General features: G+C 34.1%; 9 protein-coding genes and 1 long non-coding RNA gene across 12 annotated transcripts; 4 read left to right on the forward strand and 6 right to left on the reverse strand.

Annotated features, from left to right (window-relative positions):
- Positions 1–20,308: 20,308 nt before the first annotated feature.
- Positions 20,309–21,078, reverse strand: LOC131803518 (histidine-rich glycoprotein-like). The gene is made up of 2 exons (XM_059124865.1): positions 20,928–21,078; positions 20,309–20,840 (listed from the first exon to the last, which is right to left on the reverse strand). The coding sequence occupies exons 1-2, from the start codon at positions 21,030–21,032 to the stop codon at positions 20,388–20,390; spliced, it is 558 nt and encodes a 185-aa protein (XP_058980848.1). The 5' UTR covers positions 21,033–21,078; the 3' UTR covers positions 20,309–20,387.
- A 9,144-nt stretch (positions 21,079–30,222) lies between these two features.
- On the forward strand, positions 30,223–30,866 carry LOC105262293 (larval cuticle protein 9). Its single transcript, XM_011296921.3, has 2 exons — positions 30,223–30,308; positions 30,371–30,866. Exons 1-2 carry the CDS (start codon positions 30,297–30,299, stop codon positions 30,752–30,754), a joined length of 396 nt encoding a protein of 131 aa, XP_011295223.1. The 5' UTR covers positions 30,223–30,296; the 3' UTR covers positions 30,755–30,866.
- An 8,009-nt stretch (positions 30,867–38,875) lies between these two features.
- On the reverse strand, positions 38,876–46,311 carry LOC131803912 (uncharacterized). Of its 3 annotated transcripts, none has more exons than XR_009342828.1 (5): positions 45,636–46,311; positions 45,139–45,579; positions 44,958–45,070; positions 44,396–44,834; positions 38,876–39,160 (listed from the first exon to the last, which is right to left on the reverse strand). It is a non-coding gene; the product is annotated as an uncharacterized LOC131803912 (long non-coding RNA). The 3 variants fall into 3 exon arrangements; XR_009342827.1 differs by having other exon boundaries at positions 44,406–44,834; positions 44,922–45,070; positions 45,636–46,310; XR_009342826.1 differs by having other exon boundaries at positions 44,922–45,070; positions 45,636–46,310.
- A 3,140-nt stretch (positions 46,312–49,451) lies between these two features.
- Positions 49,452–89,466, reverse strand: LOC131803536 (larval cuticle protein 9-like). The gene is made up of 3 exons (XM_059124886.1): positions 89,461–89,466; positions 49,863–49,915; positions 49,452–49,783 (listed from the first exon to the last, which is right to left on the reverse strand). The coding sequence occupies exons 2-3, from the start codon at positions 49,872–49,874 to the stop codon at positions 49,517–49,519; spliced, it is 279 nt and encodes a 92-aa protein (XP_058980869.1). The 5' UTR covers positions 49,875–49,915; positions 89,461–89,466; the 3' UTR covers positions 49,452–49,516.
- LOC101895566 (cuticular protein 47Eg-like) lies at positions 57,846–58,362 on the reverse strand. The gene is made up of 2 exons (XM_005187351.4): positions 58,274–58,362; positions 57,846–58,196 (listed from the first exon to the last, which is right to left on the reverse strand). The coding sequence occupies exons 1-2, from the start codon at positions 58,283–58,285 to the stop codon at positions 57,846–57,848; spliced, it is 363 nt and encodes a 120-aa protein (XP_005187408.1). The 5' UTR covers positions 58,286–58,362.
- LOC101895387 (cuticular protein 47Eg-like) lies at positions 62,157–62,683 on the forward strand. Its single transcript, XM_005187350.4, has 2 exons — positions 62,157–62,233; positions 62,312–62,683. Exons 1-2 carry the CDS (start codon positions 62,222–62,224, stop codon positions 62,660–62,662), a joined length of 363 nt encoding a protein of 120 aa, XP_005187407.2. The 5' UTR covers positions 62,157–62,221; the 3' UTR covers positions 62,663–62,683.
- Positions 88,835–89,453, reverse strand: LOC101895216 (cuticular protein 47Eg). Its single transcript, XM_005187349.4, has 2 exons — positions 89,313–89,453; positions 88,835–89,239 (listed from the first exon to the last, which is right to left on the reverse strand). The coding sequence occupies exons 1-2, from the start codon at positions 89,322–89,324 to the stop codon at positions 88,886–88,888; spliced, it is 366 nt and encodes a 121-aa protein (XP_005187406.1). The 5' UTR covers positions 89,325–89,453; the 3' UTR covers positions 88,835–88,885.
- Positions 89,467–105,039: 15,573 nt separating the features above from the next.
- On the forward strand, positions 105,040–112,478 carry LOC101894563 (endocuticle structural glycoprotein SgAbd-2). The gene is made up of 3 exons (XM_005187346.4): positions 105,040–105,134; positions 111,141–111,329; positions 111,988–112,478. Exons 1-3 carry the CDS (start codon positions 105,123–105,125, stop codon positions 112,204–112,206), a joined length of 420 nt encoding a protein of 139 aa, XP_005187403.1. The 5' UTR covers positions 105,040–105,122; the 3' UTR covers positions 112,207–112,478.
- Positions 112,479–120,676: 8,198 nt separating this feature from the next.
- LOC101894396 (larval cuticle protein LCP-30) lies at positions 120,677–122,058 on the forward strand. The gene is made up of 3 exons (XM_005187345.4): positions 120,677–120,790; positions 120,880–121,403; positions 121,701–122,058. The coding sequence occupies exons 1-3, from the start codon at positions 120,767–120,769 to the stop codon at positions 121,942–121,944; spliced, it is 792 nt and encodes a 263-aa protein (XP_005187402.1). The 5' UTR covers positions 120,677–120,766; the 3' UTR covers positions 121,945–122,058.
- Positions 122,059–126,019: 3,961 nt separating this feature from the next.
- Positions 126,020–133,340, reverse strand: LOC101895045 (hypothetical protein). The gene is made up of 2 exons (XM_005187348.4): positions 132,614–133,340; positions 126,020–126,287 (listed from the first exon to the last, which is right to left on the reverse strand). The coding sequence occupies exons 1-2, from the start codon at positions 133,229–133,231 to the stop codon at positions 126,216–126,218; spliced, it is 690 nt and encodes a 229-aa protein (XP_005187405.1). The 5' UTR covers positions 133,232–133,340; the 3' UTR covers positions 126,020–126,215.
- Between the last annotated feature and the right edge of the window lie 10,839 nt (positions 133,341–144,179).

The following is a 144,179-nucleotide window of genomic DNA, read 5'->3' on the forward strand; positions in this document are numbered from 1 at the left end:
AAAACTAAGTTTGGTAATTTGCGAAGAAACCATTCTTGCAAAAACTGACCTATTTGTTCATGTTTGTTTGACATATTTTTTCATGTTTGACCCTTATTAGGCATCTTGGTTTTCAATTTTCGGAGAATGGTCCATCTTGGTCTTCACCACATTCATCAATTGATGTGGATAAGAAAATTCATTTAGGCTACCCAGTGGTAGGGAACCATCTTACAGATAATTGCCAACATTAGCATTTATTTATGTGTAGTCCCCACATTATTGTCCCAAGTCCAAGTATTAGTTGGGAAAGTAAATGTGGGATGTACGTCTATTTGAAATAAACTCCAAAATGTCAAACGGAAAATGTGTCAGAAACACGAAAAAATTACGAGTATTTGAAAGTAGACCGGGACCGAAAGTTTTTTTAATCGTCATTGCATAGTACAATTCAATAAACCAGTAAAGAAAGTCTTACAGTAGAGCTCCACATAACAATTAAAAGTTTTTATGGGAGAATTCAATCATACACGCTATGATTATAATTATAATTTAAAGTTCAAAGGACTAAATATGCCGAAGCATTTGTATCTTTTAAATTCGGAATTGTATTGCCCATTTGGTGCACAATTAACTTGAAATCGGATAAAGATATATATGTGAGCTATATACAAATCTGAACCGATCTCGATAAAATTTGGCAAAGATATTTCTTAGCTGTATTTGATATATTTCCCTGAATATCTTTGTTACGGAGTGCATATTACGGTTGTGGGTAACAAATATAACAAATCGGATGAATAATATATATGGAAGCTATAGCTATATCTGAACCGATCTTCACCAAATTTGACATACTAGCTTATAGACTCAATTCGGTCGTAAGTGCCAAATTCCATCCCATTTGGACAAATATTAGACGTTTGGTGCACAATAAAAGGTAAATCGGACGAAGTTATATATGGGAGCTATATCCAAATCTGAACCGATCTCGATAAAAATTTAGCAAAGGTATTTCTGAGCTGCATTTGATATATTTCCCCAAATATTGTTGTTACAGAGTGCATATTACGGCGGCGGTGGACAAAAATAACAAATCGGATGAAAAATATATATGGGAGCTATAGCCATATCAGAACCGATTTCGATCAAATTTGGCATACATATTTTCAGGCCTAATTTGGGTGTATATGCAAAATTCCATACAATTCGGGCTGATATTACACGTTTGGTGCACAATAAAAGGCAAATCGGACGAAGATATATATGGGAGCTATATCTAAATTTTGACCGATTATCTCCAATTTCAATAGGGTTCGTCCTTGGGCCAAACAAAAGATCTTTGCATATTTTCAGCTGGATTGGGCAGTAAATGCGGACTGTACTTTGTTTACAATAATACATGGACAGATGGACGGACATGCATAAATTGACTCAGAATGTGATTCTATGCAGATCATCAAAAGGAACTATGGGTCTATCTCGTTTCCTTCTGCCTGTTACAAATAAATGCACAAAGACATAATACCCTGACCACCTTGTGGTGTAGGGTATAAAAATATGGACTTTAAGGGGTCTCCAACGCCCAATTTAAACGACAAAAACAATTCCCATCTTACGGTAATGGTTGTAAAAGAGTAATTTAATTTAAATTTTTAATTTTAATTTTTCAGTAATCCTTGTGCTATTCTGATATCATTCTGCCTAAATTATGAGGTGGACAAAACTAAATACCACGCAGCACGGTTTTCTAAACTTTGGAAACAAAATTCCAAATAACAGCTCAGTTGAATGGAAAATGTTGCTAAGCTCTTTACAATACCAAAAATTGAGCTATTCGGTCTATTTAAGATGTTCTATATAATACAGGTTTTTAACACTCCACTGCCACGAATATTTATTTCTATTCAGAAATTACTATGGAGATGCATTACAGACTAAAAATACGTACCGGCAACGCGGTCTAATATAAAAACGTTGTTTTTATAAAAACATCAATAAAGGGATTAAGCCTGACCATTTTGCAACAACAAAATTTTCTATAATATTTTGTGATAATTTTCTATATTATAGATTCATGTCCTAATATAACTGCACTCTGCAATATTCGGTATTTTGTATACTTTGTGCCACATTATTTCACGGGAATTTTATTAAATTTGTTATTTGATAGAAAGTTGCTTATATACGTACACGTCTTCGTATAACCCCCATATAATGATGCCTCTCACTATTCTGTGTGTTGACGATTTTAGCTACATTTTCCCCATAGTTGTTTATACCCTACATCACAAGGTGGTCAGGGTATTATGTCTTTGTGCATTTGTTTGTAACAGGCAAAAGGAAACGAGATAGATCCATAGTTCCTTTTGATGATCTGCATAGAATCACATTCTGAGTCGATTTATGCATGTCCGTCCATCTGTCCATGTATTATTGTAAACAAAGTACAGTCCGCATTTATAACCAGATCCAGATGAAATTTTGCACAAATCATTTGTTTGGCCCAAGGACGAACCCTATTGAAATTGGAGATAATTTAGATATAGCTCCCATATATAACTTCGTCCGATTTATCTTTAATTGTGCGCCAAACGTCTAATATTTTCTCAAATGGCACTAAATTTGGCACTTACTGTATTGAGTCTAGAATCTAGTATGTAAAATTTGGTGAAGATCGGTTCAGATATAGCCATAGCTCCCACATATATTGTTCATTCGATATGTTATATTTGTTACACACAGCCGTAATATGCACTCCGTAACACCGATATTCAGGGAAATATATCAAATACAGGTCCGAAATATCTTTGCCAAATTTTATCGAGATCGGTTCAGATCTCAGCTCCATATATATCAAATGGGCAATACAAGTCCGAATTTTAAAGACATAAATGCTTCGGCATATTTAGTCTTTTGAACTTTAAATTTAAATTATAATTATAATCATAGCGTGTATGATTGAATTCTCCCATAAAAACATTTAAAAACATTTAATCTACTAAATTAGCAAAATTGTGTAGGGTATCATAAAGTCGGCACCGCCCGACTTTAAGACTTTCTTTACTGGTTTCGGACTATAAATATGGTATTTGAAGTTCGTAGAAAGCACCACCCTCTCTGGCAGATAATTGACTGTAAAAGTCCACGCTTTTGTATGTCCTCGTATTACTTTAGCGCCTGATATTTGGATTTTTTTAAATTCTAGCGACGTTTCTTGATGGATTTTTTACATCTGCAAATTCCTTCTAAAAGACAGGCTGTAATTATAAAAAAAAAAATTTCTTAGCACAGATTATTCACGAAATATTTTTTACATAGGCACCTCACTCTTTCAAAATTCATCTTATCCACTGTATCCACTCCCCCACATTATTATATGTATACAATTTCTCAGTAACCACTTAAAGTATTTTAATTTGTCTATTGGAAACTAAACTTATCTTAAGAACTTTCGAAACGTGATTTTATGTATGTATTTTACATTGTTTATTATTTTTTCCCCTTTTTGTTTTTGAAAACTCCTGCTGTTTGTTGCTGCTAAAGCGTGACTAAATTAAACATTCCATTTCTCAATCGAATTATTTGATTGATAACAAACTAAACCATGTGTAGGATGCGCTAAATGAAAAATGGGCCAATAAATTATAAAATGTCGTACTTCAAACTTCATCATCGTTTCATTGAACTTCGTGTAAACTCAAGGTATTGAACTTCCAAAGATGACTAAGTAATCTCAAATTAATAATTCCTTCAATGCCTTTCATTTTGACGTTTACCCACCTAACGGGTTTTTATTGTTATTACCCTTAGATATTGATACTTTGTTAATAATTTTATGTGAGAATTACAGAACTGTCATTTGCTAAAAATCCTGGGCTAAGTCCATTTTTCAGAAAATAATTCAGAAATTCTAAAGCGGTGGCGTTTTGTATTTCAAGAATTTAAAATATAATGATAGCCTAACTGAATGAATATTTTGAATATCAAACTTTCACATCAGAGCCAAAATTGCTGCATACATTTGGGATAAGGCGGATTTTTTTTAATTCCAAACCATAATGGACATAAATAAACATGACATTTTGGACTAAAGCGTAGCAAGTGATTTTTACACGGAGAGCATTTACAATCCTAAATATATTGGTCGAAACCCAAAGCAAATTCTCAACGAAAATACAATCAATATCATTTTTTTTTTTTATTTATAAATAAAAAACCAAGAAAGTTGAAAATATCCAATAAAAAATTCAGATTTGTCCAAATTCTAAAAAATTAAGTTTTAAATATTCAATAACCTTCAAAGTCACTTAATCGAAACTAAGGTCCGTTATGAGTTGGCTATTCGAGAATGTAAATTTAACAGTTTTTGTTGCACATTTTATGTGCCCCTGTTGCTACTTTTCGCACAATTATACCACATATTTCCATTTTATTTTCTCCATATCTCAATTCCAGACGCATTTCCAGACTCACATTTACGCATTTCCAGACTCACCTCCAACTCTTAACCTCAGATACTAGTTGTTATCCAAATACCAGATAGTACACAGACACCAACAGTGACATCTACAGGGTGAGATGAAAAAACTGAAACAATCCTCAGACTGCTGTCATTTCTAAACCACTCGTCCGACAGCTATTAAAATTATTCCAGCAACAGCTCATTTTATTTTTTACAAGCGTACAAAAGCATTTTGGTGAGAATTTTCCAGAAAAAATGGTTATTCGTGATGGAATTCAAGCGTGATTTCTTTATATTTGGTTGGAAAACCACAAGTGGCTATCGTTAGAGCACTCCAGCATTTAAATGTGAATAAATCTTTTGGGTCTCCTACCATTACTCGTTACCGTGATACTGGTAGCGTAGCCCGACATCAAGGAAGTGGACGGAAGAAAACAGAAACATCAGCAGAAATAGTTTGAGAAGTAAAGAAGCGACTAGATCGAAGCCAGCGTCGCAGTGGCCGAAAAATGGCTCATGAGCTGAACATATCGCAATATTCCATTGGGCAAATATTGAAAAAATTATCTCAGGGTAAAGCTATTGAAATTCCGAAAAGGGCAAAAACTTACACCGCAACAGAAAGAAAATAGGCTCAAACGAGCTAATGAGTTTCTTCGCTTGGCCGAAAAAGAAAAAAATCGTTGTCCAGATGATTGTGTTTACTTGCCAAAGAGGTCAGCTGAAAATGGCCACCAGAACTAAAGTGCCGGCCATGGTGATAGTGTGGGCCGCCATGACAGCTGATGGTCGCTCTCCGCTCGTGTTTACCGTGGCATCAGAATAAATGCCGAATATTACGGCGAAAATATTCTGGAGGGTGTAGTAAAACCTTGGGCACGCAAACATTTAGGTCGCAGACCTTGGGCATTCCAACAGGACTCAGCACGCGCCACCCAAGAATGATTACAAAATGAAGTTCCTCGCCTCAATTCCAGAGCATAATTGCCACCAAAATCTCCGGAAACCAATCCTATTGTGTCTGGAGTATTTTTTGAGAGCAAGGTTGGCACTAAAAAATACCAAAGTGTCGATCACCTCAAGCAAGCGCCTTGCCGGGAATGACTCAAAATACCGCAGATCAATATTCGGGCATAGTGTAACGGTTTCATTTGCCGTTTAAAAGTCATAATTAGTGCCAAAGATGACCAATTCGAACAAATCTAAACTTATTTTAAAATTTTCTGCTATTTCCGCCTTTTTTTGTTGCTTTCATTCAAGAAAATAAAAAATATGTGTAAAAATTATGGCGTTTGACTTTGTTGCAGTTTTTTCAGGATTCCAGGTCTATCCCTTCACCCAATACCAAATTTAGTAGCATTTAAACTTCATATTTATACCTCACATACCAAAAGTGACGTTAATAACAAATTTCAGGATTTCAGCTCTACCACTTACCCCATTACCAAATTTAGTACCAAAACCAGCTCTTTCTCTCAACCACAGGCACAAATATGGAAATACATATCAAATTTCAGGATGTCGGCTCTACTCCTTCACAAAGTCAATATTTACATCTATGTCTCAATCCTAATACCAACAGAAACCTTAATATCCAATTTCGGAATTCCAGCCTTCACCCAATACCCAATTTAGTACCACTTAGTACTTCTCGATCAATTAGTGTCATAGCAAATTTCTAGTTTTACACCTAACCATTCACATAATATCAAATGGTATTAGTTCCATTTTAGAACTATTCGTTCTAAAATGTACCATTTTAGAACTATTCGTAACCTTAAAGTACGAATTTCAAAAGACCCTTTGGTGCATCTATCCTGCACTCCATTATTCCAAATTTCAGAATTCTAGCTTGTCCCGTTTGTCGAATACAAAATATCTTTTAGTACGAGTTTTAAAAAACCTAGCCAAGACTGGTTGGCAGCCATGACTGAGTGAATGACTGATTTATCAATGCCCAACCAATATATATATGAAAAAATAAATCGCATATTATGTGTGTCTATATTTAATACATTAGTGACATTTTTTTTTTTTTTTTTTTTTGTAATTGTGACTTAGGTCATTTCATTATGAAACCACGGGGCAGCATTTGTGGTTAGTTTTTTTTGTTTTTGGTTGTTTTTGGAGAAAGTGATAAAATTTTGCAGATATAATGTACACCCCCAAAAAGTAACAGTTGATTACAACATCCGCAACATGAAAATTTAAATATAAAAAGGCATTCAAGAATATCACTTCGCAACGGAATAATTAAGGCACAACAACATGAAAATTATTGTAAGTTAATTATGATATTTTTTGAAGCACAAAAAGTGAATTTCATTCTATATTCTTATTTTATCTGCAGGCGATCCTTGGTATTTGCTTTCTGGGTGCTACAATTATTTTGGCTCAAAATGATGGTGAGCACAAAGAGGATGATGGTTACCATTATGATGCTCCACACGAAGTAAATGATGGTTACCACTATGATCCTCCCAAGAAACAAGACGATGGTTACCACTACGATCCACCAAAGAAACAAGATGATGGATATCACTATGATCCACCAAAACCGGTAGAACACAAACCTGACGATGGCTATCATTATGAGCGCCCAAAGGATTTGCACAGTGCCGATGTACGTGAAGAGAATAGTAAAAAGACCAAATCCAGCACCACTGACTTTGAAAAAGAATTCAAAAAATTGGATCCTTTCCCGGAAAATAAAATTAAATATCATAAATTCAATCCAAAAGATTACAAATATGTTGCCGAATTGGATGAAAAACCAGTTGCGAATCACGAAGGAGATGCTGTCAAGTCGAAGACATGGCAAGTCGAAGGAGAATATGTGTATAAATCCAAGACAGGACGTTTGGTAAAAGTTACCTACACAGCTGACGAAAAAGGCTATCATCCAGTTATACATCAATAGGATACATACATGAGAAGTCGTAGATATAAATTTGTTATTTATTGTTAAGTCGTTATGTTTGAATGCATTTCGTTTTGCTGCTTTGTAATACGTAAGTGTTATATAGTTAAGTACTTTTACGGTATGTTTAACTAAAATATATAGAATTATGTGTTAAATCGTATATTTAAATATATTTTAATGTGTATAGTATTTTGCCAATCTTCAATATAATTGTCCAACGCAAAAAATAATTACAAGAAATATCCAGCAGATTATGAAAGTTAAGCTAGCAAGTGAGAAAGCGGTAAGCCGTATAATAACCTTCACCATTTGGAAGGATTTTTATAATTATCAGAAAAAAATGGAAATTCTCTTAAAATCATAAAAATATCAAATATAGGGAATTACCCTGGTATATCGGAACAGATTTATGTATAGCTCCCACAAATCTTCCAACGATTTCGGGTTAATTGTACACCAAATGGCTAATACAAGTCCAAATGACCTGTATTTTGGTACATCCCACCGAATTCAGTCTAGAAGCAAGTAAATCAAATTTGGAAATCGGCTAAGATATAGCTATAGCTCCCATATATATATATATATATTTTTTTTTTTTTTATATATTTTTAGTACCTCACATTTGTAATATGCACTCTAGAAGAATGATATTTGATACCGGACATCAGACACTGCTCGAAAATACATCTGCCAAATTTTATCAGGATCGGTTCAGATTTGGATATAAATCACATATATATATTCAAACGATTTCGGGTTAATTGTGCACCAAATGACCAATATCTGTCAAATAGTCCCGAATTTTAGTACATCCTTCCTAATTCAGTCTAGAAGTAAGTGCATCAAATTTGGAGAAAATCGGTTCATATATAACTATAGCTCCCATATATATGTTTCATCCGATTTGGTGTTCAAGTTTTTATACCCTACATCACTTTGTGTTTGGGGTATTGTAGTGTGTTTGATTCATCCATGTTGCCATACCATCCGTACGACAACGTATCATACTGGTTGAAACATTTGTCCAAGTTGGCATACCTTCTGTATCCAACTAATAATATGCTTTTACTCAAGTTACAATACCTTCAGTATGTAACTTTACACTCTCACTTTATTGAGGTGTGTTGTCCGCACTACTCCGAGATTGTAAGCATGCATTATGCTTACTAAGCGTTTCCCACGCTCACTTTATTTTTCATTTAGCTTAAGTTAATTTTTGTAAGATAATATTAGTGCAGTTCTAATTTGAATAAAGTAAGGGGAAGTCGCATTTTGCGGCTTCCCCAATAAACCCAAAAGAGTTTTCATTTCAGTATTATAAGTTTGATTGGGCCAAACATTATGTAAAACCACGAAATATTGAATTCCCACATAGGAAAGTATATATGGATCTTCCTATCTCGCCGAGCTGAGTCGATCTAGCTATGTATGTCCGTCCGTCCGTCTATCCGTCTGTCCATGTTAATTTGTAATCACTCTACAGGTCGCAATTATGGTCCGAAATTTAGAATGTAGGTGGGGCTTGGACCTGAATAGAACCCTATTTCTGTTGGAGATGATCTCATAATATTTAGGGATTGAAATGGACCAAAAACTGAAAAATTTCCTGATTTTGCAGTTGCTCTACAGGTCACAATTATAGACCAATCGCTTTCCAATTTTGATGGTCATCGGGTAATATTTAGTGGTTGAAATAGACCATAGCATTTGTGATAAATAAAAGTCAAATTTTCCATTAAATCGCGAATATTTTCAATTTCGGCGAAATCACAAATAGACGAACAGGAAAATTCTGACCGTTACATAGATGCCGATAGTAAAAATATCGGATATATATAGTGAAATATATACAATGTATATAAACAAAGGAAGGGGATGTTAGCTAGAATGCTTATATCTCCGGAATGGCTGGACCGATTTTGACAAATTTTATCAATTTAGAATGCCCTTTTGGCATAAAAGTGTAAAATCTAAAAAAATGGCAAAAAAAAGTATGCCAATAATGATGTTAAATAGATTTTGTAGTATTTTGTGAAATTTTTTTATTTTTTTCATATTTTTTATCGCATGCGATTTTTTTAATTTGACTTATAATATTGAAGTGTATATTTTGTAATATTTTTGCACCGTGCAACACATAATAACCCCAACTATTATATATATATTGCAATTATCGTCCGATCCTGACGAATATTTTCACAAGGGTAGGGTTAGGCTCAGAAAGTCAGTTGTTTTCAAAGATATCCGCAATATATTTAGGGGTTGAAATGGACCAATAACTAAAAATGTTCCTGATTTTGCAGCCGTTATAAAGGTCACAAATAGAAAGCAAAGGACACTAGATATCGTACGAAGTTAGAGTTTAGGACAGCGGGTAGAATGGACCACTACTTTTGTGTGAAAAATATGACCATTACTTGCAGGCGATATCCGAAGTGCACAAAAGGTGAACTTCTGGCATTTTTATCCTGATTTCGTTGACGGATATAGCCAAATATCGTAGACAAGCAAATCAAATAGATGAGTCTAAATTTGGAGATGATCGCAAAATTTAAGGGGTTCAAATGAACCAAAAAACAGAAAAATTTTCTGATCACACAATTGGATTATATTTAACTGTAACTAACAGCACAACGCAGTGCGTAAATATTGGGCAAATGGCCCTGGTTAAAATGCTAAGAGTAATATCTGGGCAGTGCTCCGTGACATAATTTTAAAAACGAAATCTTGCAAAATGGATTTGGACATAAGGGTCCTCTACCATATTGTAGTGTTGTAGGGTATCACATGGTCGGCCCCGCACGACTATAGCCTTTGCTTACTTGTTTAATATAACCCATCTCCAAATGATATCATGCACTCTATATGAAACTATAACTGCTCTAAAGCCAAATGTTGATAGGTGGTATGATCTACTTGAAATAATTTATTTTGTTACGGGAGCTCTACTAAATATGCATAGTGGTGTAGGGTATCATATAGTCCACCCCGCCCGACTTTTAAGTTTTCCTTACTGGTTTTTTATATAGATGTCACTGTTGGTGTCTGTGGTTAAGATATGGATAAGATTTTGGAAATGTGTAATATAATTCGAAAAATATTAAATTGGGTAATGGGTGAAGAGATACTGCTGGAATCCCAAAATTTGATATGAAAATGTCTGAGTGTATCTAATGTAGATATATGGAGATTGTTTTGAATATGCGTACTATCATTGTTCGAAACATACTAAATCTTACTAAATTTTGCAGTAGCTGAAAGGATAGAACTCTTCAGCTACTACCAAATTGTACTACATTTTGAGCTAGAACTTTGAATATTTTTCATTTTTCATATGGCGGTGGTTTCGAAAATGTGTCCTATATTTGTACGAAAAGCACTAAATGTAACGGAATTTTGAATTGTGTGAAGGGCTATAGCGAAAATTGTAAAATTTGATATGGGTGTCACTGTTGGTCTCTGTAGTTAAGAGAATGAACTGGTTTCGGATATGCTTACTGTAATTGTACTAAATGGTACTAAATTTGGCAATGGGTTAAATTACAGACCTGAAATCCTGAAATTTGATATAAAGATCACTGTTGGTATCTGAGGTTGAGGTATGCAGATTTTTTCGTAAATGCGTACTTAAACTCTACGAAAAGAACTAAATGTTACTAAGTTGGTATTGGGTGAAGGGATAAAGCTGATGTAAGAAGTTCGGCCGTGCCTAAGGCTACAAATACATAAAAAGCTTGAAGTCATGGCTAGGCACATTAATGCCAAATTATAATGAAAAACGACGGCAGGATTTTAGTGCGGCTCTGTAATTCCTTTGTGAAATGTCACAAAATAGGCCGTGCCATGACTTCAAGCTTCTTATGTACTTAGCCCATTACTTTTAATACCTTACACCATTGTTCAGAAACATGAAATTTTTTTCCGAAAAGAGGAAACGCGTGTCGGAAAAGGAAAAGCGTGTCAGAAAAGGAAAAGAATAATTTGAAACAATGACTCTAACACCATAAAAAATAAATATTTGCAGGCATCGTTATATAGACATTGACCCACAGAGTAAGATAAAAAATCTGCAACAAAGTCAATCACCATAATTTAATTTTTTTTTTGTTGTTATTTTTTTTTTTTGGCCAATGATTATTTCTATGGTTTGTGTGTTTTAGCTTCTTGACCTTAGGTTTTATATACAAATTAAAACAAAATTATTTTATTTTGTATTTTATTCCCGACGTTTCGTCGCTGTTTTGGCGACTTCTTCTGGGGAATTCGTCTATTTAAATAAATCAAAAATTAACATTTCAATTTCATATTAATTCTCAAGATGGGATAAACTTACAATATAATTTTTAAGACGAGTTTACATAGAACTTATAATAAACTACACTACTTAAAAATTAGTATCACAGTTTTTACTTTATTGCCACTCCATAGCACGAACTTATGTTGTCAGTATCTTCTTTTAGGTTCATCGTCTTGTCAATATGTTGTTGTATTCTAAGGCTCTCAATCATTAGTCTTTTCTTTCCAATGTTCTCTTTGTCTAATATTTCTATGCTATCAAAGTCTGGTGAGTGGCCAGTGTGAAAGGCATGTTGTGATAGCGCTGTTGTCTCCTTTTGTTTTTCTATGTCCGACTTGTGTTCGCTCATTCGTGTGCTTAGTGATCGCTTTGTTGTTCCAATGTATATTTTGTTACAGATTTCATTCGCTTTGCCTTTACATGGAATTTTATAAACAACGTTGTTCTGTTGTTGTTTGTCAATAGGTGTTTTTGTGTTTGTAAATATTGTGCTTAACGTTGTGTTGGATTTATATGCAAAGTTAATGTTGTTGTTGTTAATGATTTGTCGCAGTTTTTTGTTGTCAAATAACCCAGGGATGTAAGTTACACCGTAAAAACTTTTTGGTTCTGTCTTTTCATTATCCGCCGGTGTTTTGACATCTCTCTGTAGTTTTGTTTTAATTTCGTCAATTAATGTCCATATTACTTTATATGGAAAACTATTGTATTTTAGAATTTTAAAAATTGTGTCAGTGTTCTTATTATGGAATTTTGCGTCACTAATGCTGAATATTCTATGTATGAGATTTTTGGCAGTATTAAGGATTTGTGTTTTCGGCTGTGTTGCATGATAGTTAATTATTCTACCAGATGATGTGTCTTTTGTGTACCAGTCGAATTCTATGTTTTGGTTATTTCTAATTAATCTTGCATCTAAGTATGATATTGAGCCTTCTGTTTCAGTTTCCATGGTAAATTGTATTTTGTTGTGGTATTTGTTCAATGTGTTTAGAATTTCATCTGATTCGTCTTTTTTAATAATTGCTAAAATATCATCTACATATTTGACTATGTATTTGATATTTATGTCCTTACTTTGTAGCTCAGCTAGTGTGTCGTCAAGTAGTTTGTCTAAGACTATGTCCGCTATTGTCGGTGATAGTGGATTTCCCATTGGCATTCCAAATACTTGGTTATATATTTTATCGTCGAACATGAAATAGTTGTTGTCTTGGAGGCAAAATTGTAAAATTTGAAGAAAACGTGATTTTGGTATTTCTGTATATTTTCTTATTTCATCCCATTTTTCCATTATGATTTTTATTGCGGTGTGGATAGGAATATTTGTGAAAAGTGACACTACATCAAATGAGACTAGAATGTCTGTGTTGTCAAGTTGGATGTTTTTTATGTTTTGTTTTAAAGAAGTAGAGTTTTTTATATTATAGTTCTTCGAGATTAGATTTTTTAAAATATGTCCAAGGTACTTTGAAAGTTCATAGCATGGTACATTCATTGACGAAACAATTGGTCTTAGTGGGATGTTGGGTTTGTGAATTTTCGGCAACCCATATATTCGAGGTGCATTAGCTGCGGTGCAAGATAATTTCTTTTTTTCCAACAAAGTTATATTCTTGTTCTTGTGTAGTTCTGAGACCAAATTGTTATTCGCTTTTTGTAATTTTTGGGTTGGATCTGTTCGTAATATTTTATATGTGTGTTTGTCCTGTAGAAGAGTTTCCATTTTAGAAATGTAGTCCTTTTTATTCATTGCTACGGTTTTATTTCCTTTATCGGCTTGCAAAATAATAACGTCTTTGTGTTCTTTTAGAAATTTTTTGGTATTTTCGAATGTAGTTTCAATGAATCTTTCTTTTTGGTTGTATTTCTTATTTCGTTTGTAGTTACTTATTCTGTTGGCAATTTTTATTCTACATATTTCTTTTTCGTTATCTTCAAGATTTGAAATGCATTGTTCAATATCGGCAATGGCATGTAGTGGTGAAAAATTAGATTTTGTGATTGGTAATGGTAATTTATTTTTATTTTTTGGAGTTTTATTGAATGAAAGCCAAAAATGTCGAAAATAGCATAAAATTTTAGAATAAGTTTAGATTTGTCCGAATTAGTCAGCTTTGGCACGAATTATGGCCTTCAAACGGCCAGTTAAACCGACACATGCTGCCCGAATGTTGCTCTGCGGTATTTTGGCCCATTCCCGGCGAAACGCTAGCTTGAGGTGATCGACTTTTTAGTATTAAATAGTGCCAACTTACTTCTTCTTTCCAAAACACTCCAGACACAATAGTCTAACGGATTGGTATCCGGAGATTTTGGTGGCCGTTGTGCGCGGGAAATTAACCTTAGAATTGGCGTGCTGATTGCGATGGTGCTGAGTCATGTTGGAATGTCCAAGGTCTAATAAAAGCATTTATTCTAATGCCACGATACCACGTCGATTAATACGAGCGGAGAGCGACCATCGACTGTTATGGCGGCCCACACCATCACCATGGGTGTCGCTTGAGTTATGGTGGCCAACCGAAGGTGCACATTTTTAGCTGACCTCTTTGGCAAGTAAAAACGATAATTTCGTTTGTTTACAAACCACTACAACCAATGTTTTCTCGTCGGAGAAAACCAAATTCGGAAGTTTACCACTTTCGGCAAAGGAAATCAACTCTTTAACTCTTTTGAGTCTATATTCTTTCTGTTGCGGTGCAAGTTCTTGCACTTTTTGGAATTTCAATGGCTGTACTTCGAGCTCATTTTTCATCAGTTGTCAAATGGAATTTGCAATATGTTCACCTCACGAGCCATTTTTCGGCCACTGCGACGCGGGTCTCGATCAAGTGGCTTCTTTACTTTTCGAACCATTTCTGCTGATGTTGCTGATTTCTTCCGGTAACCAGCGATAGTACGAGACACAAACGATTTATTCACATTTTAATGCTGGAGTGCTCTAACGATAGCCACTTCTGGTTTTCCAGGGTAAAAAAAGTCCTAACACTAACTGTTTGAACGAATCAAAAATTCTAAGGAGGACTTTTGCTCACGAAGTAGCGGGCAGTTGTTAGTATTTGAAATTATGATGGTTTTTGGGGTATTTTGATCTATCAAGTAGAGAAAGGTCTGTTGCCCTATACATTATGGGATTTAATTATTTTGAAATTCTAGATTTTGCATTATTTAAAAACAAAATATAACGCCCGTGGGAGAAGGCTCGACAAAACGGGCTTATTTCCCTAATGGTGGAAAACATCCATTTGAAATTCAACTTTTACTTCGGAAACTTGTAGTCCTTAGAGCCCAAAATAATGAAAAAGATTTTGGAAGATTTCGCTTTTGAAATTATGTCACGCAGCACTGAACAGATATTACCCTTATCATTTTGACCAGGAACTTTAGCCCAATATTTACGTACTCCGTCGTGCTGTTAGTTGTTGTGGTCCATTTTACAGCTAAATATAATCCAAAGGTAATCCAAAACTACCCTGTCCTTAACTCTCTTCTCGTGCAAAATTCCGTGTCGATTGGTTTCAATTTGCTTGTCTACGATATTTGGCTATATTCGTCAACGAAATGAGCATAAAAAAGCCGGAAGTTCACCCTTTGTGTATTTTGGATTTCGCCTGCAAGTTATTTTCAGCGTTTCGGATGAATGGAAATGTTGGTATTTTTTTATACAAAAGTAGTGGTCCATTCTACTCGCTGTCCTAACTCTAACTTTATGCGAGATTTCGTGTCCTTTGGTTTCTATTTGTGATTTCTATAATGGCTGCATAATCAGGAACATTTTTAGTTGTTGGTCCAGTTCAACCCCTAAATATATTGCTCACATATTTAGAAACAACTAGCTGGCCCGGTCCGCGTTGCCGGCCCGTACTTTTAGTCTTTAATGTGTATTTTTAAAGCCTAATAAATCACAGATCTGACTTATGCAAGCGGCACAATTTTGATTATAAGTAATGACTCCAATTTTGATTATAAGTGATGACTTGATTATAAGTAATGACTCCATGACTAAATAGAAATTAATTTTTGTGTTAAATACCTATATGATAAATAACATCTATAATAGCCCCATATGAAAATTCAGCTCAATTTTTGGTATTGTAAAAAGCTCAAAATTTCCATTCAAATGAGTTATAATTTGGAATTTGTATTTCCAACGTTTAAAATCCCGTACTACGTGGTATTTAGTTTTGTCCACCTCATACTTGAAGGCAGAATGTTGTCAGAATAGCCAAAAACTTATTCTTTCGCTCCGATTACCGCAAGATGGGCATTAATTTTTTGTCATTTAAATTGTGCGTTGGAGATCCAATAAAGTCCACATTTTTCATCATAGTATAATTCAATGACGATTAAACAAATGTTAGATCCCGCGTTACTTTCTAATTTCGTATTTTTTCATCTTTCTGCCACAATTTCTGACTGAATGAATCCCAGATTGACATTTTATAAATGAAAGATCGCCATTTCGTATTGCGCACTCATTTCATTTTTAATATTATTCATTCAGAATTGTAAACAATAAGAAATGTACACTTCAACATAGAAAAAAGAAAGAATTGAAAAAAGAAAAAGAATCTTCAACTGGTTCGCTGATTTTTTTACGCAATTTTAAAAGGTCCTTACGAAGTTTTTCGGTGGAATGTGCTATTATTTTGAAATTCGATTCCATTGAAAATTGTCGATTTTTCCCGATTTCAGAATTTTCATATCTTATTCTCTTCTGAAATGATATTATTCGTATTACCCAATAAATACATAAAGTCTATAAATAACAGTTTTATCCGTTGTCGCTTTCTACTACCCACAAAAAAGAAACTACACATCATCTTAGAATTCCAAAAAACAAAAAAAAAAAAAAAAACACTACAAATGTACATTCGAAAATAGTAAGTCAAAATGGAAAAAAAAAATATGCAATATAAAACATTACTATTGTACATTTTAAAAGTCAAAATGAAAATTTTCAAATTTCACATTTTTAAGCGATTTTTTTTAAATTTTATACTTTTCTGTCAAGAGGCAATTCTGAATTAGTCTGAAACGTTAAAATCAGACCGGGGGTCTTTATGTTATAAGCGTAGTAATTAACACAACTTTCTTTTACATATAGAGAGATACTTAGGGTTGGATGGAAAGCCAACAGTATCTCATGTAATAATTCTCAAACCGATATCTTATTATTTTGGCTAATATAAGAATTTTAGAAAAATCGAAATAGTGGGCGTAGAAGTAGGCGTGGTCAAAATTTTTTTCTTTAAAAACCTAACTCGGGGTATGACGAATGTTTGTACAAAAAATTATTCAAATCGGTCCACCCGTTCTCAACTGATTCCGTTACCAACAAACAACAATTGATTTTTATATATATAGATAGGCATAGGCTTTTTGAGCCTAACCCTACTCTTATTAAAAAAATTTCGTGACGATAGTTTTGTCCACCTCATACTTGAAGGCAGAATGTTGTCAGAATAGCCAAAAACTTATTCTTTCGCTCCGATTACCGCATGATGGGCATTAATTTTTTTGTCATTTAAATTGTGCGTTGGAGATCCAATAAAGTCCACATTTTTCATCATAGTATAATTCAATGACGATTTCTGACACAATTTCTGACTGAATGAATCCCAGATTGACATTTTATAAATGAAAGATCGCCATTTCGTATTGCGCACTCATTTCATTTTTAATATTATTCATTCAGAATTGAAAACAATAAGAAATGTACACTTCAACATAGAAAAAAGAAAGAATTGAAAAAAGAAAAAGAATCTTCAACTGGTTCGCTTATTTTTTTACGCAATTTTAAAAGGTCCTTACGAAGTTTTTCGGTGGAATGTGCTATTATTTTGAAATTCGATTCCATTAAAAATTGTCGATTTTTCCCGATTTCAGAATTTTCATATCTTATTCTCTTCTGAAATGATATTATTCGTATTACCCAATAAATACATAAAGTCTATAAATAACAGTTTTATCCGTTGTCGCTTTCTACTACCCACAAAAAAGAAACTACACATCATCTTAGAATTCCAAAAAACAAAAAAAAAAAAAAAAGACACTACAAATGTACATTCGAAAATAGTAAGTCAAAATGGAAAAAAATATGCAATATAAAACATTACTATTGTACATTTTAAAAGTCAAAATGAAAATTTTCAAATTTCACATTTTTAAGCGATTTTTTTAAATTTTATACTTTTCTGCCAAGAGGCAATTCTGAATTAGTCTGAATCGTTAAAATTAGACCGGGGGTCTTTATGTTATAAGCGTAGTAATTAACACAACTTTCTTTTACATATAGAGAGATAGATTTAAAAGTAGGCGCGTTCCTTAAAAACCTAACTCGGGGTATGACGAATGTTTGTACAAAAAATTATTCAAATCGGTCCACCCGTTCTCAACTGATTCCGTTACCAACAAACAACAATTGATTTTTATATATATAGATAGGCATAGGCTTTTTGAGCCTAACCCTACTCTTATTAAAAAAATTTCGTGACGATAGTTTTGTCCACCTCATACTTGAAGGCAGAATGTTGTCAGAATAGCCAAAAACTTATTCTTTCGCTCCGATTACCGCATGATGGGCATTAATTTTTTTGTCATTTAAATTGTGCGTTGGAGATCCAATAAAGTCCACATTTTTCATCATAGTATAATTCAATGACGATTTCTGACACAATTTCTGACTGAATGAATCCCAGATTGACATTTTATAAATGAAAGATCGCCATTTCGTATTGCGCACTCATTTCATTTTTAATATTATTCATTCAGAATTGAAAACAATAAGAAATGTACACTTCAACATAGAAAAAAGAAAGAATTGAAAAAAGAAAAAGAATCTTCAACTGGTTCGCTTATTTTTTTACGCAATTTTAAAAGGTCCTTACGAAGTTTTTCGGTGGAATGTGCTATTATTTTGAAATTCGATTCCATTAAAAATTGTCGATTTTTCCCGATTTCAGAATTTTCATATCTTATTCTCTTCTGAAATGATATTATTCGTATTACCCAATAAATACATAAAGTCTATAAATAACAGTTTTATCCGTTGTCGCTTTCTACTACCCACAAAAAAGAAACTACACATCATCTTAGAATTCCAAAAAACAAAAAAAAAAAAAAAAAGACACTACAAATGTACATTCGAAAATAGTAAGTCAAAATGGAAAAAAATATGCAATATAAAACATTACTATTGTACATTTTAAAAGTCAAAATGAAAATTTTCAAATTTCACATTTTTAAGCGATTTTTTTAAATTTTATACTTTTCTGCCAAGAGGCAATTCTGAATTAGTCTGAATCGTTAAAATTAGACCGGGGGTCTTTATGTTATAAGCGTAGTAATTAACACAACTTTCTTTTACATATAGAGAGATAGATTTAAAAGTAGGCGCGTTCCTTAGCCCTTAAATAAATACTTAGGGTTGGATGGAAAGCCAACAGTATCTCATGTAATAATTCTCAAACCGATATCTTTATTATTTTGGCTAATATAAGAATCAGACGATCAGACGATCAGACGATAATTGCAATCCGTATATAATAACCCCACCTGTGTTGTAAGGTGAAAAAAATATTACAAAATGTACACTTCAATATTATAAGTCAATTTGAAAAAATAAAAAAAATGTCACAAAATACTACAAAATCTATGTTAGTTTTATATTTGTATTTTTTTATGCGATTTTATTCTTTTATGCCAAGAGGGCATTCTAAATTGACAAAATTTGTCAAAATCGGTCCAGCTATTCATGAGATATATGGATTCTACCTAACATTCCCTTCCTTTGCCTATACACATTATATATATTTCGCTATATATATCCGATATAATTATTATCGGCATCTACGTAATGGTCAGAATTGACCTTTTCGTCTATTTTTGATTTCGCCGGGATTAAAAATATTCGAGGTTAATGGAAAATTTGGCTTTTATTTAACACAAATGTTATTATCTATTTCACCCACTAAAAATTACCCGATGACTATCCAAATTAGTAGGCTTCTGCCCAGCCCTAAGCTCTAGCCCCATGCTAACTTCCGCGTCGATTGGTCTATAATTGCGACCGGTAAAGCAACTGGAAAATCAGCAAATTTTTCAGTTTTTGGTCCATTTCAAATATTATGCGATCATCTCCAAAAGCAATAGGCTTCTATTCCCTAGCCCTAGCCCCATCTTCATTCTAAATTTTGTGAAGATCGGGCCATAATTGCGACCTGCAGAGTGACTACAAATTAAAATGGACAGACGGACGGACGGACATATACAGCTAGAACGACTCAACTGGGCGAAATAGGAAAATCCATATATACTTTCTTATGTAGGAAACCAATATTTCGAAGTGTTACACAATTTTTGGCCCAATTAAACTTATATAATCCCCAACACATAGTGTTGTAGGGTATAATAATGTAAGTGTATATCAAACAACATCCTTACCCCTTACAATGGACATCTCATAGGAAATAAGAACTTAGGGAATTTTATATTACGTTTCGAAACAACTTTGGAATTTGGAATGAGATTTGTAAATACTATATTGGAAATTTTGAATTTCCCCATTATGAAGATACTTACTATACTTATAGTAATGGCAATTATACTACTCTACTGCCAGCAAAAAAATAAAAAGCGGTTCTATAATATATGCAGATTTTAAAATTTATTGTTCTTTAAATACAACGAAAGTTATTCATTCTTTCATTATTTGTAATTTATTGTTCGATTTTGGGATGGAAGCCGTGATCATCAGCGGTGTAAGTAACCTTAATTGGTTTTCCATGCTTATCTTTGTATTCGTATTCGCCCTTAACCACCCATGTCTTCTTGTCTTCCAAATGTCCTTCGTGTGAGACGTGAGTGTGGTCACTTAAGTCCACGGAATATTTATATTCCTTGGGGCCTTGTTCAACATATTCCTTAACAATATCGGCATGGTGATGATGATGCTCGTCATGGTGGCCATGTTCCTCGTGGTCGTCATGTTCCTCGTGGTCGTCATGTTCCTCGTGGTGGTCATGTTCCTCGTGGTGTTCATTTTCCTCGTGGTGACCATGTTCTTCGTGGTGTTCATGCTCCTCGTGGTGACCGTGTTCTTCGTGGTGTTCCTCATGATGGTCATGCTCATCAGCAAAAGCAAATGCCAAAAGGCAAGCAATAAGAATGATCTTAAAGAAATATTAGACAATAATATAATTAAGCAAATATATATATTTTTGCTATAAACTTTAAATTTTCTTTTAAAAATATCTTACTGAGAATTTCATTTTCCTGTTTGAAGTCGGGAACTCAACTGATTTTTCTGTCCGATCTCTGTGATTTTTATATAAATTGAAGTTCAATAAAATTCTTAATAACATCAACTTCAGTTACAAAAACTCGATATTTTTATATGTTTTAGCGATTAAACAGTTCAATATATCCATTGGCATTTGTTTGTTGCTGACATTAAATGTTTGTTATCATTTGTAATTAGGCCTACTTCTTCCATTTTTTTAATTGTTAACTCGCTTAACATTATTATGAGGAATTTTAATTATGCCAATAACTTTCCCTGCATAATTTACGATTTTAAGAAAGCCAACAAACAGTCTCAGTACGATTAGTCCACATTTCTCTTTCCAATCAAAATCAACAAATTTTGAAAATTTTACATTCTCAAATTTATTTATCAATAAAATTTTTAATACTGATCGAAATTTGAGGAAAGTGTTTAATAATCGCAAAAAAAAAAATAATTCGACTTCGTATTTCAAAAATAAAATATAAATTTGGTTTCAACACTACCAACAATTGTTAACATTTAAATCAATCCCTGTCCATAAAAAATGTATCTCTAGTTAACGTGGTTCTAACTGTGTCTTCGAAAAATTGCATCCACATAAGGATTATCTACGAATGACAGAAGCGCTAATCGTGGAATGTTCCAGAAACGGGGGACATAGAGGTTTTGAATATTGCATCATGGGCAAACGTGTTGGATCTATAATTTTAAATTATAGTGTCTATAACGTGGTACTAAAAGAAATACTTCGTATGAAAAATAGAATTAATACCAGTGTACCTAAACTTCACATTTTTAATGCACACAGTGAAAAATAAATAATTTCATATTTTAAACAAGTAAGCAAAAGCTATAGTCGTGCGGGGCCGACCATGTGATACCCTACAACACTACAATATGTTAGAAACCCCCTCATGCCCAAATCTATTTTGGAAGATTTCGCTTTTGAAATTATGTCACGGAGCACTTTGACCAGGGACATTTTCCCAATATTTATGCAATCCGTCGTGCTGTTAATTTTTGTGGTCCATTTTACGGCTAAATATAATCCAATGGTCATCCAAAATGCCAGAATTCTTCTCTGTGTTTAATTATCTTCTCAGGCGTGTCGAAAGGCTTCAATTGTGTCATCAGGATTTTTTTTCTGTTTTTGGTTAATTTGAACCCCTAAATATTTTGCGATCATCTCCAAAAGCAAGAGGCCCCTCTGTGTCTCCAAAGTTAGACTCATTTATATGATTTGCTGGTCTACGATATTTGGCTATATTCATCAACGAAATCAGAATTTCGCCTTTTGTGTATTTCGGATATCGCCTGTAAGTAATGTTTGTATTTTTTTCACACAAAAGTAGTGGTCCATTCTACCCGCTGTCCTAAACCCAAACTACATGGGAGGTTGCGTGTCCTTTGGTTTCTATTTGCGTCCTTATAAAGGCTTCAAAATCAGGAACATTTTTAGTTGTTGGTCCATTTCAACACCTAAATATATAGCGGTCATCTTTGAAAACAATAGCTCTTCTGAGTCTAACCCTACCCTTGTGAAATTTTTCCTGAAGATCGGACGATAATTGCAATCTGTGTATAATAACCACAACCCGTGTTGTAAGGTGAAAAATTTTTTATAAAATGTACATTTCAATATTATAAGTCAAATTGAAAAAATCGCATGCGATAAAAAATATGAAAAAAAATGTCACAAAATAGTACAAAATCTATATTAACATCATTATTGGCATCTTTTTGTGAAATTTTTTAGAGTTTATACTTTTATGCCAAGAGGGAATTCTAAATTGACAAAATTTGTCAAAATCGCTCCAGCCATTCTGGAGATATAGGCATTCTAGCTAACATCCCCTTCCTTTGTTTTATATACATTGAATATATTTCGCTACATATATCCGATATTATTACTATCGGCATCTACGTAACGGTCACAAATGACCTGTTCGTCTAGTTGCAATTTCGCCGGCATTAAAAATATTCGCGGGTAAATGGAAAATTTGACTTTTATTTATCCCAAATGCTATGGTCTATTTCAACAACTATATGTTACCCGATGACCATCAAAATTGCCCAGCCCAAAGCCTTAGCCCCATGCTAACTTTCGCTTCGATTGGTCTATAATTGTGACCTGTAGAGCAACTGCAAAATCAGGAAATTTTTCAGTTTTTGGTCCATTTCAACCCCTATATATTATGCGATTATCTCCAAAAGAAATAGAGAGTGACCTGTAGAGTGATTACAAATTAACTTGGACAGATGGACGGACGGGCATACATAGCTAGATCGACTCAGCTCGGCGAGATAGGAAGATCCATATATACTTTCCTATGTGGGAAATCAATATTTCGAGGTGTTACATAATTTTTGGCCTAATCAAACTTATAATACCCCAACACATAGTGTTGTAGGGTATAACAAAGGCTATAGTAGGGCTGGAACGACCATTTGATACCCTGCAACGTTGTACAGTGTTTGCAGATCTGAAACCCTTTTGTTGAATAAAGTGTGGTATACTAAAGTGGTATACTACACCACTTTGCATATTTAATTGAGCTTCACATAGCAAATAAAAGTTTTTATTGGGAATTTGGGAGAATCAAATATTACCAACTATGATTATAGTTATAATTTAAAGTCCATAGGAACTAGTATATGAGAGTAATATCATCCTCTTTCCGAGATTTTTTTGCGTTTTCAATTCAGGCTTGTGAACAATTAACTTGAAATTGGATATATGGGAGCTATATCCAAATCTGTTCCGATCTCAATAAAATTTAACAAAGATATTGCTGAGCTGTATTTGATATATTTCTCTGAATATCGTTGTTAACGAGCGCATATTACGGCTGTGGAGAAAAAATATAACAAATCGGAAGAAGAATTTATATGGGAGAAGTAGCTATATCCAAAACGATTTCCATCAAATTTGGCATAGTTATTTTCAGGCCTAATTTGGTTATATGTGCAAAATTCCATACCATTTGGCTGATATTAAACGTTTGGTGAACAATAAAAGACAAATCGGACGAAACTATATATGAGAGATACATATAAATTGTGGGCGATTATCTCCAATTTCAATAGCGTTCCTTGGGTCAAACAAATGATTTTTGCAAAATTTCATCTGGATCGGACAATAAACGCGACCCGAACTTTGTTTACAAAAACACATGGACGGACGGACGGACATGTATAAATCGACTCAGAATGTGATTCTATGCAGATCATCGAAAGGAACTTTGGTCTATATCGTTTTCTTTATCATGTTACAAACACATGCACAAAGACATAATACCTAACCACCTTGTGGTATAGGGTATAAAAAGCGATATCTTCCCAAATGGATTTGAACTAAGGGCTAGGGTATCACATGCTGAAACTTTGCATTTGGGGTTCTTGGTAGGTCTGTTCTCTCCCTGCAACGTTCGCTATTGGTTCACTAATTGGTATAGCCATATAACGCTACCTTCCGATTTTCGGTATTTTGAAGTTTTCTTCCACAATTTCCTAGGTCTCGCTATTTGGACTGTTTTTATACCCTCCACCATACTATGGAGGGTATATTAACTTTGTCATTCCGTTTGTAACTCCTCGAAATACTCATGTCAGACCCAACAAAGTATATATATTCTTGATCAGCGTAAATTTCTAAGTCGATTTAGCCATGTCCGTCTGTCTGTCTGTTGTAATCACGCTATCTTTCCAACGAATTGAGAAGGTTAAAACTTTGCACACGTGTTTATTTTTCCAGTAGGCATGTAGGTCCACGTTTTCATAAAGCCCCCATATAACGGTTCCTCCCAAAGTTCGGTATTTTGATGATTTTAGCGACATTATTCACCGAAATTGTTTCAACTTAGGTATTTGAAGTTCGAAATGAATACTACAACATATGACAGAAAATTATCTGGGCAGGTCCACGTCTTCGTATAGCCCCCATATAACGATACCTCCCAAAGTTGGGTATTTTGATGATTCTAGCGCCATTATTCAACGGAATTGTTTCAAATTACGTATTTAGAGTTCATAATGGGAACTACAGTCTGTGACAGAAAAATATCTATGCAGGTCCAGATCTTTGTATAGGCCCCATATATCAGTACCTCCCTATATTCGGTATTTTGACGAGTTTAGGTACAATACTCACCGAAATTGTTTGAGATATCGTATTTGACGTTAGTAATGGATACTAGAGCATGTGACAGAAAATTGTCTATGCTGGTCCAGGTCTGCGCACAGCTCCTATATAATGGTACCTCCCTATATACGATATTTTGATGATTTTAGCTACATTATTCACCGTTTATTTCAAGTTTCGAATTTGAATATGGTAATGGCTAATGGCAAACAAGGTCCACGTCGTATAGACCCCAATATAACGGCAACACTGCTTTTTAGCTTGTTTATTTTTAACTTATTAACATTCTAGGATAACATATTCTATACTTTCCATTACTTCCTATTTCTTTGATATACAGAGCTTATAAAAAATTCGGTGTGGCGTTTGTGTGAAGCAGAAAAAAAGCATAAAATTGACATTTGGGATTTTAAGTGACAATGTACCATAAGTGTTTTTAGCTTATAATTTCCCCAGCATCAAATATACAAAAATACAAAAAATATTTAAAATAGTGTCCTTTACGAGTGTGCAACCAACTAGACGTTGCCTTCTCAACGTTCAAGTTCATCAAATCAACTTCACGAACACTGCACAATAACATGTGCCTGCATTGGAAGCCGCTGTGTTGTTGTAGAAAATAAGCTCATCACTTCGAGGAATTGCGAAGCAATCATTTAATTTCGAATTTCATCTGAATTTAAATTTAATCTGCATATGTTTAATGTCAAAAATAAATATTGCAACATGTATATTTATGGAATGACCTATATAGATGTTTGAACCATTAAGTTTTTATTGCATTAAACATTACGCCGTTAAATTAAATGTGTAATTTTATACAGTTTAATTGGTGTTTGTTAATTATAATAAAATGTCAATTTAAAAACAATTTGGTGCAAAAAACCGTTATAGCGCAATTATTCTGTCCATACTGATATAAATACATTTCCTATAAATATATTTGCAAGTTTTACTATCGCATAATAAAATACTGAATGCCAAAGGGAATAGCTGAACAATGAGGAAAATTCATTTCATGGTAAATCCAAACCAAAACAATTTCGATAAGAGTGTTTATAAAAAAATTCCTAAATTTCCACTTAGCTGATCTACAGCCTCGTCAGTTTACTGGTTTTCACTTATGCGGATCAAATTTCAACGCAGGAGAGCCGACATTCAGTGGACGTAAAACAGCAATCGGAGTCCAGTTCAAATGACTTCAAACATTCTGTTGAACAAATTGGTCGTGTTCGTGTCCAGAGTGAAAAACAGGCTGATGATGATCATGACATACTTGTGGCAGGCGAACAAAAATACATACTAAAAAGAAATCGTTGATATTAGAAGAAGTATGTGTTGAAGCCAATTTAAAAAACATTTTTTTTAAATAAATTCAAAATATCGTGTATTGCAAATGGAATGACTAATTTTGAAGCAATGCCGACAGTATTTTAGTTTTATTTAAAAAAATATTTTTATCAAATAAGTTATAGTTAATTAACTCTTGGAGAGAATATCCCCAGACAAAATCCAAGGGAACTGATAAGGATTCTTTTACACCTGTTTCCTTGAATTTTCCTATATTTTTGAAATTGATTTAATTAGTTTTTACTATACTTAATAATTTGTTTCGCTTGATGCAAATTGAAATAATGAGGAAATCATACCAAACTCATTTTTTTTTTAATTGTAAATATTAATAGACCCTTTCTCATCCTGTGCATCAATGAATTAAGCCCGACTATTTTGCAAAAACAAAATAACAAAGCGCTGTTCTTAAAATCCACCGGCCCCTTGCTTCTCAAGCGTTTCGACTGCCACTCTAATTTTTCAAAAGGGTGAAGAGTACAGGGTATATGAAAAAACTGCAACCAACTTCAAACTGCTGTCATTTCTTAGCCACTCATCCGACAGCTGTTAAAATTATTGATGGTGTGGGCCGCCGTAACAGCCGATGTTCGCTCTCCGCTCGTATTAATCGTCCGTGGCATCAGGATAAATGTCGAATATTATTGCAAAAATATTCTGGAGGCTGTATTAAAGCCTTATGCACGCATAATATCCGGATGTCAATCCGGTGGACTATTGTGTCTGGTTTATTTTGGAAAGAAGGTTGGCGCTCAAAAAAAAAAACCAAAGTGTCAATCACCTCAAGCAACCGCTTCGCCGGGAATGGGCCACAATACCACAGAGCAACGTTTGGGCAGCGAGTGACGGTTTCTTTGGCCATTTGAAGGCTATAATTCGTGCCGAATGACAAACTAAATATACCCTCCAAACTATGTATGGTGGAGGGTATAAAAAAACAAGTAAGCAAATGCTACAGTCAAGCGGGGCCGACCGTTGAATACCCTACAACACTAAAATAAACGATACAGTTTATATACGCGAGATACTCGAAAGAATTCCACAAGATATTGTGACAAATAATAAAAGAAAACCATCAGGTTTTGTTCTCTAATTTTCAAATAATAGCAATTTAAACTAATTTGCTCATTTGGTAGATGTTGCACTTAAATGGTCTTCCTCGATCTAGAACCTATATTTACCAAAGACCTATAATCTCTCAAAAGTGGCAGGAGATTAACATTTACTATTGGTTTTTGACTAAAATGCATCTATCTGAGATACAGACATTTGACTATATTCTTCAATGAAATCAGCGTTAACGAAATAGTCAGAAGTGCGTCTTTCCTGTATTTGTGAATTCTCCAAAAAGTCACTGGAATGGACATTTTCGTATTTTGTCTACAAAAGTTGGCAAACTATTTCACACATTGAATATTTTTGGATGGCCATCCAAAACTGCTTGGCTTTTGCAATGTCCGGTAGCCCCCATTCAAATGTGCGTGAGGATCGGGCGATAATTACGACCTGCTGACAATTTTGCAGTTTTTTGGTCCATGTCAACCCCTAAATATATGGCGATCATCTCCAAAAAGAGAAGGCTTCTATTCTGACCCTCACCTTATCGCCATGCAAAATTTCGTAAGGATCGGGCCATAAATGCGATCTGTATATGATATCCTGATATCCTAACTACTTAGTTTTGTTAGCTGTAGAAATATTACCAAATGCTTAATTCAAAATGAAAATATGCCAAAAATATGACAAAATTGAAAAAATATGAGAAAATGTTACAAAATCAATATTTTCATCTTTAGAGAGATATTTTTATGCGATTTTTTTAGACGTTTTTTCTTTCCTGCCAAGAGGCCATTCTGAATTAATGAGAACTGTCGAAATCAGTTCAGCCGTTCTCGACATATAAGAGATCTTTCAAGCATATCTTCTTCTTCTAGAAATATATATCGCACATATTTTGCTATATATCCGATTTGTTGGATGTTAACATCAATGTAAAGATCAGGAGTAACCTTGTCATGGCTTTGTGATTTCGCCGGGATTTAAAATATTCGCGGTTTAATGAAAAATTTTGAATTTTTTCAACACAAAAGATATGGTCTATTCTACCCGCTAAATATTATCCGATGACCACCCAAATTGGTAGGCTACATGCGAAATTCCGCGTCGATTGGTCTATAATTGCGACCTGTATAGCTACTGCAAAATCCGGCATTTTTTCAGTATTTGGTCCATTTCAACCCCCAAACATTTGGCGATCATCTCCAAATAGGGTTCAATTCTGACCCTAACCCCACCTTCGTGCAAAATCTCGTTAGGATCGGGCCATAATTGCGACCTGTAGCGTGATTACAAATTAACATGGACAGACGGACAGACGGACGGACGGACATACATAGCTAGATCGACTCAGCTCGGCGAGCTAGGAAGATCCATATATACTTTCCTATATGGGAAACCAATATTTCCAATATTTCGAGGTGTTACATAAATTCTGGCCCAATTAAACTTATAATACCCCCAACACATAGTGTTGTAGGGTATAATTAAATTCAAAAGTATGGTGAAAACAGAGAGTCTGTAATAAACATTATATATAATAGTTTAAAGAATGCTAAGACTATTCTGAATGATTTTTTAATAGGGATTTAGGTATCCAATCGAAATATATTAGGCTTGAAGATTAGACCCCCTCCTGAAATGAAATCTCGGATACGTCCATTGGTGCTTAATATTACGAATTTGTGCCTTTGTTTGTAAAATGCAAAAGGAAACGAGATAAACCCATAATTAGCTTTGGTGCTATTCAAAGAATCTCATTTTGAGCCGATAGCTGGTGTGATTTTCTTCAAAAAACTCCCAATATAAACGTTTATATGTGACGGGTAGCTATATAAAATATGCATGGTTAGTGAGCTACATTTCTCCTTCCCTTTAAAGCTGTGATATATATACTGACCCGAAATAAAACTATATGTATCGCGACAACCTCTGCAAGAGGGCTAAATAGCCTTTCTGATTTCGCTGTTTTAAATGATGAGAAGTTCTCCACCTACGAATTGTTAATTTTATGTTAATCCCATCCCGTTGATTGAACTACGAAGTGTTTCTAAACTTTTGGCCCAAAACAAACTTCAAAACCATGTTCGAACAAAAATTCAGATGACGATAACATTTTGAAAATCTCTTATAATTTAATAATGATTGTTGCAAAAAGTGCATCTTTATATTTTATATACCGTAAATTTCCTTCGGAATTTACAATTTCCAGTCAATGTTTGTCAAAAATTTATATCGCTTTGCTATCATAAACAATGTGAACAAAATATTTTTGCAATTAATTTCAAGAAAAGTAAATCAACCCAGATTTCGAAATGCGATCAGAATTTAAGACAAATGTTGATTGAACGGGTTTTCTGTGGCAAGAGGTGTGTTCTTCTAAATTTGTTGGCCTAAATTTTGTTTTTGATAAACAATTAAAATTATTACACTTTGCCAATGAACTTGTTTTGTTCAGAAAAATTGCCTAAACAGCCGATTGTCAAAATCGACAATTGGTGCCAAGTAAAAGTCATTATACCTTTGATATATGGGTGCAATAAGAAAGGTATGGAATTTTATATTTCGTACGGGATAGGAGGGTGAGGCTAGGATCAGTTGAGTTATAGAGTTTGTAAAAGGCGATTGAATTCTCGCAAAAGCCATTGTACAAACCTGAATAATTAACATTGCCAGATGAGTTGAGATGAGTTCAATATCTTTCGTTTTTTTTTTATATAAATAGGCTTCCATAACGAAGAAGGATTATCAGTTATTGTTTGAATTCAACTGTAAACGATTTCTACTGCCAATATGAAATTTACTGTAAGTATTTTTTGGACCTTATCAAAATAACAGATTTTTTCAAAATTGAAATTCTCAATTAGATTGTACTTGTGGCTTGCCTCCTGGCCGTCGCCTTTGCTGATGATCATGACCACCACGAACATCATGAGGAACATCATGATGATCATCATCATGAGGAACATCACGATGACCATCATCATGAGGAACATCACGATGATCATCATGACCACCATGAACACCATCATGCCGACATCGTCAAGGAGTATCATGAACACAATCCCAAGGATTACAAATATTCCGTTGAACAGAGCGATCATGTCCACGTTGAACATGAGGGACATTTGGCCGATGAGCACACTTGGATTGTCAAGGGCGAATATGAGTATCTTGACAAACATGGTAAACCAGTCAAGGTTACATACACCGCTGACGAATACGGTTACCATCCAAAAATTCACCAATAGATAATTACATATTTTGCAATGCTAAAGATCGATCGAATCTTCTAATTTGTTTGTTAACATTTAAGAGTGCAGTAGAATTCAATAAAGTTATTGCCTCATAGCTGAACACAAATGTCGAAAATTGTATTTATTTTAATGGAAGAAGTACAACAAATCCCTTCGCGGTTTGCAAAATTATATTTTTGAATATATATCCAGTGTTGCAGTGGTATGTTGCTTGCTATGGATCCAAAATAACAATTGCGTTGAAAATGAATGGGAAAACCAGCAAAATGCCGAAGATAAGGTAGCAAATAGAAACTTGCAATACCAACTTTCAAACATTTCTGTTGCAAACCAGAACCTATTGCGATCTCCGAGTATCAAATTCCGAAGATCGGAGTGGGAGAGGTATGGAGGTTAAATCGCTAAGTAACCTAATTTAAACGCCTATATTTTTCAAAATTATTTAATTACGATTTCTTAAAATTCTTACATTTTCGCTAAGTAGTGTCTTCGGCAGTATTTGAAATAACAACATAGGACTATTTTGATGACAAATTGCAACCCTCAACTCCTTAACCAAAAAGCTCAATTGGGGGTTCAAATGAGCTATAAGGGATAGTAACACGACAAAAAATTCTAAATAGGTCTCAGACTACCTCAAAATTTTATTTAAACGCCAGAAATGTATAAATACTGAAAACAACTTTTTAGAGTTAAAGCCCTACTTCATACGAATTTATGCAAAATTCTCCTATACAGCATTATTCTAACAGGAAGATGTCAAAGACAAAAATATATATTGTTCAATTTTGGCAAAAAAAGAAAAACATGCAAAAATAGTTTCTGTTTTTCATGTGATTTTCTTCGGTGATTTCCGAAATAATGTATGGAAGTAATATTCAACTTTGTTACACCACCATTCACTTTGTCTCAGAACAAACTATATATCTATATAAAATGGCTTTTAGCAAAATTACAATTTAATAGGATGTTTTTATGAGATATAGGATTTAAAACAAGTAAAAAAGCTGCTAGTTTTAAGGCCGATCATTAAATACTCCACCATTCGGAACAAATTTGGAAATTTTCAAAAAATTAAATCCGTTGAAAATTCTGTTAAAATCTAAAAATACCAAATGTAGCCGTCATATTGGGGTCTAAATGATGACCTCGACTTGCATAGGCAGTTTTTGTCATAAGCCAATGCAATATTCAAACGCAAAACTTGAAAAAAAAAATCGGTGAATAATGTAGCTAAAATAATCAATATAGGGAGGTACTATTATATGGGGTCTATACCAAAATGTGGACCTGCACAGACAATTTTCTGCTACAGTAATCATTACGTTCTTCAAATACCAAATTTGAAACAATTCCGGTGAATAATGTCGCTAAAATCATCAAAATACCGGATATCGGGAGGAACCGTTACATGGAGTCTATACGAAGACGTGGACCTGCACAGAAATTTCTGTCTTAGACTCTAGAATCCATTACGAACTTCAAATACCAAATTTTAAACAATTCCGGTGAATATTGTCGCTAAAATCATCAAAATACCGAATATAGGGAGGTACTGTTATATGGGGGCTTTACCAAAACATGGACCTACATGGACCATTTTCAGTACCAAAAGTACACATAATAAACATTTGAGTAAAATTTTCTCAATCTACTACATATCGTTCTGAAGCTAAAGTGATTTCCGCATACGGACAGACATTGCTAAATCGATATCGTATTTTATGCTGATCAAGAATATATGTATATTTCGAGGTGTTACAAACAAATGACAAACTTAATCCATACTATGGTGGACGGTACAAAAATACGAAATCTTTATTTTAATTGACAGTAAGGCGCACAAATGTTGACCACAACTGCGTGTTAAATGGGCCCTCCCACTAGTCCAATTTTGGCATACTTATTTCCAATATTTCGGCCGGTATCTTACGAATTAATGCTTCAATGTTTTCTTCCAATGCTTCAAATTAAGCGTGCTCGTGTGTGTAGACATGAGCTTTAATATAACCCACAAAAATGGTCTAAAGTCGTTAAATCACCCGATCTAGGCGACGATTGACCGGTTGAAAAGTGAAATAAAATTTAAACCCAACTCGCTTCTAACTAAGTCATGTAAAGCAAGCTCAGGCATTCTGGACAAAAAAATGTATAGCATTTCACGGTAGTGATCACAATTCATAGTTGGGTTACAATTTACAGCATCTTTTGAAGAAGTACGGTTCAAAGATGCCACCGATTTTTCTTTGAGGCATTGGTAGCTTTTACAATGCTTCTGGCTGCTCTTCACACCAAATTCGATAATTCTGCTTATTTACGTAGCCATTGCACCTAGCTTCGTCCATTAAGTAAAAGAAGCGCGCTATAAACTATCTTAATAGAGAACGAATTTTAATAATAAAATGTAATGATTTACAGGCAATATTTAGTACAAAATATGGGACATATCGGTCCACTTTTGGGTAATACTCCATGTAAGTGAATATTCCGATTTCAATCATTTTTACGCTGTAGCCATATTTTCAAACTAATTTCAGCAGACTTTTGTATTTTAAGTACTTAGGAAGTTGAAACCCTTCATGCTAAATATTTTCAATGTAGGTCAACCTTCAAGTATTCTGAGACCTGTAGTGCGATTACCTAACATCTTTTTCGAGTTACCGACAAAAATCGGTAAAATTAAAATGCTTCTAATTTCGGTAATTAACGACATTTTTTTCAAATTACCGACCAAATGAAGTAGTCGTTAAGTCCTACCAATAACAAAAGTGTTCTCAACGTTAATTTGGACTTTTCATTCATAATTTTGCGTTCCCCATAAACCCATATGTCACGAAAATAATGACCAATTGATTGTACTAAAATTTAAACACATGACGAAAAAGAGAAATTTAGATATAGCCTAGAATTGAAAGTCGGTACAAAAAACAAACAAAAATATTTTGTATTTATGAGTTTTGCCTTGTTAAGGCGAAGATCATATGTTTTATGATTTATGTGTTTGTTTTCTCTTTCGAGACGATCTTAATGATCTGAAATTTGCAGTGAAAAGGAAGTGTATAATTCGCATATGCTAATTTGCAATAAGTTCGAAATATATACTACTTTCCACAGAACGGCCCTTGTAAGCCATCATCCACACCAAATATGCCTGATGAGCCGCTTAACCAACGGCGAAACGCGTCGCATAGTGGTGAGTGTGTGACAGTGTCTATCTGGCTTTCCTTTTCACTGCAAATTTCAGATCATTTTGTATTTAGTCTAATTCCAATTACTTCCATTTTGTAGAGTGCTAATTAGTCACCAGTCATTGTTTTCTGTAACATAAATTTCCTAGTCAGATTATACTTAGAAACAATGCTTAAAATTCAAAATTAATGAAGATGTCATCAATGCAATCAAGCAATGCACATTGATAAATTATTGCATTTAATATCATTTAAAATCAAATTGAATGCTTTTATTAAAAAAAGCTCTGCCCCAAAAACAAAATGCAACTCCAAATCGATGCATATTTCTTGGCGTTGGCTTATTTTCGATTTGCAAAAGTTTTTTTCGGTGTTCGTTGTTTGCTCTCATTGAGATCAAAGCTTGATCATCAAGAACTCAACTTGAGACATATAATCATTTGGAACATTTAACTTTAGTGGGGAAGGAGCCAGAAGGAGTGGATCTGGGGTGCGAAGGAATTTACCGATATACCTATAGTTGGTAAAAATATGGTGATGTACGAAGTTTAGAGAAAATCTTTGTTGGTGTATATAGAACGATATGACTAATTTGAGTAAATCGGAGACTCATTTCGCATTTTATGAGCATTATTTAAAATGTTGACTCCTTTGTGGATGAGATGCCAGAAAGAGTGAATCGTTCTATCATTTGGACCGACTCGGATACTTCTTTTGAGAGTAATCATACGCACCACACAGTCAGACATACATGAATACATCCCTAGATCGATTCTAAATGTGACACAAAGAGACCTAGGGTCCAAAACCGTTATTTCGATGAGACACGTTTGTAATCATATTACTGAGGGTTTAAAAATAATATTCATCATAGTCATACTATGTCTGCAAGATATATTAAATTTGTCATTTCGTTTGCAATACCTCGAAATATTCGTCGAGACCTCAAAAAGTATGTGAATAGATCAGAGTTAAAGTTTAAGTCGATTTAGCGATGTCCGTCTGTCTACCTGTTAAAATACAGATAGAATCCACATTATTTAACCCAGAGCTTTGAAATTGTAAATTTTAAAGGTTGATTTTGTAAATTTGAAATTTCACAGGTTGATATTGTAATTGGTCTATATGGGTACGTTTAGATATAGCCCCCATATAGCCGTACCTACCGATTTTCGATATTTTTAAGGTTTCTGCCACAATTTCAAACTAAAATAGATAATAATATGACTTTCGCTTTTTGGGTTATTATACCCTCCATTAAGTCTGTCATTCCGTTTGTAACACTTCGAACTATATATTTTAGACTCCACAAAGTATATATATTCTTGATCATCATAATATTCTATGTCGATTTAACAATGTCCGTCCGTCCGTCTGTCCGTCTCTGGAAATCACTCTAGCTTCCGAACGAAATGAAGTAAGTTGATAAAATTTTACTCAAATGTGTACTATGTCTGCAGGACTTTTGGTATTGAAAATGGCCCATGAAGGTCCACGTCTTCGTATAGCCCCCATATTTACTCAAATGTTTACTATGTCTGCAGGACTTTTGGTATTGAAAATGGCCCATGAAGGTCCACGTCTTCGTATAGCCCCCATATAACGGTACCTCCCAGTATGCGGTATTTTGATGATTCTAGCGACACTATTTACCGGTATTGTTTCAAAATTTGTATTGGGTGTTCGTAATGAATGCTACAGCATAAGACAGAAAATGGGCCACGTAGGTCCACGTCTTCGTATAGTATATTCGGTATTTTAATGATTTTAGCGACATTATTTACCGGAATTGTTTCAAAATTCGTATTTGAAGTTCGTAATGAATACTACAGCCTGTGACAGAAAATTGTCTATGCAGGCTTATGTGACAGCCACCCTTGGGCTGTGGATATGAGCAACAAACTTATTATTTTTCAAAAGAATTTTTGTTACCATTTAGCGGTTTGATGTTTGAAATGTAAATAGACATTATAGGGATGCCACAATCGTATCTTGACCAAGTTCATATTATCTAGTAGGGATTCTGCAATCGTATTTTTACCATCTGCATATTATCTGGTCGTAACTACACCGCAGTCGTACAACAGATTTATTTCCAATAAATCGTAGTAAATGTTGGACAACAATTGGAAAAAAGCTTTAACAATTGCTATAAAAAGCTTTTAATAAAATAATCCTTGACCTGCTTTAAATTATTTGAATTTTTAAAAATATGATAGCATTATTAATTCATATTAATAAATCTTGAACACAAGAAAAATAAATGCTGCCATGATCATTACTAGAGAGCCATCTATATAGAATGCTTAACACTACAAATTTATACCACTAGAAAAAGGAACCAATTGTACCATCTCTAAAACTCCAGCATGTGAGTTCCAACCTTCACAAAGTCACCTTGAAATTGTTCTTTCATTTCAAACGTTGAAGGTTTACAATAAGGTTAACATTTAAGATATTTAGCAATTATTAGAATTAGAAGGTGAAATTTGAAGCATTGAGTAATGGTGATAGTGGTTATAAAACGTTTTTTTCTTTTAGTTAAATTAATAAAAATTTAAAATATTAAAACTAAAGATTGGAGAGTTTAATGCTGAAATATTAGTAAAGAAATATTGAAAATTGCCCAGGTGAGAAAAATAACATAAAACGAAAATAATTTGCTTTTGATTAGTGTCTAACGTCAGGGAATTTGTGCCATTTTTATAATATAGAATATCGTGTTGAAATACCTATTCTCCAAATAAGGCAGAAAGAAGTCAGAAGTGAATTTCTGACGACTTCAACACCGCGGCAGTCGTCAAATTGTCACTTGTAAACGGAGACACATATTCTGGGCATTAATTTCGGACAATAAGATACCTATATATATGTATAACTCATCATAAGGAGATTATCATAAGTGAGTACAATCATCAAACATATATCAAAAAGTGCCATACAACACCATCTAGATCAATAAGTTGCCTTTATTAAAACTGGTATACTTAAATCAAGATATTGTTGTGAATTGGCAAAATAAAATATGATGTAAGCTCCATCTCTACGCAACAATCACATATTTCACACGTGGTTATTTTGACACAAAATTAAAACATTCAAAATTTAGTTGAAACGTAAAGCATATGTTAAGGCGTTAAAAAAATATGAATATTGCTATAAAAACATTAGGGTAGACCGAAGAAAAACCTGATAAATTTAATTTATTTTAAAAATCAACAAATAAATAAAAAAAAACAGCAAATTGGAGATAAAATTATAGGTAAATGAAGTATTGCCTAAATATAACCTAAAAATATTATATAAGACCCACGTGGTTATGAAATGTAACCTTTCTTCAAGTTCAATATAACTTATCTAGAGATACAACAAAAATATATATAACCATAATAAAAATAAGAATAATAAATAACATAAATATTGCAAACAAATAATATTATTTACACAAATCTATTACACCTAAAATATGTAAATATAACAAATTCTAAATTATATATATACACAAAAAAAATAAGAATTATTAAAAATCTGAAATTATATATATATTTAGAAACCAAATAAGTAAAAATAAGAATTGTAATAAAAATAAATAATATAAATTCTGATCAAAATATCTATACTCAATTAGAAATTGTTATATCAAAGTAAATTTTCTATTATTATATAATACAAAATTTATATGTTTAATTATTATTAAGGAAACCAAAAATTATTTTTGTTGAGACCAAAAAAAAAAAAAACTGTTATAAATAATAACAAAATTTTTATATACATATATATTAAATATTAAGAATAATAATAATAAAAATGCATTATAAATTTAATTTAAATATTGAAATATTTTGAGTAATATTTTTTTTTAACAAAATGTTTTGAACATTAAAGTAATGGGTTGAATATTTGTTAGTGCGTGGTTAATTATATTTGGGGTATTTTCACTTAAGTCTGATGGCACAGAAAATACCAAGGATGACTGAAATAGTCATATGGGGAGGGAAAAGCCATCGAGGTTACCATCTAAACCTCACCTAATGGAAATCTCATTTGTATTTATTTTGAATTGAAATGCTAAATCTGGTTATAAATCGAACTACATCCGTTTCCTTTGTATTTATTTTATTTTTAAAATTAAATTTGAATTTCCGTTACAAAAAAAATAACACCCATGGTACACAAATTTATATGTTCAGTTGAAGCGGAAAGAACCTACCCATTCCGGCGAGCTAAGCCGCAGCCTAAGACCGAAGTACCATGTCCGCACAAAAATAACTGTTACATATATGGCGCCCAACTTTCGAGCTTCTTAAAAAAACTGGTATTCCACCTATAACCCAAACTCTTCATTCAGCTACAATCAGTTTATAGGTATCCCGGAAGGCAATTCAAATGTCATATCGTGTTGTACAAATACTCTGATGTAGTGAAATGTCGAGTTACCAATCGATGAAAAGGATATTACAATCGTGACAATATCATAATTTGTGGCTATATAGCTTAATATTTATTTGTACCTCAACGAAAGAAATATTCATTTACATCAATAGGTATAATTCATTTAATTCTTTATCCCAAAATGTTTTTCGATATATAACCTCAAAACACATAACATTTAACAAGACAGAAACATCATTCGATTTAAAATAAATACTTTATTTAAAATGTTTATAAAAAAAATATATAATCATTATTAAGTATTCTAATACATCTTGTATTCTAAATAATTAATTTTCTAATTTACATTAGAAAATATTAATATTTTGGAAAATATTAAAAAAGTTGTAAAAGATTTCCATTTTGTATATAATATTTAGAAATATATATATTTACATATATTTATATTTACAAAAATAAATAAATACAAACCACAATCTAACAAATAAACATCAATCCAGAAAATAATATTGTTTCTAATAATTAAAAAAAGTAATTGCAACTAATTTTTGAAAATTTATTTAGTTTATATTAAAAAAAATTGTTAAAAATACTTAAATTAAAATTACTCAAGTTATTAAAAAAAATAAATTTGTATAAAAATCTAATTTGTATAAAATATATAATTTAAAATATTAGATTAAAAAAATCATTGAAGTTAACTAAAAAAAAAAAAAAGTCTTAAAGAAAAATATATAAAACAAATTTAAAAATATAAATTTATATTCATATTTAAAGATTATATAAAATCAAAAACAATACAAACAGAATTGTTAAAGATCTGAAAAGAGAAAAAAAATAATTATATTAATTATTAAAAATTTGTACGAAATATAACAATAATTTACAACATTATAAAATAATTATTATTAAAGTTATTAATTAATTCATTAGCAAAATACCTATAATTTAATTTCCATTCCAAATAAGTAGAAATATTAATTAACAAAATTCAAAAATATTAAAAATTCATAAATTTTGTTAATATTATTCTACTTATAATTATTGCAAACCTTCATATATACCCCTAAACTTATCTTTACACAATAACAAATTCAAACTCATTCCACATATTGTTCATAACTGACTGTTTCAAAAATGGCAAATAGGAACCAAACTCAACAACCTAGTAGGTCATCAAGTAGAATAGCAAGTAGAAATAATCCTTCTGGATCTTCTCAAAATCAACATATTGCAAGCACTTCGGGACCAACACTATCAAACAATAACCCGTTAGGTAACCAATCTTTGCCAAACAATAATACTTCAGATCAAAACATCTCAAACATGTCAACAAACTCTGCACCAGATGCTAATCAAACTGTTGTACAAAATGTTATTCCACCTTTAATGGCATGCAATATTCCACCACCAACAGGACTCCAAACGACATGTTCACCAGGAACTAATATCGCTGTAGGTAGTCCAGAATTTAGTAGTGCAACTGCCCAAGAGGTAAGAAACCAATTTGAGAGGGATTCTAGACAACAACCCCTATTAGAAAATGTAAATTTAGAGGCCCCTATTAATAGTAATGATGGTCCAAGTTTAAGAGAGTACATAACTGCCTCTGTTAGAATAGCTCAAAACCAAGCTCTAAGAACAATGGAAGAGAGATTAGCAGTGATGATACCTCAAGTGGTCAGAAATTCAATTGATTCCTTGAGAAATTCGTCCTTCAATACTCAAGATCCGAATAGGTACGAACAAGAACCAACGTTAAATTCTCACTATATGCCAAATAACTTCGAACAGAGACAGCAACAAACCAACAATAATAATAGAGAACACTATTCCCAGAACTTTAGTCAAAATTTTGCAATTGGTTGTAAACCAATGACACCACTACAATTGCAAAAATGGGGATTAAAATTTGATGGCTCGTCGAAAAATATTAGCATTGAGGAATTTGTATTCAGAGCTGAATCCTTAAGAGTGGATTACAGCTGTCCTTGGGATGTTTTCGTCAAAGGATTTCATCATTTGTTAGCAGGAAGAGCATATGATTGGATATGGCAATTCCGTCAGCAAAATCCTTTGTGCGAATGGCAATTTTTGAAGTACAATCTAATAAAAAAATTTAGAAATTTCGAATCTGATTTTGAAATTCAAAGAAAGATCATAGAGCGTCGACAGCTTCCTAACGAAACTGCCGACATCTTTATTTCCGAAATTATTAAATTGAAAAATCAAATGAGAGTTCCCATCCCTGAATTAGAAATAGTCCGAATAATCAAAGATAATCTGAAGGAAGGACTAGTACAATTAATATATGCAAGGAATATAGAATCCATTGATGTCCTTATAGAAGAGTGTAGAAGGGCTGAGGCTAATATTTCGAAGCGTATGCATTATCGGCAACCACAACAACAATTTAGGAGAATCCATGAGATTGAATTTGACAATGACTCTTGTGACCCGACCTCTGATGTTGAAGCAATCCATGCAACAACAACAGCAAAGCAAATTACATGTTGGAATTGCAAGAAGGCAGGTCACACTTACATAGAATGTGAAGTCGAACAGCGAAATATTTTTTGCTACAAATGTGGGTTCGATGGAGTTACATCACCTAAATGTCCTAGATGTATGGGAAACCGCTCCAAGAGCATGGGGAACGCTGGGAATCCATGTTCGCAGAAGGACACATCCCAGTAAAACAATCGATCCCAGACATACCAACAACAACTACTACCCAGACATTCAACAATAAGCCAACATTAATACATGTTGCAAAATCAATTTGTCCAACAACAACAAAACTAATTTCTATTGTTCCGTATGAAGAAAGATTAAAAGAGTACAATAAGAAAAGGGCTGAAATATTCAAGGACTTTGTGCCTGAAGTCAGTAAAAGAGTTGCAAAAGCGAGAAAAGGATATAGTAAAAGAAAGACAGAAAGGAAAGTTATTGCATCAGCATACCTTGAAGTCGATAATGACATTAGGCCTTATTTGAAAGTGAAACTTAATGAAATAGAATTCACTGGTCTGATGGACAGTGGAGCTTCCATAAGTTGCCTAGGTAGCAATTGCATAGAAAATGCTGAGAAAATGAATGCCCAGATTTTTAATTTTAAATCCTGTCTAAGAACAGCAGACGGCAAGCAACAACAAATTGTAGGAAAAATTAAATGTGATGTAAAATGTGGAAATGAGGTTAGAAACTTGACATTTTACTTAGTTCCTAGCTTGAAACAAAGTCTCATTTTAGGGTACGATTTTTGGCAAACATTTAATATAAAAATATCGTTTGAACCAAATATAATCAATAAAGAAGTATTAGAGATTGACGAGGAAAGGAAAATGCATGATCTTACGTATGAACAAAATGTGAAATTAGAGAACGCCAAGCTCTCATTTCGGTGCTATACGAAGTACGGTCTAGGGAAAACTCATCTGGAACAGCATTCCATCGATATTGGAAATTCAGCTCCTAAGAAGATGAGATATTACCCAGTGAGTCCCGCAGTACAAAAACTCATGTACGACGAGTTAGACCGTATGCTGGAACTGGATGTAATCGAGATAGCACGAAATGCAGAATGGAACAACAGAGTTACCCTGGTCATAAAACCCAATAAAAACAGGTTATGTTTGGACGCAAGGGAACTCAATAAAGTGACGCGTAAAGATGCATATCCTTTGCCTAATATCGAAGGTTTGTTAGCTAGACTCGGAGATACGCATTTCATATCAGCAATAGATCTAAAGGACGCATTTTGGCAAATTCCTTTGGAGGAATCAAGCCGTCCTTTGACAGCATTCACGGTCCAAGGTAGACCACACTACCAGTTTAAGGTCATGCCTTTCGGATTGTGTAATGCTGCTCAAAGGATGTGCCGCCTGATGGATAAAGTGATTCCTTCAGAGTTGAAAGACCGTGTATTTGTGTACCTCGACGATTTATTGGTGGTATCCCAAAACTTCGATGTACATATAGAAATGCTCAAGACTGTAGGAGATAGACTAACAAACGCTGGCTTAACAATAAATATGGACAAGTCTAAATTTTGTTATAAAGAACTTCGATATCTTGGTTATATTGTTGGAGCAGGCAAGTTAAAACCTGATCCAGGAAAAATTGAAGCCATAATGAATATCAAATCACCCAAAAACCAGAAAGATGTTAGGAAATTTTTAGGTACTGTAGGGTGGTATCGTAGATTTATTCACGATTTTTCCACTTTAACATCCCCTCTTACAGATACCTTAAAGAAATCTCCAAAATTTATAATGACTCCTGAAGCAACAGAATCTTTTGAAAAATTAAAAATATGTTTAGTGTCTAGTCCAGTATTATCCAGTCCCGACTTCTCAAAACCTTTCTTTGTGCAGTGTGATGCATCGAACGTCGGAGTTGGTGCTGTTCTTTTTCAAAAAGGTGATGACGATGGTGAACATCCTATCGAATACTTCTCCAAGAAATTGAACAGTGCCCAACGCAACTATTCCACTACAGAGAAAGAGTGTCTTGCAGTCATCTTGGCAATTGAGCGGTTCAGACAGTATATAGAATTGATGGACTTTACAGTCATAACTGACCACTCAAGTCTACAATGGCTGATGAGACAGAAAGATTTGAATGGACGTCTAGCGCGATGGAGTTTAAAACTACAAGGCTACAGGTTCACAATTGAACATAGAAAGGGAACCAAAAATGTAGTACCTGACATGCTCTCACGCTTAGACATGGAAGAAATTTCTGTTGACACAACATCCATAATAGACTTTGATTCAGAGGAATTCAAGAATCCAATCTACCTAAGTCTCATTGACACAATCGAGCAAAATAAAGATAGACTGCCTGACTTAAAGGTACAAGAAGGAGTTGTTTACAAAAGGGTCAAATTCAATACGATAGATATAGAAAGCGAGGACGCTTGTTGGAAGATTTGGCTACCAAGCAATTTGACCAACGAAATCGTAAAAAAGTCACATGAGATAAACACATGTCATGGTGGCATAGCTAAGACTATACATAACATACGACAGTACTTCTACTGGCCTTCAATGGTCACAGACATAAAGGATTTTATAAGAAATTGCGATACATGTAAAGAAATAAAGCATCCTAGACAAACACTTAGACCTCCAATGGGGAACGAAGTTGTCACATTACGACCATTTCAGAAGATCTACATTGATTTTTTAGGACCTTACCCCAGGTCAAAAACAGGCAAGAGTTTTATATTTATAGTTTTAGATCATAAAACTAAATTCGTTTTGCTCAAAACAATGACTAAAGCAACAGTTTCTCAAGTAAATAAATTTCTTGTCGAAGAGGTATTTTATAAATTCGGAGTTCCCGAATGTATCCATTCAGATAATGGAAAACAATTTACCTCTGAAGCATTTAAAGAGCTAATGAAAATGTTTGGCATACAACACATTCGTACTGCAATACATGCACCACAATCTAATGCAAGCGAAAGGGTAAACCAAACAATCCTTAGTAGCATTCGTAGTTACCTACAGAAAGATCACGCAAAATGGGATGAAAAGTTGCCCAAAATTGAATGTGCACTACGCTCAACAATTCATGCTTCTACAGGTACAACTCCATACTTCGCTTTAACAGGCTATCAAATGATTACTCATGCAGATGCATACAAGATTCTAAAGAAACTAAACGCCTTAGAAGACGGTGAAATAGTTTTGTTACCTAAATCCGACCAAATGCAAATAATGCACAACAATATCAACAAAAAGATACATGAAGCCTATGAACGAAACACAAGATCATATAACAAGAGAAGTAGATTTATAACCTACAAACCTGGACAGGAAGTCTTCCGAAAGAATTTTGTGCAAAGCAATTTTGCAAAAGGTATAAATTCTAAACTCTGTAAACCGTGGATTAAGTGTAGGATACGAAAAGCCCTAGGAAACTGCCTATACCAAATTGAAAATCTTAAAGGCGATCTAATAGGAACTATCCACGCACAACACCTCAAGCAATAGTATTAGTACCTACTCTTATAACTAATATTAATCTTAATAACTACTTTTCTCACCAAAACCTACGGCATATTTTGTTGTTATGTTGATTGCTCCCTTCAATTGATCCATTATGAATTAATTTCTGCAACTACCTGAAAAAGAAAGAAAACTATTATTAACCAGAAATGACTTCATATCAGAAACTGAAAATAGAAAGAAAATATTAGTAACAATAGCATAATCAATTTCAAAATATACTTATCTTCAAATTCGCCAATTTACTATAACGACATTCGCATGAAACCAACTGTCAATATTCTCATAGATTTTAGATTCCCGTCAATGCTTACCTAAAAAAAGAAACTTCATAAACATTTTGATGGCAACACAAATTCAATTGGAATAATACTTTCCTTTTTCCGTCAACATGTTCGTTTGTTATTATCTACAAGCACACAACACCACACATCTGAATATATAAGGCATTTAGTTTGTCATTTTCAATACGTCTACCTGGAAAATAAACAAAAATATTGAGTTTGTTAATAATCAAGTACACACATTATTCTTTGCCATTAACCCACATGATCATGAACATACCTTTTAATGCATTCAGGTAAAAATCTATCCATTTACTATGTAGGGTAAATATATGGCCGTAGAATCATTTGCTTTTTGTAAAACATATTGCATTTATTACAATCAGTATTCAATAACTTGAATATTTCATATATCTTCCATTAATGTTTCTGAAAATAAAAATAAAGACAGAAATTAGTACAATGAACAACAAACATTGTATCTCCAATAGACTTACCATATCTGCAATAAATTCCCAACTGGACCAATAGAGTAGACACACATGTAGGCCAATATACCTGCTCACATTCTACGTCATTCATAGCACACAAAAAAATGCATTCCATACGTTCATAAACGTGTACCTGGAAACAAAACAAACACTTGTTACAATCTTAATATAACAAATAAACTGATTGGAAAATACTTCTCCTTTTCCTAAAATCTCCATTATCCATTTTTCCTTTATGTTGTTGTATTTCTGGCCAAGACAAATGCCTGTTGCAAATATCCAACAAAACCTTTGACACCAAAACACACTAGTTTTCCGATTGCCTTTGACATTGGACAACAACAATGTAATACATTTTTATATCCTGGCTGATAAATTTTGCTGTTGTGTTTCTAATGTAAATATTTTCTTGCCAATCCAAAGATTCCAACATACATCCCTTAATACCTGCAAAGAAAAAAAAAACATTAACAACATGTTGTGAGTGGAATTGCTATATTTACCTTTTTATTGTTTTCCATATACATATTCCCAACTCTTTTACACTACACAGGTTGCGCGAAAAGAGTTGGCTTTGTGACAGCCACCCTTGGGCTGTGGATATGAGCAACAAACTTATTATTTTTCAAAAGAATTTTTGTTACCATTTAGCGGTTTGATGTTTGAAATGTAAATAGACATTATAGGGATGCCACAATCGTATCTTGACCAAGTTCATATTATCTAGTAGGGATTCTGCAATCGTATTTTTACCATCTGCATATTATCTGGTCGTAACTACACCGCAGTCGTACAACAGATTTATTTCCAATAAATCGTAGTAAATGTTGGACAACAATTGGAAAAAAGCTTTAACAATTGCTATAAAAAGCTTTTAATAAAATAATCCTTGACCTGCTTTAAATTATTTGAATTTTTAAAAATATGATAGCATTATTAATTCATATTAATAAATCTTGAACACAAGAAAAATAAATGCTGCCATGATCATTACTAGAGAGCCATCTATATAGAATGCTTAACACTACAAATTTATACCACTAGAAAAAGGAACCAATTGTACCATCTCTAAAACTCCAGCATGTGAGTTCCAACCTTCACAAAGTCACCTTGAAATTGTTCTTTCATTTCAAACGTTGAAGGTTTACAATAAGGTTAACATTTAAGATATTTAGCAATTATTAGAATTAGAAGGTGAAATTTGAAGCATTGAGTAATGGTGATAGTGGTTATAAAACGTTTTTTTCTTTTAGTTAAATTAATAAAAATTTAAAATATTAAAACTAAAGATTGGAGAGTTTAATGCTGAAATATTAGTAAAGAAATATTGAAAATTGCCCAGGTGAGAAAAATAACATAAAACGAAAATAATTTGCTTTTGATTAGTGTCTAACGTCAGGGAATTTGTGCCATTTTTATAATATAGAATATCGTGTTGAAATACCTATTCTCCAAATAAGGCAGAAAGAAGTCAGAAGTGAATTTCTGACGACTTCAACACCGCGGCAGTCGTCAAATTGTCACTTGTAAACGGAGACACATATTCTGGGCATTAATTTCGGACAATAAGATACCTATATATATGTATAACTCATCATAAGGAGATTATCATAAGTGAGTACAATCATCAAACATATATCAAAAAGTGCCATACAACACCATCTAGATCAATAAGTTGCCTTTATTAAAACTGGTATACTTAAATCAAGATATTGTTGTGAATTGGCAAAATAAAATATGATGTAAGCTCCATCTCTACGCAACAATCACATATTTCACACGTGGTTATTTTGACACAAAATTAAAACATTCAAAATTTAGTTGAAACGTAAAGCATATGTTAAGGCGTTAAAAAAATATGAATATTGCTATAAAAACATTAGGGTAGACCGAAGAAAAACCTGATAAATTTAATTTATTTTAAAAATCAACAAATAAATAAAAAAAAACAGCAAATTGGAGATAAAATTATAGGTAAATGAAGTATTGCCTAAATATAACCTAAAAATATTATATAAGACCCACGTGGTTATGAAATGTAACCTTTCTTCAAGTTCAATATAACTTATCTAGAGATACAACAAAAATATATATAACCATAATAAAAATAAGAATAATAAATAACATAAATATTGCAAACAAATAATATTATTTACACAAATTTATTACACCTAAAATATGTAAATATAACAAATTCTAAATTATATATATACACAAAAAAAATAAGAATTATTAAAAATCTGAAATTATATATATATTTAGAAACCAAATAAGTAAAAATAAGAATTGTAATAAAAATAAATAATATAAATTCTGATCAAAATATCTATACTCAATTAGAAATTGTTATATCAAAGTAAATTTTCTATTATTATATAATACAAAATTTATATGTTTAATTATTATTAAGGAAACCAAAAATTATTTTTGTTGAGACCAAAAAAAAAAAAAACTGTTATAAATAATAACAAAATTTTTATATACATATATATTAAATATTAAGAATAATAATAATAAAAATGCATTATAAATTTAATTTAAATATTGAAATATTTTGAGTAATATTTTTTTTTAACAAAATGTTTTGAACATTAAAGTAATGGGTTGAATATTTGTTAGTGCGTGGTTAATTATATTTGGGGTATTTTCACTTAAGTCTGATGGCACAGAAAATACCAAGGATGACTGAAATAGTCATATGGGGAGGGAAAAGCCATCGAGGTTACCATCTAAACCTCACCTAATGGAAATCTCATTTGTATTTATTTTGAATTGAAATGCTAAATCTGGTTATAAATCGAACTACATCCGTTTCCTTTGTATTTATTTTATTTTTAAAATTAAATTTGAATTTCCGTTACAAAAAAAATAACACCCATGGTACACAAATTTATATGTTCAGTTGAAGCGGAAAGAACCTACCCATTCCGGCGAGCTAAGCCGCAGCCTAAGACCGAAGTACCATGTCCGCACAAAAATAACTGTTACACTTATGAGAAAAGTTGCGTATGCAGGTCCACGTCGTGGTATAGACCCTTATGTACGGTTACATTTGTTATTTTTAAGATTTTAACAGAATTGGATTTTTATTTTTTGAAAATTGCCAAATTTGTACCAAATGGTCGAGTTTATTCAAAGTTCGGCCCGGCCGAACTTATAGCTTTTTTACTTGTTTTTTTTTTATTAAAACTGATTGATATTCTAAGAGTAGAAGTCCTGCATTTTCCTAGGGAGAGAAATCTAAAAAACAACCATCGCCGGTGGTATCTTCGGTTATGCGGAAGAAAAATTTGCCGAGGAGACGGTTAGGCCGCTCACTGTGGGTATGTCCGGGAACAGATTTCCAGGCCTTCTAAGATGATCGGAACTTGTTCGTTCGCTCCTGTGGGACAACGAACCAAAGACTCCTGTGTAACAACGAACCGAAGCCTCTGTGTAAATGAATTACCTGCCACTCAATTTAATTTGAGAGGCATCATCAAGTCAACGAGATTTTTTTACATTATGCGGTAAACGGTATACTGTCGAAAACTGAATATTCTGTTACATTGCCAGGAGATAATGGGGTGATTGATTGATGCTGTCCTCTTAAGCTCTTGACTCATGTTCTCGTTGTTTTTGCTGTTGCCGTGGTGCCACTATTCGTGTAATGGGTGCGGTTGTAAGCTCTCGCCAATGTATGAGATGAAATTGCTACAAGATTTTAAAACTTTCTGGGGTAGGTACCAGAAAAAGAGGACAGATATATTCGATATTCACTCTTGCTCTAATATAGACCAAAATATTGGAATTTGCTCTGTGATGAAAATCAGACACTGATTTGACTTTTTACGAAAATTATTATTCAAAAATTTTTAGCTTTTGTGGGGAGTTACCAGAAGAAGTGGACTGCGTCGTACTAAATCTGGACAAAATAGGATATGCCCTTCTAGAGACTAGATGTATAGTTTGCGTAACTTGCTATTGATGATTCTGTAAAATTGGGTGAAATTGACATACAAATTCCGATGTCAAACATTTTTAATAAAAGTCAATTTTGTCGTATAAAGTTTATGCAACTATCTGAAAAATATGGTAAAAATTTCCGAACATTAATGTAGCTCCCGTAGAACGAAATATTCAGCAAAATACACATTTGAGTAAGATTTTGGCGACCTATATATCCATTGCAATAGTTCAAAAGACGGACGTGACTAAATAATTTAGAGTTCAGAGTGTCGTATTTAAAGATATCATATTTATGCATATTATCCTGATCTTAGACATGACTAAATTTGATTTTAAATTTGACCCAAAAATGAAATTTAGTTTCACTTCACTTAGTTTTCAAAAATATTCATTCTCTTATCGATTTTATTCACTCATTGTCTAAAAACGTAACAATTTATTGTTCAACATGGGGATGGTAACCGTGTTCATCGGCGGTGTAGGTAACCTTGATGTGTTTGCCCTCCTTGGTGACAAATTCGTATTCACCCTTCACCAACCAGTTGTCCTTGTCTTGCAAATGACCCTCCTGTTCGGCACGGATGTGGTTGGTCAATTCGAGGGCATATTTGAAATCTTCGGCATTGACTTCAGAGAACTCCTTGACAACTTCAGCTTCTTCGTTGGCATAGGCGAAAGCCAAAAGGCAAGCCAGTAAAACAATCTGTCGAAAAATATATGAATAAATAAATCATCAAAGTAAATCCATGTTGTATTTAGATTTTTTCCACTTGAATACTTACTGCGAATTTCATATTGATGATTTGAACTTTTTCGATTACGAAAAGGAACTGATGCTTTCTTTTTGGCAAAATTTCGTATTTATAGTCATCATCTGATTAAACTAAGTGCAAGCTTGTTAAGTTCTATTATTTGTGTTTTTAAGCGCCGTGACAGCTGTGACAGGAAACTAGTTTAACAAGACAAGCAAGATTCGAATATCTAATTAGATAAGTAGTTTGTCGTTATGTTTTGACATGCAAAAAGAATATTCCAAAAAAAAAAAAAAAATGAATGCAAATGCAACAACCGTTATAATGATTTAGAGTCTAAACTTCTGTTTTGGGTGTACGTGATCAAATTATCAATCAATCATATCAGCGCATATCTTAAAACATAAAACCTTACGGAAGGACAGATTCCAAACGTATATACGATTTTTTTTTTTTTTTTTGTTTAAAATTTGAAGACAATCGGACTCTTTTTAATTTTATAGGAGTTATAATTATTCAAAACTTTTACCCGCTTTGGGGGAGATACCAGAAAGAGTAGGCGGATGTTTCTCATCTCCTGATCTTGAGTTGATGGAAATGTTAGGATGTGCCACGTTTGAAAAGAATAGGATGCAAATTTTATGAGCGTCATGGTTATTCATCACTTTTACCCTTTTTTATTTAAAATTTTTACCCTTTGCAGAGAAAGTTCCAGAAGGAGTGTTCCGTTCTACCCGTTCTTGATACCAGATCTTGTGTTGGTAAAATAAGTGGGATGTGTGAAATTTCATATTTTATAGGGGAGACGATAATTCAAAATTTGTGATCATAAAAATATGAAGATGTGTGAAATTTGAAGACAATTCAGACTTTTATTTCACATCTTATAAGAGTTATAATTATTCAAAATGTTGACCCATAATGGGAGAGGTACTTAAGGGAGTGCGCAGATACACAGACAAATGGACGGGCGGATTTCAAATCGATTACATCGATTCCAAGTATCCTGAAGCGGATTTGGTCCAATGAGGCCTAAAGTCTAAAACCGTTGTTTCGATTAGGCACATTTTGGTTGAATCAAATTATATATACCCTTTGTAGCCGTATTGCTGAGGGTATAAAAATTCTCATTCGTCCCATAGGTCAAATTGTAGAGTGACTGCACAATCTAGACAATTTTTAGGTTTTTGGTACATTTTAAAGACGCGATAATTGCGATCCGAACAAAATCTCCCCAACAGTGTTGTGAGATGAAACCAGTAAGGAAAGGTCAAAAGACGGGCGGGCCGACTATAAGATACCCTACACCACTTTATGTGAAGTAGATCATACCAACTATGAACCTAATTTGAATGGGTATCATGGCTTAAGAGTAGTCACAATTTTGAAACCATATCCATCTCTGAATTGCTTTTTAACAAGTTTGAAATATTTATTTGAGTAAAACATATACCGGACCGAGTTTCACCAAATAGAAAAAATCGGCTGAATATGAGAAAATCTATCCAATTTGGGCTGATATTACATATATGGTGGACAATAACCGTAAAATCTGATGAAGATAGGAATATAATAACCTAACCGATCTCGATGAGATTAGCAGAGATATCTTCGAGTTGTATCTGATATCTGGTACCAAAGATCGTTGTTGTAGAATAGATATTTCGCATCTGAGGGACTTAAAACCACAAATCGGATGAAACATATATATGGGAGCTATTGCTATATCTGAACCGATTTCAAAATTTTATGTATTTGCTTCTAGACTGAATTCGATGGGATGTGCCAAAATTTAGGTCATTTGGACTGATATTGGTAATTTGGTGCACAATAAACCTGATATCGGATAAAAATATATATGGGAGCTATATCCAAATCTAATCCGATCTTGACAAAATTTTCGGCACTTATTTCTGAGCTGTATCGGACATTTGGTCCCAAAGATCATTGAAGTGGAGTGCATATTACGTGTGAGGGACTTAAAACACCAAATCGGATGAAACATATGTAGGAGCTATAGTTATATCTGAACCGATTTGATGTACTTGCTTCTACACTGATTTAGGTCGGATGTTCCAAAATTGAGCTCATTCGGACTGATATTGGCCATTCTCACCAATTTCAGTAGGGTTCGTCCTTAGGCTAATATCAACCGGATAATAAATGCGATCTGCATTTTGTTCACAAAAATACATGGAAAAACGGACGGACGGACAGACATGCATTGATCAACTCAGAAAGTGATTCAATGAAGATCCTCAAAAGTAACCATGGGTCTATCTCGCTTCCTTCTCCATGTTACAAACAAATCCACAAAGACTTTACACCCTTACAACTATGTGGTGTAGCAAGGATAATTGAAAAAATCTCACGCAATAAAAAATATGACAAAAAATAAAAATATATAACAAAATATTACAAAAAAAGGATATCCAAATGTTTGATATTTTATTACTTTTCTATCAAGAGACCACTCTGAATTGATGAGAATTTTTGTATTGAGTTATAAACGGTCTAACTAATAAACCCTTCTTTAATATATGATATTGTATCAATATCTTTCATATCAGCATCAATATTACGGTCAGAAGTGAGCTTTAGTGTACTTGTAATTTCGCTGGAATTAAAATTGTTAGCGGTTTAATGAAAATTCTCGTATATGTTCTAATAAATGTTATGGTCCATTCTACCCGCTAAATTTTTGTTTGTTTTTGGTTCGCGTCAACGCCTACATATTTTGCGATCATCTTCCAAAACACTACGCTTCTATTCAGACCTTAACCCCACTTCCACGCACATATGAAGCTCGGACCTCGGACAATTTAAGATGGACTGATGGATTTCGATATATAAAGCTGTGATCGTAAAAAAATAAAATATTCATGTAATATTATTATAGGTCTCAGAATACAAAAAAAAAAAAACACTAAATCAAAATAGGGTAAACAAACAAAACATTTAAAAAACGCGTTTTAGAATTAAAGTACCTTAGTTTATGCAAAATAGCTCCAGTATTCATAATTATGGGGCGATGACGCCAATGAATAAAGTATTATACATTAAATACCACTTAAAGTTAACAAATCCATATTTAAATTACTTCTGATGTTAACGTTATAGATATCTCAAACTGTTGCAGAAATCCCAAACATATCCTTGATTTACAAATGCAAGTGAAAATTTGAAACCGTTTGTTTCGCTTCAATAGAAACATACAATTCTTACCAGTAAGAAAGTCCACTTTAGTAAGGTCGCACATACCTTCTGTTAGTGTCAAAATACAACTTGCTTTAAGTTACATGCATGGGTATTATCGGTAAACATTTCGAACCCTCGGGCAACACACATTTGGCTATTTGTAACAAATTGGTTAACGTGGATTAATTATCCACTGAATACGCTCATCATTTATTACCGATTTAGGTTCCATTTAGTGGCTGTTTGTCATTTAATAATGGACATGATTTTAAGATAAACAAAAGACTTAATGACAATTTGGCTATTTTTTCCGTTTTTAATTTACGTTCTTATATAGATACATAATTGTGTATTTAAAATCTCATAGAACAGATGTGTGAAGTTGTATGGGACCTGTTTTCAATCAAACAAGACTCAAAACAAATCAGTAAATAAAAACTGTTTAGTTTTATAATGAGTTCACTAATAAAAACTGTCATCATTAACGTTGAACACATGTCAGATTATGTTTAATATTATTATTCAATAGCAACATAAATAGTTTTTCTTGGAAAAAATATCTCATTAATAAAAAAAAATTCTATGAGGGCAAAAAATTTTACCATTTTCTTTGCAGCAGAAATGAACTGCAATGTTTTTGAGTTTCATGTACTACGTAAAAAGTTTTTGCACTGAATAAAATTACAAGATCAACCTTCCACCATTTGGAACGACTTAGGAAATTTTCAAACAAAATCCATCAAAAATTCTGTTAAAATCTTAAAAATACCGAATATTGGAAGGTGCCGATATATGGGGGGATATACGATATTATAATATGGGGGATACCATTATATAAGAGATACACGATATTGTGTACCTATATAGACAATTCTCTTTTAGGTACTCACAATAAACTCCTTGTGTGGAATTTCAGACAGTTTCTTTGGAAAATGTGGCTAAAATCATCATAATACTAAATATCGGGGGTACCGTTATATGGGAGAATATACGATGTCGTGGACCTATAACGACAATTCTCTTCCAGTCTTTGTGGATTTGTTTGCTTACAAGGAACTCCTTGTGTAGAATTTCAGACAATTCCGTTGAAAAATGTGGCTAAAATCATCAAAATACCGAAAATCGAGGGTTCCGTTATATGGGGGCTACACGATATCGTGGACCTATACAGATAATTCTCTTCCAAGGGATAAAGTACTCATAAGGAACTTGTGTGAATTTTTAGACCATTCTATTGGAAAATGTGGCTAAAATCGTCAAAATACCGAATATCGGAAGGTGCCGTTATATGTATAGACAATTCTTGGACCTGTAAAGACAATTCTCCTTCAGGGGATAAAGTACTCACAAGAAACTCCTTGTGTGGAATTTCAGACAATTCCATTGAAAAACGTGGCTAAAATCATCAAAATACCGAATATCGGGGGTACCGTTATATGGGGGGTATACGATATCGTGGACCGATATAGCCCATCATCAAACTTGACCTGCCTGCAGACAAAAGACAGATCTGTGCAAAATTTTAGCTTCCTATCCTAATTCGTTTTGACTGTAGCTTGATTACAACAGGCGGACAGACGGACAGTACTAAATCGTCTTAGAGTTTTGCGCTGATCAAAAATATATATATTTTGTTGGGTCTAAAATTATTATTTCGATGAGTTACAAACGGAATGACGAACTTAATATACCCTCCATACTATGTATGGTGGAGGGTGTACAAAGAATTTAAACTACTTTGTGTCTAACCCGATAAGGAAAAGATGAAATTTAAATTTAAAGCGGTTGGCAGCGGTTGAAACTAGTAAACGAGAGCGATATCTTAACTTAAATCAATTTCCAATAAAACTTAAATATCTTTATCTGAATAAATTAACTTCTGGGCGAAATTCGGTTGTATGCACCAAATCCACTTTCTCTGGTCAGATATTTCAGACTATATCCTTTAAATTGTAGCTAAAGCTATGGCAAAATCGAATATATCCTTATAATGGTATAGACTTATAATTCTTTTGTCAAATTTGTACAGAGGATAATGCATATATTACAATCTTCATATTCGACATTTTGGACAATAAAATTGAAAAATAATTAAAAAGTCAGTAAGTTCGTCCCGGCTCAACTTCTAGTACCCTCCATCATTAGGTAAAGAAAACATTTTTAAACAGAGGTATCTGGATTTCAAAGTGTTCCACTTTACACTACAAACCCTAGTAATTTAGGTTGCAGAATGCAAATAGAGTTTTCAAAAATTTTATACTACAATGATTTTAATCTATTGCGAGTCTTAAATACCAAAGTTGACATAATTTCGAAGGTAAATTTGACTAGAATTATCAAAATACCGAATATCGGTTTATACATCAAATACAGAACCGTTGTATGAACACCGTTCACCAATATGGGCAATGTTTTGACACCGGTTGAAGAACCCATTATGAAGTACAAATACCAAATTTCACACAAATCTATTAGAAAATGTATCTTAAATCGTCAAAACACCGAATATATGTGCGCTATAGAAAAATGTGGACCTAGATATTCAATTTTCCGCCTTGGGAGTTAGAACCCATAACGAACTTCTAGAACCATAAAACCATCAACATACCGAATATCGAGTGCTACCCTTACATCAGGTCTCCCCCAAAACGTGGACCGTTGCCGACTCCGCTGTTTTTTAACTTGTATTAAATAAAAATGATTTAAAGTTTTACATTTTGTCCGATTACCAAACAAAATTGTTAGCTTCTAACATTCAAAATTGCGACTTGGTACCCTTTACGTACTTCTTATCTCTCATTAACTCAAAAAGTGGTATAACCAAAAAAATTCGTTGTTGTTGAATCTCAGTCTTGATATCCGTTAACAGCTCTTTCACTCAGAGATTAGCATAAATCAATGAACAATATATTGAGTTTATGAAGCACATAAAAACTTGAAATCAAGCTTGATCTTGCACAAAATTCAGCACTGATATCTGGTGACCTCTTTACAAATAATTGCTGGTTTTAAATTAGGAAACTCAAATTTGAATCAATTATTGTAATAAACGTTTTTATACCCTCCACCTTGAAAAGGAGAGCATATTAACTTTGTCATTCCGTTTGTAACATCCCTAAATATTCGTCGTAGACCCCATAAAGTTAATATATTCATAATCAGCATAAAATTCTAAGTCAATTTAATGTTGTCCGTCGGTCTATTGAAACCACGATACAGTCTACTTTATATGACATAAAGCTCTAAAATTTGGCAGAACAATTTGTACAGGGTTGTCCATATTCGACGGACCCATCTGGCAACGCCATAACTTTTGACAGAGATGTCACATCGCTCAATGACATACCGCGTTTGAAGCGTCAGTCCAAGCAGATTTTTACCATTAACCAACAAACGCCACGCGAGCGCTGTGAAATAGTTAAAATTTACAAGAAGTCAATTGGGAAAACTCAACGTGTTTTTAAAACATTAAAAAATGTGAGAAGTGCGCCTTCTAAGAACACCATTAAGCGTTTAAACGAAAAATTTTCGACTGGTAAGGCTCTTTCTAATCTGAAGAGGCCATATAAAAGTCGACCAAGGCGATCGGCCGAGAATATCGCTGCCGTACGAGCCAGTGTTGAGAGGTCCCCAAGAACATCCCAAAAACGCCGTTCTCAGCAGTTGGGCATGGCTCGGTCCACTTTACAACGGATTATTCGCATTGATTTGCATTTATTCCCGTACAAAATTCAATTGACGCAAAGAATGTTGCCTGCGGACAAGCCTCGTCGATTGGAATGGGCCCAAAGAGTCATGGGTCCGTCGAATATGGGCAACACTGTATTAAATCTAGGATGTTTGGTATAGAAAATGAGATATATCGGTCCAAGTTTTGATGTAGTCGCCATATTTGTCTAAAAATTGGTATTTGTAGTTCATAATGGATTCTAGCTCCGGTGGCACAACATTGAATATTTAGGTCCACGTTTTCCTATGACGCACATATATAAAACGATATCCATCGATATTCGGTATTTTAATAACCCTAGTCACATTTACTCATGAAATTATTTCAAATTTGGTATTTAAAAAAAATTGGTAGATGACAATTCTTGAAGTCTATAGAGGTTTCCATTTTGGTATGGCCCCCATATAACGGCCTCATCCACTTTATGATTTTTTTTTTTTTTTTGCAAAGTTTAACAGCATTACCCAAAAGTTCTCACTGGTATTTGTAGTTTAAAGTGTAAAGAAGAACCCGTTTGCATTCAGATACTTTTATATGAAAATGTTACCTTTACCCAAATGTGGAGGGTATTAAATTTCGGCCCGGCCGAACATAATGTTTTTTTTTACAAAATTATAGGCAACTTGTTTAAAACATACAAATAGAAAATAGGAGGCCCCGTTTTATGAGGTCTATAAGAAATCTTGAATCGACATAGCCCACAGACACATGTTTACTATCTCAATTCGCTCGAACGGACCACATTACTAAATGGTCTTAATCAGGGTAACATTCTGAGACAATTTAGGAACAAATGTACTTTGTGAGATATAATAATACTGTTACTATTTTTAAAACATCAGAAAGAAATTGAGCACAGTTTTCTCTCAGAAAATATATATTCACTCGATAAATAACTTAGAGCTGATCACATTCACAATTATCTTCCTTCTTGGAGTAATGCCTTAGTGACATTTGTTTCTACTCATTACAGCAGCGATAAACTGATAAGGTTTTAATAATGGCATACATTTCTTTGTTTAATTTAAAATAATATTTATTTCAAATCATCCGAGTAACAAACAACAATTTAATTCCAACTCAATTTAATTCAATGCCTTGGGAGGGTGGGCATTGATGTATTCAATGGCCTTGAGGATGTGTTCTGGAACTGGTGGAGGAGTGGGCAACAAGGGGTTGGCAGCATCGACATGGTAACCGTTTTCATCGGCGGTGTATTGCAAAGAGACTTGTTCGCCTTCGGGGGAGGTGAAGGAGTATTGGCCCTTGACGACCCAGGTATCTTCACCGGCCAATTTACCTTCTTGTTCAGCCTTGATGCTGTTGTCGAATTCGTAGGCGTATTTGAAATTGTCCACATTCACTTCGGCGTCATTACGGAGGACATTGGCTTCTTCGTTGGCGGCAACAACGGCCAAAACACAGGCAAGAACGATCTGTTAACAGAAAGGAAGAACATTTAACGGTTATTGGCGAATGCTCCAAAAGCGATTAGTTTAATCCTTGAACTCACGAAGAATTTCATTGTGACAGAGTTGTTTGATAGAATCTAAAGATGATACTAATAATGACACTCTCAAGTTGTGGTCCATTTATACTGTCATATCGCGGAGAAAAAGAGCTCATCCGATCAATTATGGTACTGTTAAGAACTTGTTTCCTATGTAAATATTAAAATTATGTTTATTTCGTCTTATAGGCCTATATGAAAAAATGCTAAACAACATATGTTGATTATACGGACATGTTTTAAAATATGTATATTCTTGTTTTTGGCTACTTAATCGATGATGCCAAATTTGTTACCACCACCTGAAAGGGAAACCGTCTGTAATGACGTAAGAAACTCATTTGAATCGAAGAGACTACGTAAATGTAAATATTTTGATCAACAACCCCTATTTACCAGTGTTGGTCATTCATTCGGGTTACCGTTGTATTTTGTTGTTGCAAAATAAAAAAAAATTGTTGTTTTTATACAAAAACAACGTATGTTTATTATTGGAGAAAGATGGTAAAATGCATCAGGGGGTAAGACAGGGAATACCTAGGTTTCATAAAGAGCCACCAATCCTCATCAGTAGAGCTCGGAAATACCTTTGCCAAATTTTATGGAGATCGGCTAAGATTTGAATATAGCTCCCATACATATCTTCAATACGATTTCAGGTTTATTGTGCAAATAATGGCTTATATAAGTCCAAAAGGAGTGGATTTCTGGACGTACGTTTCCATTTGGTGGAACTCGGCTCCGATATATATATTTTTTATATAATCCTTCTAAAGCACTGTTATTTGGTATAACAGATTAAAATGTCTCCGTCAAATTTGTTTTATATCAATTCAGAATTGGATATGCCTCCAATATATATGTTTTCTCTGAAACCAGATAATAAATGGGAGGCTACTAAATATACATAGTGATGAAGGGTATAATATAGTCCGACTTTAGACTTATTCTTACTGGTTTTTTTTTGTCTGGGATATTAGATTTTCTTTACAAATATTTTATGAACATTTCATTATTGTATAAATAATTGGTAATGCAGAGATTTTGTAGTGGTATACAATTTTGACCTACTGATAATGCAGAGGGTATATTGATGTCATACTAGCAATTGAGACATGTGATTACCCTATTTTTGTCGGGACTGTATTAATTTTATTCTACTGAAAAACTATTTCTGCCACATGATTGAGGTTATTCAGTAGTTGCAAAATTGTCAGACTTAATCCCATTATTGTTGTCTTTATAAAAACAACGTTTGTTTATTAGTGGAGAATGATGGTAATGAGTACCAAAGGGTATGGCAGGGTACCTAGGTTTCGAAAAGAGCCACCAATCCTCATCAGTTCCCTTGTAATACCCTTGTTATAGTGATTATGTATTTGTACATTTGTTTGTAACAGGGAGAAAGAACAGAGATATACCCATAGTTACCTTTGAGGATCTTCAAAGTATCACTTTCTGAGTCGATTTATGTATGTTAGTCCGTCCGTCCATGTATTCTGGTTAACAAAATGTAGGTCGCATTTATTATCCGATTGAGATAAAATTTTGCAAACAATGTTTGTTTGGCCCAAGGACGAACCCTATTGAAATTGTTGATAATCGATTTCGGGTAAATTGCGCCTAATGGCTAATATAAGTCCAAATGGCCGGTATTTTGGTACATCCCACCAAATTCAGTCCAGAAGCAAGTAAATCAAATTTGTTAATATAAGTCCAAATGACCTGTATTTTGATACATCCCACCGAATTCAGTCTAGAAGCAAGTAAATCCAATTTGGAGAAAATCGGTTAAGATATAGCTATAGATTCCATATATATGTTTCATCCGATATGGGGTTTTAAGTCCCTCACATGCGTAATATGCACTCCAGAAGAATGATATTTGGTACCGGATATCAGATACTGCTCAAAAATACCTCTGTCAACTGTTATCGAGATCGGTTCAGATTTGGATATAGCTCCCATATATATCCTTAACCGATTTCTGGTTAATTTCACACCAAATGGCCAATGTCAGTCCAAATTACCTGAATTTCGGCAAGTACATTAATTTTTGAGAGAATCGATGTAGATATAGCTATAGCTTCCATATATATATTTCATCTGATTTGGCGTTTAAGTCCCTCACATCTGTAATATGCATTCGACAACAATGATATTTGGTACCAGATATCTTATAAAGTTCGGAAATATATTTTCCAAATTTTATCGAGAACGGCCCTTAATACAATTTCAAGTTTACTGTGCAAATAATGTCTAATATCAGCCCAAATGATGTGAATTTCGATTCCGATATATATTTTTTCAATATAATCCTCCTCAAGTTATATCATGCACTCTATAGCAAACTATAACTGCTATAAAGCCAAATGTTGATAGATGGTCTGACCTACTTAAAATAAATTCTTTTGTAACGGGAGCTCTACTAAATATGCATAGTGGTGTAAAGTATCAAATAGTCGGCCCCGCCCGACATTTGACTTTTTCTTACTGGTTTTTTGTCTGGAATATTCTCCCCAGGAGTTATTTTAAAAATGACTCCTATTTCAAAAAAAAAAAAAAAATTGTCGAGGAAACGGTTTTTGTTGTAACAGACAAAAACAACTTACATGGGTATGCTATGTCGTTCATGTAAAACGAAAGCATAACAAGTGGAGAGTTATGAAAACTTTGCTGTTGTAAGATTCAGACGATTTTCCTAAAGAATTTCAGTTTAATTTAATTCTTTGTTTCCTCTTCTTTTGAGCTTACTTACCACTAATAAATGTTGTTTTTATAAAACGATTATAACGGGATTAAGCCTGACAATTTTACAACAACAAAATTTTAAAATTCCCCACTTAAATTGCATGAAAAGAGCAAATAAATCACAAAATTGTACGACACTGTTATTAAGAGACCAGTAAGAGCTAGGGCTCTGTATAAGGACAACTCGATATATTGAACAATTTTTGAAAATTCGTACTAAGCGGTTGTTAAGACAGGTCACTATTGCTGGAATATGCTTGAGTTTTGGAAAGTCTTACCTTAAAGGAACAAAACAGTAGAACATAATATATGATTTGTTTAAAGTTGTGTTATGGTTATTATTATATTTTCCTCCGGGTAATTAACGATACGAAATGATACAAATTGATATTACTTAACCAGTACTAGGTAGAGCAGTGCAGAATTTTGCACCGGGACTCTCTTTGTAAGTTGTTAAGATGGGGTGAGATTTTTTCAAACTCCTACTCAAAGTGTACGAATAGTACTAAAAGGTTGTAAAATTCACAACATTGTTATCGAGCGATTCATAGGACCTACAACTTTAAAATTTTGAATAATGTGACATTTCCACTGCACTTGATTCGCTAAAAAGATCCAAAAGAGTAGAAGATGTCCTCAATTTAAAATCTTTGTAGAAGAATAACATTGATCTTTGGATTCACAAAACACTCAAACGAACTACCGAGAAACTCCTTCACAGAAGGAGATATATGATCACGACGTTTGACACAAAAAACATATCGCATTACCCTATGAAACAGTAGTTTTAACTTACGAAAAACAAAACCGTAGCTACCCCCAATATAATATTTGTGTGAGTAGAACCTTAAAAGCATTCCAAAGCAATTTTCTTTTTCTAATGACGACATGGTTTTAATATCATCCACCGATATTAGAAATCATCATTTATGAAACATGTTATGGTTTTCAAAATATTATTTTAAAATAATTAATTCTGTCGTCAGCAGCCATACCAAATTTCATTCTACACTAAGCAGATACGTAGGCATAAATGCTAAATTAAGTAGGCATAGTTTGTGTTGTTACATAATTTACATAAGAAACAAGTTTTTTTCTTATCATACCAACTTTATTCCGCTTTGGTAGTATAAATTGGCCGTAATTTGGCAGTGTCATTATTAGTATCATCTTGAGATTCTATCAAACAACTCTGTCACAATGAAATTCTTCGTAAGTCCACGGATAACATTAATAGCTTTCTGATCATTCGTCACTAACCAAGTATATTTTTTTCCTCTCTGTTAACAGATCGTTCTTGCCTGCGTTTTGGCCGTTGTTGCCGCTAACGAAGAAGCCAATGTCCTCCGTAATGACGCCGAAGTGAATGTGGACAATTTCAAATACGCCTACGAATTCGACAACAGCATCAAGGCTGAACAAGAAGGTAAATTGGCCGGTGAAGATACCTGGGTCGTCAAGGGCCAATACTCCTTCACCTCCCCCGAAGGCGAACAAGTCTCTTTGCAATACACCGCCGATGAAAACGGTTACCATGTCGATGCTGCCAACCCCTTGTTGCCCACTCCTCCACCAGTTCCAGAACACATCCTCAAGGCCATTGAATACATCAATGCCCACCCTCCTAAGGAATTGAATTAAATTGAGTTGGAATTAAATTGTTGTTTGTTACTCGGATGATTTGAAATAAATATTATTTTAAATTAAACAAAGAAATGTATGCCATTATTAAAACCTTATCAGTTTATCACCCAATGTCACCCAGGCATTACTCCAAGGATGCATATAATTCTGAATGTGGTTAGTGCTACGTTATTTATCGAGTAAATATATTATCTGAAAAGAGATTTAACTATAGTTTCTTTTGATGTTATCAAAATAGTTCTTTTTACTTGTCTTAATAATAATCTTCTATATCTATAAAAGAGGAAAATGTTTGTATGTTTGTTTGTAATTTATGGACTCAAAAACCGCTGTACAGATTTTCCTGAAAATTTGCATGTATACTGCAACATCGCCTGAAAATAACATAGGCTATATAAATTTTTGAAATTCCACTTAGAACTGGAGATATAGCATCAGAATCGGAGGTATCTTCCAAAAATTTAGACTTTGTATGCACATATCTACAGATCGATTACAGATACAGTCTCCAAATTTGGAATGCGTAACGCAATTTGGAACAAAAATAAATTTCCCAAATTATATTGAAATCGGTTCAGATTTGGATATAGCTTCCATATATATTTTCGACCGATTTCGTTCATTTGATGCCTCAAACACGATATGAATGTTCGATTCCAATGAATTTTGGAATGTTTAACGGATTTGATCCGAAAATAAATTTATCAAATTATATTGAAATCGGTTCAGATTTGGATATAGCGCCCATATACATTTTCGGCCGATTTCATGTATTTGGTGCACCAAACACGATATATATGTCCAATTTTAATGAAATTTGAAATAAGTAACGAAATTGGGAGCAAAAATGAATTTGTCAAATTATATTGAAATCGGTTCAGATTTGGATATAGCTCCCACATATATTTTCTACCGATTTCATGTATTTGTATTCGCTTCAACCGATTTCGTTTATTTGATGCACCAAATACGATATGTATGTTCGATTCCAGTGAAATTGGGAATGTGTGACTGGATTTTGATTAGAAAATAAATTAGTCAAATTATATTAAAATCGGTTCAGATTTGGATATAGCTCTCATATATATTTTCGACCGATTTCATGTATTTTACGCACCATACACGCTATGTATGTTCGATTCAAAGAAATTTGGAATATGTGACGGGATTTTGATTAGAAAATAAATTAGTCAAATTATATTAAAATCGGTTCAGATTTGGATATAGCTCCCATATATATTTTCCGCCGATTTCACATATTTGATGCACCCAAAGCGAGAGATACGAAATCTGGCACCAGAAAAAAATTGCCAAATTATATTGAAATCGGTTGAGGTTTGGGTATAGCTAACATATATATTTCGGCCGACTTCATACATGTTATGTACCAAACACGATTTATATGACTTATATGAAATATATGATTCATATATGATTTATATGAAATTCAGAATATGTGGCGGAATTTGGTTACAATAATAAATGTGATAAATTAATTGGAAATTAGTTAAGATTTGGATATAGCTCCCATATATATATTCTCGGCCGATTTCACATATTTGACGCACCAATTTCAATCAAATATGAAAGTTGTGGCGGAATTTGGTGTAAAAGTAATTTTTTAAAGTTATATTTAAATCGGATCAGATTGGGTTAATAAGAACCATTGACCCACAACGCCTTAGGCTAAGACTAAAAAACAACACAACAGTTAATTTGAAATACGCTTATTAAGGGGAAGTATGTTGCTACCTCGAATTTACTAATTGCAATAGAAATGCAACTCAACTTCAAAAAATTTCAGTTTCCTGCACGCTTGGTATTTGCTATGAAATAAATAAATCCGAAGGACAAACCCTTCGTGTATGCATGTCATGTTACATGTTACTACTAATGGTTTTGTTTATTAACGCATTAAAGTAGTGCAATATAAAATCAAAAGGGGTAGCGAAGCGCACCGGGTTCAGCTAGTAGTTATAATAATAACAATAATATTGTATCCCACAAAGAATATATATTTCTGGCATAGTCTGTAGTACCCATTACGAACTTCATATACTTCAAATACCAAATACCGAAAAAAATGAGGTACCATTATATGAGGGCTATACCAAAACGTGGACCTGCATAGACAATTTTCTGTCAAAACAAAAAGTGGAGACATAGTACACATTTGAGTACAATTTTATCAACCTACTTCATTTCGTTCGAAGCTAGAGTGATTTCCACAGACGGACAGGCCTCGCTCCTCGCAGTGAGAACGCTACGTCAATGTAAACGTGGTGATTAGACTGCTCCATCAGTGTAGCACTTGTGCTGCACTCGTCCTATTCCATGATAGTGCCTTAATCTTACTCATCGTGTTGATGTAGCCTGACTATGGAGTGCAACGGTGGTTGTGGTTGATACCCAAATGGCGGGTAGAGCTTCGGCTCGATGTGGTGTTGCATTCTCAACCGGGTGCTGCGACCCATAGAGCAGCAGAGGTGTAAGATAGTCATAAGCCCATAGTGAAGCCCATATAGCAAATCTTCGAATTGGTACCTGCGGAATAGACTTAGATCTCTGTGGAGAGCTGCCACTCCCTAAGACAACTCTAAGTAATTTCAAATGGGCGCTGCCCGACGCATCGTATTGCGACACCGGTGCAATTGTGCATCTTGGTTAGAGCCGTCAAGGTAAGAATCATGTAAAACCCCGCTCGACTTCATGTCTGTTGTAAACGACATCGAACGAATTGAGAAAAAAGGCAGGTTAAGTTCGTAAATAAGCTATGTAGTACCAAGTCTTCAGATAGCCCTCATATAACGGTACCTCCCAATATTTGGTATTTTGATGATTTTAGCGTCATTAGTAGTTTCAAATTACGTATTTAGAGTTCGTAAGGGGAACTACAGTCTGTGGCAGAAAATTGTGTATGTAGGTCCAAGTCTTCATATAAGTCCTATATATAACAGTACCTTCCTATATTCCGTATTTTGACGATTTTAGGTACAATACTCACCGAAATTGTTTGAGATGTCGTATTTGAAGTTCGTAATGGATGCTACAGCCTGTGACAGAAAATTGTCTATGCAGGTCCAGGTCTTCGTTTATCCCCCATATAACGGTACCTCCTTATATACGGTATTTTGATGATTATACATTGTTCACCGTTTATTTCAAGTTTCGAATTTGATGTAGGTTCACGTCGTATTGACCCCAATATAACGGCTATATTCGGTATTTTTAAGATTTTAACAGACTTTTTAACGGATTTTATTTTTTGAAAATTTCCAAATTCGTTACAAATGGTGGAGGGTATTCAAAGTTCGGCTCGGCCGAACTTACTGCTTTTTAACTTGTTCCTATTAGCTTTATTAGCGCAAATGCCTTTTAAATAGCACGAGAAGCTCAAAAACATTACAGTTCATTTTTGCTGAAGAAAATGGTTATATTATCCGCTTTCATTGAACTTCATTTTAGTAAGATATTTTCTTCCAAGAAAACCTATCGTTATATGGTTATTTATGTTGGTATTGAAAGAAACATGATGTGACAACATTAACAGTTAATATTGGTGAACTCATTCTAAGACTAAACAGTTTTTATTTACTGCTTTGTTTTGTGTTCTGTTCCATTGAAAACTGGTCTGGTCCCGCAGACTGCTCACGTCTGTTCTTTGTGTTTTTATATACATATTTATGTATTTATAAAAGAAAATAAAAAAAAAAATCTTTTTAAATTCCTTGAATTAAAAGCCAAATTGTCATTAAATCTATTGTTTATCTCAAAACCATATCCGTTATAATGTGACAAACATGTCGTTCAATGAAACGTAAATCGGTAACAAATGATCAGCATCTTCAGTGGATGATAAATCAAAATTAACCATTTGTTATACATGAAGGAAAGTTTACTTTTATGACATTGCATCGTAATGCATATATCTGAAAATGGATTATAGTAAACCATCACATTCGATTAAGAATTCTGAAAATTTCCAAAATGAAACAATTGATCCAAGTTTAACGGATATATTAGGATGCGGAAATAGAGGGTAACAAAAACATTTTGCCCAATTACAGGATAATTGTTGATGTTCTAGTGTGGATATAACGAATTGAAATATTTTGACCAAAGTTGTGATGTCCGACTCTTTCAAGAACATTTTTATACCCTGCACCACATAGTGGTAAGGGTATAATGTCTTTGTGCATTTGTTTGTAACATGGAGAAGGAAACGAGATAGACCCATAGTTACTTTTGAGAACCTTCATAGAATCACTTTCTGAGTCGATTTATGCATGTCCGTCCGTCTGTCCATGTATTCTTGTGAACAAAATGCAGGTCGCATTTATTATCCGATTGAGATGAAATTTTCCAAACAATCTTTTTTTGGCCCAAGGACGAACCCTATTGAAATTGGTGAGAATCGGATCAAATTTAGATATAGCTCCCATATATATCTTCATCCGATTTCGGGTTAAATGAGCACCAAATGTCCACTATCAGTCCAAATTACCTGAATTTTGGCACACCCAACCGAGTTCGGCCTAGAAGCAAGTATATCAAATTTGGAGAAAATCGGTTCAGATATAGCTATAGCTCCCATATATATCTTTCATCAGATTTGATCTTTAAGTCCCTAACATTCTTACTATGCACTCCACAACCGTGATGTTTGGTACCAGGTATTAGATGGAGCACAGAAATAGCTGTTTTAAATTTTATCGAAATCGGTTCAGATTTGGATATAGCTTCCATATATATCTTCATCCGATTTCGGGTTAATTGACCACCAAATGGCCAATATCAGCCCAAATGGCCCGAATTTTGGCACATGTGACCGAGATTAGCCTTAAAACAAATACAACAAATTTGGAGAAAATCGGTTCAGAAACAGCTATAGCTCCCATATATATGTTGTATTCGATTTGGTGTTTAAGCCTCTCACATTCGTAATATGCACTCCACAAGAATGATATTTGGTACCAGATATAAGATACAGCCCAGAAATAGCTGTTTGTAATTTTATCGAAATCGGTTCAGATTTGGATATAGCTCCCATATATATCTTCATCCGATTTCGGGTTAATTGTGCACCAAATGGCCGATATAAGTCCAAATGAACTGAATTTTAGTACATCGGACCAAATTCAGCCTAGTAGCAAGCATATCAAATTTAGTGAAAATCGGTTCAGATATAGATATGGCAACCATATATATGTTTCATCCGATTTAGTGTTTTAGTCCCATACATTCGTAATATTCACTCCACAACCGTGATATTTGGTACCAGGTATTAGTTGGAGCACAGGAATAGCTGTTTTAAATTCAGATTTGGATATAGCTCCCATATATATCTTCATCCGATTTAGGGTTAAATGTGCACTAAATGGTCAATATCAAATCAATATCAATACCAAATCGTCTGAATTTTCGTACATAAGACCGAATTCAGTCTAGAAGCTAATACGTAAAATTTGGAGAAACCCGGTTCAGAGATAGCTATAGAATTAGATAGATTTTGATTTTGTACCAAATATCTCATAGAGCTCTGAAATGCCCTGTATAAACCTTTGTACGAGAGCTCTACTAAATATGCATAGTGGCGTAGGGTATCATATAGCCGGCCCGCCCGACTTTTGAGCTTCCCTTAATGATTTTTTTCGAAATTGGTGCATGTTAAGTATATGTATTTTGACAGCCACATCAATTCGTGCGACATTTCTAATTTATGATTGCATACTGCTGAGAAATGTTTGTTCGCATTGGAACTGAACGCGCTGTTTAGTAGAGGGTAAGTTTTGGATATTGGTTTTGAGATAACTTTGGCTTTAATATCAGTTGGCAAAAATTAAAACAAAATTAAGAAAAAATCTGTATGTACTCAAAACGAAAGTTGTAAAAAAGTTTGAAAAAAAAAAACATTAACGATAGAATTCAAGACCAGCTATGATAGCAACAAGTATCATGTTTAACAAGTATGCATAGGGCCGGGCCGACCATAGATCTTGAACCAAAATTCTCCAAAAACATAAAATCGCGAAGATCGGTCGATTATTGCGACTTAAATATAATACCCTTAACGCAATACCTCACACAATAAAAAAATATGACAAAAAATTATCACAAAATATTTCAGGAAAATATTTACATTTTTCAGAGCATTCTACTGAGAACTCTTGAGTTTTGAGTGGTCTAACTATCAAAATTGTGACCTTTAGAACAAAATCGGAAAATTTCCTGTTTTTGGTCAATTTGAACCCGCTGTGATCATCTCCAAAAACAATATAAAGTATAAAGAAGACCCATTTCTGTTTTAATGGCCTCGCCAATAGACAGAATTGTCGCATCCTACACTTGTCACTGCGTGGGTTGGTTTTTGGGCTGGAGGAATCATTATACCTTTATTATGAAAATGAGGCAGGTCAAGCGCAAACAGTAAATAGTGTTCGGTATCGTGAAATGATGACCAGATTTTTCTTTCTAGAATTGAAGAAACGAGTGTAGAAGACTTGTGCTTTCAGTAAGACGGCGCCGCATGTCAAACGACGAGTCAAGCCTTAAAAGAGGAAATTGGACGCTGTCTTAATGACAATCCACAGGATTTAGGCAATACGGCCATTGACAATTTCGTTAAAAAATCAAATTATATTGAAATCGGTTCAGATTTGGATATAGCGCCCATATACATTTTCGGCCGATTTCATGTATTTGGTGCACCAAACACGATATATATGTCCAATTTTAATGAAATTTGAAATAAGTAACGAAATTGGGAGCAAAAATGAATTTGTCAAATTATATTGAAATCGGTTCAGATTTGGATATAGCTCCCACATATATTTTCTACCGATTTCATGTATTTGTATTCGCTTCAACCGATTTCGTTTATTTGATGCACCAAATACGATATGTATGTTCGATTCCAATGAAATTGGGAATGTGTGACTGGATTTTGATTAGAAAATAAATTAGTCAAATTATATTAAAATCGGTTCAGATTTGGATATAGCTCTCATATATATTTTCGACCGATTTCATGTATTTTACGCACCATACACGCTATGTATGTTCGATTCAAAGAAATTTGGAATATGTGACGGGATTTTGATTAGAAAATAAATTAGTCAAATTATATTAAAATCGGTTCAGATTTGGATATAGCTCCCATATATATTTTCCGCCGATTTCACATATTTGATGCACCCAAAGCGAGAGATACGAAATCTGGCACCAGAAAAAAATTGCCAAATTATATTGAAATCGGTTGAGGTTTGGGTATAGCTAACATATATATTTCGGCCGACTTCATACATGTTATGTACCAAACACGATTTATATGACTTATATGAAATATATGATTCATATATGATTTATATGAAATTCAGAATATGTGGCGGAATTTGGTTACAATAATAAATGTGATAAATTAATTGGAAATTAGTTAAGATTTGGATATAGCTCCCATATATATATTCTCGGCCGATTTCACATATTTGACGCACCAATTTCAATCAAATATGAAAGTTGTGGCGGAATTTGGTGTAAAAGTAATTTTTTAAAGTTATATTTAAATCGGATCAGATTGGGTTAATAAGAACCATTGACCCACAACGCCTTAGGCTAAGACTAAAAAACAACACAACAGTTAATTTGAAATACGCTTATTAAGGGGAAGTATGTTGCTACCTCGAATTTACTAATTGCAATAGAAATGCAACTCAACTTCAAAAAATTTCAGTTTCCTGCACGCTTGGTATTTGCTATGAAATAAATAAATCCGAAGGACAAACCCTTCGTGTATGCATGTCATGTTACATGTTACTACTAATGGTTTTGTTTATTAACGCATTAAAGTAGTGCAATATAAAATCAAAAGGGGTAGCGAAGCGCACCGGGTTCAGCTAGTAGTTATAATAATAACAATAATATTGTATCCCACAAAGAATATATATTTCTGGCATAGTCTGTAGTACCCATTACGAACTTCATATACTTCAAATACCAAATACCGAAAAAAATGAGGTACCATTATATGAGGGCTATACCAAAACGTGGACCTGCATAGACAATTTTCTGTCAAAACAAAAAGTGGAGACATAGTACACATTTGAGTACAATTTTATCAACCTACTTCATTTCGTTCGAAGCTAGAGTGATTTCCACAGACGGACAGGCCTCGCTCCTCGCAGTGAGAACGCTACGTCAATGTAAACGTGGTGATTAGACTGCTCCATCAGTGTAGCACTTGTGCTGCACTCGTCCTATTCCATGATAGTGCCTTAATCTTACTCATCGTGTTGATGTAGCCTGACTATGGAGTGCAACGGTGGTTGTGGTTGATACCCAAATGGCGGGTAGAGCTTCGGCTCGATGTGGTGTTGCATTCTCAACCGGGTGCTGCGACCCATAGAGCAGCAGAGGTGTAAGATAGTCCTTAAGCCCATAGTGAAGCCCATATAGCAAATCTTCGAATTGGTACCTGCGGAATAGACTTAGATCTCTGTGGAGAGCTGCCACTCCCTAAGACAACTCTAAGTAATTTCAAATGGGCGCTGCCCGACGCATCGTATTGCGACACCGGTGCAATTGTGCATCTTGGTTAGAGCCGTCAAGGTAAGAATCATGTAAAACCCCGCTCGACTTCATGTCTGTTGTAAACGACATCGAACGAATTGAGAAAAAAGGCAGGTTAAGTTCGTAAATAAGCTATGTAGTACCAAGTCTTCAGATAGCCCTCATATAACGGTACCTCCCAATATTTGGTATTTTGATGATTTTAGCGTCATTAGTAGTTTCAAATTACGTATTTAGAGTTCGTAAGGGGAACTACAGTCTGTGGCAGAAAATTGTGTATGTAGGTCCAAGTCTTCATATAAGTCCTATATATAACAGTACCTTCCTATATTCCGTATTTTGACGATTTTAGGTACAATACTCACCGAAATTGTTTGAGATGTCGTATTTGAAGTTCGTAATGGATGCTACAGCCTGTGACAGAAAATTGTCTATGCAGGTCCAGGTCTTCGTTTATCCCCCATATAACGGTACCTCCTTATATACGGTATTTTGATGATTATACATTGTTCACCGTTTATTTCAAGTTTCGAATTTGATGTAGGTTCACGTCGTATTGACCCCAATATAACGGCTATATTCGGTATTTTTAAGATTTTAACAGACTTTTTAACGGATTTTATTTTTTGAAAATTTCCAAATTCGTTAAAAATGGTGGAGGGTATTCAAAGTTCGGCTCGGCCGAACTTACTGCTTTTTAACTTGTTCCTATTAGCTTTATTAGCGCAAATGCCTTTTAAATAGCACGAGAAGCTCAAAAACATTACAGTTCATTTTTGCTGAAGAAAATGGTTATATTATCCGCTTTCATTGAACTTCATTTTAGTAAGATATTTTCTTCCAAGAAAACCTATCGTTATATGGTTATTTATGTTGGTATTGAAAGAAACATGATGTGACAACATTAACAGTTAATATTGGTGAACTCATTCTAAGACTAAACAGTTTTTATTTACTGCTTTGTTTTGTGTTCTGTTCCATTGAAAACTGGTCTGGTCCCGCAGACTGCTCACGTCTGTTCTTTGTGTTTTTATATACATATTTATGTATTTATAAAAGAAAATAAAAAAAAAAATCTTTTTAAATTCCTTGAATTAAAAGCCAAATTGTCATTAAATCTATTGTTTATCTCAAAACCATATCCGTTATAATGTGACAAACATGTCGTTCAATGAAACGTAAATCGGTAACAAATGATCAGCATCTTCAGTGGATGATAAATCAAAATTAACCATTTGTTATACATGAAGGAAAGTTTACTTTTATGACATTGCATCGTAATGCATATATCTGAAAATGGATTATAGTAAACCATCACATTCGATTAAGAATTCTGAAAATTTCCAAAATGAAACAATTGATCCAAGTTTAACGGATATATTAGGATGCGGAAATAGAGGGTAACAAAAACATTTTGCCCAATTACAGGATAATTGTTGATGTTCTAGTGTGGATATAACGAATTGAAATATTTTGACCAAAGTTGTGATGTCCGACTCTTTCAAGAACATTTTTATACCCTGCACCACATAGTGGTAAGGGTATAATGTCTTTGTGCATTTGTTTGTAACATGGAGAAGGAAACGAGATAGACCCATAGTTACTTTTGAGAACCTTCATAGAATCACTTTCTGAGTCGATTTATGCATGTCCGTCCGTCTGTCCATGTATTCTTGTGAACAAAATGCAGGTCGCATTTATTATCCGATTGAGATGAAATTTTCCAAACAATCTTTTTTTGGCCCAAGGACGAACCCTATTGAAATTGGTGAGAATCGGATCAAATTTAGATATAGCTCCCATATATATCTTCATCCGATTTCGGGTTAAATGAGCACCAAATGTCCACTATCAGTCCAAATTACCTGAATTTTGGCACACCCAACCGAGTTCGGCCTAGAAGCAAGTATATCAAATTTGGAGAAAATCGGTTCAGATATAGCTATAGCTCCCATATATATCTTTCATCAGATTTGATCTTTAAGTCCCTAACATTCTTACTATGCACTCCACAACCGTGATGTTTGGTACCAGGTATTAGATGGAGCACAGAAATAGCTGTTTTAAATTTTATCGAAATCGGTTCAGATTTGGATATAGCTTCCATATATATCTTCATCCGATTTCGGGTTAATTGACCACCAAATGGCCAATATCAGCCCAAATGGCCCGAATTTTGGCACATGTGACCGAGATTAGCCTTAAAACAAATACAACAAATTTGGAGAAAATCGGTTCAGAAGCAGCTATAGCTCCCATATATATGTTGTATTCGATTTGGTGTTTAAGCCTCTCACATTCGTAATATGCACTCCACAAGAATGATATTTGGTACCAGATATAAGATACAGCCCAGAAATAGCTGTTTGTAATTTTATCGAAATCGGTTCAGATTTGGATATAGCTCCCATATATATCTTCATCCGATTTCGGGTTAATTGTGCACCAAATGGCCGATATAAGTCCAAATGAACTGAATTTTAGTACATCGGACCAAATTCAGCCTAGTAGCAAGCATATCAAATTTAGTGAAAATCGGTTCAGATATAGATATGGCAACCATATATATGTTTCATCCGATTTAGTGTTTTAGTCCCATACATTCGTTATATTCACTCCACAACCGTGATATTTGGTACCAGGTATTAGTTGGAGCACAGGAATAGCTGTTTTAAATTCAGATTTGGATATAGCTCCCATATATATCTTCATCCGATTTAGGGTTAAATGTGCACTAAATGGTCAATATCAAATCAATATCAATACCAAATCGTCTGAATTTTCGTACATAAGACCGAATTCAGTCTAGAAGCTAATACGTAAAATTTGGAGAAACCCGGTTCAGAGATAGCTATAGAATTAGATAGATTTTGATTTTGTACCAAATATCTCATAGAGCTCTGAAATGCCCTGTATAAACCTTTGTACGAGAGCTCTACTAAATATGCATAGTGGCGTAGGGTATCATATAGCCGGCCCGCCCGACTTTTGAGCTTCCCTTAATGATTTTTTTCGAAATTGGTGCATGTTAAGTATATGTATTTTGACAGCCACATCAATTCGTGCGACATTTCTAATTTATGATTGCATACTGCTGAGAAATGTTTGTTCGCATTGGAACTGAACGCGCTGTTTAGTAGAGGGTAAGTTTTGGATATTGGTTTTGAGATAACTTTGGCTTTAATATCAGTTGGCAAAAATTAAAACAAAATTAAGAAAAAATCTGTATGTACTCAAAACGAAAGTTGTAAAAAAGTTTGAAAAAAAAAAACATTAACGATAGAATTCAAGACCAGCTATGATAGCAACAAGTATCATGTTTAACAAGTATGCATAGGGCCGGGCCGACCATAGATCTTGAACCAAAATTCTCCAAAAACATAAAATCGCGAAGATCGGTCGATTATTGCGACTTAAATATAATACCCTTAACGCAATACCTCACACAATAAAAAAATATGACAAAAAATTATCACAAAATATTTCAGGAAAATATTTACATTTTTCAGAGCATTCTACTGAGAACTCTTGAGTTTTGAGTGGTCTAACTATCAAAATTGTGACCTTTAGAACAAAATCGGAAAATTTCCTGTTTTTGGTCAATTTGAACCCGCTGTGATCATCTCCAAAAACAATATAAAGTATAAAGAAGACCCATTTCTGTTTTAATGGCCTCGCCAATAGACAGAATTGTCGCATCCTACACTTGTCACTGCGTGGGTTGGTTTTTGGGCTGGAGGAATCATTATACCTTTATTATGAAAATGAGGCAGGTCAAGCGCAAACAGTAAATAGTGTTCGGTATCGTGAAATGATGACCAGATTTTTCTTTCTAGAATTGAAGAAACGAGTGTAGAAGACTTGTGCTTTCAGTAAGACGGCGCCGCATGTCAAACGACGAGTCAAGCCTTAAAAGAGGAAATTGGACGCTGTCTTAATGACAATCCACAGGATTTAGGCAATACGGCCATTGACAATTTCGTTAAAAAATCCCGCGCGTGCCATCTAAGCCGCGGCGGGTTTATTCACGATATATTCTTTTATATACAACCTCATTCTGTCTTCTTTACAATATAATAACGTTTTACGATTTTTATACCCTACACCACATAGTTGTAAGGGTATTATGTCTTTGTGCATTTTTTTGTAACAGGGAGAAGGAAGCGAGATAGACCCGTAGTTACTTTTGAGGATCTTCTCAGAATTATTTTCTGAATCGATTTATGCATGCCAGTCCGTCCGTCCGTTTGTCCATGTATTCTTGTAATCAAAATGCAGGTCGCATTTATCATCCGATTGAGATGACATTTTTTAAGCAATATTTGTTTGGCCCAAGGACGAACCCTACGAATTGGTGATAATCGGATCAGATTTAGATATAGCTCCCATATATCTTAAACCGATTTCGGGTTAATTGTGCACCAAATGGCCAATATATAGACCTGATGACCTGAGTTTTGGTACATCCCACCGAATTTAGCAAATACATATATCAAATTTGGGGAGAATTGGTTCAGATATAGTTATAGCTCCCATATATATGTTTCATCCGATATGATGTTTAATTCCCTTACACATATATCCTTAATCCGATTTCAAGTTTATTGTGCAAATAATGCAAATAATATCAGCCCAAATGGAGTGAATTTCGAGACGTACGTTTCCGTTTTGTGCAACTCAGATCTGATATATATTTTTAACATAATCCTTCTCCAAGTAATATCATGCACTCTATAGCAAACTATAACTGCTCTAAAACCAAATGTTGGTAGGTGGTATGATCTACTTGAAATAAATTATTTTCTTACGGGAGCTCTACTAAATATGCATGGAGGTTTAGGGTATCATATGGTCGGCACTGCCAGACTTTTGACTTTTCCTCACTGATTTTTTTAATACCCGTGTTTTATTTAAAATTTAAAAATTGCGTTCAAGTTGGGACACCCTTTGGAACTTCCTTTATCTAACTCATAATGGCTCAATCTAACTCATAATATCCATAACATATAGATTTCTATACAGATTAAGAATACACACAGTTTGTTGGGTGCAAAGTAATTATTTCGACTGACGAACTTAATAAACCTTCGATAAAACGGGAGGTGTCGTTATATGTGGACAATACTTTGTTATGTGTGGACAATAGTATGCGGGGATCTATATTGAAAATATTTTGCTGGAAAAAGAATAACCCCTAAGAACACAAAAGGTAATTTATAGCTCAAATCAAAACGTATATCTTCAAATTTAAAATATGGGGTATGCGTCACCCTGCGGTTATTTGATCTAAAACCATAGTTACTTTTAACGATATTTTATGAATAGTCCTCATCCTGAATAAATTTATTTTACTTTCTTATTGAGGAACTCGTTTACTTGGTAGTTCCAATTAAGAACTACAATGAATTAGTGTATATCAGTTCAGATCTTGATGTAGCTCCCATATTTATTTTCATAGGATTTTAGTTGTTTTATACTAAATTCGAAACAATATATAGAAATAGAAATGTCGAACAGTTTCACGATCAGTTCAAAGGTCCTAATCACATTCTCCAGCCACGTGGTTCTAATATAATAATTTAGAATTCCAATGGATATAGCACAACGATTGAGGGCAGTCCAAACTTAACTCTCCGCTATACCCTTCAAGCGATAGTGGTATTTTAAATTTGCTATTCAATTTGTAAAACCCAGAAATATTCGTATCCAGATGGTATATATTCTAATTCAGAGTAAAATTCTGTATCAAAAAACGTGTTTTTAAATTCATTCTCACAATTTTATAATATCGAATTTTGACGTAAGTTCAATATAGCGTTACTGATCAGCACCAGGTATAAAAACTGTAAGTTCGGCCGGGCCGAACTTTGTGTACCAATTTATTACAAGTTTGGCAATTTTCAAAAAATAAAATCCGTTAAAAATCCTGTTAAAATCTAGGGTCTATACGATGACGTGGACCTGCATAGGCAACTTTTGTCATAAGCTATTACAATATTCAAATGCGAAACTTGAAAAAAAATTGTTTATAATGTCGCTAAAACCATCAAAATACCGAATATCGGGGGTACCGTTATATGGGGGCTATACCTTCGTGCATCTGCACAGACGGGCAGACGCATAGCTGGACAGACGAACGGACATTGGTAAAGATACATAGAATTTTATGCTGATCAAGAATATATATACTTTGTGGGGTCTAAAATGAATATTTCGAGGTGTTACAAACGGAATGACAAACTTAATATACCCTCCATGCTATGGTGGAGGGTATAAAAAGTGATGGATATATCAAATTCTAGATTTCCAACTACATACCTCTCTAAAACACAAAATTGAATAATTTTTAGTAAGTTTTGTCAAATGCACCTCCGATATCCCCAATTCTTTCACAGATTCCAAGTTAAGTACCACTTAACATTTTCAAAACCATGAAATCAAAACTCAACCCTAGACACTGACAGTGAGTCCATTCTAAGTCGATTTAACGATCTACGACTGTCTTTCTGTTGAAATCACAATGCAGCACGAAATCACAATGTATTTTTTGACGTAGAGAGTCAACATTTAGCAGCATAATTTGTATTGTGTCTATGATGGTTGGTATCGAAAATGAGATATATTGGTCCACGTTTTGGTATAGTCCCCATATAACGGTACCTTTCGATATTCGGTCTTTTGTTAAGTTCAGCCAAATTTTTTCACGGATTTGTCTAAAAATTGGTATTTGTGGGTCATAATAGGTTCTAGCTCGTGTGGCGAAACATTGTGTGTATATGTCCACGTTTTCCTATAGCGCACATATAACTAAATAACGATATTTTGTTTTCGGTGAGAAAAGAAACACGACCGAATGGTGTGGCTGTAGATTCAGTTCTCGATCCGACTCGAAGCATCAATGTAAAAAATGAGAAAAGAAAGAACAACCTTATTCTTTGCATGTAATTTCAATTCTGATTTTATTTCTAAAATATGTTCCTTACGTACTACTGAAACTAATCTAACTTAAGCTAATCGCAGCCACACAATTATTCTTATCTATTCTAATATTGAATGGAGAACATTGCAGGGCTGCTTGTCATTTCATGTCTTGTGCATCTACTGAGCGCATCGATATCTGTGCCTGTGGGTCATAACCTTTATTATCTCACACATTATCGTATGCTTCAGCGCACAAGATCACCGATTTGTTTACATGTGGTATTTTGGGGCTGTGCTGGGAAATATGTAATTTTTGAATATTTATTGTTTATTGCTAGTTTTTCCCAGCGCCTCAACCGCACTCAAAAGTATGTACAAAGTATTTTGTACACCCCATATAATGGCCTCACTCACTTGATGGATTTCTTTAGCACGTTTAACTGCATTATGCAAAAAATCTTACTGGTATATAAAGTTTAGAGTGAAACACGCTTGAATTCAGATACTTTTATACTTATATATATATTTATACTTTTATTTATATTTAGGTTCGTTGTTAAAAGTAGTACACATTTCCAAACTCACCTCCATATTTCAACCCTACTTCCTTGACGCTCATGCCAAATTTCAAAGTAATACCACTTTTTGTTCACCTAGTTCCAAATAGTACCACATATAGTGGTACACTTGTTGTTCGAATTTCCAAAAACCCTTCCGTTCATCAATCCTGCACAACATTATTCCAATTTCCAGCTCTCATCTTGCCCCAAATACCATATAGCACTTTTTAGTAGGTATATCCAAGTCCACCTCCATATTTTAAATTTTAGATTCCAACTCTATTCGGAGACACTCATACCATATTTCTAAATATTAGTTCTATCTGTTTTCCCAGTACAAATTATTAAGTTTTTAGTATGTTTCAGTACTTTTAGCACACTTATAGTTCGAATTTCAAACAACACTACAATATGTTTGAAGTTCCCTTATATCCACATCCATTTTGGAAGATTTTTTTTTGAAATAATGTCAAAGAGCCCGCCCAGAGGTTATCCTTAGTTTTTTGACCAGGAGAACTTGACCAATATTTGTGCACTCCATAGTGTTGTTAAGTATTCAAAACAATTTCACACGAAAGTTGTGGTATATTTTACAGCTAAATATAATCCAATGGTCATCCGAAATGCTAAACTTCTTCCCTGTCCTTAACTCTCTTCTGATGCGAAATTCCATGTATATTAGTTTTCAATTGTGGCCTGTCTATTTGCACCTCTAAATGCTCATCTTAAGAACAATAGGCTTTAATTCTGACCCTTACCCTACCCCCATGCAAAATTTCGTGTGGATCGGACGTTAATTGCGATATGCATATAATACCCCCAAAACGTAGTGTTGGGGGAAGTAGAAATTAGAAAATTTACTATTCAAAATTGTAGATCAAATTGAAAAAATCGCATGCGATAAAAAATATGACAAAAATTGAAAAAATTCGACAAAAGATATTCACTTTTTTATAGGAATATTTTTCCGCGATTTTCTTAGATTTTATCGTTTAATGGCAAGAGACCATTCCGAATTGATGGGAATTGTGAAAATCGGCCCAGCGGTTCCTGATTTATAAGCAGAATAAATAAGATCAATTCTTTTACATATATATTGTAACGATCAGAAGTGATCTTTTAATGTATTTGTGATATGGCTGGGATTGGTTTAGTGGACATTTTCCTATTTCCTTACATAAAAGTTAGGCTCTGTTTTACCCGCTAATTATTATCCGATGGCCGCCCAAATTGGTAGGTTTCTGCCCACTCCTAAACTCTAACTCCATGTAATTTTTCGCTGCGATTGGTTCATAATTGTGGCCTATAGAGCAGCTGCAAAATCAGGATTCTTTCTGTTTTTGGTCCATTTCAACCCCTAAATATTATGCGATCATCTCCAAAAACAATAGGGTTCTATTCTGGCCCTAACCTCAGCTCCATTTTCAATTTCGTGAGGATCGGTTCATAGTTGCGACCTGTATCTTGATTACAAATTAACATTGACAGACGGACAGACGGACGGACATACACAGCTAGATCGACTTATATCGGCGAGATATATATTCGAGGTGTTACATAATTGTTGGCCCAATCAAGCTTATAATACCCCAAATTCGCACAAACTTTTTGAACCATGATGTTCTAGGAGCTTCCGTGTTTTTAAATCAGAACCATTAAGTAGTATGTACTGGTTTTCCGTAAGACAAACATTGTTTTGCCGAGAGTCTTCTCTTTAATTAATTTAAATTTTGCCCCGAGGTGGTATCTGCTGGCAAATTTTAAATTTTAATTAATGCCCAAGGAATGTCACACTTCCAGTTTATGGTGCTACTTTAAGCTGGGAATAGACAAAGTTATGCAAAATGTTAAATTTGTTCTCGTTTTCTAAAAACATGAAAATTGAACGTTTATATTTTATATAATGTCGACAAAAGAAAATTATTTTGATCGCATATAATGTTTTCGACTAAAGCAAATGTAGCATACTTTGTGGCGAGAATTATTGCAAATGGCTTTATGCCCTATATAGCAAGAGCAAGAGGTGTTAATTTCTATATATGTAGTATGTGTGTGTATAACTGTCTTTTTTCATATAACTTAATTATGTCACATATATCACGCTTAAACAAATAACAACAAATTCAATATAACAACATTGGGATACAGTCTACGAGCTACTATATTCTGGGAATGGATCGGACACATGAACCAAGGGCGCAGGATCAAAATCAAAGGCACTGCCGGAATCCCCAACATTCAGTTCTTCTTTACTTTCAGCAACATTCGAATCTTCTGGGGCACCCATAACAGCCAAAAGGCATGCGAATATCACGAGCAAAACGTACTACACAACGAAGAAAACAAAAACAAATCAAAAGTTAATAATTAAATATTTATTTATGTAAAATGATTAGCCTTACCAAAAATTTCATGATGTTTAGAGTTGTTCGCACGGCGCTTAAGTTGAAACAAAAAACGACGCAGAGCGGGTCGATATAATATATAGGCAACAATGTGAAGGCAACGAAACTGTTTTGAAAATAAAATGCAAAGAAGAGGTGAATTGATTTAAATGTACACTCTACAATGGAGCACACGTAAAGTTAGAAAAAATGTTACATTTTTTAAAAAATAAACAAAGAAATTAAAACAACTTTTTGAGTGATATGGTAAGCATGGAGTTGAGAATTAGTTCGAAATATAAGCCTAAACTTTGTAAACATTATATGTGTTATATATGAATCTAACTACCTCTTTTGTAGATATTGGGATGTTTCTTAGTGGAATCTTTACTGTAGTCAAAATGATCCCTGCCGGACTATGAATGAACTTTGTTTACTTGGTTTTTTCAAGTTGATGTAAGAAAATTACATAAAATTGTATTTGAGTGTCAAAAGAAGAAATATTCTACACAAAATTTCAATATAAATCGCAGAATAAACCATACTTCTAAGTTTAATAGTTTTTTTTATTAAATTTCATTTGAAATGGTTACATTACAAGTGAAATTATGTGTTTGCGTTTTTTTTTTTTTTTTTCTGCTAATTTAACATGCTTTAATTTAAGTTTCCCTATAGATTTAATTTTTACTGTCAATAAAAAATATTATAAATCAAACACTGATCAAAACAAAGCCGGGCCGATCTTTGAATTCCCTCTTCACTTGAAACAATTTTGGCAATTTTCAAAAAAATAAAATCCGCTAAAAATTCTGTTAAAATCTTAAAAATACCAAATGGTCTTTACGGCGACATGGACCTGCATAGGCAACTTTGGCATAAGCCATTAGAATATTCAAATGCGAAACGTGAAAAAATCTGTGAATAATGTAGCTAAAATCATCAAAATGCCGAATATATGAAGGCACCGTTATATTGGGGGTATACGAAGACGTGGGCCTGCAAAGACAATTTTCTGTCATAGACTGTAGTATCCATTACGAACTTCAAATACCAAATTTGAAAGAATTCCGGTAAATAATGTCGCTAAAATCATCAAAATGCCGAGTATTGGGAGGTACCGTTATATGGGGACTATACAAAAACGTGGACCCATTTTCAATACCAAAAGTCCTGCAGACATTTCGTTCGGAAGCCAGAGTGATTTCCACAGACAGACATTTGGACGGAAATCGGTAAATCCACATAGAATTTTATGATGATCCAGAATATATATACTTTGTGGGGTCTAAAAGGTATATTTCGCGGTGTTACAAACGGAATGACTAACTTAATATACCCTCCATACAATGATGGAGGGTATATTAAGTTAGTCATTCCGTTTGTAGAAAAAATGTACACTTTGGTATAGAAAAAATGTACACTTAATATATACATCAAAAAAACAATATTTTTGTTTCATAAAACCAATTTTCGACAAATTTAAAATTTCTGCCCCCGAAGAAACCAAAATTTTCAGCCAAAGCGATTTTGAATTCCTGGCTTTTAGGAAAGATTTGTAGTACTGATCTATTTTGAAACATAAAGTAAACTTTTATGACAAACTGACAAGTGTCCGCTACTTCCATCATTCCAACAGTTTAAGACTCAAAATGCACAATTTGTTCAGTTTGACAACATATTGTGGAGTCAAAATTTAATACGTTACACTAAATTTTAAAACTTTTAAGATTTCATATATTATCAGAGTTTTTTCTTTTTCGGAAAGAATAATGGGAAAATTTCTATATATTACACCCCCAAATGCTCAAAAACTGCAATACATTTAGTATAACTTTGAGCAGTTAGAGTAAGTATTCGCAAAACCCCCACTAGATCTTAACAACAGACACCAGCAGAGACCTTAATATCAAATTTCGGTATTCTAGCTCTATACATTCACTCAATACCAAATTTAGTAATTAACTTAGTACTTTTCGTACAATTTAAGTACTCACTTGCAAAACCCTTTCATATCTAAATCCATAACACCAACACTTATCACAATACAAAATTTCGCGGATTTACCTCTATGCCTTTAGTACTATTTAGTAATTTTCGTGTAATTATAATACAAATTTCCAAAGCTACCCCCAGATCTCAATCTCAGATACCAACAGAAATTTCAGGATTCTAGATCTATAACTTCACCCAATAGCGAATTCAATACTTTTGTACAATTCCAAAACAACCTCCATATCTTAATTTCAGATACCAGCAAAGACTTCAATATTAAATGTGAGGATTACTGCCCAATCCCTTCATTCAAAACCAAATTAAGTAATTTTCGTACAAACCACTGCCAAATCTCAAACAAAGATACCATCAGCAATCTAAAAATCAAATTTCAGAATTTCCCACATGCATCAATCCTACACTCCCACAGTAATCCCAATTCCAAATTTCATGATCGTACCCTTGTCGGTTCACTCATATTCAGATTGTACCATATTTAGTATCATGTAATGCACAAAGTAAGAGTTTCCAATACTTCCTACATACCCCAATCCTACATTTCTACACAAATCTCATTTCCATATCTTAGAATACTAGAACCATTGGTAAATCAAAAGTATACCAAATTTGATATCATTTACCACAATCCTAAATCTGATATATATTAAAATTGGTACAATTTACAACACATAAATACAAATTTCCATAACTACCTACATCTTACAATCCTACAGAAATCTTATTTCTGACTCTACGGGTTGTTTCAGAATCAAAATTGTACCAAAAATATGAATTTCTAAAATACATACTCCAATCATACAATGCACTAAAAATCTTATTTCCAAATTTCAGGATCTATCGGTTTTTCCAAATACCCTTAGTACACAAATGTACGAATTACCAAAAGTAAATATATACCTCAGTCCTAAAATGCTAACCTAATTTCCAAATTTCAGCATTCCAGCATAAGTGCAAATTTCGAAAACTACATCCATATCCCACACTTTGCCGGTAATGTTAATTTCGATTTTAGGATTCCAGTTTCCTCCGTTCCTACAAATTCAAATTGACCAAATGTTGTGTCATTTAGTACTTATTAATTCTAAATAATATTTTGAATCCGACTTATTGTTTAGTTATTTATTTCAAAGTGCAACAAATGAAATTTAAAACTCAGCATACTCTTCTCTTTGGAGTAGCGTCGCTTATAATAAACAACAGAACTATTCACGATTCATGTCTATGCCGGAACAAAATATTGATTTCAATTTAATTTTATTGTGTTTTTGTTCGATTTCAATTCCATGGCGTTTAGGGCAATAAAATTACCATGTTAACATGCCGATGTTTCTTAATTAAATGAAACGACCAATTCGACATATCATAAAAATGTATATTTTTATTAGTTATTGATAAAATATGTAAATGCATACTTCTCAAGACAGTCAAGTTCAATTCCAAAAACCTGATGGAAGTTTTGCTATAAATTCATGTAAATTGATCAAATAAATTCATTATGTTGTTGTTGAGCTACTGATAGCATAATCGCTGACAATCGTTTTCAATATATCTTTTTTTTTTGTTGCTCGTGTATATTTTCAATGCAAAACTGGTGGCATTTTTTCGCAAATGCCTTTTGGAAATCTAAACTAAGAATTATAATTTCTAGCACCAGTCAATAATGCGGGGTTCCACCTGCTGTAGAAGTGTTTACTTTCTGCTCAGAACATTTTTTATTAGCTGGTCTCATGACAATAATACGTGCGCTGCTGTTAAAACGCTTGTGATTGAATTCAGGCACACATTTTAACACTTCGACTGGTCGAACTACTTATTTGTGCGTCATGGATAAACTGATCTCAGCGACGATAAATAACATACCTATTTATCTTTACATGGTGGCAAACAATCCCAATTTAAAAGATTTCACAGAACTGAATTTCTATCTATGTGAATAAAATAAAGTGATGATAGTTACTTCGCTTATAACTCAGGAACGGCTGGACTGATTTCGACAATACATAACAATTCGGAATGGTCTTTTGGCCAAAAAAGGATAAGAGCTATGAAAATCGCATAAAAATATCGCAAAAATTGTAAATAAGTTCGGCAGGGCCAAACTTTGAGTACCCTCCATCATTTTGAAGAAACTCGAAAATTTTTCAAGAAATTCCGTGAAAAATAAAGTTCAAAAGAAACTTTACCTAAACGTGTACCTGTATAAGTAATTTTTTGTCATAAGCTGTAGTACCCATTAGGATCTTTAAATACTAAATTTGAAACAATAACAATAAAATCATCAAAATACCGAATATCGGGAGGTCCTATAACGAAATATATGATTTCGTAGACGAATATAGACAATACTCTTCTGGAGAGTAAAGTACTCACAAAGTACTCCTTGGGTGACATTTCCCACAATTCCATTGAAAACATGACTAAAATCATCAAAATACAGGGTATAAAAATAGTTTTTATATTGCTTGATTTGACTTACAATATTGTATTGCTATACCACCATAGTATTAAGGGTATATTAAATGTATAATTCCATTTGTAGCATTTCGAAGTATCCATTATAGTATATATACGATTTCGACATGTCCTTCTCTCTGTCTATTTGTCCTTATGTGGAAATTATTGCAGCCGAACGAAATGAAGTAGGTTTCTAAGCGAAATGAAGTTAGTTGCATGGGCTATATAGGTCCTCGTTTTGGTATAGCCCCATAAATTGAACCGATGTCACAATTTTAACCTGCATTTGCTGGAAATTGGCAGCATGTGTTCCGATTTGTAAGAAACATTCTATGTCAATATTGTACATTTTGGTATAGTCCCTATATGACTGTACCTCCACATATTCGGTATATTGATGACTTTTTTTCGCCGAAAATATTTCAAACTTCAAAATCTTAATGGGTACTATATCTTACGACAAAAAGTGCTTTATACAGACCCACGTATTCATGTAGATCCATATAATAATATATCCCCAATACTCGTTACTTTTATGACTTTAGTGACATTTTTCACCGGAGTTGTTTGAAGTTTCGTATCTACATATACAGGTCCACACCTTCGTAAAGGCCCAACATAATGGTAACTATCTATATTTGGCATTGTTATACACTCCACCATAGTATGGAGGGTATATTAAGTTTTTCATTCCGTTTGTAACACCTCGAAACCTACATTTTAGACCCCACAAATAATATATTTTTGATCAGCATAAAATTCTACGCCGATTTAGCGATGTCTGTCCGTCTGTTCGTCTATCCACCTGTCCGTCTGTGTAAATCACTGTAGCTTTCGAACGAAATGTAGTAGGTTGTTAAAATATGAATGTTATATCTGCCGGACTTTTGGTATTAAAAATGGACCGTGTAGATCCACGTCGTCGTATAGCCTCCATATAACGGTACCTCCGATATTCGTATATTTCGGTAATCGTTTCAAATTTGGTATTTGAAATTCGTAATGAATACTGCAGCCTGAGACAGAAAAATGTCTGTGCAGGTCCAAGTCTTCGTATAGCCCCCATATAACTCTACCTCCCGATATTCGGTATTTTGATTATTTTAGCGACATTATTGACCGGAATTGTTTCAAATTTGGTATTTGAAGTTGGTAATGAACACTACAGCTTAAGATAAAAAATTGTCTGTGCAGGTCCACGTCTGCGTATAGCCCCATATATCGGTACCTCCCTATATTCGGTATTTTGATGATTTCAGCGACATTATTGGTATATTACATAGGAAAGTATATATGGATCTTCCTATCTCGCCGAGCTGAGTTGATCTAGATATGTATGTCCGTCCGTCCGTCTGTCCATGTTAATTTGCAATCACTCTACAGGTCGCAGTTACGGCCTGATCTTCATGAAATTTAGAATGGAGGTGAGGCTATAGGCAGAATAGAACCCTATTGCTTTTGGAGATGATCACATAATATTTAGGGGTTGCAATGGACTAAAAACTGAAAAATTTCTGATTTTGCAGTTGCTGTACATGTTGTTATTATAGACCAATCGAAACGGAAGTTAATATAGGACTAGAGCTTAGGGCTGGGCAGAAGTCTTCCAATTTTGATGGTCATCGGATAATATTTAGTGGGTGAAATAGACCATAAAATTTGTGTTAAATAAAAGTCGAATTTTCTATTAAACAACGAATATTTTTAATTCCGGCGAAATCACAAATAGACGAAAAGGCCAATTCTGACTGTTATGTAGATTCCAATAGTAAATATATCGGATATATATTGTGAAATATATACAATGTATATATAAAGAAAGGTGTTGTCTCGGTCAAAATACTAAGGGTAATATCTGTGCAATGCTCAGTGACATAATTTAAAAAGCGAAATCTTCCAAAATCATTTGGACATAAGGGAGCTTCTAAAATATTGTAGTGTTGTAGAGTATCACATGGTCGGCCCCACACGACTATAGCCTTTGCTTCCTTGTTTTATATACTAATATTTGTTTGTTAAAAAAATAAATTAAACAAATTCAAAATATTTAAAAACGTTACTATTGTAATACTTTATTTTGGAAACAAACAAATAGCTCGGTCTACCAACGCGTGAACATGCCAGCAACAGCTTATCATAAGAAAAGCAGGAACATTTTTAATGTAATCCGCATACACGAACGGTTTGTCATTCGGGTTTATTAGTTTCATAGCAAATGCCAAGCGTGTAGGAAACTGCAATCTTTTGAAGTTGAGTGGTATTTTTGTTGCAATTAGAGAAATCGAGGTAGCAACATACCTCCCCGTAATAATCGTATCCTCAATTGGTGAGTCAAATATGTGAAATCGGCAGAGAATATATATGGGAGCTATATCCGCATATTAACCGATTTCTTATTAATTTGTCAAATGTATTATTGTAAACAAATTCCGCCTCAGTTTCTGAATTTCATTGGAATCGGACATACATATCGTGCTTGGTGCATAAAATACATGAAATCGGCCGAAATATGAATATGGGAGCTATACATTTATTTTCTGATCAAATCCCGTCACTCATTTTAAATTTCATTAAAATAGAACATCCATATCGTGTTTGGTGCATCAAATTCACGAAATCAGTCGAAAACGATTTTTTCTTTTTTTTGAAAATTTTGCAAATTCCTTCGTAATGGTAGAGAATATTCAAATTTTGGAAAATTAAACGAAGTGACCAGACCCAGAGAAAATTGTTGAAAACTATTTATGTCCTCGAAAAGTTTCCTGAAACATTAAAAATATTTTAAATCGGCAGGTTATATGTATTTTGAAATTATATATTTGAAATTGGGGCTTATTCAATTGTGAGGATACATGGATGCTCTACATCCTGAAATGTCTCCGATTCCCTGCAAATTTTCATATAATTTCACTGTCCAATAGCCAGTCGGTGTTGTGAAAAATGGCAGGACATATCTTGCCAGTTAAAACTTACTTGTATATTACAATGTGGGAACGAAACTATAATTAAAGCAGCGAAGATCTTGAGGGCAATAATGGAATCGTATTCGAAAAAAACGCGATGCAACTCCACATTTACGACTGGTCTTCTTCTAGTAAAATTTTGTCGGATTTGAGGTGGTTTCATTCGGTCAGATGCAAAATTGGACAAAGTGTCAGAATTTTCAATAATAACCCTGGCAAAGATGTGAAATTCCAAAAATTTTCACATTCTCCCCAAATGCCATAAATGACACTTTCCACAAAATAATATACATACATACATTTCACATAACATTTATTTCAATCCTTTTCAAACAAATAACAATTATCCTTCAGATCAATTTAGTTTTGGTATTCGGGGTTGGGGTGGGCCTTGATGTATTCAATAGCCTTAAGGATGTGTTCTGGAATTGGTGGTGGTGTGGGCAACAAGGGGTTGGCAGCATCGACATGGTAACCGTTTTCATCGGCGGTGTATTGCAAAGAGACTTGTTCGCCTTCGGGGGAGGTGAAGGAGTACTGGCCGTTGACGACCCAGTTTTCTTCACCGGCCAATTTGCCTTGTTGTTCAGCCTTGATGCTGTTGTCGAATTCGTAGGCATACTTGAAACTGTCTACATTGACCTCGGACTCACTGCGGATGACATTGGCATCTTCGTTGGCGGCAACAATGGCCAAGGCGCAAGCGAAAACAATCTGCAAGGGTTAAATCCATTAATTCCAATAACAATCGTTGATTCAACAATTCAGGATAGTTTTATGTACTTACGAAGAATTTCATGATTGATTTCGATTTATGTTACTTCTGTGATACACAAGATAAAACTGTGACTACTGCAAATGATTTTTAACGAATTTATACTAAAATTTCACAACATTGCCAAAAAATGATTAGACAAATATCTGCTTTTGAAGTCCATCAATATGAATATAATAAGCAATTTGTTCTTTTCTTTTGTTTTGCTGTTTAGGAAACTATGCAAACGAAATTCGGAGGAAAAAATCGAAACTTGTTTCCTTCAGATCCGAAGAAAACGTAATTAAAACTTGCAAAGCAAACGAAAGCCAAAACCAAACAAAACAAAAAACTAAAACAAATCATAGGTTAGGTAAACATGTCAATGGTCGAGGTAGCTCATTCATTATTTATGTAAATTTGTGCTTAAATAATTAGCATAGGTGCCACAAGAATACTCACGTCCCATTGCAGTGGTGACGTCTGTTGTCATATTATTATTATTTATTTTTTTAATTTTATGTGTTTTGTCTTGTTTTATTTTTATCTCTTGTTCATTTTTAGCACTGTTCGAAAATTGAATTTTTGACAAATAGTCTAGTGATCAAAGCGACAGGCAGTCAGCCAGTCAGTAAGTTTGACAGACAAAAGAACTAAATCAAAATAAAATGATCAGCAGCATCTAATTAATTCTGTCTGTGTGTAGTTGTTGTTGGTGCGCCTCTTTTGTCTTTTTTACACACGCTTCGGTAGTAGCTTTATGATGTTTTAATTTTAATCTAAAGAATGTTAGTTTGATAAAACACATAGTTAAAATCTATTAACACGTCGTTCAGATCGATAATTCTACAACTCATTGAGTGTTCGAACTATTAAGCAGTTCGGTGAATGAGAGTCAAAATAAAGTTTGTGGCTTAAGTCTTTTGTTTATAATTTAAATTCAATGTAATGGGATGACAAGCAATTAATTTATAAAAACTTCATTCTGACCTTTCTTAACTTATCTATGTTTAACAGATTCATAAAGGGGTTTTAAATTTAAAAATGTGCCACTTGAAATATAATTTAAATAAAAACGAGATCATCAAAATTATATTGTTTCTATGTGGGAGGATTTCTTTCTTACCAAATAATAAAAATAGAAAAAACCCTATATGATAATAACAACAATAGTAGAAATAAAAAAAACCACTATTAACAAAGACTACACGCAAATTGTGGACATTCGCATCGCCAGTTTAATTAGAAATACATTCTGCGTCATAAAAGAAAGGAAATTAATTACTTATCAAAGTTGGCGCAGTTTTCTTCATACAAAAAAAGTTGATTTTGAGATACCATCGAAATACAATATAATGAAATTTATTTTGAGTTTCTCTCTGTAATGAATCAAAAATCTAAGCGTAGAACTTGTAAGCCATTTAACCTATTTTAATCGTTTTTTCACATGTATATTAAATATTTTAATTCGATAGCTATAAACAGAATACATCTCCAAATTCAATTGCAACGTTTAAACAAGCAGTATGTTCGGCCGGGCCGAACTTTGAATACCTTCCACCATTTAGAACGAATTTGGAAATTCTCGAAAATTACCGAATATAGCCGTTATATTAAAGTCTGTACAACGTGCACCTACACAGGCATTGTTTGTCACAAGCCAATACCATTACCATATTCAAATTCGAAACTTGAAATAAACGGTGAACAATGTTGTTAAAATCATCAAAATACCGTACATAGGGAGGTACCGTTATATCCGAGCTATACGAAGACCTGGACTTGCATAGACAATTTTCTGTCACAGGTTGTAGCTTCCATTACCAACTTCAAATACGACATATCAAACAATTTCTGTGAGTATTGTACCTAAAATCGTCAAAATACCGAATATAGGGAGGTACTGATATATGGGGGATACACAAAGACGTGGACCTGCATAGACAATTTTCTGCCTTAGGCTGTAGTATTCATTATGAACTTCAAACACCAAATTTGATACAATTCCGGTGAATAAAGTCGCTTAAATCATAAAAATACCGAATATCGGGAGGTACCGTTATATGGGGGCTATATGAAAACGTGGACCTACATTACCCATTTTTTGCCTACTGGCAAAATAAATATGTGTCCAAAATTTTAGCCTTCTATCTCAATTCGTTCGAAAGATAGCGTGATTACAACAGACAGACAGACAAGCAGACAGACAGACGGACATGGCTAAATCGTCGTAGAATTTTACGCTGATCAATGATATATACTTTGTTGGGTATATGAGTATTTCGAGGAGTTACTAACGGAATGGCAAAATTAATATACCCTCCATACTATGATGGAGGGTATAAAATAATAATAATAATAATAATAATAATAATAACAATAATAATAATAATAATAATAATAATAATAATAATAATAATAATAATAATAATAATAATAATAATAATAATAATAATAATAATAATAATAATAATAATAATAATAATAATAATAATAATAAATAGTTAATAAATAAACAAATGATAAACACATGATAAATAACTAATGTTCTCGATTCTGTTCTTAAAAAACAACTTTATGTTTTATTTGTTTCGTTCATGCAATCTACGCAAAACATTGAAGAAAAGTAGGAAATGTTAATAAGTGCAGTCGTAGGGTTTATAAGATAGGATATAAAATGTGCTTGTCATGAGAAACGATTTTATATATCTTTTGGGGAGAATTTCCCCAGATAAAAACCAAATGAAACGGCGAAGATTGATGGCTATTTCCGTAACCATGGTCTCCTTTCTCTACCCCCTGGAAAACATTGCAATTTTTTCTTATAGAGGATATCTAACACTTGATTCTGCCAATAACTCATTTGACGGAATCTGTTTCCAAAACCAATGTACAACTGCAACTGGAAAATGGAAGATCACTCTTCGGGCTCCCTTTGCTGCCTTAAAAAGGAAGGTTATCTTGGCCAACAAGAGGTAGAAGGAGGCCGTAGGCACGCAAACAAATACTTCTTGCCGCATTAGTGAGGCAGAAGGCAAAATGTCGTATAGTGCTATGTGAGAAAAGGTTCTGCTCAGCTCCAAAAATCTGTAATGATCCCTCCCGCTGCTGCTCCTTGCCCTTAGGTTTAATTTGGAGGCATTGAATCCCTTATATGCATTGGCAGGCCCGGACTCAAAGATAATTTTCGTTTGGGGACATTTTTTGGGCCGCCTTTTAATATGAATTACTCTGTTGTCTGACAGCTATTTTTACAGCTTAAAGGTTAAGTTTCTATGGATTTGTATCCCGTTTTGACAGGAATGAAGATTAACCAAATCAACATCCACCTATATACAGTGTGCGATGAAAAAACTGAAACCAACTTCAGACTGCTGTCATTTCTAAGCCACTTGTCCGACAGCTGTTAAAATTATTCCAGTGTCAGCTCATTCTATTGTTTACAAGCGCTCAAAAGCATTTTGGTGAGAATTTTCCAGGAAAACAGATATTCGTAATGGAATTTAAGCGTGATACTGTGATTTTTTTATATTTGGCTGGAAAACCACAAGTGGCTATCGTTAGAGCACTCCAGCATTTAAATGTGAATAAATTTGTTGTGTCTCGTACCCTCGCTCCTTACCGTGATGCTGGTAGCGTAGCTTGACGTCAAGGAAGTGGACGGAAGATAACAACAACATTAGTAGAAATGCTTCGAAAAGTAAAGAAGCGAATTGATCGAAACCAGCGTCGCAGTGGCTGAAAAATGGCTCGTGAGCTGAACTTATCGCAATATTCCATGAGCTCGGGGTAATACAATTGAATAAATGCCGAATATTATCGCGAAAATATTCTGGAGGGTTTATTAAAGCTTTGAGCAGGCCAACATTTTGTCCGCAGACCTTAGACATTCGAACAGGACTCAGCACCATCGCACCAAGAATGGTTACAAAATGAGGTTCCTCGCTTCATTTGCAGCGCACAATGGCCACCAAAATCTCCGGACACCAATCCGTTGCACTATTGTGTCTGGATTATTTTCGAAAGCAACGTTTGCACAAAAAAATACCAAAGTGTCGATCACCTCAAGCAAGCGCTTCGCCGAGAATGGGCCAAAATAACGCAGAGCAATATTCGAGCAGCGTGTGACGATTTCATCGGCCGTTTCGTACCAAATGTGACCAATTCGAACAAAAAAATATAGCGTTTGACTTTGTTGCAGTTTTTTATCTCACCATGTACTACATAATAAATAGAAATGTTGAACCTTATTGCTCCTCTTTTCGAATAATCATTGATCCAGAACCAATATTTTCCAAATACGACATCTAAAAAAGAAAAAAATGAAGTCAATTTTACCAGCTAAATATTATACGATGACCATACGAAATTCTAGGCTCCATCGCTGTCCTAAACTCTAACCTCATAAAATGTTCCACATGTATTGGTCCATAGTTAAGAACTGTAGGGCGATTGCAAATCTAGACGATTTTAATTGGTCATTGGTTAATTTTAAAACCTAAATATTTTTCGAATATCTTCCAAAATAATAGGCTTCTATTTTGATCCCCACCCTACCCCATGCGAAATTTCGTGAAGATCGGACAATAATAGCTACCTGAAAGGCCATTCTGAATTGGTTAAAATTGTCAAAATCAGTTTAGCCGTAAAATCATCAATTTTTCAGCTATTGGTCAATTTCAGCCCCTAAGAATATAGCCATCTCTATTTAGTGAGGATCGGGCCATCATTGCGACCTGTAGCGTGGTTAAAAATTAACATTGACAGACGGACGGACATACATAGCTAGATGGACCCAGGTCGGCGAGATGGGAAGATTCATATATACTTTCCTATGTGGGAAACCAAGATTTCGAGGTGTTACATAATTTTTGGCCCAATCAAACGTATAATACCCCCAACACATAGTGTTGTAAGGTATAATTACCGGCCGTTAGGTAATTCGGAAGCATATTGGCCGTTAGAGAATTGGAAGCATTTAGAAAAGTATTATTTTACTGTACTGGTCGTTTACATTCCGATTACAAATTTCAAAAGTTTTGGTGGTACTCTAGTCCTATGATGCACAAAATGAACATTGCGCTTGTGTGTGTGAGAGAAACCAAAAAGCATGTAAAAAATATCTCCCTTCTTGTTTTGGACGTTTTGTAGCAAGAATTTTAATTTTATGTTAGCAAAATTATCAAAAAACATTAAATATAAACTCCATATATTTATATTTTCTACAAAAGCTATCTATAATTTGTTTTCTTAATATTAACGGAGCAACAATGCGTGCATCCCCACGCATGTCTACATTCGTTGAAGTCTAATCAACGACCGAGACCATCGCAAACGTACTGTTTTGTTCATCTAAACTCTAGTCACATGAAAAATATTCATGAGTTACCAATTTATGGTAATTTCACTGAAATTACAAAGTCAAGCCTAAATTTATTTCCAAGTTTGAGAAATGGTTTATTGCTACCACCTCATAAATCATGAGGCCAATTGATGTATAGACATAGATATTTTTTTCTTTTTCTAAAAAACTGCAATTATTAGAAACATTCTTAATGCCACTGAGAAATATTTTTGCCAAGGAATTTGTTTGTTGTCAGTTTGAGTTGTAGGAGTTTTGTTTAACATTAACAACTCTACTCTTCACTTCGTGAATGTTAGACAATAGAGGTGGGGTTACGTCTTGACCACTTCATCATGTTGGCATTGCATTGCGCGAGTTGCGAAGACGGCAGAAAAACATGATGCGACGCTGCTGTAAAATATGAAATAAATGATTGGTGGAAGAACTTTTGCTAGGCAAATGCAAAAGTTCACTTGTTTCAGATTTGCTGAGTTTGGGGGATCGCATTCCTCCGACCAACCACCAAAAGCCATCGAAACAAATAACCAGCCGTTCATACATAGCTATGTATCGTACATCCATTGAGACAAACAAGTCTTGGCGGCCAAATGCAAAAGACACGATTAAGATGATTGTCAGTCAGCTATTAAATGTCTGACAAATTGATGTTCGATATTGAACACGCCACACACAGCAATGGCGTTTTTTTTTTTCTTCTGTGTTGCGATGACGAAAATCCAGTAACACCAATTCAAACATCCGCCGAAGATGTGTTTTATTCTTCTTTGATTTTTATGTAGAATACACATTTTAGAATTGAAACATACATACAAGTAGAGGCGATAGAATACATATGATTATATCCGTGTAACTTATGTTGGGCGTCGATTTTGCAAATGTCCAATGCACTTCGTATTTTTTTTGCGAGAGACAAATTAATATTAATAGATACGAGTATGTATGTATGTAAAATCCAATTTTATTTCTATTAACCAAATAAATTGTATATGTCTACAATTGTTTAGCTTGCTAATAAGCCAGAGATTCTTAAAGTATTGTCTCATAATTTGAGGATTATACATTTTAGCCAAAGGAGAAAATCGCAATTTTACAAGTTACTGAGTTGGATTTTTGATAATTGGAACTAGATAAGTACTAAAAGCACTATAAGTTACTGATTGTTGGTCATCAGTATTTAGCGAAAGAATGAAGGTGGAAAGCGGGGCACGGTAGTAAAGCGAATTTACAAATATTTATATAAAACAAAGGTCAGGAACGCTCATGTTAAATATTGAGCCAGTGCTTCTCCCATCTTTTCCTTTTTATACAATTACCACATAGTACTAAGGGTATTATGTCTTTCTGCATTTGTTTGTAACAGGGAAAAGGAAGCGTTATAGACGTATAGTTACTTCTGAGGATATTCACAGAATCACTTTCTGAGTCGATTTATGCATGTCACTCCGTCCGTCCATCCATGTATTCTTTATTTACTATCCGATTGAGATGAAATTTTGTAAACAATATTTGTTTGGCCCAAGGACGAACCTTATTAAAGTTGGTGATAATCGGATAAGATTTAGTTATAGCTCTCATATATCTTCAACAGATTGTGCACCAAATGGCCAATATAAGTCCTAATGACCTGAGTTTTGGTACATATGATCGAATTCAGTCTAGAAGCAAGTACATCAAATTTTGTTCAAATTGGTTCAGATATAGCTATAGCTCCCATATATGTGTTTCATTCGATTTGGGGTTTAGAGTCCTCACATCCGTTATATGCACTCCACAACAATGATATTTGGTACCAATGTCAGATACATCCCAGAAATTTTATCAAGATTAGATCAGATTTGGATATAGCTTCAATATATATCTTCAGCCGATATCGGGTTAATTGTGCGCCAAACGGCCAATATCAATCCTAATGTCCTGAATTTTGTTACATCCGACCGAATTCAGTCTAAAAGCAAGTACATCAAATTTAAAAATCGGTTCAAATATAGCTCTAGCTCCGATAAATATGTTTCATCCTATTTGATGTTTAAGTCCCTTTTAACTGTAAAATGCTATCGACAAAAATGATATTTGGTACAAGAAATCTTATAGAGCTCAGAAATACTTCTGCCAAATTTTATCGAGAACGACTATGATTTAGATATAGCTCCCTACACTACAGAAATAGAGCCCGCTTCCTGGCAGACTCATTCAAAATTGTATACAAAAAGTTTTCATATTTTTCTAAAATTTTAAAATGAGTTAAAAAGCGCGAAAAATGATCCAAACTGTTCAAGCTTTCAATTTCATGGCTAAACTGGTTAAATGTTTTAATGCGCGAGCCGCAATGTACGTGCCTTTCAATCATTGATTTTGAAAATATTTTTTTTTTCATTTTCAAAACAAAAAATACATACAAGAAATTGACAGAAGTCGGGCACACTTAGAAAAAAATTGCTATCAGCTGGTGGCTCTACCTTACCTTTTTATTGTACAATGCTTAATCCGATTTCAGGTTTATTGTGCAAATAATGGCTAATATCAGCCAAAATGGAGTGAATTTCGGGACGTATTTTCCATTTTGTGGAACTCGGCTCCCATATACATTTTTTTTAATACAATCCTTCTCGAAGTGATGTCATGCACTCTATAGCAATGTTATTTGGTATAAAAGATTAATATATCTCCGTCAAATTTATTGAAAATCGATTCAGAATATTAGTTCCCTCTGACACCAATCTAATAGAGTGAAACAATATATTCAATGAACAGCTGAAGCTAGTCTCTTGAAACTTTGGGTGAGTCTTGGTTTTCAGTAATTCGTACTAAAAAGGTACGAAAAGTACTAAAATGTACTTTTCTGGGTGCATTGGAAGTTTGGAATGAGAGTCACTGATGAGGCGCAGAATAGAAATAGAAAATGGGTTTTGGAAAATCGAAGTTTTATGTTACGAAAAGTTCTAAATGTTACTTAACTTCTAAAATTGTAACACTCGGTATTATAAGGACGGATAAAGCTAAAAACTTGGAATTTGGTATAAGAATCAATGTGTCAAACTATGAATAAAAAGTGTGCGAACTGTTCTAAATGGTGCTAAATTTGGAACAGTCCGGTTTAGGTAGATGGATGAAGCTGGGATATTGAAATTGGAGTCCCTTAAGGTTTATGATAAGGTGGTTTTGGAAATGTGTACTATAAGTGCACGAAAAGTACTAAATAGTACTATATTTGGTACAATTTGATATTGGCTGAATAGATAGTGATTGAAATCTTTACTTTGGTATTAGGATCGCTGTTAGTAAATGTTCACCATGTCACTGTGGGTAAAAAGTATGATTTTTTTTGGCATAAAGTCATTCTTTTTTGGCTTCATATTTTTAAATTAAACTGATTTCCTAAATGTAGATACCCATATTAGAAAAAAATATTTAATATCAATGCGGGTGACAGTCCTTTTTTGCTAGCGATCTTTTAAAGTCAGCTGTTTGAAAGTCACTTTGTTTTGGTACAACTGGCGGTAAAAATCATCCAAATTCAAATGCTTGCGATTTAACAAAATTGAAAAAAATTAAAATGTGTAATTATGGAAAACGTTAGTGCAGGTATGTAAAATTAAGACGAGATGCTTTGGAGTGTAACTTGTGAATGGCATTGCAAAAAGGTATAAATGCCAAGTTATTAACAAAAGTGTGTTAATTAACTAGCCTTTTTTGTTATATTTTGTGACAACACGTGTTTTGCAGATAAACATGTGTTTGCCCATGCAGCGCTTATTGAAATTTGGAGCATCAACAATCGCTCAGAAGATGCACTTGTAAAATATGTGTTACAGAATATCAATAATATCAGTTTAAATGAAGACCAAATGCGTTTGATATCAAAACAAGTTAAGGATTTTGTTAATTATATAAAAAGCAAAGTGCAACCGTAAATTAGAGCGATTTAAAATAAACATTCAAAATGGCTTAGCAAAAGAATAATTATAGTAATGGATGAGCGGTATGTTTCTTCAAATCGCATTGGATACACCAAATTTAACTTCAATAGCTTCATAAACAAAAAAGTTGGGGCAAACCGGCCAGATCGGCTATATAGCAGCTATATGAAATAGTGCCCCAAATCATATGAAAATTGGTAGGACATCTTGGGAGCATAAAAAATTTATACAAACCAAATTTCAATTCAATAGCTTAAAAATTAGAGTTTATGCCAAAATAAACGTAAAAAAACATAGTGCATGTGTCTTAAATGTGTACCATTATTGTGCGAAAAGTACTAAATTTGGTATTGGGTGAAGGGATGGGATGAAGGCTCAAATATGATATTGATATTTCTATTTATATCTGGGAATGATATAAGAAGATGGTTTTGTAAGAAAAGTACTAAATATGCTAATTGGTATTAGGTTATTAGGTCCAGAAATTTGATATCGATGTCACTCGAATATGAAATAGTAAACATAGTTTTGGCCGGAAAGAGTGGATGTGAAACCATTGTGCAAAGGTTTTACTTATGTGCTCTTCGGTAAACTTCAAAAAGAAAGATTGTAAACTTCAAAAAATTTCGATTGTTCTTTTCAATAAAGGAAAAACTTAAATATGAAAGAATCTAAAATTTTAAGGCGCGATTTTCGCTGACGAAGTAGCGGGCACATGTAGTTCATAGTTCAAAATATCCACCTGTCGTTTTTAAAGTACTTAAATGCTTAAGCCTAAGCTTTATCTAAATACGTTCAAGTTTTAACTATATTGGGTCCTCTCTTAGCCTTTTTTTGCAAATATTTTGGAAGATTTAAGTTAGTAAAATATTACGATATACCAAATCTGATAGGATACTCCCTTTGAGAGTTATCATGCGCACCAGCATGTCAAACAGAAGAACCGATAGTTGAACGGATATGACCAAATCGACTCCAAAGGCCCTGAAACGGATTTCGTCTAAAGAAACCAAACGTCTAAGTCCCTTATTTTTTGAAGCACATTTTGGTCTTATCAAATAATTGCCCTCTGTAGCCTAGAACTGAGTACATGAATGGCCTGAAGTTATCAACATAAATTAATGATTAGTATTGCTTCATGAAATAAGTGGGTAATGTAGGAAATTGTTTGCATTAATAATGTAAACTGAATACCGATTGAGACTCCCTGTCATGTTTGTTGTGGTCAACAATACAAAATATTACCATCAAGAATATTTCTATACCGGCCGAGTATTGTCTTTTACACGATGCCAAACATGGTAGGTGTATTTGTTTATGATTGGACAATTGTTTTTTCCACACCACTGATAACCAGCCGGTTTCTTTAAATGATCTAAAGGATGAGCCAACTGGGAGTCAATGTATTGAGCAATAGTTTATTATTGTATTTAATTTACATATTTGGCAACATTTAAAGACAAAGAGATAAATTTGACGGACATCGATAGAATTGTCTGCAAGGAGCTTAAAATTAGATTTAAGTTAACTCAGCTGGAACCAGTAAGGTTACACCGCTCTGGATATGTTGCTGTTTTTCCGTTTCCAATATATATATACATACATATACATATTCGTGATGTCGTATTAACACCATATATAGGTGATTTCTATATTTTCGGGTATTCTCTTTGTTTTTTATACCCTCCACCATAGTATGGGAGGTATATTAAGTTTATCATTCCGTTTGTAACTCCTCGAAATATACATTTTAGACTCCACATATTCTTGATCAGCATAAAATTCTGTGTCGATTTAGCGAGGTCCGTCCGTCTCACTATGGGTAAAAAGCATGATTTTTTGGCATAAAGTCATTTTTTTTTTGGTTTCATATTTTGAAATTTAACTGATTTCCTAAATGTAGATACCCATATTAGAAAAAAAAATGTTTAATAACAATACGGGTGGCAACCCTTTTTTGCTGGCGAGCTTTTAAAGTCAGCTGTTTGAAAGTCACTTTGTTTTGGTACAACTGGCGGTAAAGATCAGCTAAGTTCAAGTGCTTCTGATTTGACAAAATTGAAAAAAATAAAATGTGTAATTATGGAAAACGTTAGTGCAGGTATGTAAAATTAAGACGAGGTGCCCTTTTTGTCATAATTGTCTGTTGTTGTAATACTGTGAATTGTTTCGTTTATGTATAGCTTTATATAAAATCTATAAATTGTAGTTGTATTCCGTGGAGTGTAACTTGTGAATGGCAAAGCATTGCAAAAAGGTATAAATGCCAAGTTATTAACAAAAGTGTGTTAATTAATGAGTAACTAGCCTTTTTTGTTCTATTTTGTGCCAACACGTGTTTTGCAGATAAACATGTGTTTGTCCATGCAGCGCTTATTGAAATTTGGAGAAGCAACAATCGCTCAGAAGATGCACTTGTGAAATATGTGTTACAGAATATCAATAATATCAGTTTAAATGAAGACCAAATGCGTTTGATATCAAAACAAGTGAAAGATTTTGTTAATTATATAAAAAAGCATTTGCCAAAGTGCATCCGTAAACTAGAGCGATTTAAAACTAAACATTCAAAATGGCTTAGCAAAAGTATAATTATTGTAATGAATGAGCAGTATGTTTCTCCAAATCATCATAGCCGATCGGCCAGATCGGCTATATAGCAGCTACATGAAATAGTGCCCCAAATCATATGAAAATTCGTAGGTCATCTTGGGGGCATAAAAATGAATACAAATCAAATTTCACTTCAACAGCTTCATAAATAAAAAAATTGGGTCAAATAGGCCAGACCGGCTATATAGCAGCTACATAAGAAATAGTGCCCCAAATCATATGAAAATTCGTAAGTCATCTTGAGGGGGCTTAAAAAATGAATACAAACCAAATTTCACTTCAATAGCTTCATAAACAAAAAAGTTGGGTCAAATCGGCTATATAGCAGCTATATGAAATAGTTCCCCAAATCATATGAAAATTCGTAGGTCATCTTGGGGGCATAAAAAATGAATACAAACCAAATTTCACTTCAATAGCTTCATAAACAAAAAAGTTGGGTCAAATCGGTCAAATCGGCCAAATCGGCTATATAGCAGCTATATGAAATAGTGCCCCAAATCATATGAAAATTCGTAAGTCATCTTTGGGGCATAAAAAATTAATACAAACCAAATTTCACTTCAATAGCTTCATAAACAAAAAAGTTGGGTCAAATCGGCCAGATCCGCTATATAGCAGCTATATGAAATAGTGCCCCAAATCATATGAAAATTGGTAGGTCATCTTGGAAGCATAAAAAATGCATACAAACCAAATTTCAATTCAATAGCTTTGAAATTAGAGTTTATGCCAAAATAAACGTAAAAAAACCCATAGTGCGTCTGTGAAAATCACTCTAGCTTCCAAACAAAGTGAAGTAGATTGATAAAATTTTACTCAAATGTATATTATGTCTGCTTGACTTTTGGTATTGAAAATGGGCAATGTTGGTATAGCCCACATAAAACGGTACCTCCCGATATTCCGTATTTTGATGTTTTTGGCGACATTATTCACAGGAATTGTTTCAAATTTGGTATTTGAAGTTCGAAATGGATACTACAGCCTAAGACAGAAAATTGTCTGTGCAGGTCCACGACTTCATATATCTCCCATATTACGGTGCCTCCCGATATTCGGTACTTTGTTGATTTTAGTGACATCGATACTACAGCCTTAAAAAAGAAAAAATTGTCTTTGCCGGTCCACGTCTTAGTATAACTTCCATATAACGCATTTGAATATTGTAATGGCTTATAACAAAAGTTACCTATGCGATTTTTATAAGTTTCGCATTTGAATATTGTAATGGCTTATAACAAAAGTTACCTATGCAGGTCCCTGTCGCCGTATAGACCCGAATATAAAAGCTGCATTCGGCATTTATTTTTTTTAAGAGAATTTTTAACGGATTTTATTGTTTTTGAGAATTCTCAATTTTTTTCCAAATAGGAGAGGGTATTTAAAGTTCGGCTCGGCCGAACTGACAGCTTTTTTCACTTTTTTATGGTTTCTTTTCTTATATTTCATCTAATTTTTGAAATATTTACTCATATGTGCAATTTTATAAACTTTTGAAACATATTGCAAATATCAGAATATAAGTTGAATAAAAAATAAGAAAGTAAATATTCATATTTTAAATGGCCAGAAGAAATTCTACTCATATTCGTCATTGCCTTGACTTGTTCCAAACAGAATGCTTGTGGCTTTGGATATAGGCATTTTTGTGGTGTATCCAAAAGGTTGGGATGATTTATTCGCTTTTCACTCTAACACGGACGAAAATATTTGATTCTGCAAAATTAAAAAAGGGCCTTGATTACCCAATTTGCGAGAGATACAATGATTCAAACATACTGGTATTTGTGGGAAAGTACGAGAATGAGTAGACCCATATTTCCACTTTTCGCATCTGGATTATGTTTTATCAAAGTTTTCATCAGGTTTGAACTACATCGGATCCTATCGTCACTTAAACCCAATCCATTTAAAATTGAATATGTAATATGGCAATAAACTACCCTCCAGAACATAAGAACTTGCCAGATGCTGATCTCAATTTTTCCTTAAAATCAGCTATCAGCAATCGATTAGTATGACCGTCAACAATATGTGTTCTGGATATTATAAGTTTGATTGGGCCAAAAATGATGTTGCAAATCGAAATATTGGTGCAACACCAAGCAATATACAGGGTGAGATAAAACAACTGCAACAAAGTCAAACGCCATTTTTTTAATTTTAGTGAATGAAAGCAAAATATTCTGAAATAGCATCAAATTTTAGAATAAGATTAGATCAGTTTGAATGGACCACATTTGGCACAAATTATGACCTTCAAACGACCAATGAAACCGTCACACGCTGCCCGAATGTTGCTCTGCGGTATTTTGGACCATTCCTGGCGAAGCGCTTCCTTGAGGTGATCGACACTTTGGTATTTTTTAGTGCCAACCTTGCTTTCCAAAATACTCCTGACACATTAGTCCAACCGGTTGGTATCCGTAGATTTTGGTGGACATTGTGCGCTGGAAATGAAGCGATGAGCCTCATTTTGTAACCATTCTTGGGTGGCGCATGCTGAATGCGATGGTACTGAGTCCTGTTGCAATGTCCCTCCATAATATTTTTGCGATAATATTCGGCATTTATTCTGATGCCACGGTGGATTAATACGAGCAGAGAGCGACCATCGGCTGTTATGGCGGCCCACACCATCACCATGGCCGGCGCTTGAGTTCTGATAGCTAACCGAAGGTGCACATTTTCAGCTGACCTCTTTGGCAAGTAAACACGATCATTTTGTTTACAAACTGCTGGACAACGAATGTTTTCTCATCGGAGAAAACCAAATTCAGCAGTTCACAACTTTCGGTCAAGCGAAGCAATTCTTTAGCTCTTTTGAGTGTATTTTCTTTCTGTTGCGGTGTAAGTTCTTGCACTTTTTGGAATTTCAATGGCTTTACCTCGAGCTCATTTTTCAATATTTGCTATTTTTCGGTCACTGTGACGCGGGTTTCGATCAAGTCGCTTCTTTACTTTTCGAACTATTTCTGCTGATGTTGCTGTTTTCCTTCGTCCACTTCTTTGACATCGGGCTAAGCTACCAGTAACACGGTAGCGATGATACGAGACATATGTATATGAATCCCATATTATAACGACAGACGGTTTTTTGAAAACGATATCGGCGGTGTTCTAATTAAATTTAAACAAATATGACGAAAATATTTAAGTGTTTCTTTAAATTTGTATTTCATTATTAAGAACCATCGTTGGCTATCTTTTGTTGCATTTACAGACAGCCAGTAGTTTAGCTATAGATAATACGTATTACGAGTACATAGAATTTGAGGCTAATGGCATGTATAAAATATTATATACCAATAAATGAATTAAAAGATTATGTGTTATTATAATTTTAATTCAAAACTAACTCTACAAGCAGCATCAACTTAATTCACTCTTCCAATAAAAAATAAATGGTTTCCATAAAATTTGCAATTATTTAGCCAAGAAGATTTACAACACCCTCTTCGAAGAGCGACCGACACCCAACATAAAATCCACAAGTCATATTCAGAGAAAAGAATAAATGTTGGCTGTTATTTGGTATTGGCGTTGCAGTCACTTCATTTCTATTGTTGTTGTTGCGGTTGTCTGTTCGACCAAATGTAAAGTTCAAGTGAATCTGAACTGCATGACGGATATTGCAGACTATACTGCTGCATAGAGTTTATTTATGTGGCAGTTGCTATGTGCAATTCAATCTATGATGCACCGAATATGTGTCTTGGTGTGTGTGAGTGACATGGTGTGTGCAGCAATATTGGTTCGGTGTCTCCCAATGATGTTCAAACTTCAGTTCATCTCTTCGTCATTACAAATCTTCAATCGAGTATAAATAATCCAGACATTTGGCCAACAACTCATAGTCTTACGAGAACACTGAACACTGTGTGTGATATTCTTCGAGTTCAACCAACAAAAATCAGGATATCGAAATCCTTAATTTAGAATAAAATGAATAATTTAGTAAGTGTGTGGTAAAACCTATTCATGTTGAAAGGACGAATTCAATAAATTGGATATGAAGTTCGTGTCAAGGATATCTACATATGTATTAGTGAAGAATCAATTTTTTAAACATCCTTACAATAAAAGTGTGTGATCCAAGCAATGAAATGAATATTGGTTTTAAAGAATATTAAAAAGCTATAAGTGACTGTTTGCATACAAAAAATATATTTTTAAAAATAGCTGTAACTCAATTAATTTGCATATTAATCGAACTACACAAATGAATTGAAAAATTAAATTTCTAAAATAATATTTGCCAAACATAGAACTTTGCTTCTTTGAAAAAAACGGAGTTAATATTGAATATGAATAAACAAAATTAAAAAAATCAAAATTTACATTAAAATTGCAACTGTTTTGAAAATTATGATATATCCTTGAGATACTGAATTATCTGCACTATCAAGTATGATGCTATATGAAGAGCCATTTTTAGGTATTTTGCAGAAAATAATCAAGCTATCTTCTGAATCAACCGAGTTAGAGTGCTAATTTTAGTTTCGTTCTTAATAAAGATATCATAGTACCGTTACTAAACTCTAAAATTATATGAAGGATATATTACGTTTTTTATACCCTATACACCCATTCCGTTTGCAACTAAACGAAAAAGGTCAAGATTCCAACAAGTTTGTGATGGCAACCACTCTATCTTGCCCCTGGAATGAAGTAGAGAGTATCCAGAATTATTGGTATTGAAAATATTACATATAGGTTCACGGTTTGTTGTACGGTCCAAGTTTTGGTATAAACAAATGTACAAATCCAGATATTCGTTTTTTTTTTTGATAATTTGTGTAACAGTTTTCACCCGAATTCTTTAAAATTTGGTATTTAGAGTTCGTACTTCCTCCTACGGCAGAAATTTTTCTATACAGGCCCAGTTCTTCGTGTACTGCCCATATATCGGATCCTCCCTATTATTCCCCGGATAGTTTCAAATTTCTTATTGGAAGCTCCTAATGGGTGCTGTAGCCTATGACAGAGAATTGTCTATGCAGGTCCATGTCTTCGTAAAGCTCCTAAATATCGTTAACTCCCTGTATTTGGTATTTTGATGATTTTAGCTACATTATTCACCGGAATTGTTTCATTTTTCGTATTTAAACTTTGTAATGGGTACTACAGAATTTGGCAAAAAATTGCATTTGCAGGCCCACGACTTCGTGTAGACCCCAAAGTAACGGTAACTCCTTTTGTTCCGTATTTCTAAGATTTTAACAGAATTTTTAACGGATAATGCGTTTCATTTATTTTTAGTATATATTTTTTTTAATTAACAAAGATGTTTAAAATGGTGGAGGGTACTACTTTCTAACTTTTTCGTAATAAAAATATGACTACAGAGTGAGATAAAAAAACTGCAACAAAGTCAATCGCCATCATTTTTACATTTGTATAGCCTACAACACTATGGGGATATTATAAGTTTGAATGGGCCAAAAATTATGTAACACCACGAAATATTAGTTTCCCACATAGGAAAGTATAAATGGATCTTCCTATCTCGCCGAACTGAGTCGATCTAGCTATGAATGTCCGTCGGTCTGTCCAAGTTGATTTGTAATCCCTCAACAGGTCGCCCGATTCTCACGAAAATGTAGGTGGGACTGGGGCCAGAATAGAACCCTATTTCTGTTGGAGATGATGGCCCAATATTTAGGGGTTGAAATGGAAAAAAACTGAAAAATTTAATGATTTTGCAGTTGCTCTACAGGTCGCAATTATAAACCAATCCACGCGGAATTTAGAACGGGGCTAGAGATTAGGGCTGGACAGACAGGCTGGACAGCCTTCCAATTTTAGTGGGTGAAATAGTCCATAATATTTGTGTTAAATAAAAGTCAAATTTTCCATTAAACCGCGAATATTTGTAATCCCTGCGAAATCACAAATAGACGAACAGGTCAATTCTGACCATTACGTAGATGCCGATAGTAAATATATCGTATATATATTGCGAAATATATACAATGTATATATACAAGGAAAGGGATGTTATCTAGAATGATTATATCTCAAGAGTGGCTGGACAGATTTTGACAAATGTTGTCAATTCAGAATGCCCTCCTGGCCTAAAAGAATAGAATATAGAAAATTCGCATAAAAATATAGTATTTTGTGACATTTTTTTATTTTTTCATATTTTTTATCGCATGCGATTTTTTCAATTTGATTTTTAATATTGAAGTGTCTATTTTGTAATATTTTTTTACCTCACAACACAGGTCTGGGTTATTATATACAGATTGCAATTAGCGTCCGATCCTCACGAAAATTTTCACATTTTTAGACCCAGAAGGGCTAGGCCTATTGTTTTCAAAAATATCCGCAATATATTTAGGGGTTGAAATGGACCAACAAATAAAAATGTTCCTGATTTTTCAGCCGTTAAAGAGGTCACGAATAGAAACCCAAGGACACGAAATCTCACATGAAATTAGAGTGGAATGGACCACTACTTTTTTGTGTAAAAAAATATCAACATTACTTACAGGCGATATCCGAAATACACAAAAGGCCAACTTCTGGCTTTTTGATGCTTATTTCGTTGACGAATATAGCCAAATATCGTAGACAAGCAAATAATATAGATGATTTTAAATTTGAAGATACAGAGGGGCTTCTTAGAATTAGCCGAATCTTGCAAAATGGATTTGGACATAAGGGGGCTTCTAACATATTGTAGTGTTGTAGGGTATCACATGGTCGGCCCCGCACGGCTATAGCTTTTGCTTACTTGTTTTTTTTTTTATCGAATGAAAGCAGAAAATGTCGGAAATAGCATCACATTTTAGAATAAGTTTAGATTTGTGCGAATCGCTCACCTTGTCACGAATTATGGCCAATGGAATCGTCACACGTTGTTCGAATGTTGCTCTGCGGTAGTTTGGCCCATTACCAGCGAAGCGCTTGCTTGAGGTAATCGAGACTTTGGTATTTTTAGTGCCAACCTTGCTTTCCAAAATACTCCAGACACAATAGTCCAGCGGATTGGTATCTGGAAATTTTGGTGGACGTTATTATTATTATTTTGTAACCATTCTTGGGAGAATATTTTCGCGATAATATTCGGCATTTATTCTGATGCCACGGTCGATTAATACGAGCGGAGAGCGACCATCGGCTGTTATGACGGCCCACACCATCACCATGGCCGTCGCTTGAGTTCTGGTGGCCAACTGAAGGTGCACATTTTCAGCTGACCTCTGTGGCAAGTAAACACGATCATTTTGTTTGTTTACAAACTGCTGGACAACGAATGTTTTCCTATCATAGAAAACGAAATTCGGCAGTTCACCACTTTCGGCCATGCGACACAACCCTTTAGCTCTTTTGAGTCTATTTTCTTTCTGTTGCGGTGTAAGTTCTTGCATTTTTTTGAAATTTCAATGGCTTTACACCGAGCTCATTTTTCAATATTTGCCGAAATGAATATTGCGACATGTTCAGCTCACGAGCCATTTTTCGGCCACTGCGACGCGGGTTTCGATCAAGTCGCTTGGCTTCTTTACTTTTCGAACCATTTCTGCTGATGTTACTGTTTTCTTCGGTCCACTTTCTTGACGTCGGGCTACGCTACCAGTAACACGGTAACGAGCGATGGTACTTAATGTGTGTTAAAAGAATCGTTTAATTCGTCGTTAGGCAGTTGGCCCACAGACGGTGAAGAAATTACTTACTATTTTCTTGCTCATGCAAATTTCAATAGTTATACACTCCATGTAAATAAAATTGATTTTTCAACTATTTTATGGTTGGACTAGTTTATCGTTCACACTGCTGGCTGGCTAGGAATCGTTTCACTGCTCGTAGTTTGTCTTTAATCGACAAAACATATGATAAAAGTACAACTCGTTCACCACTATGAAACACTAAAACTCGCTTATAATGAAGCTTGCTAGCTTGTTTCCACATTCTAGCCCTACTTACAACTGCCTAATTATAATGTAAAATTACAAAACAGACATTTTAATCAACGATTGTAGACAATTGACGTGCCCCACGCTTTTATTTTAGTCTTGTCTATGCATATTTTTACAATTCCCACGACTGTATCTATTTTATTATTTTTTGGTTCTTAGTACATTTATCTTGAACATTAACATAAAACCGTTTAACTTAAATTTTTTTTTTACTATTTTTAATTTCCAGTTTACTTCGCATTCTGTTTAATTCATTTAATGCTTCATTATTGCAAATTTTTGTTTAACGGGCAAAAAAACTTGCAAAAATGAATGCAGTCCAACTCCTCTATACGGAGTCCCTTCATAGATCTTACTCCACTAAAAGCCACGTAGGCTTGACCTTCTTCAAACAGTTTCGCACCTAAGTATACGATTTTATGTACAGGGTTGCCCATATTCGACGGACCTTTGGGCCCATTCCAATCGACGAGGCTTGTCCGCAGACAACTTTCTTTGCGTCAATTGAATTTTGTACGGGAACAAATGCAAATCAATGCGAATAATCCGTTGTAAAGTGGACCGAGCCATGCCCAACTGCTGAGAACGGCGTTTTTGGGATGTTCTTGGGGACCTCTCAACACTGGCTCGTACGGCACCGATATTCTCGGCGGATCGCTTTGGTCGACTTTTATATGGCCTCTTCGGATTAGAAAGAGCCTTACCAGTCGAAAACTTTTCGTATAAACGCTTAATGGTGTTCTTAGAAGGCGCACTTCTCACATTTTTTTTCACAATTGACTTCTTCTGTTGAATGTAAATTTCAAACGCAGTATGTCATTAAGCAATGTGACATCTCTGTGAAAAGTTATGGCGTTGCCAGATGGGTCCGTCGAATACGGGCAACCCTGTATTGTAGAAGCCCATAATAGTATTAAAGGCAAATTTCTTCTTTCAGTTGTCCCGTAATTGTACTTAGCTGGAAACTGTATGGCTATCCGGTGTAATCATCGAAATCAATCCGGACGGAAGGTACATCAGGGGTATTACCTTAACGCTTTGTATATTGCAAACTCATCACTCGTGTCTTCAAGAAGTCTTCCCATTAAAATACTAAAATGTTAGGTTGTTATCTCATCGACTCTCAAGCATTCAAAATATCAACAAAAAAGTCTGGCCACCTTGCTGACGCATATTTTCAGTTAATTCACACAGCGTGAGATGTGTAGCTGGTTGGAGATGTTCTGGCTGTTTGAAAATAGGTGTTCTTGATCGTTTTATAGGAGGCAGTTCTAAAAGATCACCGAAAAGTAATACGTTTACTCCGCCAAAAAACTCATTCTCACAATTCTTAATTTACCTTTATCGTGCATAACATTTGATTAGACACTATGGAAATCTCGTCGACAATCAAAAATTCTGTCTGATGACATTGTTGTCTCCAATAGGTCCAATAAAGGGTCAAGGCTATTTACAACAAGATGCAAGATAATTGTATTGTCACCAAAAAAAAAGTGCAAAATTTCAGATTAATCGGTTGACAGGAAGAGGGTGAAATTTGAATCACTAAATTTGACACAAGAATAAAACAAGCAAACGGGGTGAGCTAAATAAAACCGTTTAAAAAAAACGTTTATATGCTCATAAAAGAAGAAGCAACAAAAAGATAAGCAACATTCTTTCCTATAAATATTACAACCACACTTTAATTGCGATATCTGTATGCAATTTTTTAGGTTTATACTTTTCTGACAAGAGGCCATTTAAAATTAGTGTCATTTGTCAAAATCAGTCCAACCGTTCTTGAGTTATATATATATATATATATATATATATATATATATATATATATATATTGATTTTCGATAGAGACGGTTACTTGGTTCTGATAATAATAGACAAACTATGATTTTACTAGATATCACCTTAGAAAAGTCATATAGTCCTCTACCAAGATTTCCTGAACATAAAAAATCCAATTAATTCATAACCGCTTTATAACTATTTTTTTTTCTTTAAAGCTAATTATTGAATAAAATATTTATATTGTTTTCAGATATTCCTGACATTGGCTTTATTTTTGGTAGTTGTAGCTGCTCGACCACAAGAAGTCATACCAATTCTAAGGCAAGAGCAAGAAGTAAATTTTGATGGTTCCTACAAATATTCATACGAAACTGGCAATGGAATCATAGCCGAAGAACAGGGTTATCTTAAAAATCCCGGCAGCAATGCAGAAGCGCAGGTAAATCCTAAAATTTAACGGCCAAAAAAAATCAAACAATATAAATTATCAAAAAAAAAAAAAAAAAAAAAAAAAAAACATAATCTTGAGGTGCCATAAAGAAGCGTTTGCTTAAAAATGAATAAAACCTTTTATTACCTCACCGCTTAACAAAGAACAAAAGGCAATAAGCAGTAACACCCATTTTTCGGCAAGCAATTTAGCCAAGTATCCTATGAATGAGGAACCACAAGCAAAAAAGCAACGTAGTAAAATACTGCTGTGACATTTAGAAGAACAAGCCAAGAAAACCGTTGTAAATTTGCCCACGGCCGGAGGCATTCAAGCCAAGATGTATTACATTTTAATTTTGTCATGTTCGAGATGTTTTACCTGTCCACCAGCAGCTCCAAACATTAGCACTGGCGTCAATAACATCGCACAACCAAATAAAGCTTAACAATTTGTTGCCGACCTGAAACGTTTCGTTCAGTTCAGTTCACTTCGACATTTGGACAAAATGTTCACTCGTTTGCAGTTTATTTTCCTCTCTCTCTATTTACGGTATCAATAGGTGGCAATCTGGAATTAATGAATCATCACAAAAACAAATAAATCGATGTTCCCTTGTTGCCTATTTCAATAATGCTTTAAATGTTTTTTTTTTTTGCATTGTTAGGTTGCCGAAGGTTTCTTCTCTTATACAGCACCTGATGGCACTCCCATTCGCATAACCTATGCGGCCGATGAGAATGGCTTTGTTCCTCAGGGTGATCATATTCCCACACCACCACCAATTCCAGAGGCCATACAAAAGGCTTTGGCCTATTTGGCTACTGCTCCTCCACCACCCCAAGAGCCCTCATCGGGTGGACGCAACACATTCGGACGAGGTTAAATATCAACGATTTGGAAAACAAATTTTGTAAATATTTTCTCTCCCACATCCACTGAACCCACCCACGCCCACTAATTAGAAATGCGTCGTATGCTGTCATAAGAGTTTTATCGTGTATAGGATTTGAAGAAATTACATTTTCATTTATTTCAACTTTAAGTCATTTTAATGTGAATTGTGTAAGCGTTATAAATATTATATGTATATTTGTATATTTTAGCCATGTTTTACTTATTCTGTAATTGTTTTATATAAACACAGCAATGAATAAAGTCGTCAAGAACTTTTATACGAAAAATTATTTTTATTGTATTCTTGGAGTCAAGAATAAGAATGCATATATGCATATTGGACTCACAGAGTCTTTGACTTCTAGAAGCTTTTATTTTATGATTCTGTTGAAATTTTAGGTTTACGAGATTATGAAAACATAAAAGTTTGGAGAAATTATAGACGAGCTTTTAAATTTTTGATAATCTCATAATTCCGTATCGCAAACTGATGAATAATCTAAGTAAACTACGTAAAAAAGCTGTAAATTCGGCCGGGCCGAACTTTGAATACCATCCGCCATTTGGTACAAATTTGGCAATTTTCAAAAAAAAAAAAAAAAAATCCGTTAAAAATTCTGTTAAAATTTTAAAAATACAGAATGTAGCCGCATATTAGGATTTATACGACGACGTGGACCTGCATAGGCAACTTTTGTCATAAGCTATTACAATATTGAAATGCTAGCTTAAATCATAAAAATACCAAATATAGGGAGGTACCGTGGGGTTATAAAATGTGGATCTGCACAGACAATTTTCTGGCATAGGCTATACTATCCATTACGGACTTCAAATACCAAATTTGAAATAATTTCGGTAAATAATGTCGCTAAAATCATCATCAAAATACCGAATATCGGGGGGTACCGTTATATGGCGGCTATACGAAGACGTGGACCTACATAGGCCATTTTCAATACCAATAGTCCTGCAGACATAATACACATTTGAGTAAATTTTTATAAACTTACTTCATTTCGTTCGGAAGCTAGAGTGATTTCCACAGACGGACAGAAGAATAGACGGACATTAATAAATCGACATAGAATTTTATGCTGATCTAGAATATATATACTTTGTGGGGTCTAAAATGTATATTTCGAGGTGTTACAAACGGATTGACAAACTTAATATACCTACCTTAAAAATACAGAATGTAGCCGTATGTTAGGGTCTATACGACGACCTGAAGAGGCAATTTTTGTCATAAGCTATTACAATATTTAAATGCGAAACTTGAAAATTCGGTTTATAATGTAGCTAAAATCATGGGAGTTATAATACGTGGACCTGCACAGACATTTTTCTGGCATAGGCTGAAGTATCCATTACGAACTTCAAATACAAATTTGAAATAATTCAGGTAAATAATGTCACTAAAATCATCCAAATACCGAATATCGGGGGTACCGTTATATGGGGGCTATACGAAGACGTGGACCCACATGCCTCATTTTCTGTCTTAGGCTGTAGCATCCATTACAAACTTCAAATACCAAATTTGAAACTGTTCCGGTAAATAATGTCGCTAAAATCATCAAAATACCGAATATCGGAGGGTACCATTGTATGGGGACTATACGAAGACGTGGACCAACTTAGCCCATTTACAAACACTAATCTAACCTTACCTAATCGCAGTCACACAATTATTTTTATCTATTCTAATACTGAATGGAGAACATTGCAGGGGTGCTTGTTATTTCATTCAAGTGGTCTTCGGCATCTACTGAGTGCATCGATATCTGTGCGTGTGGGTTAGAACCTTTATTATCTCACACATTATCGTATGCGTCAATGCACAAGATCACTGAAATGTTCACAGTGGTGTTTTATGGCGGCTAGGAAATATGTAATTTTAGAGATTTTCCCAGCGCCTCAACCGCACTCAAAAGTATATACAAAGTATTTTGTACAGATATTCAAATGTGTATTATGTCTGCAGGACTTTTGGTATTGAAAACGGGCCATGTAGGTCCACGTCTTCGTATAGCCCCCATATAACGGTACCCTCAGATATTCGGTAGTTGGCTGATTTTAGTGACATTATTTACCGGAATTGTTTCAAATTTGGTATTTGAAGTTCGTAATTCATGCTACAGCCTCAGACAGGAAATGGGCCATGCAGATCCACGTCTTCGTATAGCCCCCATATAACGGTACCGCCGATATTCGGTACTTGGCTGATTTTAGCGACATTATTTACCGGAAATGTTTCAAAATTGATCTTTGAAGTTCGTAATGGATACTACAGCCTCAGACACGAAATGGGCCATGCAGATCCACGTCTTCGTATAACCCCCATAAAACTGTAACCACCGATATTCGGTATTTTGATGATTTTAGCGACATTATTTTCCGGAATTGTTTTAAATTTGGTATTTGAAGTTCGTAATGGATACTACAGCATATGACAGGAGCTTGTCTGTGTAGATTCACGTCTTCGTATAGCCCCATATAACGGTACCACCGATATTCGGTATTTTGATGATTTTAGCGACATTATTTACCGGAAATGTTTCAAAATTGATATTTGAAGTTCGTAATGGATACTACAGCCTAAGACAGAAAATCGGTCATGTGGGTCCACGTCTTCGTATAGCCCCCATATAACGGTACCCCCGATATTCGGTATTTGGATGATTTTAGTGACATTATTTACCTGAATTATTTCAAATTTTGTATTTGAAGTTCGTAATGGATACTACATCCTATACCAGAAAAATATCTGTGCAGGTCCACGTATTGTACCTCCCCATATTCGATATTTTATTTATTTTAGCTACATTATAAACAGATTTTTTAAGATAAGCATTTGAATGCTATACTAGCTTATGACAAAAGTTACCTATGCAGGTCTAGAATTTTAAATGGATTTTATTTTTTGTAAATTGCCAAATTTGTAACAAATAGTGGAGGGTATTCAAAGTTCGGCCCGGCCGAACTTATAACTTTTTTATTTGTTGATTGTTTAAATGTGTTCGCATCTTTCAACTGAAGCACGATGTATGACCAGTCACCAGTTAGCATCGTATTGCGCACTTATTTCATTTTGTTCACAAAAAATCCATTGAATTCAATATGATTAGCCAAATTAAAAAAAAAAAAGAAATCAAAAATTGAAAATTATAAAATCGACAAAAGAAGAAAAACAAATTGAAAACAAGTAAAAAAACATTAAGTTCGGCCGGGCCAAACTTTTAATACCCTCCACCTAAGGGTAAAATAAACATTAGAAGAAATGTGGCAAAAACCATTAAAATGCCGATTATGGGGAGGTACCGTAATAAGGGGGCTACACCAAAACGTGGACCTATAATTACAATGTTTCGCCACACGAACTAGGACCCATTATGGCCCACAAATACCAATTTTTAGACAAATCAGTGAAAATCAGCAAAAACCATCAAAATACCGAATATCGGGAGGTACCGTTATATGGGGGCTATACCAAAACGTGGACCTATAATTACAATGTTTCGCCACACGAACTAGGACCCATTATGACCCACAAATGCCAATTTTTAGGCAAATCAGTGAAAAAATGTGGCAAAAACCATCAAAATACCGAATATCGGGAGGTACCGTTATATGAGGGCTATACCAAAACGTGGACCTATAATTACAATGTTTCGCCACACGAACTAGGACCCATTATGACCCACAAATACCAAATTTCAGACAAATCCGTGAAAAAAATGTGGCAAAAATCATCAAATTACCGAATATCGGGAGGTACCGTTATATGGGGGCTATACCAAAACGTGGACCTATAATTACAATGTTTCGCCACACGAACTAGGACCCATTATGACCCACAAATACCAATTTTTAGGCAAATCAGTGAAAAAATGTGGCAAAAACCATCAAAATACCGAATATCGGGAGGTACCGTTATATGAGGGCTATACCAAATCATGGACCCATACATGCAATGTTTCGCCACCGGAGCTGGAACCCATTATGACCAACAAATACCGATTTTCAGACAAATCCGTGAAAAAATGTTGCAAAAATCATCAAATTACCGAATATCTGGAGGTACCGTTATATGGGGGCTATACCAAATTTTGGACCCATACATGCAATGTTTTGCCACACGCTCAGGGACCTGCTATGACCTACAAATACCAATTTTAAGACAAATCCGTGAAAAAACGTGGCATAAATCATCAAAATACCGAATATCGGGAGGTACCGTTATATGAGGACTATACCAGAACGTGGACCGATATATCTCATTTTCAATACCAACCATCCTAGACACAATGCAAATAGCTCTGCTAAATTTTGGAGCTCTACGTCAAATAATGTGGGCTGTATCGTGATTTCAACAGACAGACGGACAGACAGACAGACAGACGGACAGACAGACGGACATCATTAAATCGACTTAGAATTTTATGCTGATTATGAATATATATACTTTATGGGGTCTAAGACGAATATAAGGATGTTACAAACGGAATGACAAAGTTAATATACCCTCCTTTCCAAGGTGGAGGGTATAAAAATCTGCAACTTCTTTCTTGTTACAGCGAATGTAAAAGTCCTTACAAAGTTGGACCTTTGGTGTGACCGCGTTAAATTATTTCGAAATTATCTATTCAGGTTCGCCAGCTCATATTTCGATATTACACTTCAATGTAACCCGTCTGCAATTTCAGTTTTCAAGAATTCGAGTCAGTTAAATAAAGTTAATCAAATTGAAAAAACAGACTTTAGTTTAGATCGACATTCCGCAAGATAATGAACAGAATATCAATTAATTTTTGTAAATCAAATTATTAAATTATCATTACCATACAGTAAATATACGATTTTATTGTAATTCAAGCTTGGCGAATGTCAAAGGATGTAAAATAATTAAAACACATCAGAACTCTTCACTACAGTCGTGTATCCGGCAGTAGTTTGAAATAAAATGCTTTAATTCAATTAACCATTGTAATTCGCGTTAATGTCAAATACGGACACAATCATTTACATCACACTGTGGAATTTCAAAGAAAAAATGTCAATTATAATAATTTAATATTGACACAAATAACATTATGTTAGTAAATTATTTTATTACAATAGTAAATTATTTTAATTGTAAATCTTCATTAATTTGAGATTTTATTACAAAGCCTATGAAACGGCGAAGATAATGAAGAAGAAAAACAATAACACCAGTCGAATCGATGGATGGACGGATGGACAAGTGTGGGTAAATTTCAAATGCCTCATAAATTGTTACACTTAATATCGACAACTTTTTATACCCTCCACCTTGGAAAGGAGGGTATATTAACTTTGTCATTCCGTTTGTAACATCCTTAAATATTCGTCTTAGACCCCATAAAGTATATATATTCATAATCAGCATAAAATTCTAAGTCGATTTAACGATGTCCGTCTGTCTGTCCGTCTGTCTGTCTGTCTGTCCGTCTGTCTGTCTGTTGAAATCACGATACAGCCCACATTATTTGACGTAGAGCTCCAAAATTTAGCAGAGCTATTTGCATTGTGTCTAGGATGGTTGGTATAGAAAATGAGATATATCGGTCCACGTTCTGGTATAGTCCCCATATAACGGTACCTCCCGATATTCGGTATTTTGATGATTTATGCCACGTTTTTTCACGGATTTGTCTTAAAATTGGTATTTGTAGGTCATAGCAGGTCCCTGAGCGTGTGGCAAAACATTGCATGTATGGGTCCAAAATTTGGTATAGCCCCCATATAACGGTACCTCCAGATATTCGGTAATTTGATGATTTTTGCAACATTTTTTCACGGATTTGTCTGAAAATCGGTATTTGTTGGTCATAATGGGTTCCAGCTCCGGTGGCGAAACATTGCATGTATGGGTCCATGATTTGATATAGCCCTCATATAACGGTACCTCCCGATATTCGGTATTTTGATGGTTTTTGCCACATTTTTTCACTGATTTGCCTAAAAATTGGTATTTGTGGGTCATAATGGGTCCTAGTTCGTGTGGCGAAACATTGTAATTATAGGTCCACGTTTTGGTATAGCCCCCATATAACGGTACCTCCCGATATTCGGTAATTTGATGATTTTTGCCACATTTTTTTTCACGGATTTGTCTGAAATTTGGTATTTGTTGGTCATAATTGGTTCCAGCTTCGGTGGCGAAACATTGCATGCATGGGTCCATTATTTGATATAGCCCCCATATAAAGGTACCTCCTGATATTCGGTATTTTGATGGTTTTTGCTGATTTTCACTGATTTGTCTAAAAATTGGTATTTGTGGGCCATAATGGGTCCTAGTTCGTGTGGCGAAACATTGTAATTATAGGTCCACGTTTTGGTGTAGCCCCCATATTACGGTACCTCCCCATAATCGGCATTTTAATGGTTTTTGCCACATGTCTTCTAATATTTATTTTACCCTTAGGTGGAGGGTATTAAAAGTTTGGCCCGGCCGAACTTAATGTTTTTTTACTTGTTCGAAATTACATTTGTATTAGAGAGACCAGTAGCTGGATTGAGCCTAACATTGAGCATTTTTTCAACTTATTACAGTGTGATCTCGCTAATTGGGTATTTTACACGTTAGAAAGCAGTAATTTCGGCCGGGCCGAACTTTAAATACCCTCCACCAGTTGGAACAAATTTGGAAATTTAAAAAAAAAAAAAATCCGTTAAATGTTCTGTAAAAATCTTAAAAATACCGAATATATCCGTTATATAGGACCTATACGAAGATCTGGAGCTGCAATTTCCTGTCACAGATTGTAGTTCCCATTACGAACTCTAAATACGTAATTTGAAACAATTCCGATGAATACTGTCGCTAAAATCATCAAAATACCGAATATTGGAGGCATCGTCATATGGGGGCTATACGAAGACGTGGCCCTGCACATACAATTTGCTGTCATAGGCTGTAGTATCCATTACTTCAAATACCAAATTTGAAACAATTCCGGTGAACAGTGTCGCTAAAATCATCAAAATACCGAATATCTGGAGGTACCGTTATATGGGGGAGATACGAAGAGGTGGATCTGTACGGACAATTTTTTGTCTTAGGCTGTAATATCTATTACGAACTTCAAATACCAAATTTTAAACAATTTCGGTGAATACTGTCGTTAAAATCATCAAAATATCGAATATCGGGAGGTACCGTTCAAGGGGCTTATACAAAGATGTGGACCTGCACAGACAATTTTCTGTCTTAGTCTGTAGTATCTATTACGAACTTTAAATACTAAATTTGATAAAGTTCCGATGAATAATGTCGCTAAAATCATCAAAATATCGAATATCCGGAGGTACCGTTATATGGGGCTTATACAAAGATGTGGACCTGCACAGACAATTTTCTGTCTTAGGCTGTAGTATCTATTACGAACTTTAAATGCTAAATTGTAAACAACACCTGTGAATAATGTCGCTAAAATAATCAAAATACCGAATATCGGGAGATACCGTTATATTGGGAAGACGTGAACCTGCACAGAAAATTTGCTGTCTTAGGTAGTAGTATTTATTACAAACTTCAAATACGAAATTTGAAACAATTCCCTCCCTATACCCTCCATAGTATGGAAGAGGATATAAAATTATTTTTGTTTTGGTTCTGAGACCCACAATGTAATATTCTTCCTTTTACACTTTTCCCAAAAATTGAAGTACTAAGGGATTAGCAATCGCTCTTTGTCTCGAGACCTGGATAAGTACTGGAGTGGCGAGGTAGGAAGATAATATTCCAAAGAGCTGGATAAGTACTTAAGTCCTCAAGACTCGGGATGATTCATACAAGACTGTCGGATGGAGTTTTATGCGAGAGAACCTAATAAGTAGTTAACTGGACCTATGAAAAAGTGCAAGGCTGAGTTTTAATTATTCAAAATGTTTACCCGTGGTGGGGAGGTATGAGTCCGATCTAAGTTTGATAATAATATTACGATGTACCATGTATCTTGCGTACCTACATCGAATCCAAATATCCTGAAACGGATTTGGTTCAAAGAGGCCTTGAATCTCAAACCATTATTTCGATCCAAATATCCTGAAACGGATTTGGTTCAAAGAGGCCTTGAGTCTCAAACCGTTATTTCGATGAGTCACGTTTTGGCCGTATCAAATGATTTATACCCTCTTTAGACATATGAACTCCACAGGAATTAAGTCGGTTTTGTTCCCTAAAAAGTTGCCAGACAAATGAAAAGTGTAACACATTGTTCTCCAGTCTTGTGTGAAGTGAAATAATTATCAAGATCACACTGTATTTCAAATTAAAACATCAGCCGCCAACAACAGATGAATGCGTAGCCAAACAATCAAGCCGACGAATGATGAGTTATAATCGATTGAATATCACTTATTATCAGAAATATCATTCTATGCACTTGGTTCTCAGCTGTAACAGCACCAGCTCGCAGGCTTTTATAGCCCAGCTCATTAGTATAAATAGACGGGTAATCGTTACAAGCATTTCATTTCAAATACATTTCTATTAACAAATATTGGCGAATAACGCAATGCAGCTATTATTGAGGCCTTGGGTGCGTACCGACTTGAAGTGCTAAATAAAACTTTGATATTTAAAACTTCGACTAAAAACAGGATTTTTCTCAAATATTTTGATTTGCAGTTATGCCTTGTACTATTGGCATTGGTCAGTGTTGCAGTTCGAGCCCAAAATGATGGTCGCTACAAACCGCCAACAAGGCCACCCACAAGGCCAACACCGAAAAGTGATGGTCGTTATCGTCCTGCCAACGATGGCAGATATCGTCCTGGAGGCGATGGTAAATATCGTGGTGGTAATGATGGCAAATATGTCCATAAGGATGTGAAATATGTTCACGACGATCGTCCAGGAGGAGGTTATACGGGCGATGCAAATCCCTATAAGCAGGACAAAGATCGTTTTGGACCTGGTGGTGGCGGCGGTGGTGGTGCTGGAAATGCAGCTGCAAATGGTGCAAATGCAGGTGGTGGGGCAGGTGCTAAAAAACCGTCATCGGGCAGTGGTAGTGGAGGAGGTGGTGGAACTTTAGCTGCAGCTGTAACAGCCAAGCCCTTACCAAAGGGCAAGGGAAGTGGCGAGGGAAAAAATGGCTGGGCAATCATACGTTTGGAAGATAAAGTCGAGGAGGATGGATATCATTACCTGTGAGTATGAGAGTTAGTGAATTGAGAGATGCAAAGAACTCGTATAAAAAGGAACATGTGAAAAGTATGTATATTCTGTTTCACCAAAAAAAAAAAAATTGTTACAAATCGGATTACTGAAATTTATAATTTATGACATGTCAACTTCTAATGTTAAACAATTTTTAGTTTGCTATAAAATGTTAAAAACATAATTCCGATATGCCTTAAAGTATGCAATACATTTGTAATTAAGTGTTTTCAATAACAGTGTTAATTCTTTTGAAAGAGCATTAACCCTAAACCATAATTTTGCAGATATGAAACCGAAAATGGAATTTTGGCTGAAGAAAACGGACGCATTGAAGCTCTCCAAACTGATCCGGGCCTACGTTCCAAAGGATTCTACGAATACACCGGTGATGATGGCAATTTATATCGCGTAGAATATACAGCCGATGACAATGGTTTTGTGGCCCAAGGTGACCATTTGCCAGTGGTTCCACCTCACATACCCAAATTGTTGGCTTATTTGGCAGCCAATGCCTCAAACAAGAAGTAAACGAGCTGTAATAATCTCTCCACTTTAAAGTAATTGTTTCTTTGATGACTAACAAAAATTGTAATAAAATATTGATGACTAATGATTGGGTAATAAAATTGTGTTTGATGTTGATTATTTGTTTTATTATTATGTTCTCCACAATACAATGGAGAACATATAAAATTTATTACCCAGAAATATTCGTCGGTGACCCAAAAAACCTATTAAAGTAAGTATAGAGAATCCTAGTGAGAAAAAAGTCGGTGCAAATTTAGAAAACTGCAATGAAAGTGGTTTCTTTTAATAACAATGTTATCGGCAATCTATATTCTCTAATGGTTACCATAAAAAATTCTACAAATATTGTTCAATTAATTTACCAACTTTAACAATAAACATAAAAAGGGATCTCAAAGAACCCTTGGTGAGTATATCAACAAATAGGCGAATTAATTTGGGAAAAGTTCTAAAATAAGGGGTAATACTATTTAAAAGATATGCGTAAACCTGTATATGATATTAATTTTTTTGCGAACAACTTTTTTATCTGATGAGAATTCTTAAAAGAAAATTACCTTTAATTCTATTTTTAAAATGCAGATGAAGTGTGAGATCGATAAACGACTAAAGTTTAGCATTTTTAATGAATTTTGGAGGTGGAGATTATAAAAACGTCAAAATAATTTATCAAAGTTTTTCGGTTTTAGGGTTTTCTAGGCTGTTAAGCCATATTAGAACTAATTAAATCTGTGAGATATATTTAATTTTACATATTCCTCATCCATTTGAAGGCATGTTGACTTAGTCATTCGGACGAAACTTTATAGTACAGTAAATATGCAAATGTACTGAAAGACGGACATACCAAAAAATTGGAGGCTACTGGTTCAATCCCCATTTCCGAACCTGTCAGTGTATCGAAAATCAAAGAACAACATTACATTGGGCCACACCTAAACGTAAACCAATTTAGCGCATTTAAAATACCATCCCAGACAAAATAAGTTATTCAAAACTCCACACAGAAAAATGAAGAAGAAATGACGATGTTAGTAACGAAATGAGAATATCATGGTAGGCGACAATTCCGTTTTTTCCATTTGTATTTTTAACACATTCGTTAAGGTGTGAATACATAAGGAGTTTGAATTCATGGCTAAGCATATTTTGTGACATTTCATAAAGGGATTACAAAGCCGCACTTATATCCTGCCGTCGTTTTCTATTATAAATTGACATTAATATGCACAGCCATGACTTCAAGCTTTTGATGTACTTGCACCTTTAGTATTAGAAAACTTTACATTTTCTGAAAGCTCTCTTTTCTTTCTCTTTCACAAGAATTGTTATTTTCCTTTCCTTCCTTCTTTATATCCAAACAATCATTGATCCATCAAGGATCAATACGAAAGAAGTAAATTGGGAAACTAGGAAATTAACAATTTTATTACCTGGTGTCGACATATTTTTTGCGGCTCAATCTCTGAACACAGCTAACCCATTGGAAGAAAATTTGAGTCTTGTGACAAATTGTTTCAAATTTCATATTTAAAGTTTGTAATGGGTGCTACAGACTTTAACCAAAAATTACTAATGCAGGACCACGTCTTCGTATAAGCCCCATATCTTTCGAAGGAATTTTTTGATTTCCTTTTTTTCAATTTCAATTTTTTTCAATTTCCTTCAAAATGTTAGGCTCAGCGGAACTTTTTACATGTTTATCTTAAGATTAGCCTTGTCCTTGAATCTCAAAATAACATTTGACAATTAATATGGCATTAATATTTGAATGTTCTAATTTTTCGCTAAATCACCAAAATACCGAATATTAGGATGTACCATTATGTATATGGGGTCTATGAGAAGACGTGTATTAGTATGGGCAATTTTCTGTCATATGCAGAAGTGCCAACTGCGAACTGCAAATTCCGAATTTCAAATATTTCTGTCGTAAAATATCGCAAAATACCGAATATATGGAGGTATAGCTATATGTAAGCCATGCGAAAAATGTGGATCTTTATTGGCAAATTTCTATCATAGAAAGTAATACCAATTTTAAAATCCAAATACCAAATTTGAAACAAATCCAGTGAAAAGAGTGTACCGATACATACGAAGATGTGGACCAGCATGAGCATTGACCCGGGTCATTTCTAAGCCACTCGTCCGACAGCTGTTAAAACTATTCCAGTTTCAGCTCATTATATTGTTTACAAGCGTACAAAAGTATTGTGGTAAAAATTTTCCAAAAAAAAAAATATTTGCGATAGAATACAAGCGTGATAGTGTGATTTTTTTTTTATATTTGGCTTCAAAACCACAAGTGACTATCGTTAGAGCACTCCAGCATTTAAATGTGAATAAATCTCTTGTGGGTCGTACCATCGCTAGGTACCGTGATATTGGTAGCGTAGCCCGACGTCAAGGAAGTGGACGCAAGAAAACAACAACATCAGCAGAAATCGTGCGAAAAGTAAAGAAGCGACTTGATCGAAAACCGCGTCCCAGTGGCCGAAAAATGGCTCGTGAGCTGAACATATCGCAATATTCCATTCGGCAAATATTGAAAAATAAGCTCGGGGTAAAGACATTGAAATTCTCAAAACTTCAAGAGTTTACACCGCTGCAGAAAGAAAATAGACTCAAAAGAGCTAAAGAGTTGCTTCGCTGGGCTGAAAGCGGTGAACTGCCGAATTTGGTTTTCTCTGATGATCAAACATTCGTTGTCCAGCAGTTTGTAAACAAACAAAATTATTGTGTTTACTTGCCAAAGAGGTCAGGTGAAAATGTGCACCTTTAGTTGGCCACCAGAACTCAAGCACCGGTCATGGTGATGATGTGGGCTGTCATAACAGCCGTATCAGATGAAATACCGAATATTATAGCGAAAATATTCTGGAGGGTGTATTAAACATTTTGGCTGCAGACATTGGACATTCCAACAGGACTCAGTACCATCGCACTTAGCATGCGCCTCCAAAGAATGGTTACACAATGAGGTTCATTTCCGGCGCAGAATGGCCACCAAAATCTCCGGATACCAATCCGTTGGACTATTGTGTCTGGAGTAGAAAGCAAACGCTTCGCCGGGAATGGGTCAAAACCACACAGAGCAACATTCGGGCAGCGTGTGACGTGTGGTATATATAGAATCAAAGAATTTATTTAAGACCCCATATATAGGCATCACATTCTCTGGCTGATAATTTGCAATAGAGGTGCACGGTTTAGATATTCATTTATCTAAAGAATATGGTAAAAACAGGTTCACACTGTATATAACGGCACCGCACGATATTTGGAATATTTGTGGTTATTTCCTCATTCTACGGCTGAAATACCTGTTTAAAATGTAACTTTCTCAAATATTAAATAATAACTGCTATTTTGAAAGGTTTTGTTTTCTTTATGCTTTACGCAACTACTTATTAAATTAAAGGCAGAACCTTGACGAACTTCAAGCTTAAGCATATCAACCCAAAACAAAACGACCAAATCAGTCGTAAAATAACTAGCCCATTAAAGGGCATTCGTGAAAGTAACATATCGTAGTATATGATAAATTTGTTAGTGTAACTATGTATTTGAATAACGTGCTCAGTCGTTGGAAACAATGACAGAAATTTATTAGTTTTGATAATGACAATGTGAATTTTCACACATCAGCTTTGGATATTCGATGTTTTCGTAAGGCCTCGTATAACTGAAACACCTGCTATTTGATTTTTTTTTTTTTAATTATTGTGGCATTTTTCAATGGATTTTTTGTAAATTTTGCAAATTCCTTCCAAATATAGGAGGGTATTAAAAGATCGATCCGGCTTAGCTGCGTTTTGCTCGATTTTTTTTTAATTCGATCTAAAAACGATGGGTTCATAATCTTGATTTTACTTAAAGTATCGGACTGTAATTTTATCATTTTATATCAGATTGTGTAGTGGAATTTATAGAAAAAGTAAAAAAAGAAATATTGTCTTTTTTTATACATTAAATATTTTTCACTTACTCCGATTTTATTAAAAGATAACAACATTTCGTTTTGTTTTCAACTTCAAAAGTAAATATGTACAAGTAATTTTAAAATAATATACGTTAAAGTATTTTAAATTAACGCAGCAATACAATAACTCACATGTATTTATTACGAGTTTTTAACACATTTACACCGAAAGCAACTTCATTTATTTATGATAATGTTTTATTAAAAGTAAGCATCTCTAATAACAATAAAATGCAAAACCCAGTTTTGTTTATGGCCTATGCCGGCCAATTGTATAAGCAGCCATTTACAATGTTGGCAAAATATTGACTTCTATATACTCCAAGACGTCTTTGATGGCATTCTTTAAGTTTTCGTTCTACAATGAAAGAAGAATAAAGAAATCTTATTTATATATATGTAAGAAATTATATAATCAATTTTTGACGATCATTTGGATTTAGGTAACCTACTCCAAAAAAGTTGTTATTCCCGGGGCACAAATATGAGGACAAATAAGTAGCTACACTTTTTAGTGTCAAAATATTTCCTAATAGTAGAGCATGAGTGAAAATGGAAAAAATCGGTCCCCTCTTTTTGATTCCCCAACCACAAAACTTAAATTTTTTCGAAAAAAAAATATTACAATCTCGTATTGAACGTAGGGAGTCTATATCTGTAAAAGAGGAAAATGTTTGTACGTTTGTTTGTTTGTTTGTAATTTATGGACTCGAAAACCGCTTCACAGATTTTCCTGAAAATTTCCAAGTATACTACAACATCGCCTATATACTACAACATAGGCTATATATATATTTTTAAAATTCCACTCGGAACTGGAGATATAGCATCAGAATCGGAGGTACCTCCCAAAAATTTGGATTTTATATGCACATATCTATTGATCGATTACAGATTTGATTACAGGATTTGATTAGAAAATATATTAGTCATTTTATATGGAAATCGGTTCAGATTTGGATATAGCTTTCATATATATTTTCGCCTGATTTCATGTATTTGACGCATTAAATACGCTGTGTATGTTCAATTTCAATGAAATTTGAAATGTGTGACGGGATTTGATCAGAAAATAAATTTGTCAAATTATATTTAAATCGTTTCAGATTTGGATATAGCTCCCATATATATTTTCGTCCGATTTCACATATTTGATGCACCAAACACGATACGTATGTTCGGCTCCAATCAAATTCGGCAAGAGTGACTAAATTTGGTACAAAAATAAATTTGCCAAATTATATTGAAATCGGTTGAGGTTTGGCTACATCTCCCATATATATTTTTCGGCCGATCTCATGAATGTTATGTACCAAACACTATATGTATGTCCTATTCCAATGAAATTCAGAATGTGTGGCGGAATTTGGATACAATAATAAATTTGACAAATTAATTAGAAATCGGCTAAAATTTTGATATAGTTCCCATATATATTCTCGGCCGATTTCGCATATTTTATGCACCAAACACGGTATGTACCTCCAATTTCAATGAAATATGGAAGGTGTGACGGAACTTGGTGTAAATGTAAATTTTGTCAAATTATATTGAAGTCGTTTCAAATTGGAATATGATTTTATTAAGAAGCATTGACCCACAACACCTTTGCAATGGTATAAGACTAACAGTAAAGAAGTAAAAAAGCAATAAGTTCGGCCGGGCCGAACTTTGAATGCCCTCTACCATTTGGAACGAATTTGGCAATTTTCAACAAAATAAAATCCGTTAAAAATTGTTTTAAAATCTTAAAAATACCGAATGTATACGAAGACGTCGACCTGCACAGATAATCTTTTGTCATAGGCTGTAGTATGCATTACGAACTTCAAATACCAAATTTGAACCAATACCGGCGAATAATGTCTCTAAAATCATCAAAGTACCGAATATCGGGCGGTACCGTTATATGGGGCTGTACCAAAACGTGAACCTACATTTTTCAATACTAAAAGTCCTGCAGACATAATATACATTTGAGTAAAATTTTATCAACACAGACTGACAGACGGATAGACGGACGAACATCGCTAAATCGACATAGAGTTTTATGCTGATCAAGAATACATATACTTTGTGGGGTCTAAAATGTATATTTCGAGGTGTTACAAACGGAATGACAAACTTAATATACCCTCCATATTATGGTAGAGAGTATAAAAACTACACAAAAATTTAATTGAGGGTATGATTGTTATTGGGAAGTATGTTGCTACGTCGAATTCTCTAATTGCAACAGAAATGCCTTTCAACTTCAAAAGATTGCAATTTCCGGCACGCTTGGCATTTGCTATGAAATAAAAAAATCCGAAGGACAATTTCTTCATGTTTGTGGACTAAATGTATCATGTTCCTGCTTTTCACATGGTCAGCTGTTGTTTGTTTACGCATTAAAGTATTACAATAATAACGTTTTTAAAAAATCTTGAATTTGTTTTATTTATATTTTTTAACCAACAAATATTCATAATTAAAATTTTGAATGCAATAAAAGCGAAAGGAGTAGGGAAGAGCGCCGGGTTCAGCTAGTACACTATATAGTTCATAATGGGCTAACGGAAATGGGCAATTTTGATCCACTTATTTTTGTAACGGATTCCCATATTATTGTTAACGTTAGGTCAGATGTGAAATTTTCGATAAATCAAAGATATATCTCATATAAAACGACTGAAGAAGCTGTTGAAGAACAAGGTGGATGGATGGACACATATAGGCAGATCGACTATGCACCTCTAAATATTTTTAGTTATTTTTTATGCTCTCCATGATAGGAGGTGTATTAACTTTGTAACTCAGTTTGCAATGTTTATATCTGTAGCTTCTAGTACCTCACTAGGTACAAGAAGGAGTGGACCAATGTTGCCAATCTCCGAACTCGATCTAAGTCTGACAATAAAATAACGGCGTTTCACAATAATATTTGGATATAGTCGTATATTCCTTTCGACAGCTATCATGCGCAACATCCAGCTAGACAGATGGACGGACGGACACCACTAGATCGACTCCAAATGTCCTGAAACGGACCTAGGGTCTAAAACAGTTATTTCGATGAGGCAGGTTTTGGCCGTATCAAATGATATATACCCTCTGCAGCCATATGGCTGAGGATATAACAAACAAACACATGTTATAGATAAATTTTGAATATAATTTTATTAAAGAATATTATAGTTTATTCTTATAGGTATAGAGATATTTTTCTGCAAAATATTTCTCCTTTTGACACCATCTGCTTAAAATAAAAATATATGTTACTTTCAGGCGTCAAACCACAAAAAGGCCGAGGAAGCATTGTTCAGATTTTTTTTTTTTTTTTTTTTGGGAACTATGATGCAACCCTTTTTTATGCAATGAAAATGAAGATTTATTTTCTCTCGAATTTTATAATAGAAACTAGCTAAAACCGATGAGCTTCGCCACACCTTATGATTTTATATGCATACAAAATTTTATATGCGAATGTATGTTGGTTTAAAAAAATAAAACTAATTCAAAAATTTAAATAAAATATTGTTATACTTAAATGTGCAAATAAACAAATAGAACACGCGTTCTACCAACGCGTGAACATGACAAGAACAGCTGACCATGAGAAAAGCAGGAACATATCGTGCATGCCCGAAGGATTAGTCCTTCTGTCCAAATTCCAAATTCAGCCATATATTCAGAATTTCATTGGAATCGATCATATCAGAACCGATTTGAATATAATTTGACAAATTTATTTTTGTACCAAATTTAGTCACTCATGCCGAATGTCATTGGAATCGGAAATACATATCGTGTTTGGTGCATCAAATGTGTGAAAGCAGCCGAAAATATGTATGGAAGCTGTATCCAAATCAGAACCGATTTCAATATAATTTGACAAATTTTTTCTGATCAAAATTCCGTCGCACATTCCAAATTTTATTGAAATGGAACATAAATATCGTGTTTGGTACATCAAATTAACGAAATCTGTATCGATTCAAATCTGAACCGATTTCAATATAATTTGACAAATGTATATTCGTTTTAAATTCCGTCACATATTCCTAATTTCATTGAAATTGAAGATACAAAGTGTGTTAGGTGCATCAAGTATATGAGATCGACCAAAAATGTATATGGGAGCTATATCCAAATCTGAACCGATTTCAATATAGTTAAGCCAAAAAAAATCTTACACAAATTCCATCACACATTCTAAATTTCATTGAAATGTGGCTTACACAGCATGTTTAATGCAGCAAATACATGAAATCGGACGAATATATTTATGGGAGCTATATCCAAATCTGAACCGATTACAATATAATTTGAAAATTCATTTTTGTTTCCAATTCCGTTACGCATTCCAAATTTGGAGACTGTTATCTGTAATCGATCAATAGATATGTACATATAAAATCTAATTTTTTGGATTCTGATGCTATATCTCCAGTTCCAAGTGGAATTTAAAAAACATTATGTAGCCTATGTTACATTCAGGAGATGTTGTTGAATACTTGGAAATTTTCAAGAAAATCTTCAGCGGTTCAGGGGTTTTCGAGTCCATAAATTACAAACAAACATTACATACAAACATTTTCCTCTTTAATAGATATAGATTGGATTTTAGTCATTGACGTCATCATCTATAATCATGCTGTGTATGAGATTTTTGCATAAACTTCTGCAAAATACTTGCGATTATGTAAGATTAAAAATTTTGATGTCTACTACGACCTATAAAAAATTTGTTATATCTTATTATTAAAATCAGTAACATAGCATACCTAAAATTAATGAATTTCAATGAATCTTAATTCGAAAAATGTCCAAAAAGTTAAAGAGGGGGAACTTTCTCCCTCTATTAACTCTCAAAAGGCAAATACACGCTGCATCCATATTTACTTTATATTTATAATCTACTGAAGGTTTGCTGTAATTATTAGAAAAAAAAAATACAAGTAAGCAAAGCCGATGGTCGTGCGGGGCCGACCATATAATACCCTACAATACCACAATATGTTACAAGCATCTTTATGTCCAAATTAGTTTTGAAAATTATGTAACGGAGCACTGCCCAGATATTACCCTTAGCAGTTGCCCAATATTTACGAACTCCGTCGTGCTGTTAGTTGTTGTGGTACATTTTACAGCTAAATATAATCATACATTTTACAACTAAATATATCATCCAAACTGCTAAAACTCTTCTCTGTCATTAACACCCTTCTCGGGCGGGTCGATTGGCTTCAATTGTGTGATCAGGAATTTGTTTCTGTTATTTGTTAATTTGAACCCCTAAATATTTTACGATCATCTCCAAAAGGAAGAGGCCCCTCTGTATCTCTAAATTTAGACTCATCTATATGATTTGCTTGTCTACGATATTTGGCTATATTAGTCAACGAAATCAGCATAAAAAACCAGAATTTCGCTATTTTGGGTATTTCGGATATCGCCTATAAATTATTTTCAGCGTTTCGGTAGAACTGAAATGTTGGTATTTTTCACTTCCACTCACACTTTCAATATATTGCTGGCATCTTTTCATGCGATAAAAAATATGAAAAAATAAAAAAAAAATGTCACAAAATACTATAAAATCTATATTAACATCATTATTGGATCTTTTTATGCGATTGACAAAATTCGTCAAAATCGGTCCAGCCATTCTTGAGATATAAGCATTCTAGCTAACATCCCCTTCCTTTGTATACACACATTGTACATATTTCGCTATATGTATTCGATATATTTACCATCGGCATCTACGTAACGATCAGAATTGACCTGTTTGATTTCGCCGGGATTAAAAATATTCGCGGTTTAATGGAGAATTTGACTTTTATTTTACCCAAATGTTATGGTCTATTTCACCCACTAAATAATACCCGATGACCATAAAAATTGGAAGGCTTCTGACTAGTCCTAAGCTCTAGCCCCATGCTAACTTCCTATAGAGCAACTGCAAAATCAGGATATTTTCAGTTCTTGGTCCATTTAAACCCCTAAATATTATGCGATCATCTCCAAAAGCCATAGGCTTCTCTTCTGGCCGTAGCCCCACATCTATTCTAAATTTCGTGAAGATCGGGCCATGATTGCAACCTGTAGAGTGATTACAAATTTACATGTACAGACGGATAGATGGACGGACGGACATACATAGCTAGATCGACTCAGCTCGGCGAGAAATGAAGATCCATAAATACATTCCTATGTGGGAAACCAATATTTCGAGGTGTTACATAATTTTTGGTCCAATCAAAATTATAATACCCCCAACACATATCGTTGTAGGGTATAATTAATATCGTCAGACATTGTTTATGAATAGAGAATGTAATGTGCGGGTTTAACTTTTAGTATCCTCCACTTTCAAACAAACATATTAAATAGCCTACTTGATATTCAAATCAATTTTCCAGTTGACGTCCTTAATGGTGATTTATTTGAAGTATATGCAATAGAATTGACAATTTAATTGTTGACAATTTTTCTAAATCCGATAAACAGTAGACGACTAATGGTCCTCTTTTGGTTATAATTTCATTGCATAAAAATAGAAATATGTGATCCTACGATATGACGCAGAATGCCATAAAATTACCATTATGGATTGATATTCCATGTTCAAATACAATTCCATCTGCTGAAAACTAGATATACCAAATAATCTAATTCTTTAAAATGCTAACTACTCACATTTGATTTATCTTTTCGATCCGTAACAGAGTAATCGTAACCCCTGGCCTTATCATATTCTCCATCAATGTGGGCATCACTTTCTTCACTACTCGTCTTAGTTGCAGTATCACTGTCACCCGTTGTGCCATCTTCTCCATTGTCGGCAGGTGGTATATAAGCTTTGCCATGTCCATTATTACCACTGAACAGCTGATTTTCATTAACAAAATTAAATTGATGGCTTTCATCGCCATCCCGCAGCCATTCAAATTTTATGATTTGCCAGCCACTGCCTTCGTAATTGAAGTCGACCATGAAGCGTAGGCGATCTTTGTCGCTCAAAGGCAAAATACCAGGACCACCATCGGCCTTGACAACGAAAATATTGCCACTGGCATCGTGTACATATTTTAGGCCTCGATCACCATAGCCGCCATCATAGGGACGATGAATATGTACATATTTGCCGCTATCGTCCGGCGTCCATTTGCCCCTTAGGCCTCCATGTAGTTCTGGTACATAACGTCCTGGTTTGATTGTTGTGCTGGTATCCTGTGGCAAGGTCTTGGTAAAGTTCAGCAATGTTGCGATCACAATGATTTGTATTGAAACTTTGTATCCTTGAAATTGTGACATTTCCACTTCAGTAAAATCGAGATTCAATACTAGTTTTAAAATTGTTTTTTCTAACAATTATTTTATTTAAATTTATAAAAATGTGTGAATGCTATACGTTGTACCTGAAGACTATTTCACAATTGTTTCATAAGTAAAGATAACACTATGGATTTTTCAGCGGTTATCAAAACAACTTCTGTGAAAAAAACATGTCAATATTTTTATCAATTTTATTTGGTTATTATTACAATTGCAGCTAAGCGTTGACGAATGTCTGGTATGTTATTTTTACTTTTACCCTACACTAAACAACATCAGCAAGAGAGGGAGACACTGGTTTAAGGGAAGACTTTAACTGTAATGTAAAAAAGAGATTTTAGAAAGTTTTAGTCGGAATATCGACAAATGTATTTTAGTGAGCTCTTGACATTGAATTGAAAATAATTATAATCAAAAATTGTAAAATCCCCATATTAAGCAATAATTATACCCTACAACGGTATGTGTTGGGGGTATTATAAGTTTGATTGGGCCAAAAATTATTTAACACCTCGAAATATTGGTTTAGCACATAGGAAAGTATATATGGATCTCTCCGAGCTGAGTCGATTTAGCTATGTATTAATTATTGTTATTATGTATTATGTATGTATTAATTATTGTTATTATTGTTAATTTGTAATCACTCTACAACTATGGCCCGATCTTCACGAAATTTGGAATGGAGGTGGCCAGAATAGAAGCTTATTGCTTTTGAAGATGATCGCATAGTATTTAGGGGTTGAAATGGACAAAAACTGAAAAATTTTCTGAATTTGCAGTTACTCTATAAGTCGCAATTATAGACCAATCGAAGTGGAAGTTATCATGGGGCTGGACAGAAGCCTTCCAATTTTTAGTCAAATTTTCCATTTAACCACTAATATTTTTAAAAAAAATATTAAAAAAGTCACATTTTCCATTAGATTGCGAATATTTTTAATATCGGAGAAATCACAAATAGACGAACAGATCAATTCTGACCGTTACGTAGATGCCGATAGTAAATATATCGGTTATATATAGCAAAATATATACAATGTATATATACGAAGGAAGGGGATTTTAGCTAGAATGCTTATATCTCAATAATGGCTGGACCGATTTTTTCAATTTTCATTTTGACTTATACGAAATTCGGGCTTTTTATGCTGATTTCGTTGACGAATATAGATGTATCTAAATATAGATGTGTCTAAATTTAGAGATACAGAGGGGCCTCTTCCTTTTGGAGATGATCGCAAAATATTTAGGGGTTCAAATAAACAAAAAAACAGAAACAAATTCCTGATCATAGAATTGAAGCCAATCGACCCGCCCGAGAAAAGATTTGAAGACATTGATGAGTTCTAGCATTATGGATGACCATTGGATTATATTTATTTATTTTAAAATGGACTACAACAACTACCAGCACGACGGAGTGCGTAAATATGGGGCAACTGCTAAGGGTAATATTTGGGCAGTGCTCCGTTACTTGATTTCCAAAACTGATTTGGACATTAGAGGCTTCTAACATATTGTAGTGTGGTAGGGTATCATTTGGTCTGGCCCGCCAACCATAGCCTTAGCTTACTTGTTTTTGTATACATTTATTATTTTCAAAAAATTATTATAGATTTTTTCGATTCTTGAATAGTCTTACTATATGGCTGTATTCCCTAGGCATTGACCTCCATTTCTAGCTACAGTATTAGCAGTAAACTATCGTAATATACCGACAGTAGTTCTACCAGATTTAAAAATAACATTGAAAATCTTGAAATTCATTTGGAATGTCAGCCACTCAATTAGATTATTCAATAAATATGAGAAATTTAAAATGTGAATATGAAAAACTTGCATTTGAATGGAATTCCTCTGCTTCTTCTCTTTTTCTTTTTAAATTTCAATTGGCAACTTAACAAATGCATTTTTTCAAATAAATTGTATTTAGCATATCATTATTGCATGGGAAAGGGATATTACTCACAGTGACAGCCATTTGGCTGACGTTCCCTGCAAATGAACTGCATTATTTTAACCGGACAATATCATTTGAAAATTAAAAGTGTGAATACAATTTATTAAATGTGATTCTTTATTGTGAGTAGGCGGATTTATTTGATGTGAAAAGATACGGATTGAATTTCACTGAGGTTAACGACTGGGCGAAATAAATTATAGGCTTAAGTCAGTTACATGTCAAACAGAAAATGTGACAGTTATCAATTGGGATAATTAAGTGACAAATTTTCCCTGCCTTATATGAATTGTACTTTTATTTATTAAAGAGACAAGGTTATCCGTATTTAACAACTAAATATGTTTTTTTTTTTTTGGTTTTTAGGGAACTGATAATTTATTGAGAAATTTTGCCAAATATCGCAAATTTGGAAATTAAATTTGTATTATATCAATTATGGTTTTACGAGTTCGTGTCCTAAGTCTTTTGTTTTAAAACATTGGCTGCTGAAAATAGCAAAGGTTTTATACGGAGATTGCAGAGTGTTGTGTATGTTTCGAATAAAGATATATTTTCCTAACTGTTCCCAATGGCTAGAGTCAGGAAATAAGTATTTAGTTTTTGGAGATGCTTTTAAAATATTTAAGAAATGAAATTAAACAAAACCTGGATTATTTCCTGGTTTTGCAGACGTTCTACAGGCTTCAATTATAAACAAATTGAATGCCAGTTTGGATGTCCTTCAGATAATATTTAGAGCAAAAATTACATTTTTTTGTGAAAAATGCTGATCATATTCATTCAACAGATATTTTTATACCCTATACCATAGTATGGGGGTGTATTATTAAGTTTGTCATTCCGTTTGTAACACCTCGAAATATACATTTTTATTTATTTTTAAGATTTTAACAGAATTTTTTTGTGGATTATTGAGACTTGTCAAAATTCGTTCCAAATGGTGGAGGATATTCAAAGTTCGGTCCGACCGAACTTACAACTTTTTACTTGTTAGTCCTGGAATCACATCTTGGCGAAATCACAAATACATGGAAAGCAGAACTTCTGAACTTTATATATACGAATTATTATAAAGAAGTGCTGTTAGTGGTCTCGTGGCTCTTATCGAAAGCCAAGAGAATGCATTTGACAAAAAGAAATTATCCAAAAACGAAACATAAAAAATGTTGACCAAAATTATGAAAACAACGAATATAGTGGGGGCGGTGGGGGGCTATACCACCGCCCCACCCTTCTTCCAGAAGGGTAAAGTACCCACAAACACTTCGTATGTAGTATTTCAGACAATTTCATTGAAACAATAACCAAAACACCGAAATTAATGAATTATATTATTATTAACTAGTAAGGAAACGTCAAAAGTCGGGCGGGGCCGACTATATGATACCCTACACCACTATGGGCAATCGGTAGAGCTCCTGCAGCAAAAAATATATATATATATATATTGGAAGTTTGTGTGAAATAGGTTATACCAATACCAATACCAAACCTTATTTCAATGCTTATCATGGAGTAGTCACAATTCGGGAACTACATCCAACACTGAACCGATTTTCGACAAATTTGACTGAGGCTTTTGTACATTTAGTATCAAATAACATTGCTGTATAGTGCATGATATGACTTCTATAAAAATTAAATTAGGAAATATTTATTGGTGCAATAGATATGCCAGATGGAGTTTTACCAAATTTAAAAAATTCCATTGAATATGAAATAAATGAAAGTGTAGGTATATCGAAGATATATAAAAATCTGAACCGATCTCGAAAATTTTGAAAAAATTATTTTTGGGCTTTATCTGATATCTGATGTCAAATATTATTTTTGTGGAGTGCACATTACACATGATTGGGACTTAAACAGCAAATCGGGTGGAACATATATATGGTAGCCATAGCGATATCTGAAGCGATTTTCACCAAATTCTTCTTCTTGCTTCTAGTCTGAATTCGATCCGATGCGCCAAAATTCGGGTCATTTAATCTGATATTGGTCACTTGCTGCACAATTAACTCGAAATAGGTGGAAGATATATATGGGAGCTATATCTAAATTTGAACCATTTCTCACCAATTTCCTTGGGTCAAGCAAATGATTTGTGGACAATTGCATCTCAATCGGATAAAAAATGCGACCTGCATTTTGTTTACAAGAATACACGGACTGACGGACTGACATGCATAAATCGAGTCAGAAAGTGATTTTATGAGAATCCTCAAAAGTTACTATGAGTCTATCTCGTTCCTTTCTCCATGTTACAATCAAATGCACAAAGACATAAAGTAATATATTATTTTAAAACCTAGAAAATTGGAAAGGAACCTTAATATTCCGAATGATTTTTTAACTAGAACAACTATGTATGCCAATAACTCGAGGCATACGTTCATTTCAGCTACAAGGTTTCAGATCCATTTTTCTGTCTGGGTGGTCCCACCAAAAACTCACGGAGGGATCGTAATAATATTATCAAAGTTAGAACTTACATTTTCACTGCTTCTAGTACAAATGGGTAAAATTAGAATTTTCATAACTTTTATAAAATGTGAAAAATCAAAGTTTGCACTTAGATATTAAATTCTAAAAAAAAAAAACACTATACCAATATATAATTTGATAGGGCCAAAACCTTCCTCATCAAAATAAAAAGGAAAAATGGAGTCGATTTAGGGATATCTGTCCGATAACTCTCGAAAGGTATCCGATATGGTCCAAACTTGGTACATCGAGATATTATAGTCAAAATTGGAACGAGGTCGGAGATTTGCATTATCGGTCCACTCTTTATGATACCTCCCCAGAAAATGTCAAAATATTCATAGAAAAGAAATTACCTTTATTCATTATTAAATAAGAAAAGATCATCCAATTTTGTGCAAACTTTGCAAATCCTAATGTTCGTGTCAGTGCTAGTTCAGGTGCGAGAATTGACAATATCGACTCACTCCTCCCCACAAAGGGTCAACATTTTGAATACTTATGACCCTAACAAAATTTAAAGTAAGTGTCCGATTATCTTCAATCTTCGCTCATCGCAATATTTTCACCAACATAAAATCAAGCCTAAAGATGGGTACGTCTCCCGCAAAGGTGTCAAAATTTTGAATAACCAAAATGTTATGAGCATTGCGATTTAGGCATCTGATTCTTTCTAAACGCCACACATTTCTATTAACACAAGATCTGGTGTAAAGATGTTAAATATCGGTCCATTGCTTCTGATGCCTCACCACAAAGGGTCACAATTTTTCACACTTACTCCTCTCATAACTCACGAAACAAGTAAACCATACATCTGATGTAAATATTGAATTTATCGGTCAACTATTTTTATATTTATAAAAGTGGAAAATGTTTGTACTTTTGATTGCTTGTTTGTTTGCAATTTATGACTCAAAACCACCAAAGAGATTTTTTTGCATATATACAAATGTATTACACCATCGCCTGAAAGTGAAAAAAGCCATTTGGTACCAAAATAAACTTGTCAGATTTGGATATAGCTGCCGTATATATTTTCAGCCAAGCTGTATATCTCCAATTTCAATGAAATTTTGAAAGTCAGAAAAAATGTTATGAAAACTGGTTTAGATTTGGGTGAGGCTCCCAAAAAAAAAAAAAAAAAACAAGTAAAAAGCAGTAAGTTCGGTCGGTCCGAACTTTGAATACCTTCCACCCTTTGTAACGAATTTGGAAATTTTCGAAAAAGATAACATTCGCCAAATATTCTGTTAACATCTTAAAATACCGAATATAGCCGTTATATTAGGGTCTGTACGACATTAACCTACATAGGCATTGTTTGTCATAAGCCATTACCATATTAAAATTCGAAACATGAAATATTGTAGCTAAAATCATCAAAATACCGTATATAGGGAGATACCGTTATATCGGAGCTATACGAAGACCTGGACCTGCATAGATAATTTTCTGTCGCAGGCCGTAGCTTCTATTATTAACTTCCAATACGACATCTCAAACAATTTCGGTTAGTATTGTATCTAGAATCGTCAAAATACCGAATATAGGAAGGTACTGATATATGGGGCCTATACGAAGAGCTGGACCTGCATAGACAGTTTTCTGTCACAGACCGTAGTTTCCATTACGAACTCTAAATGCGTAATTTGAAGATACTACGGTGAATGATAACGCTTAAATCATTAAAATACCGAATATTGGGAAGTATCGTTATATGGGGGCTATACGAAGACGTGGACCTGCACACACAATTTTCTGTCGTAGGCTGTAGTATCCATTTCGAACTTCATATGCCAAATTTGAAACAATTCCGGTAAATAATTTCGCTAAAATCATCAAAATACCGAATATAGGGAGGTACCGTTATATGGGGGGCTATATGAAAACTTGGACCTACATAGCTCATTTACGAACCTAACCTGCCTACTGGCAAAATAAACATGTGTGCAAAATTTTAGCTTTCTATATCACTTCGTTGGAAAGATAGCGTGATTACAACAGACAGACAGACGGACAGACGGACATGGTTAAATCGTCTTAAAATTCTATGCTAATCAAGAATATATATACTTTATTGGGTCTGACATGAGTATATCGAGGAGTTACAAACGGAATGACAAAATGAATATACCCTCCATAGTATGGTGGAGGGTATAAAAAAAAACAAAAATATCGTACATCCTAAATTTTTTAATTTGTTTTATTTTTAGTTAAAACCCACAAAATATTCGTATAGAAAATTTTTAATTTATATAAAATCATCAAAAGGGGTATCGAAGCACAATGGGTTCGACTATATTCGATATAATCCAAATCTTGCACGTTTTAATATTTATTCAGACTTGTGTCAGGTACGAAATGAACAATGTTGGTCCACACCAATATAAACGTTTCATAGCACTAGCTGCATAATGAGGCAATTTTTTATTCTCTTTTCTATATTCTTCTCTGATCTAAGCCGATAAAATGGATGTAAATGTTAACCTATCCAGAAGCATCTGATATAAATTGTTATATATACGTGATATAATCTGACAATTTTTCTAGTGCACCGTATACTCATTAATACGACTAAAATATAAAAGTTATCCGAAGAAAGAAGAAGTCAAATATATCAAATGAACCCAATAGTGTTTGAAAATGCAAAAAGTAACTTTTAGGATATATTGATATATGAGATTATAGCTTTAGTAGGTTTCATCTTGAAATTAACCACATTAATAGATTATCAGAGATTTAAAATAATATGCAGTGAAATTACCTCCATATCAAGTTAGTTTTAAACATTTATTGTGGTAGGGGATTTTCGTACTTCAAACTTGGAGGCCATTAATACACAATTCCAAACATTCCTAAACTTTGAGTCAGTCATCTTTTGCCTCAATTTCAACAGCATATTTTAAATTGAAATTCATACAAATAAGGATTTTAGGCAGCATCTCGATGTAAGATGCTGATAGTTTATCTGCGATGAATGCGTGCCACAGCACAGCAATCACCCAACACATGTTTTCAATTCATATTTCGAAAATGATTACAGTTGTAATAATGTATTCAAAATTACGATCAATTATCGAAAAGACAACCGAGATATTCCCAAACCAGTTTAAAAGAATGCAATTTCGATGCAGAGACATGAGTCAAACAAAGGCTTTAATGACAAAAACTGATTACGGCATTCAGAAATACCCATTCATTACGATTCCGAATTCGATTCCGGCGATATATGTTTTAGTCACGCAACAGCGGAAGTGCACAGGTACACACTACACATACATATATATGACCAAAAGTAATTTCCCAATCGATCAGACACATTAGTAGGAAATTAATTTCTTATGAATTAAACGTAATAATTTAATAAGAAAAAATAATGGAATTTTGAAAATGCCTCTGAGGTATGAAATTAAAACAAACACAGTTTGCATTCAGAAGATTAAGAACATAAAATTTTGAATAACACCTGGTACACTTTCGGCGTTGTCATGTAAATATATCTTTATGGGCTCTTAAAGATCCCCAAATGCATCGTAATTTTTCAATTTCCTGTTCATGCAAGATGTTTCCTTTTCGGAAAAAGGAATAACAAATTAAATTTCTCATTCCTCGTCAGCTAATCCGAATTATTCAAATTTGATTTGCATACATATGTATCAATATGTGGACCATGTTGACGTCTCATATTTTTTAGTGTGACCTAAATTGGCCTTTGTAGCAACACGTGCATAACTTAAATTAATATTAGTCATCTTACAAATAGGGGCACCACTAAAATCTTAAAATTCATTCTTAAATTATTTCAATATGATATTGTATCAAAATAATTGGATAAACATAACTTCAGACTTTAAGAAGAAATATTGAAATTAGGATGATGTAGTAATTAGAGAAGGACATTTAAAATGCCTTTTAGACAACAGTTTAGAGTGTTTGTCAATGAAATATTAACAAATCAGACATTCACACCAATCTGACATTTTTATGGGACATATAGAAAAACGTATAACAAATTGATGACTAGTGTATACATAACTTGAAATAATCGTTTTATGATCGACAGAACCCAAATTTACAGGATATTAAGCAATCCAAGTTACAATTGAAATGTTGTGCAAAGACCGATATACTCTTCACCTTGCGATTTACAACTGTTTTTATGGTTTAAACATCTTTGGATGTTTAAACAGCTGGTACTACCCCCACAAAAGTTCAAAATTTTCACAAAAAATAATTTTCCGTGTACCACAAGGTGCGAAAATCGACCCACTCCTTCTGGCACCTTCCCCACAAAGGGTCAACATTTTTAATTATTATATCTCTTATAATTTGCGAAGTAAGCAGCAAATTCTCTTGAAATTTCACATATCTCAATATCAGGTGTGAATATGGGATTTATCGATCCACTCCTCCTGTTACCTCCTCCACAAAGGGTTTAAATTTTGAATAATTATGTCTCTTATAATTTGCAAAATAAGCACTCTATTCTATTCAAATATTTTCGCTAACGAAAGATTTGGTGTGACGATGATGGATATCGGACCACCCTTACTGATATCTTCCACACAAAGGGTCACAATTTTCTATCTCTTATAACTTACGAAGCAAGTCAGCGATTCTTTTAGAACTGGTAACCTGAGATCTGATGCGAATATAGAATTCATCGGCTCAATCCGTCTTGTACTTCCCCCATAAAAGCTTAATATTGGGATGTGCGAAATTTAAAGAAAATCGGATTCTTATTTCACCTTTTATAAGAAACTAACCGAACCCGGCTTCGCTACTTCTTTCGCTTTTGTTTGCATTCAAAATTTTATGTACACATTCCTATAGAATACACAAAGATCTGATGTTAATGTAGAATTCATCGGCTCACTCCATCTGGTACTCCCATAAAAGGTTTAAATTTTAATTAATTATTCGCACAAATTTGAAAATAAATGTAAAATGCTCATCGCAATATTTGATCAAGTGGGATACTTCGGTCCACTATATCTGATTTCTTAATTTTTCAAAAATTTTTACATTTCTTATGTAAAGGTGAATGAAATTGTCGATATAGCCCAAATCTATTACATTTATATCAGACATAAGTCAGATACAAAATGGACAACATTGGCCCACTTATTTGGAACCTCCCCCCTAAAGGGTCAACAGTTTCACCCAATCTAAATGAACTTTACCACCATTTAGTACTTTTCGTACACGTTATACTAAATATTTTGAAATGCCTTTCCTATTCTAAAAGCGATACACTAACAGTGGTCTCTATACCAATGTTAAAACCTAAATCTCTATACGAAATTTACTACGAATTAGTTCCTTTTGTAAACTATATACTTTGTATTTTCAAATCCACGCCCTCAATTTAATGCCACGCGCTCACATTGATCGTAATATCATAATGAACAATACTACCTCCTTTTCAATATCATATCCCATATTTAGTACTATCGTACACTATAAAGTACACACAATGCTTCTTATACCAAAATTCGCAATTCCAGCTTCTCTCTTATACCATATCCCAAATTTAGTACCATTTGGTATTTTCCGTCAAATCTGATGTGTTTTGCTACTACTTGATAATAATTGTACCAGGGATACCAAAATAAAATTTCAAGATTTTAGTTATATCCGTTAAAAATATAATGGTACCAACTTAGCAGCTTTTAGTTCTTTTCATACACTTAAAATACGAATTTCATAAAAAACTGTTTGGCACGTCTATACCAAACTCCACCAGTGCCCCTCTTTAAGAATTCTAGATACATCGTTTCTCTCAATACGAATGGTACAATATTTAGTGCCTTTTAGTAATTTTCGTACAATTTTAGTACGAATTCCCAAAATGTTCTTCCCTAAATCTTTTTGTTTCTTATAAACAAACCTACAAATATAAATTAAAGCTCTAGGAGCTCACAATCGCTTAATATTAGTGGTTTGTACTTCTCCTACATGTATAGTTTGAATTTCGGAGAACATAGCCTTTTTTGTAAGAATTTTCCAGAAAAAAAGTTATTCGTGATGGAATTCAAGCGTGGTATTGTGATTTCTTTATATTTGGCTGGCAAACCACAAGCGACTATCGTTAGAGCTCTCCAGGATTTATGTGAATAAATCTTTTGTGTCTCGTACCGTCGCCCGTTACCGGGATACTGGTAGCGCATCCCGAAGTCAAGGAAGTGGACGGAAGAAAACAGTAACATCAGCAGAAATGGTTCGAAAAGTAAAGAAGCGACTTGATCGAAATCCGCGTCGCAGTGGCAGAAAAATGGCTCGCGAGCTAAACATATCGCAATATTCCATTCGGCAAATATTGAAAAATTAGTTCGGGGTAAAGCCATTGAAAGTCCAAAATGTGCAACAACTTACACCGCAATAGAAAGAAAATAGACTCAAAAGAGGTAAAGAATTGCTTCGCTTGGCCGAAAGTGGTGAATTGCAGAATTTTGTTTTTACCGATGAGAAAAC

This window comes from Musca domestica, unplaced genomic scaffold (assembly GCF_030504385.1).
Source record: "Musca domestica strain aabys unplaced genomic scaffold, Musca_domestica.polishedcontigs.V.1.1 10, whole genome shotgun sequence".
NCBI lineage: Eukaryota > Metazoa > Arthropoda > Insecta > Diptera > Muscidae > Musca > Musca domestica.

Excerpts from the sequence above, each read along its gene's own strand:
- LOC131803518 (XM_059124865.1), bottom strand. The coding sequence starts at position 21,032 with ATGTTATTAAGAATTTTATTGAACTTCAATTTATATAAAAATCACAGA. Across the intron at positions 20,841-20,927 it reads ACAGGAAAATGAAATTCTCA|ATCATTCTTATTGCTTGCCT; the intron begins GTAAGATATTTT and ends TATTTCTTTAAG.
- LOC101894563 (XM_005187346.4), top strand. Across the intron at positions 111,330-111,987 it reads GCAGCAATGCAGAAGCGCAG|GTTGCCGAAGGTTTCTTCTC; the intron begins GTAAATCCTAAA and ends TTGCATTGTTAG.
- LOC101894396 (XM_005187345.4), top strand. The coding sequence starts at position 120,767 with ATGCAGCTATTATTGAGGCCTTGG. Across the intron at positions 120,791-120,879 it reads AGCTATTATTGAGGCCTTGG|TTATGCCTTGTACTATTGGC; the intron begins GTGCGTACCGAC and ends TTTGATTTGCAG. Across the intron at positions 121,404-121,700 it reads GAGGATGGATATCATTACCT|ATATGAAACCGAAAATGGAA; the intron begins GTGAGTATGAGA and ends ATAATTTTGCAG.
- LOC101895045 (XM_005187348.4), bottom strand. The coding sequence starts at position 133,231 with ATGTCACAATTTCAAGGATACAAAGTTTCAATACAAATCATTGTGATC. Across the intron at positions 126,288-132,613 it reads ATCGAAAAGATAAATCAAAT|AACGAAAACTTAAAGAATGC; the intron begins GTGAGTAGTTAG and ends CTTTCATTGTAG.